General features: G+C 41.0%; 4 protein-coding genes, 1 long non-coding RNA gene and 4 other non-coding genes across 13 annotated transcripts in view; 2 read left to right on the forward strand and 7 right to left on the reverse strand.

Annotated features, from left to right (window-relative positions):
* Nucleotides 1–696: 696 nt before the first annotated feature.
* On the forward strand, nt 697–19436 carry LOC117510409. The gene is made up of 4 exons (XR_004560719.1): nt 697–709; nt 2908–2911; nt 11487–11491; nt 19290–19436. It is a non-coding gene; the product is annotated as an uncharacterized LOC117510409 (long non-coding RNA).
* Nucleotides 19437–19761: 325 nt separating this feature from the next.
* si:ch211-171b20.3 lies at nt 19762–31167 on the reverse strand. 4 transcript variants are annotated; one of them, XM_034170121.1, is made up of 6 exons: nt 30899–31167; nt 30791–30827; nt 22397–22532; nt 21992–22087; nt 21850–21905; nt 19762–20023 (listed from the first exon to the last, which is right to left on the reverse strand). In XM_034170121.1, the coding sequence occupies exons 1-6, from the start codon at nt 31001–31003 to the stop codon at nt 19884–19886; spliced, it is 570 nt and encodes a 189-aa protein (XP_034026012.1). In that variant the 5' UTR covers nt 31004–31167; the 3' UTR covers nt 19762–19883. The 4 variants fall into 4 exon arrangements, 3 of the variants coding, with proteins under 3 accessions (XP_034026012.1, XP_034026018.1, XP_034026005.1); XR_004560728.1 differs by lacking the exon at nt 30791–30827 and having other exon boundaries at nt 22334–22532; XM_034170127.1 differs by lacking the exon at nt 30791–30827 and having other exon boundaries at nt 19762–19971.
* Nucleotides 31168–32356: 1189 nt separating this feature from the next.
* Nucleotides 32357–47546, reverse strand: rpl7 (ribosomal protein L7). Its single transcript, XM_034170155.1, has 7 exons — nt 47455–47546; nt 46902–47001; nt 46612–46778; nt 45397–45534; nt 36868–36977; nt 36214–36429; nt 32357–32402 (listed from the first exon to the last, which is right to left on the reverse strand). Exons 1-6 carry the CDS (start codon nt 47466–47468, stop codon nt 36221–36223), a joined length of 738 nt encoding a protein of 245 aa, XP_034026046.1. The 5' UTR covers nt 47469–47546; the 3' UTR covers nt 32357–32402; nt 36214–36220.
* Nucleotides 35941–36033, reverse strand: LOC117521278. Its single transcript, XR_004563919.1, has one exon. It is a non-coding gene; the product is annotated as a small nucleolar SNORD12/SNORD106 (small nucleolar RNA).
* LOC117521284 lies at nt 36580–36668 on the reverse strand. The gene has a single exon (XR_004563920.1). It is a non-coding gene; the product is annotated as a small nucleolar SNORD12/SNORD106 (small nucleolar RNA).
* Nucleotides 45191–45282, reverse strand: LOC117521271. Its single transcript, XR_004563918.1, has one exon. It is a non-coding gene; the product is annotated as a small nucleolar SNORD12/SNORD106 (small nucleolar RNA).
* On the reverse strand, nt 45611–45702 carry LOC117521289. The gene has a single exon (XR_004563921.1). It is a non-coding gene; the product is annotated as a small nucleolar SNORD12/SNORD106 (small nucleolar RNA).
* Nucleotides 47547–51961: 4415 nt separating the features above from the next.
* Nucleotides 51962–72546, forward strand: rdh10a (retinol dehydrogenase 10a). Its single transcript, XM_034170141.1, has 6 exons — nt 51962–52559; nt 53476–53711; nt 64342–64440; nt 65526–65671; nt 71847–71978; nt 72083–72546. Exons 1-6 carry the CDS (start codon nt 52262–52264, stop codon nt 72204–72206), a joined length of 1035 nt encoding a protein of 344 aa, XP_034026032.1. The 5' UTR covers nt 51962–52261; the 3' UTR covers nt 72207–72546.
* Nucleotides 72547–99397: 26851 nt separating this feature from the next.
* The window catches only part of stau2 (staufen double-stranded RNA binding protein 2), a 316665-nt gene continuing 271883 nt past the window's right edge, over nt 99398–144179 (reverse strand). The window contains exons 13-15 of one of the 2 annotated variants that reach the window (XM_034170176.1): nt 103241–103311; nt 100933–100950; nt 99398–100803 (exon numbers count right to left, since the gene is read on the reverse strand). In XM_034170176.1, the coding sequence (XP_034026067.1) occupies nt 100713–100803; nt 100933–100950; nt 103241–103311 (180 nt within the window). In that variant the 3' untranslated portion in view covers nt 99398–100712. The remainder of the gene's footprint in view (nt 100804–100932; nt 100951–103240; nt 103312–144179) is intronic. The other variant, XM_034170168.1, reaches the window with a different exon arrangement.

Genomic DNA, 144179 nt, shown 5'->3' on the forward strand with positions numbered 1-144179 from the left:
CCAGCCCCCCGCGACCCTTGATTGGATAAAGCAGTTGAACACAGTAAAATCACCAGTGTAAAACTAACACTGATAGTGTTAAATTAACACTGCCAGTGTACATATGGTCCTACTCTGGTCAGAGTGGGACCATATGTTCACTGGCAGTGTTAACACTGCTGATTTTACTGTGAAGATGAGAGTGAGAGAGAGTGTAACGTGTAAATATTTCTGACTTGTGTCAATAGAGAGCTCGAAAAAATTATATAACGGAATACAAGCCTGAATATAAATAACATGGCTGACCACACCATTTCCAACTCCCTTCCTGATAAAAAAAAAAAAAAACACATTAAATCCCCCTACAGTGCAGGAAATAAAACATATTTTAGCATTTTCACATATAAAATTCATAATGTAGATAAATTGAAATAAATATAGCATCAGTCCAACAACGGCATTTAGATATATCTTAGTATACACTAGTAGAGTTCTACCTTAGAAATGGAATATATTCTAGAAGACATACCTTACTGAATTTTCATGACCTCAAGACAAACATAACTTTAAAGTATTTAATTTGTTACTGATTAGGCCACATTCCTGAGTTCCATGAATGGACGCCTTTGTGACCGTCGTATGAATTTACTGCTCAGCTGTCTCCACCTTCCTCCTTCCTCTGTGTACATCTGTCCATTTTGGGTGTGTCTGTCTGTGTGAAGACGGGAGTGTACATGTGCTGTGTGTGTGTAAAAGCCCACATGTGTGTTTTACTGCTTTGACATCAGTGTGTGTTTGTTCTTGGGAATGATCTGTGCGGTTGTGACACATCAGGCATCTGCTTACGAAATCAGTTTCCAGTCAGTCCAGGAATTTAATGCATTTTAAAAACCCATGTTTTAGAGTCGCAGGCACCTAAGATCTTTGAAGTCAGATTAACATGCTCATAAATTCTACACACTGCCTTACACCTTTTACATATTAATACTTCTGATGAGGAGGTTGTGTTTGTGTTGCCATTTCTCTGTTTGATTAATCATCATCACAATATCTCAAAGATATATGAGCTGAGTCAAAATTATATTTGTTAACGAGGTAGACCATGGGCAAAGGAAGCGCTGATAAATTTTCGATGCAGTCTGGGGCGTCATAGGAGGAGTCACACGACATGAGGCGAGGTACAACGCGGACAGGAGGCCAAGTATAACTGTGGCGTTTCCGTCCTTCGACACAGTGTACAATGGATCGAGCGAGGAAACAATATGCCTTCAAATCACAAGTTGTTGCCACTCTTAGTATGTAGGCACTCTAAATACATTGAAGTAAAGATAAAGCTCGAAAAACATAAAAAATTCCTGAATATAAAATTACCAGACTATAAAGCTAAATTTACTGTCAGTTATTCTCACTTGCTAAGTTACTCTTAAATACTTTGTTACTCAGTTATTGTAAATGGACGGCGTTTATATAGCACTTTTCCATCTGCATCAGATGCTCAAAGCACTTTATAATGATGCCTCACATTCACCCCAATGTCAGGGTGCTGCCATACAAGGTACTCACTACACACCAGGGGCAACTAGGGAATTAAGGACTTTGCCCAACGGCCCTTAGTGATTTTCCAGTAAGGCTGGGATTTGAACCGAGGATCCTCTGGTCTCAAGCCCAACGCTTAACTACTAGACCATCACCTCCCCTGTGTCTCCAACTTACTTTTAGTCATTATAGTACAAGCATGTTTGCTACATCACTAAGTCACAGTCACTCTGTTACTTCTTCAGTTATTCACTTCATCATCTTCGTGGCAATAATCCTCCTGGTCAAGAACGTGGTGCCACCATTCACTGACACTGTGTACGGAACGAATGGAAAGTTCTTCAACCTGGTCTGACTGAAAGCCAAGAAGAACATCACCATCACTTCGCTTCTGGTCTTCCAATAAGCCGACAACAGCAGTGTGTCATTCTTTAAGGAAGAAGGGGTTCAGAAAATACTTTCAAACCTTTGATGAAGCCTAAACCAAGCTTGGTCTTCACATCAACCTGAAGAAGACACAGATCCCGCATCAGCCTCCACCCAACATGGTCAATTCGAAGCTTCCTGCTATCAAACTGCATGGACAGGTCCTGGAGAACATGACCCACTTTCCATAACTGGGCAGCCATGTGTCATCAAATAGTGACATCAATGATGTGATCCAACACAGACTCAACTGCCTTCGGCCAGTTTTGCACCCATGTTTTCAGCAACAGAGACTTTCAACACGAAACAAAAATCCTTGTCTATAAAGTTGTTGTCACGCCAACCCTGCTGTTCGGATCCGAGACCTGGACCACCTACCGCCACCACCTGAAGACCCTTGAGCAATTCCACCAACGCTGCCTAAGGAGTATCCTCCACATCAGGTGGGAAGACTACCGTACCAACATCAGCATTCTGGCTGAAGCCAAACTCCAGAGCATCGAGTGGCATCATCAAGAACCAACCTCAGTGGGTGGGCCATGTTGTAAGAATGGATGACAGCTGACATTCCAAGCAGATCTTCTATGCACAGCTGAGCAAAGGAAAACAGTCCAGAGGAGGGCAGAAGAAATGCTACAAGAATCTCCTGAAGCACAGCCTCAAGAGCTGCTCCATCGACTGGAAGACTTGGGAAGAACAAGCAAGGGACCAAACCAAGTGGTAAGCAATGATCTACACAGGATGTGGATAAACAACACATAGGACAAAAAGGAAAGAGAGAGAGCAAGATCATGACCGCCAGAAGCTTCCCACAGCAACCATGTGCAGCACATCAGAAACAGTGTACATCAAGACCAGGCCTGTTCAGTCATCTCTACGCCCACCATTCTGTCTGGGAATTGATCAAATGATTATCTTCTTCACCACCGAGGGATTGCCATGACGACATTTACTGTCAAGTTAAAGTCAAGTCCATAAATACTTGGACAATGACAATCTTTGGTATCTTTGTGTTTGTACAACACCACAATGGAGATGACAAACATATTGAAGACAGTTTTATAATGGGTGGGGGTCTGATCTCACAATCTGAGACGTCTGATGACCCACATAGTACAGCCCACTAATGATGCTACTTTAATTACAGCTCATTACATCAGGGTAGTTTGTTAACACGCTTCTCCAGGTAGAAGATGACATGACATTCTGGAAACGTCTCTGTAAGCAGATTGGCAATGGGCCATCTGCGGTCAGATGACAGCACAAACAGCAATACTGATGGTTTCCCACAGAGCAAACCTGATGTCATCACTGATAAGTGGCCCCTCATCAGTCACCCGCTGTGGCACACGTACATAAATCAATGCGTAAATCAGAAATAATAGTGGCACACTTGTGGGCGGAGACAGCACCTGACCTTTGCCTGTCAGAGAGATGAAACTTCACACACACACAGGTGGTAACGGTGAACGTTTATCACCGTGGATTCCATCAATCACTTTGGGAAATGTGAAAGAAAGCAAAGGAAAGGTGAGTTTGCTGCTCTGCTCAAGCATAAAGATGACTTTTTATTGTTGGCAAACATGGCAAAGGTCACTCGTACATGGCAACAGCAAATACATTTGACATCCTAATTGCAAAACCAATGTGGCTGCACAGTCGTAATTCTGGAGTCAAAGTATTTGTAACATGGGTCATTCCACATGAAATCAACTCATGAAAAACTACAGCATGATGTTCGTGGAGCACAAACCTCCACCAACACTCGATTTCAATTCCACAAAATTTTACCTTGAAAAAAAAAGTCCTGTTAGAAGGGTCTTTTCTTCAGCTAAATTAGATGTGATCAAATGTCAGGAGCATACATTTAGTTCATGCACTTGAATCGAAGTTATTTGGTGGTGTTGTCAGGTTTGTTTTTTCCAAGTTTTTTTCAGTTTCTGAATTCTTTTTCAAATAACTTTCACAGAACATTAGTTATTTGTGCTATGCACAGTTTGTCATTGCTTTTTGGGACTTGGTTTCCGACTGATAACTGGAAGATAGACGAAACAGGTATAAAATTGGAACCTCCATCCAATTTTGGTGGTGTAGATGAATCCATAACAGAAAAATGAGAATGACTGAGGCACTTTTGATTGAGATATAATGCAAAATGTACTATATTAAATTCAAATGTCCACAAAATCCGCAATCCACATCAGATCCGGATCAAACTTTGCCGTGATAGTGAGTGCCAGTCTGCACCTCACTTTCAAATATGAGAGTGACTGGGGCATGTTTCATTAAGATATAATGTAAAATATACATTAAATGGGATTCACTTTTAAATGTAATTGGACACAAAATCTGTAAACTGAATCAGGTCCAGATCAACCATTGTCAGTCAATAAAGGATACCATCCCACATAACTCTCCCAAATATGAAAGAGGTTTGATGTTTTTTGACATTTATGAACTTTTGAATATTTGTTTAACGTTAAAAGATATGGATTTTTCCAATTTTCTGAGATTTTTCCTGACTTTGACTTATGACCTTGAAAACTGAATCAGTTCTTGCCGATCAGAATATGAATCTTCAGTAAAAATTTCATAACGATATATGAAGAATTGCTTCAGGCTGTTGATAAACAAACAAATGGGGTGAAAACATAACCTCCTCCAGTTTTGGTGGTGGAAGTAATAATCTCCCCAGTCCATGGTCTCAGAATAGCTTCATTTTTACATATATTGTAAATTGAGAGCCACTATGGAAAATCCTAAATCTTAGGTTCATTCTCCAAATAGTCTTCCTTCTAGAAGGGTCTGAAAACAGAAAAGTGGCAATTTTTTTTTTCTTTTTTTGTACAGATACCTATTTTCTTGCCATTATAAAAATCCTTTTCCTCCCTGCCCCTTATGGGCCACATAAATGGGCATTTCTGGGATTGGGGGGCAGACCCACTTACATTATGATGAAAATGGACAATAAGTACAGATAAAAAAAAAAAAAAATCAAGACATTATCTGTTATACTGTTATATTTGATCTGTTATATGGCCCTTCAAAGTTAGCAAGAAAATAGGCATCTGTGACAAAAAAGTGCCACGCCCCCTTTTTTCCGTTCCCTTCTGTAAGGAAATCGACTTGAAGTATGAAGCCTTGCGCCACTTGAAGTATGCCGCTTGAAGAATGAAGCTTCTTGCCGCTATGCGGGGCAAAACAGCGCAAGGCTTGCTCAAGGTACAGGGAGTCCCAAACAGGAAGTGCCAAATTTTGAGTCCACAGTGAAACAGGAAATGTCAAATGTCAAACACTTCCTGGATCGACAGATGAGATCTCATGGAATCTCGCGGGAACTCAGTGGTAAGTTCACACTGTAACAGGAAGTGCCAAATTTTGAGTCCACAATGAAACAGGAAATGCCAAATGTTGAACACTTCCTGACATGGGTGGAGCGAGAGCGGAGGCCAGGGTTATACTGGACTCCCCTGAAATCGGATTGGACAGATGATTGACATGTACATATGTCTGGTTAAAAGAGCTGCATTTTTAAATCAGTGACTCTGCTAGATTCCTCCTGTACAGTAGTTGATGCTGTGTACCACAAAAGGTTCTAATCCTGTTGTGTGGGCCGCTGAAGAGGAGGTACTGCTGGCCCACCACCACCAGATGGTGCCCTGCTTGAAGTGCGGGCTTCAAGCATGAGAGGGCGTCATAGCAACCGGGAGTGACAGCTGTCACTCGTCATCAGCACCAGCTGTCACTCATCCACATCACCACCACCATAAAGGCCGGACTGCAACTCCACCTCCCCACCGAGAAATCAGCCATCAGAAGAGGTCATTTTCTCTGCTGACTTAAAACATTGAGTAATAATCTGAACTTCTTTGCAGCCGTTTTCCTGTGGTGTTTTCCTTATCTGTGGAATTGGCGTTTGGTGTGATCAGCGACGGCTTCGCTTCACACTCCAACCAGATAAGTGGTTAGACAGGAGCTGCACGAGTGTGTGATTGGAGGTGGAGGTGCTCCCTCCCAAAAGAATACAGACTGTGGGATTACTGAGTATGCGAACTCACACTCATCAACACTGTTTCTGTTCTCTGCCAGCAGTACCAGGTCTGACAGCTGGAGACGGTGACCACCTGTGGACACAGGACTTGGCGGCTCCAGTGTTCTTCAGATCCGTTGGCGGTGAGGGCCGTGTGGGATCCGGCTCGGCTCAGGACGGGTGTCTCCTATCCTCAAGCCTGCCCACACATCACTCAAATCTGTAATTCGGTGGTACCTAAACTGTGATTGTCTGTATTTTGTTGTGCACTACAACATTAAATTGTTACTGTTTGGCTTATCCATTGCCCGTTCATTTAACACCCCCTGTTGTGGGTCCGTGTTCCTACACCTTCACAACAAATCCACCTTAGTAGAAGAAGAAAAATGTTTGCCTCAGATTTGAACTGAACACGTCCTTTGACCCACAGACTAATAATGACACCAAATTTATATTAGTGAGTAAACGACTGTAATTTATCCTAGAAATGAGGTCCAAGTTGTTAATAGCAGCATTTCTCCTTCATGTTCACGTTTCCATCCCCTGATTTGTCTGAAGAAAACTGGCAATAAAACTGATTATTATTTACAGGTATTAACAAGTTGTAGAGATTTGCTTTCAGTTTGAGTTTGAGGAAGATAATTTTTGAATTTTTTATTCTTTACATTTTTTTGTATTTCTTGTATTTAAAATGGCATAAACAAATTAAAATGTGTGAAATTCCAAGTGGTCCAATACTTTTGGAGGGAAATGTATCCTAACCTTATGATGAGTGCAAAATGAGTGTGGTATTATTACTGTTTTGTTTAATAATGTTTAATTTTCACTGTTGCTGCACTTTGTGTGAAATCATAGTCATATCGTATATCATATTGATATGACAATATTGAGGTACGATAATTTGACCATATTGTACAGCCCTACTGTCAACTAGCTGCAAACTTTGAATATTAATTTACATCTACATTAGAAAATACTTAAAGTGGGAGGGGGTTAAGAGGCTTGTAATTAGGAGGGTCTGTGGGGTGGAGCTCCCCCCACCCTAGAAGCTGAAAGGTTTTAGTCATGCTCATCAATCAACCAATCAATCAACTTTTTTCTTATATAGCACCAAATCACAACAAACAGTTGCCCCAAGGCGCTCCACATTGTAAGGCAAGGCCATACAATAATTATGAAAAACCCCAACGGTCAAAACGACCCCCTATGAGCAAGCACTTGGCCACAGTGGGAAGGAAAAACTCCCTTTTAACAGGAAGAAACCTCCAGCAGAACCAGGCTCAGGGAGGGGCAGTCTTCTGCTGAGACTGGTTGGGGCTGAGGGAAAGAACCAGGAAAAAGACATGCCGAGAAGGGGGGCAGAGATCGATCACTAATGATTAAATGCAGAGTGATGCATACGGAGCAAAAAGAGAAAGAAACAGTGCATCATGGGAACCCCCCCACAGTCTACGTCTAAAGCAACATAACCAAGGGATGGTCCAGGGTCACCCGATCCAGCCCTAACTATAAGCCTTAGCGAAAAGGAAAGTTTTAAGCCTCTTCTTAAAAGTAGAGAGGGTATCTGTCTCCCTGATCTGAATTGGGAGCTGGTTCCACAGGAGAGGAGCCTGAAAGCTGAAGGCTCTGCCTCCCATTCTACTCTTACAAACCCTAGGAACCACAAGTAAGCCCGCAGTCTGAGAGCGAAGCGCTCTAATGGGGTAATATGGTACTACGAGGTCCCTAAGATAAGATGGGACCTGATTATTCAAAACCTTATAAGTAAGAAGAAGAATTTTAAATTCTATTCTAGAATTAACAGGAAGCCAATGAAGAGAGGCCAACACGGGTGAGATATGCTCTCTCCTGCTAGTCCCCGTCAGTACTCTAGCTGCAGCATTCTGAACCAACTGAAGGCTTTTTAGGGAACTTTTAGGACAACCTGATAATAATGAATTACAATAGTCCAGCCTAGAGGAAATAAATGCATGAATTAGTTTTTCAGCATCACTCTGAGACAAGACCTTTCTGATTTTAGAGATATTGCGTAAATGCAAAAAGGCAGTCCTACATATTTGTTTAATATGCACTTTGAATGACATGTCCTGATCAAAAATGACTCCAAGATTTCTCACAGTATTACTAGAGATCAGGGAAATGCCATCCAGAGTAACGATCTGGTTAGACACCATGCTTCTAAGATTTGTGGGGCCAAGTACAATAACTTCAGTTTTATCTGAGTTTAAAAGCAGGAAATTAGAGGTCATCCATGTCTTTATGTCTGTAAGACAATCCTGCAGTTTAGCTAATTGGTGTGTATCCTCTGGCTTCATGGATAGATAAAGCTGGGTATCATCTGCGTAACAATGAAAATTTAAGCAATACCGTCTAATAATACTGCCCAAGGGAAGCATGTACAAAGTGAACAAAATTGGTCCTAGCACAGAACCTTGTGGAACTCCATAATTAACTTCAGTCTGTGAAGAAGATTCCCCATTTACATGAACAAACTGTAATCTATTAGACAAATATGATTCAAACCACCGCAGCGCAGTGCCCTTAATACCTATGACATGCTCTAATCTCTGTAATAAAATTTTATGGTCAACAGTATCAAAAGCAGCACTGAGGTCCAACAGAACAAGCACAGAGATAAGTCCACTGTCCGAAGCCATAAGAAGATCATTTGTAACCTTCACTAATGCTGTTTCTGTACTATGATGAATTCTAAAACCTGACTGAAACTCTTCAAATAGACCATTCCTCATACTCATGCTCCCCAGAACCATTTTACTAAAAAACAAAGTCTGAAGGACCTAAATGACATGCTTAGATGGTGAGGAGCTTCCAGGAATGTGAGAGGCAAATAAAGAAAAAACTTAAAAAGGCAGGGGGCTTAGGAGGGCAGAGCCCCCACCCCCCCGAACCTGAAAGCTTTTAGCCATGCTAATGCTCCCCTGAAGCATTTGCTCAAAAAACAGTCCGAATGACCTAAATGACATGGTGAGATGCTGAAGAGCTTCACTCATTCATGTCTGTGCCATATACATATTATTTTGTATTTTTCATATCTTGCAGTGCATGTGGCCTCTTAGGCCCACCGTACCATACTCTACTATAAAAGATGTGAAAATAAAGCAAATATCTAACTTTTCTCAGTATCAAAAATTTCTGCTTCACCTTCTTTTGATGACCGCAAAAAAAGATCACAGTTTATTGGCTGAAACTGGAATCTCCCACAGTTGAACAATGGACAGAAAAATTCAAACACATCTACATAATGGGGCGGCTGACAGCTCAACTTCACTGAAATGCTTCGGTCTTTGATAGAAGATGGGGAGCCAATCATTGACTTTCTTAAATAGAGCATAAACCTATGCCTGGATTTGTTTTTGATTTGTAATTGTATGTAATCTTTGTGCGATGCCCAGTCTCAGGACAATGTAAATGTTATTGTCTTTAAAGTTGGAAAAAAAAAGAAAATAAAGCAAATCTGAGACCATGATCTGGGAGCCACTTGTTATATTGGCTATAATGGAACACTTTATCAGGTGATGTGCTACCATGGTAACGGCATGTGATGAAGCACGTCTTGCATCATAGGAAAAATTGAGCAAATGGCAGTAAAATCAAACCAGCTGTAAAAATCTGTATGCAAACATTCTTTTATGATAAAAATGACCTCAGTGTTTTATTATCTTCAGACCTCTAGATAGGTAGTGCAAACAGAAAAGATATACAGTAAGCTCCGTTGCCATAGATCTGACATGGTTCAGGGCTCTGCTGTGTTTATATGATGGCAAAAAACAAAGATGTGACCCCTGGGTGTCCTTTTAGAATACACAGCTTACTGCTGGACTAAAAGTTCATTTCATTTGTTTTTTTGTTTGTTTGTTTGTTTTTTTAAAACCCACCCGTTAGGGTTGAGGTGTCTTCTTGTGTTTCCTCCTGTCCATCTGATGACATAAACATATTACTAATTTTGATGCCAGTGACGCATCTTGGGATGGACCACAGACTGACTGGAGACTTGTCACGTTGACCTATGTTTTCTGGGAAAATGGGTTCACTTGTTCAGTAACAACATTCTGCACATCTGCCAGCAAAAAACAAAAAAAAACAAAAAAAAAACAGCTGAATCAGGTGTTTCGCAGCTCAAGGACAGCAGGCATGTCGACTTAATGTTTCAAAACTATTGTGTCTTCATCAGTCAGCTGACATTGATAAAGACACAATGTCCTCTATAGTTTTCTCCATCATCTGAACAAACTATGGGATGTTGAGTGTAGCGATGTGTGTTGGGGTAGAAAAGGAGTCTAATATTGCTTTTCTAGGAAAATAGTTCACTATTCCATCACCAGTCATGTACTTCACAGCATGTTATGTTTTTTTAAAATTACTACACAACCATCTGCAAAGATCTATTAACAAGCTTGTTTAGAATTGCACCTGAAAAGTCAACAAGTCAGACAAGCAATTATGGCTCTTGTAAAGAATGTTGCTTTGTTTTGTGGGTTTTTTTTTTTGTTTGTTTTTGGTGGTCTACTTCAGATATTTTTTTTTCATAATGCAGAGCTGATCCTGTGGGTCTGTTTGGAATACACTCACTCACGTTTTACAGTTCAAGAAACACAGCCACCCTTCATGTCCTTGCAGCCCTTTCAATTTTAATCCTGTGCAAACATCAGAAATTAAGAAATAGCCTATCATTTCATATCTTGAGTTTAAAAAAAAATCCCTGATTGATGTATGTATTCCAAGCATGAAAGACTCTTACATTAGGGTACAGAGATTAATCAAAAACTACTTTGCTAATCGACTAATCACTCTGAGTCATTAAAAAACTGATTTCAGCTTTTTAAATGTGTGTATTTTCTGACTTGACTGTTTGTTTTTTAAAACTCACCTCTGGCAGTAAACTGAGCTGTGGAAAAAACAAGACATTTGAAGGCATCATCTTGGGCTCTGGAAAACACCGATCCAAATTCTTCACCATTTTATGGACCTAACAACTAACCGATTAATCAAGAAAATAATAAGTTTTGCAAATAATCACAAGATGCAGTCCTGCTTCTATATATTAAATGCCAAGTGGCCTCTGTGTGTACGTGTATGCGTGCATGTGTATGATTTCAATCATGGATGAACTGGAGAGAGCTGACATTTGTCATTTGGTATGCCTATGTATTTTGGTTCAATCTTGAGCCCGTGGATCCCCATGGGCAACACACTGGTTTCACATTATTTTTGCAGGACATTAATTTCAGCTGAGTCAGTGAGTGAACACAGAAAACACAAAGACTGAGCATGGAAGTCAGACATTGAGCCTTGAGTGTAGGTTCTTGGTATGTGGCCTGGTATTTCCTTAACCACCTGGCCTTTCCTGCTGTTTTCTTTGCTATTTATTAAGAGCTGTATGAAGCTGTAATTTTAAATCAATACGATGGAGCCATGTATCGTTCCATTTTTTTCCCTGTCTGGCAGCAAAACCCTGCATCTGTTTCCAGATAATGAGGGAATTTTCTTTTGGCAGGTCCCGTTTTTGTTTGGGGTCATCACAGCAGAGCCGGTATGGATTCACATGCTAAGTTGGCCAAACTTTTACCCCAGATCCACTTAATGATGCATCTCCAAATGTACATGGAGAATGGGGCAGCACTGAGCTCCAGCCAAACACGCTAACCACCATGCTAGTCAATGACTCAGCGATTATTCACAGTTTGGTGGACGACTACAACGGTATTTATACATGAGCTATTTTAACTCTAATCATAATAAATCAGTCTTCTTGATCCTCAAACTGTCTATCTTCTTTCAAACAGGTCCAAATGTATTTTGGGCATTTTTTTTACATTTAAGGCAGTGGACTGGCCAGAGTTATATTTGGCAGCCTACATACTCTGACTCCTGCTGGTACAGTCAACTGGCACCACATGAAGCCAGTGAAAGAGCCACACTGCCTGGCTATTTTTCACGACACGCTTCCCTCCCATGCTGCTCCGCACAGAGAAACCTGCACCACTAAAACATTAAAACTGCTGAAAGGTTTGGTAGCAAAACAGCAAGTCATCTTCTTGTTTTAAAGGTTGAGACTGAAAAGAAATGTCTCAACCTTTATGTATTTGCGACAGGCAGCACATGTATAAACAGTCACGCCTTCAGGAAAACAAGATGATTCAGAAAACTCTTTAAAAAAGTACTCTTCAGCATCATCACACGCTCTCAGATCGATCTTGACCTGATTTATTTTGTAACCCTTTTTCATTTGTAACCACTAAAAGGCATGAGATGTGACATGGGGAGGAGCTATTGCAGGAAATGATCCTCTATTTCCCAATACTCAGTGTTCGCAAACTTGTTAACCTGCACTAACCAGCAGACAGAGCACAGGAGAGCAACCGCTGATTGCTCTTCTTTTCGTCTTCAGCCTTCCGGTTGCACTACTGCCGCGCAATTCATCGTGCCAATGCGTTATTTAGATGGTACACTTGAAACCGTGAAGCCTGGATTGCGCACTATTCACGTCATGTTTGCGTGTAAGTTTTTTTACCCAATGCGTGACCGAAAATGGTGTGCATCGGCACACAATGGCACGCCGTCACACAACTGATTTACACCCTGTTCAACTATTGTTGGTGCATTGTTTCCGTACAGTGTATGACATGGTACTCACAACGCATATTGTTCCTGCAAAGGCATGTCATTGCCGCAACCACTTTGCGCATGCGTGAATCAGTTGTGGCATTATTTGGTCCTGCTTTGTCCCACTTGACACCACGCTATATAAAATAAAGCCTGTGCCATTTGCTGTCAGAACTTAGCTGATGAAATCACTCTCATCACTCCCAGAATCACAGAGAAATCATCTACATCTGCAGGTTGTCTTGTGCATATTGTGTGGTGGAATCTTTTGGAATCTTGTCTCAAAGGTAACTATTTATAATAGATATATTGTAATTGATTGGTATAACAGTTGCATTTTCATTCCTTCTTATGGCTTACATAACGTATCTGTAAAGTTATGTTTATTATAGATGAATCTCATCGTAATTGCTCAGATGCCCTGTGCGCGATGACACGCATTGACATGCAGTGTTTGAGAAAAGGTTGCGCAATGTTCAGAACTAGTTCACGCAAGTGGCACGAAATTTAGGCATACCAGAAATTTTGAACATTTCACGCAGCCTCACACAGTTTACAACCGTTTACGTCGAGTTTACCCATTGGCACACCAGGTTGTGGGCCAATGCGGGGATCAAATTCATGCAAGTGTCAAGGTGGATTAAGTATGTCCCTTTTGGGTTACTGTATCAACATGATGGCCTCCATGAATGCCATATTGCATTTCTGCAAATAAACATCTCTAAATTCTACAAATTGTAGCTTTTTTTTAAATAATATTGGGTCATAAGAGAAGGAATGTGAGGAGTGAATTTACACACTGTTTTCGGTAACTGTTTTAGCCTTTGTAGCAAAGAAAACAAAGTTTCACCTTTGGAATTCAGTGTGTACTGTACTCTCGGTGCAGTTTTAAAAGCGTTCATTGGATTGCAGTGAAACAATAAACCAGTGTGGGCAGGCCCAGCGCAGCTCTTATTAAAGACCTCATTGTCGTCTGTTTGTTCCAGGTCATTTTGTTTCATTACACTTGAAAGGGATGGTAAAAACACGGCATGAAGAGGGAGACTCAGCCTCCATTCGAGCATGAATAGTGTCCCTTCACTTAACATGAATAAGGGGATAGATCTGTGTTTCTAGGTCAGCATGTGTGAAATGTACACCTCACTGTGCAGAGGCAGGGGTGCACAAAACAACAAAAAAAAAACAGCTAGATTTTGACAGCACATCAGTTGGTCTATCTCTGCTTTGTGGCATCTAAAAGAAACATCAAAAATATTCAAGTCTTGAACCTTTCAACTCAGAATTCTTTTAGTGAATGAAGAAGCCGTGATCTGTCACTTCATCATTCATCCTGATTTATAGCCAGATCCATTGGTTGAACAGGAACACAATTTTTGCAGTTTTGCATCCGTGCAACACCACAATGAGGTTGAAATGAAACATGATGTGCTTCGTGTAGATGTTCAGCTTTAATTCAAGAGCTTGGAGAAAAATATTACATTAACCACTTAGAAATTAAAACCATTTTTTCCTCACAGTGCAGCCAGCAGGCTAGATGTCACTAAGAGCCAATCAATCAGTCAAGCAAATTTTCACTTGTGAGAAAGATTAATTCAGTTGTACTAGCTCAACTGGCACCAAACGTGGTATGGGTATTATGCATAATAACCCCAAAAACGTGGGGTTCCAAAGATCAAGGTCACTGTTGCATACATTGACCATGGTAACTTCTTTTATAATTGTCTGATTATCACTAAACTTGGTATGTATGTTAGGCACGGTAACCCCAAGAACTCCATTGAATTGGGTGTGAAAAGGCAAAGGGTCAAAATCAGTGAAATGTACATTGTAAACGCGTTCTCCAGAAAAGTCTCTTCTCAGTTGTAAGCTTATCAGTGTTTGCTTGGGTTTGTCCAAACTATGTTCTTGTTATACACAGTCCCTCCATTTTCAGAACCCATACGTAATTGAACAAATCAAATAAGGATTTTTTTTTTGAGAGAGAGAGAGAGAGAGAGAAATCCATTTTTACAGCCAGTTTCCTTCAGACAAGTCAGGGGATGGCTAATATAAACATTTCAAAGTCACTGAATACGGAACGCTGGGGCACAGTGGATCAGAAATGTTGTTTTGTGGCAGCATAAACACATGATTATAAAGATTTCTTCAAAATTCTTAAATATATGCCAATGTATATACAAACTATAATCCAACAAACCAGCTATGTAATGTGTGAGTGTCTTATATAGTGATATAAGTCCTTTAGAAATCATTATAAATACAGCTGTCATCATTTCTGTTCAAATGTGAAAACAGTTGTTTATATACACAAATTATAGAAATAATTCATGGAAAAATAAATGTATAAGCTTTTGTCATCCACTTGATAATGGGGCTTAGTAAATCACTTTCTAGACTGATTCACTGTGCCCCGGGTGCATGTGACACACGAGTCATGTTATCAAATAGCTGATAGTCTGGAGAAGACATAACACATGCTCATCAGTTGGACGGGGTAGTCTTCTAACTAATAATTTTTTGGGCTACTTTTTCTCTGTTGTGAGAAACAAAGACACTGACATCCACAAAATTTACTTTTGATAAAAAAAAATTGACTTCACTTGCCACTTAGTTTTACCCTTAATGTATCCAAAAACAAAACACTAATTTATAAGGGGGTCTTTATGCATAAAAATATGGCATAGCTGCCGAAAATATATATGTAGTTTTGCAGATGTAGCTACTGATTCACTGTGCCCCAATTTCCCCTATGTCTTGGACTTCATTTACATCAATCATTAAGAAATACAAACACTACGGTATAACAGTGTAACTGTGCAAAACGAAGATGAGTGAGGGAAGCCACCAAGACACCAATGACAACTTCAAAGGGGTTATAGGCCTCTGTGGTTATGACTGGAGAAGCTATGCACAGTACAACTTGTATCTGTTGTGCCAGAGGTCAGAGCTTCATTGTGGAGTGGAAAAGAGATGAATTTTAACTTGAGAAAACATCAAATCTATAAGGCTTCTGGTAACTGTAGCTGAAATTTCACATCTTCTTTAAAAGATTTCCTGTGCTTAAAAGGTAACTGTATAACTGCTGATGAAACAGACAAAATTTGTGCTATGGAAAGTCTCTGAACTCTCAGAAACCTATAGCTCCTCCACAGTTGTTATGGTTGTCTTGGTGTCTTCCCTCACTGGTTTCCTTCTTGCAAGATCACTACATTTTTGAGAATTGCCAACTCCAGACAGCTACAGTTCCACAGTGCTTGTATTTCTTAATGAATTACATATTCAGTGACAAGGAAATGTTTATGTATCCATATAAATGTTTATGTATCCATCCACTGACTTCTCCAAAGAAAACTGGCTGTAAAAGTGATGATTTGTATGAACAATAATTCTCATTTAGTTTGTCAAATTTATTATAAGCTTGGAAAATGGAGGTACTTTATAATTCATACCATCTCTGTAACAGGTGCCAGGATGCTATCACCCTTCAAATTGGAACGACACTCAGTCGAGCACTGACCACCACCTTTGAATAGACTCACTGATTCACTGGTCAGTTTAATATATACTTTTGTTGTTGTCGTTTTAAAGTTCAGTTGTTTCCAGTTGATTGTCTGTGGAGATAATCTGCCAATGTCTGAAGCCAAACAGAGGTCATACATTCAGGCGAGGTTCAGGTTCACCTCTGCTCTGGAGGCTGCTCTCCCAAAGCGGTTGTAAATACGCACAAATTCAAGCTGAAAGACTGCACTTTACACTCAAATTCATTATTCTCACATACAACAGCCTGTGGTAGCCAAAATAGCTACGTTTCCCCACAGACAGTGTATGAATTGAGCTGAGACATTTGATTAAAGGCGTTGAGACTGTCCTGTGGCTGTATTACCTGAATCCCAAGTAAACAGTTACATGTTAGAGTGAATTTAAGGAGGACATAAATGAGAAGGTCACTACGGATGAGATGATCAAACATTTACATTTGTAACAAGAGTACTAAAGACAATGCAGCTCCATCCTCATGTATCCTCAAACTGGCTGAGTACTTTCTTTGTCCAACACAATGGACATTGACATGAGCAACAATGTGCTACGTGGGAAAAGTAGCACATTCTGGGATCTGGGGGCACATTTTTCTATCTGTGCTGTAGATTATGGAATGCACATTGTTTCACTGTAATATTTTGCATTCCGATTGCAGCAGTAGTGGACATGTGCAGTGTGTGTGTGTGTGTGTGTGTGTGTGTGTGTCCCAGAGAATTTGGGCCTGCACGCTGCTGGAAACAAGAATAAATGTTTCACAGAAAAGTACTCAAGCCAAAAATCATTTATTTTCAGGATGATTCCATTTCACAAGGCACAGTGATGTTTCTTTTAGAGACGAGTTGAAACGAGAGACAAATTAAACAAACAAAAAAGTGAATTAGACGTTTCTGCATCACTGAACTGCAAGATATAATAAAGTAATAAATCTAGAATCCGTGTTGTAGTTTGGGCCCATATGGCTGTATTATATACAGTAACAGCCATTAGAAAAGTGCATCCGGACAACGATTACAGGATACAACAGACATTAGTACGCTCCAGTGTAACATCAATTTAAAGGTCAAATGATTCAGAAGTGAAGTCTTTTTCTTATGAGCAATCAAAAACAAATACTGAAAACACAGGCCCCAAAGTAGAAACTGAATGCGACAAAAGTTAGTGTAAATACGCACACCCTTTAAAGTAAACACAGCTAAATCTTCACTTTTACAGCCAGGTTCTTTTTTTAAGACAAACCACAGGATGGATAAAATAACATTTCAAACTGACTGCATATACTATCTTTGTGTTCATTTCAATCAGTAACATTATACTGATTTTGTTTAGAACAGGCTCAGTTCAAAAATATAGTGATAGCAAATGTCGCAGGACAGTGAGGGAAGCTTCTAAAATACCAGTTACAACTCTGAAGGAGATACAAGCTTCCATTGATGTGACTGGAGCAACTGGGAATTTTGTTTGTTGTTTCATGTTACAGCTTCACAACAGAGTGGCACAAAAAGAAGATGTGAAATTTCAGCTGCAGTATGCCAGAAGGCACATGGGAGACAAGAGTCTAGAGTTCACCTGTTTTTGTTTGAATAAAGAAAGTCCTTGATACCACTCTACTGCAGATCTGGTGAAGCAACAGACAAAAGTTGCCCAGTTTCTCCAGCCACACCCACAGAAGCTTTGTCTTTGGTGCCTTGAGAGCTTCCCTCACTCGTTCACTCTGTTGTTACATACACTAACAAACCCATTTTGTGTATTACAGACTGATTCACATGGACGCCAAGAAATGTTCACTGACTCAGTATCTGTCCCTCACTTTTTCTTTTTTTTACAACTGGCTGTAAAAGTGATTTAGATGTTTTATATTAAAGCTTATGCATACTTATACTCACTTTTGTTGCACTGAGTTTCCACTCTGGAGATTGTGCTTTCAATAGAGTCCTTTTATAGTATCGTTTGTTTGCACTGTTCAGAGGAAATCCCACTTGTCAGCTTTGATAAAATGCAATTACTGAGACACAGGGGCACCTAAAAGGGGAGAATAAGGAGAAGAATTCCAGGGGCCCTGATAGGACCTTAATACCATTATAATACTGACAAAATAATATGACACTCATTTACAAACTTACAATCACACATATATTGTATTTACAATGTATTCGTAACTATGTTTATTTGTTTTGGAAACATTTCTCAAAGCTCACCCCCCACCCCCTCTCTATTTACATAAAATGGTTCTGTCCACCTGCTGCTCAGTCAGACTGATGCAAAAACGTTTCACACAGCGAGTGCAAAACAGCTCAGAGACGAAAAAACAAAAAGCTTAGACTGGAGGTGAAAAAAGTAAAGGGTCGTCAGAATGCCAGTTCTTTCACAGGTGAGGTGGGTCTGTGACGGAAAGTTCTGAAGTGTTTGTTGTTTTCTGTTCCTAACTTTGTTCATAAACTAGCTCACTTTTCTCCCTATGTTTAGCGCATACTTCTGAAGAAAACTGGATTTATGCATTTCATTGTTGTAGTTAACTAATCAGTGCAGGCAATCGTTTAGCAAGCTTGCTCAAAAAATGGCTCATGTTCCGCACATTATTTCAAATAGTTCTGAAATAAAAAAGCCTATAGTCTGTATTTATTTCAGAACTATTTTAATGGTTTAAAACGATCATCTACCACTGAAATATAATGTTTGGTCAGTAGTGTGGGACTCTTATCCCCTTGCTTTACAGTAGGAACAGGAAACATTTGTTGTGCATGCAGACTGGGTGACTACTCTCAATCCAATCAGAGAAATTCAGTTTAATTTAAATTTATTTTCATTTATTTATTTATATTATTTTCATTATATAAATGAAAATAAATTGAAAATTAAATTGAAAAATTTATATAGCGCGAAAGCACAAGGCTGCCTCCCTCAAGGCGCTTCACACAAGTAAGGTCTAACCTTACCAACCCCCAGAGCAACAGTGGTAAGGAAAAACTCCCTCTGAGGAAGAAACCTCAAGCAGACCAGATTCAAAGGGTTGGCCCTCTGCTTGGGCCATGCTACACACACAAATTACAAAACAATTCACAAAATGAACATAGAGGAAAGAGAAATGGTTCATTTTCTGGAAATCATAAGTTTAAATAGCAACAACCAGCCTCACATACGTATGTATTTTTGTCAGTCTAGAGAATCAGTCTTGTATTTTCAGTGCTTTCCCTACCAAGTAACTGTCAAATCACAATTTTCTTTACACAAATATGGGAATGATAGCCAAAAATATTATTAAAATGAATAGTTTTATGTAAAACAGTATCAAAATTTTCCACCGGCCTAGTGGCAGGCTGTGGGGATGGCCCACTACAAATGCTCTTCATAGATCACAAAATCCATGGCGGCGCCCCTGCTGAGAGATGACATAATTTGGAATAATTTGCCATATACCGGGCTGTACACACTTCTGTTGTATACTGTAATTCATGCAAATGAACAACTATTGAGTAAATAAAATAAAAAAATACAATATTCATTAACAGAGCTTATTGTTGTAGCAAATTTTCTACTAATAATGTCAACAGAAGAGCACAGCTCAAGAATCCCATAATATGATGACCAGCCATGTTAAACAGCAAACTAATACTAGCGAGGACAAAAATGCAGTGATCACGAGCCACCGAAAGGACCAGGCTGACTGAAATGTTTTTGTTTGTTCAGACAAACTTGGCACAGTGTGCAAAGTGTTGACCCTCAGCCAGTGTGGTTTGGGGAAAGGTAACTGTCAGGATGGATGTTTTTTATGTTTCCGTGTTTTCTTGAGCTTCTCCTGTCTTACCGTGTCGCCCTCTAAAGACAACAGCTCAGATATCCTGTGAATGAAAGAGCGAGAGGCTCCAATAATCGGATCCGGATACGACTGGTCTGTTTGGCAACAAGAAAGAGACCATGAAGGAAAAAGAAAGAACATCAATAACATAGAGTGATGTATATGTTTAATATTTAAAAGTCTTCAGGTAATCTTCATGATGTTGGACTGCAGGTAGTGCTTATGATCCAACATCTACACTGCCAATTATTACCTTCACGGATAATATGCTTCACTCAATATAAAGTCTAATGTCTCATCTGTATTCCCATTAAAAAAGAAAAAAAAAAAAACAGTGTTGATATTTCAGCATATAACAGAGTTTGGCATTAAAATGTTATTCTTCATGGAAAAGTAACATCAGTAGAAAATTATTTCCAGAAACAAGTACTAGACAGAGTTTTAGCTGAGCCAAGCATTGGCAAATTTTAATCAGAATTTATTAATGAAAGCTGTCTAAATAAGAAAACTGAGGGTGCTCAGAGCACACACCTCTGCCAAGGACCAAAATATATTACTCGCTCTAAAACCTTACTGGCACCATCATTTTCAGATCTGACCCAAAAAAGCAAAATTAATCATTTCTATTTCTTACTAGACCCAGTATTTTGAACTGAGTTCATAAAACACCCTATCATGTCGTGTTAAAGAGCCCTTAAGATGTCTTAAGTAGCAGTTTCACACAATAGTATCTCTAATTTCAACAACTGTCCATGCAACATTTATTGTTGTTGGCGCAAAAAAGAAAAAAAAAAAAAGCCAGTACAACAAGCTAAATAACATACTGGCATGACTTGAATGCTAAATGGAAATTCTGATGTCCCCTGAAGGCATCACCAGTCAAATACCGCTGAACATTATTCTGTTTAAATAAATAAATATAACAGATCGATTCAATGTATTCTATGTTTTGCATGTTTTAGCTGCAACTGCTTAAAAAAAAAAAAATCTACCTTGGGTAAAAATGACATCTCCCACACAGAACAGAACAAGGGAAAGCATGACAGATTTTTATGATTTTTTTGTTGTTGTTGAAATATTAAGAAATTTTATATTATTCAGAAAATTTATTTTAAAAATGGTCAACCCCACTTTCCTGAAAAAGGTAGTGCACTGTTGCCCCCTTGTGGCATTCCCTAGTAATCAGGAAAACCCTCACTATATACTCAAGAATGTGTTTGTTAAAGAGACCTGCACTGAAATAAATGTGGTCAGACCTCAGAAAGAGATCAGAGCTCCGTGGCCACTGAAAGAGGTTTGTATCTTTTTAATTACTTGGATTCTTTGCGGGTCCCACATCCGTACCCCGCAACGGTAACACCGGAGGCTAAAGACAGTAGATTTTCAAAGCAACACCACTAAATCAAATGGCGCCAAGGAAAAAGTCCCCAAAAATAATTTTCAAGCAAAAATAAAAGAAACGTATACTACCAAACATATCGCAAGACAATATGAAGTTTTAAAAAAGTCGATCCTTCCGTATAAGACAATAAAAAGGTGCTTTTGTAAGAGATGCAAACTGACATAAATCCACAAATTAGTTGGCCCACGCAATGCATGCTGGGAAAGGGTCTTCTCTTTGACGTCTCGGCAACGTCCCGGGTGTGCTGACAGTTTTGCGGAGGGCTAAATTTTAGCTGTAAATTTGTCATTTTTAAACGAAGATTTCTCAGTTGAATGACAGATCTGGGCTTGCAGATTGACTACATTCAGAAGGATCTTATGTGTAAATATAAGTAATTTTTTGGTCCAAAGATCTGACTGCACTTATTTCAATGCAGGTCTACTTTAAATGACCATAGGGAGGGAGAAAGACATCTCAAATACATGATGAGAATGGTCAAAGCACACATCTGGAGAACAGTGTGTCAGAATGACTCACCTTTCATCTTGTCTCCAAAAGGCAGCAGGTTGAAGACTGGATAATCCACCTTCGGCCTGCAGAAAAGGTGGGTGTGAAAGTGGGAAGGGATGTTGTGGAATAACTGGGAAATAACTGCGAGACGTCGCATGACTAAAACTACCTGCTGAACTTGCAGCTCTGCATTGAGAAGGGGCTTCTGCCTTTGAGGACTAAAGTTGAAGGAAAGAGGATGGCTGGATTTTGCTTCAGTTCACACCTGTCAGTGTTAGAGAAATAAAAAAATTAAAACATCAGAAATGAGGTCAGACATGCTGAAACTTTGCCTTACAACTACACTTTTGAAACACAACTAGGGCTCCAAGGAAGAGTCTTATTTCTAGGGTCATTAAGTGCTGTAAAGAAGTTGAGGCAGTTTTCTGTCTAAGTGCCATAAAAGAGAACTAAAACAATTTTTATCTTTTCTGCACAAATTGTGTCAACCTCATTTCCCTGGATATTAGACATTAAAAGCACTAATTTTCACATCTTCTCTGGAACATCTATGAGGCGTGTCCACATTTGGCACCTCAGGGTGCAGAGCCGCGCTGCATGGCTGTGGAAAAGCTCCTTGGAGAGATTGTAGGGACGTAAGTTGCCAGGTCTGTGGAGATGGTCAGTATGCAGCGGAGGAATCACAGTTCTGGTCCCCTGCAAAGTCTCACCTAAAAATAAATAAGTTGAAGAAAGGTAATAATGTGAAAGATAATAATGTGAAACTGCTGGTTTGTCAAGGACAGCCATTCACAAACATAGTATGGACATCAGGCCACACTGTGAAATCTAAAAATCATCTGGGGCCCACCCAAAGTATAGATCACAATTTTGATCGAAATGAGACCAAGATGAAGTGTGTGTGTGTATATTATATATATATACACACACACGTGTGTGTGTGTGTGTGTGCAGTGGTGAGCACAGATAACCAAAAATTAACTTCAATAACATATAATCAGATAACTGAAAAGTTATCTTTGATAAAGATAAAACGATAAATCACCCAAAAATGTATCGGAAGTTACAGATAACCGACAAATTCCAATATTGTCTCTGGTACATTGGCAACTACTAATAAACTGAATTTGAGTTTTAACGCCACAACAGCTTCTAGTAATATTAAAAGTGACAACAAACCCAAACAATGAGGCCACACTTTTGTCTTTGAACATCCTGCCCCTGCTGGAAGCTCTTGTTCACTACACAGCTTCCAGCACAGAAACACCCTGAGAACAGCCATAAAGCCCAGCTCTCTATCAATCACAATGCTCCGGTCAGGCGGAGGTCTTGGAAAATAAAGTCATGCTGACTTATGGTTTTGATTTATAAATAACATTAATACCGATAGAATAACTCCATTAATGTCAATTCTGTCATTTGTACAAAGTTAAAATATAACATATCTTTTAATGTTGAATAATACTAATTCTGAGGTTTTGTAACAAACACAGACAGATTGCAAAGGATTCTGGGTAAAAGTGCCTCTGCTAAACACTGATTGGTTCAGTCATTCATTATGAAAACCAACACGTTAATGTGACATGTGTCGGTGTTTACAGATAAATGTGCTTTTGTAAAATATTTCATTTTTTATTTGTAAAAACAGGCATTTTTATGGAGCCCTGGAAGTGTCATCGCAAAATGTTTTGCATGTGGAGAGAATGTGCGCACGTTTTATTAGTGCCGTGCGCACGTTTGATGATGTTGTAAAACGTGCACGCGAGTTTTGGCCCTTTTTCAGATGATTTTTCATTCGTGTGAGAATTTTTTGTACCGAGTTTTGGGTTAATCGTGTGTCCTGCATTGTGTAGTGTACATGGAGTAACAAGCTGTGTTTAACATCTCACGACCACCTCCTGATCACATGGTCAAATGAAAATCAAACAAATTTGATTTTCATTTGATTCGTTTGATTTTCATTTTCACCTGTTTGAACCTGTTTACGAGGTCTGTTAGAAAAGTAACGGACCTTTTTATTTTTTGCAAAAACTATATGGATTTGAATCATGTGTGATTGCATCAGCCAAGCTTGAACCTTCGTGTGCATGCGTGAGTTTTTTCATGCCTGTAGGTTGCGTCATTCGCCTGTGAGCACGCCTTGTGGGAGGAGTGGTCCAGCCCCCTCGTCGGATTTTCATTGTCAGGAAATTGGCTGATCGACTGCCGCTTTGCTTCATCAAAATGTTTTCAGAAAGTGTGAGAGACAGCCAGGTGGAAACCATTTGGAAAATTCAGATGGCTTTTGGTGAAGATCTTATGGGGATCACACAGATTAAGGACAATTACAACTGGATTAAAGACGGCACACAGCGGCGGATGGCGCGCTGCGCACCGAGCGACGATCGACAGGCTCAAAAGACCAGATAGTTTCCAAAGTGAACGCTTTGTTGATCCGGGACGTCATCTGACTTACCGAGAAATGGCAAGACAGCTGGACATAGCACTTTTTCGGCACATTCCACTGTTACAGAAGTTTTTGTAATGGAAAGAGGAGCGGAGAAATTCGCCACGGAGCCGCTCATGGCGCGGGACGAAAGAACCTCCGTGTTGGTCTCACAGGACAAGCCCTAACATGCCCAGCTCTTGCACCATTCGGAAGATTCAGACGACTTTCGGTGGCTTTTCAGTCGTGTGACTATCCGAGAAATTGTGGATGACCTGGACATGCCACAACATGTCCTGTGAGGCTTCATCACAGCGTTGCTTTTTGTTGTGTGCCCTGCGCCTCCGTCCTCCGCACGTCTTTTCATACCGAAAAAGTGCTGATGTCAAACTCTTCTGCCATTTCTGTGGTAGTCAGACGATGTCCCGGATCAACAAAGCGTTTACTTTGGAAATGAATGGCACATTCCACTGTTACAGGAGTTTTTCGGTTTTGATGAAGCAAAGCGGCAGTCGATCAGCCAATTTCCTGACAATGAAAATCTGACGAGGGGGCTGGACCACTTCTCCCACAAGGCATGCTCACAAGCGAATGACGCAACCGACAGGTGTGAAAAAACTCACGCATGCGCACGAAGGTTCAAGCTTGGCTGATGCAATCACACGATTCAAATCCATATAGTTTTTGCAAAAAATAAAAAGGTCCGTTACTTTTCTAACAGACCTCGTAAGTCAAGACTCAAAACCTATTTTTATTCTCTTTCTTATGAATAGTTTTTAGTTTTGTTTTATTCTTTTACTTCTGTTTTTATTTATGCATTTGATTTTTTTTAAATTCATTTTTAATTATTTATTCAATTTTATGTTGACTTGTTTTATGTAAGGCGCGTTGAGACGGCTTTTGCTGTAATTTGGCGCATTATAAGCTAATTAAATTAATTAATTAAAATTGATATTATTCTGGTCGGCCATCGTGAGGTTATCCTGCTGCTGAGGGGCTACAAGCGTCCAACCGCTCGCACTGTGCATGTGCAAACACCGCAGAGCTATATTGTAATGTTATTTTTTTGTTGTTGTTGTTTGTTTTGTTTTTAAACTTAATTTGTAAAAAAAAAAAAAAAGAAGCCATTTGCAAAGCCAAAAAGTTGATTTGACAACCATCTGATATAACCGGGGTCAAAATAAATAGAACACTGCCATCTACTGGTGCCCAAACGCTTAGTACTTAGGGCGAATACTGCCATGAACACTACTGGCCAGTAGATGGCAGTAGAGGCCTGAAAAACTTGCCAAAACAAAATCCAAGATAATCCGTGCCAATACAATACAATAACGTCTATAAACCCAGAGAATATATTCATAAGAGTTTTAGGCACTAGAGTTTAATGCTGTTGTCCGTGGAGCCTGAACAGAGTGTCTGAAATGCATTTGTCCTGTCGTGAGGGTACTGAGATTACCCTATCATACCCATAATGCACTGCTGGGCACAGCATGTGCTCACTAAAACCTTAAAATTAGCACATTACTTTAAAACTAAAACATATATCTGATATTTCCACTTTATAAAACGTCAGACATGACAGTAATTTTAAATAACTTGTCCAAAATTAGTGTGGTTAAAATTTGAACCATAAGTAAGAAATGTATGCCGCTGGATGACTTGGGTGATATTGCCAGTGTATCAGTACGGTGTTAAAGGAAATTTTTTTTGAGACTAGTTCTCTTTTGCCTGCAGAGGGTAGAGTGGTTTCTTTTGGAAGCAGCTTTCTTCTGTTTGTAGAGGGTAGAACTACGCATCTGTTAGGAAACTTCTACAGATAGGTGCTCAACTGAGTTTAAATTTTAAAAATGTTTGTCACTGTTCATCTTTGTTTACTGTGTTATCGATCTAAACGTTATCGGACGAAAATGTATCGGAAAATAATTAGCCCGATAATGGTTTTTAAAGTTATCTAAAAAGATAATCTGAGAATGAAAACATTATCTTCGATAATTATCTGTTATCGGATTATCGGAACTGTGCCCACCACTGTGTGTGTGTGTGTGTGTTACATTAATGCCAGACATTACATCAAGATTACTCTAATATAAAATTGATTATCTTACATAGTTTTAATATGTTATGAATATTTCCTTGCTATTAGTACCAACAATATGCAAGGAATTTCATGTATTTTTGGGGGAAAGGCAAGCACAAGTTGATGTATTTCTGTCAATAAACATATTTAAGAAGAAATTTATTTCATTTTTTGTTAGTAATCATAACTGAATTGTAATCATTGAAATGTAATCATAATTCAATTGTAATCTAACTTTCCAACTGTAAGTGTAATCATAGAACTGCAACAAAAAAAATGTAATTGTAATCATTACAATTTTAATGTAATCACCCCATGTCATGCTTTCATTAATGCATTATGTTGGATAAATGAAGAATGACCATATATTAAATCCCATGGCTTTGCCTTATACCTGAAAATCAAATATTTCCTAAAATAGATTTTGAATTTAACCTCTCTTAGCCCACCTGTAGTACCAACCCACCCCGGGACCATGGCACACCTTCACTTTAGCAGCACATGAGGGATCCATGACCCACACTTTGGAATTCACTGGCTTATTTTAATGAACAATAGGCAGTACAACTCAAAACCTAAAGTGATTTTCATGAAAACTTGGCAAACCATTGGTTGTTGTAGGAACTGATTATACTTGTGTTACTTTTAACGGGTAAATACACACACACACAAACATATATGTGTGTATACTTAACCCGATCTGTCCATTCCAAGGTCTTTCTGTGTACTATAAAATAAAGACTAATATAAGAATATTTTTAAATATTTTTAAATTATTTATGGGTTACTGGCTTGGCAGAGGTACACACAATGAGTGCTGCTGTAATAAATACAGCTGATTCCACTGCAAAAATATATATGGTATGTACAACAGTCACTGAAATGGTACCTCTGGGTTCATTATATGGGACAACACCTCCACCTACAGGCTGTTACATCAAGCCTCTGCTGGAGTTTTTGTTTGGGCTCAAACACAGTGGATCCTGCATGTTGACACGCCACAAGCTTTATGCTGGAATAGACATCCTTCCAAAAGCAACTGCACAGGTACAAGGAGACTGGGATAAGTGGGGTATAAACCAGGGATCTTGCAGGGAAGCAGGAACACTACTACAAGTACTGTGGTACCATGGCCCCATGCACACAATAAAATATAATGAGCATCAGAGTGTTTAAAACCTACTATTTACAAGTAACAATATAAATAATAAATAAAACACTTTCACTACAGTGATAAAAAGGAGATGATGGAACATAATATGATTCTCACATTTGGTGTCAAACATAAAATGCTTCCCACAGAGGTCCATCTCTGGATCATTGTTCTCTCTGTCCATTCTGTTGTTTCTGCCAATATTAGGTGACCTATGAATATTGAGGGAAGAAAGGGGAAGTTTACCTTTAAACGTAAATAAGAATATCATTCAGAGTACTGTAACATATATAACATATAGACTAAATAAATAGACATGTGAATAAATTATTTAAAAAAAATATATATATAATTATTTTTTCACTCCTGCCACATTTGGCCATGTAATGTGGAGTTGCATCAGGAAGGGCATCCGGCATAAAATATGTGCCAATTCAGCAAGCAGATCCACCTTGGATCTACTGTGGCGACCCCGAGTGCAAACAAGGGAGCAGCTGATGGGACTTTTTTTTTTAAACAGATGCATTTTTACATTTAAGACTTTCATTCATACTTTTATACTTTAATTTAGTATTAATTCATGCTTATTCCTCCAAAATAAATTCATGGATAAATACATAAATATGAGGCCGGTGGTCCATATATATTTGTTTTTCCCCCTCTGAGTGAACACTGTGTATACCTTTTTGTTTGTCATGACTCGAATACGCTTCCCAGTGAGTATTTTTCTGTTAAAAAGATGTTTAACTAGCAAACCACATTCATATGTATAATTTAAAAGCATATAATGGAAATCCAGGTGAAAAAAACTATATTAAAACAATCTAAAAGTAAAGCTGAAATGTCACCCTGGTTATAAAACAACAGGATGCTGTACATGTAGAATTTTTTTTTTTTCGTGTCTGCTTGAGTAAGGTGATTTGATAGCTCAGTAATAAAGTGTTTGTTTCAGAATATGTGGATTTCTGGCTCGAGGTCCAGTCTGGACTCTTTTTGATTTTCCATATAGCATAATTTATGACTTATTTCTAAAACCAATTAAAAACACCTGAAATTTTCCATCAAAATGGGTTCACATTATTTTCTCTGCTCAAATTTTATTAAGAAATGATTTATCTTTATAAAGACACCAGTGTGGTGATGTCAAAGGTGTGCACAGGATTTTGGAAGAACTGCCATAATGAATAATTGTCGACTTGTTCTGTTAATTGGAATGCTTTATGAAAGTACGTTATGAAACCTTAAAATTATTCCTGTGACATAAATCTGGGGAAGGGTAGACTGGGACACATTTCGGCTACTCCTTAACCCTCTGGGGTCCGAGGGCATTTTTGGACAGTTCACTCGTCTCTTTTTTTCAGGACAACCTGTGCTTATAGAATATATATGTTTTTGTTGTGTTTTATAAGTGTAATAAAGGCTCGAATGTCAGCCGAGTTAACTTTTCAGCAAAAAAAAAAAATAGTAAGTTTCTATCTCATATCATTCAAAAGTTATTTATAATTTAGTAAAGCTTGGTCTTAGCCATCGTATATATGACGGCGTCGGCCCCAGAGGTTTAATAAATAACAGGCACATGGCAGCCCACCCAGAGTTTGTCAGAAGGCACATGAAGGACTCTCAGACCATGAGAAAAAAAAATTCTCTGATCTGATGAGACAGATTTAACTCTTTGGCGTGAATGCCAGGCATCATGTTTAGAGGAAACCAGGCGCCATCCCTACACTGAAGCATGGTGGTGGCAGCATCATGCTGTGGGGATGTTTTTCAGCAGAAGGAACTGGGACACTAGTCAGGATTGAGGGAAAGATGAATGCAGCAATGTACAGAGACATTGTGGATGAAAACCTGCTCCACAGCGCTCTTGACCTCAGACAAGGGTGGCGGTTCATCTTACAGCAGGACAATGACACTAAACACACAGCCAAGATATCAGAGGAGTGACTTCAGGACAACTCTGTGAATGTCCCCGAGTGGCCCAGCCAGAGGCCAGACCTGAATCCAAATGAACATCTTTGGAGAGAAAATGGCTGTGCACTGATGCTCTCCATCCAAACTGATAAGAGCTTGAGAGGTGCTGCAAAGCGGAATGGGCAAAACTGCCCAAAGATAGGCGCACCAAGCTTGTGGGATCATATTCTTGAGGCTTGAGGCTGTAATTGCTGACAAAGGTGCAGCAACAAAGTACTGAGCAAAGGGTGTGAATACTTATGTACATGTGACGTCCTTTTATTTAAATAAATTAGCAAAAATCCCCCCCCCCCCCCAAAAAAAAAAAACCTTTTTCACATTGTCATTATGGGGTATCGTGTGCAGAATTTTGAGGAACAAAAATGTCTGTCTAGGGACTGCCTCACGCCCAGTGACTGTTGAGGGTGGGCTCCAGCTCTCCCATGACTCTTGATTGGATTACGCAAGCACAGAAAATGGCTGAATGAACTACAGTTAAGTGAATATTTGTAACCAATGGTGGTGTTTAAAATGACTGGTGGACCGATCACTGAAATCTATAGATACATTTATGTGTAAATATCTATATGTCTCACTATTGTGCACTTAGAGATCCAGTTCTCTAAAGTTGGTTTTCTTGGCTCTCGACATCATTCCGGTGTCTCAGACCGAACGGTCCCCCCTATAAATGGGTCTGTCCTGCCTCCACTACGCGTGTCATTTCTGTTGCTCGGCAGCGGTTCACTGATTATCACTTCGTTTCTGCTTCAAACGGCCTTGTTTCTGCTCAACTGACTTTACAATGATTTAAGAGGTTTTACCTTGTCATCTGATGGTTAATAATCCCACTGATCGCTTTGGGTGAAGAGTTCCTCTCAGAGGAGCTGCTGTGGTCCCAAATGATGCATGCGGAGTGGACGCAGGGTGGGGTCGTTCGGTCTGCGACATCGGTGAGGAACACAGGCAACATACTATGTGGTTAATTAAGTGTTTCTAAATGTAAATGACCATGAACAAGCTTTTGAACATGTGGGTCTCTACACGGTTCTCAAGCACCACCACTGCTTCGAAATTTATCAACAGACCATACTTACTCATGCACATACTAACTTTTGATAGATTATTTTATACTTAAACATGTTTTTTCACAATATTATTTAGAATCTTATTCACATATTCTCTCACAGACACACTTTTCTAATTCGGGCTATGAGATGTACATCCTTTTCTACATTTGGAGCACAAACATGCAGCCTGACGAAACATGGCGTTTAGCACATGGGATGTTTTGTATCGAGAGGGTCCTAATAAATGACAGCAGTAAAGTACTTTATTGATTAAGCTTATTTATTTAATGTCTTACCCGGAGCAGCTCCGTAAGGACCTTCCATCTTTGGACTCTACAACAGAGGAAGCCTATTTTAAGCTAGCTGCATCTTAGTTAAAGTCGAATATTAAGCGGTGTACTCACTGCCGAGCGGTTTGATAAGTGGAAACTTGCTCCTCTGATCAACATTTTGTCTCCTGCCTGGAGAACGAAATCCATCAAGGCCGCTGTCATTTGAACTTCTCTCATACATTAAAAGCTTCGGCAGCGACGACCTGACCTGAAACGTCATATCGCCAAACCGCTATTTCACACATCTCCAGGGTAAAATATACCTCGGCCACTCGTTTAAAGGGTAAATTGGTGAGAACTCAATGACCAACGTTATGCTAGGCTGCCGTACGCGGCGGCGACCTAACACCTGTCACGGAGTCACCATGGAAACGGATGTAAAACAGCTTCCTTAAACTAATGGTGAATTTCAGCAGCACACCAAATGAAATTAAAAACATTTCGCCTTCTCTATCACTACAATATACGCAGTTTAAATCTTTATCCTTATGATTAAAAAAAAAAAATTCCCACTTCTATTCCATGTCAAAACTGGCATAGTTGTTTCTTCAGTTTTGTAAATGCCTATACTGTACAATATACAAAATGTATGTTAACAGTTGACTTTGTTTTTGATTCAACAATCAGATGGAAAACACTGGCTTCAGGGATGTAGTCCTTCCATGTACCAACAGGTCATTTCACTGATTAGCTCATCTACATGCCTTTACAGTTTAGTGGGTGGAAGATTTTTACTCAATTTTAATGACTTTCACAGCTTCTTCAGACAATTCACGAGATACATGAACATTCCCAACTCACTGGACGTCATGACATTACCATTCGGAAATATAAGCATTAATGATACTCCATGGTCTATAAAATTAGGAATTCTGAAAACAGGAGCATTATGTATACAAATGACTCATTTTTAAATCGTGCTTGCCCTATTTTTTGTTAAACCCCTTTGTCTTCAGCAGCCTGTGGTCCACAGACCACTTGATAGGCCGTGAGAGCCCCATTGTGATTAGTAAGTCAAACTATAAATTCAAATAGGTAAAAATATCATAATTCTTTATCAACCTCTTCTCAAACAGTTTCAGAAGTCTCATATATTACTTTGTTTAGACTTGGAGTTGTTTCTAAGTGGTAAGGAGGTAGATAAGCTTTTAGATGTTTTTTTTTTTCTTTTTTCAAGTGCTGAATGGTGTAGACCAGCATTTCTTGTAAGTTTTCAAACCAACACATCTTAAGTCTATTGTGGTGAGGAGGCAAAATTGCAATAAACTGCCACTATCAAATTGCTTATGGACCCAATTAGATTGGTTTTCCAGTTCTTCAATGAAATAACAGCTTTAATTAGCCGTGGGTCAAACAAGAAATAGTAAAGTTGCAGAGATGAGGGGCCCTTAGGTTTAGGAAACCCTACATTATGATGTAACTTCTGTTAATTCAAGCCTTCATGGGTAATGACAACTTCTACAGAACCATTTAAAAGACATCACAAATCCCAAAGATAACATTTTATCAATAAAACACAATAATGACAAGTTTCAGTTTTCCATATTTTATTGTACAATTTGAGCCCTGTGAAAACCTGAAAAAGAAAAAAGACATTGTTAGATAATATTAAGCACGTTTGGCTTTATTCGCCCAAAATTATTTACAGATCTTATAAAGGGCCCTAGGCAAAATGTGTACCAACTACAAAAGGTTTTCTAATGTTTTTCATGCACACAAAACTTCAGGCCCTCCAGAAAATTGTGATGCCAGAATTTCAACAAATAATTCAACCAATACAGCAGTGTTCAGAATAATAGTGCTATGTGACAAAAGATTAATCCAGGTTTTGAGTATATGTCTTATTGTTACATGGGAAACAAGGTACCAGTAGATTCAGTAGATTCTCACAAATCCAACAAGACCAAGCATTCATGATATGCACACTCTTAAGGCTATGAAACTGGGCTATTAGTAAAAAAAAAAAAGTAGAAAAGGGGGTGTTGAAAATAACACTATGTAACAAATTTTTGTTTTGTTCCTGGGTACACCGTGTGTTTGCCTAACCTGTTATGCCTTAAATAAATAGAAAATAGCTGTTATTCCACAGAAACTTTGCTTCTGTGTTCAGGACAATGATATTTTGAACTTTGTTTTCAAGAATATTCTCGATTCACCTTCACTACTACTGAGTAGTCTTCTAGAATATTCTTCAACTGCTAGAACTGTCCAGAATTTTCTAGAAGTTTCCACAATTATCTTGAAATTTCAAGAAACTTTTAAAACTTTCTACAACCCCTGGCAATAATTATGGAATCACCAGCTTCAGAAGATGTTCATTCAGTTGTTTAATTTTGTAGAAAAAAAGCAGATCAGACATGACACAAAACTAAAGTCATTTCAAATGGCAACTTTCTGGCTTTAAGAAACACTATAAGAAATCAGGGAAAAAAAAATTGTGGCAGTCAGTAACGGTTACTTTTTTCGACCAAGCAGAGGGAAAAAGGAGAGGATTATCAAACTCTTAAAAGAGGGTAAATCATCACGCAATGTTGCAAAAGATGTTGGTTGTTCACAGTCAGCTGTGTCTAAACTCTGGACCAAATACAAACAACATGGGAAGGTTGTTAAAGGCAAACATACTGGTAGACTAAGGAAGACATCAAAGCGTCAAGACAGAAAACTTAAAGCAATATGTCTCAAAAATCGAAAATGCACAACAAAACAAATGAGGAACGAATGGGAGGAAACAAGTGAACGTCTGTGACCGAACTGTAAGAAACCGCCTAAAGGAAATGGGATTTACATACAGAAAAGCTAAAGGAAAGCCATCATTAACACCTAAACAGAAAAAAACAAGGTTACAATGGGCTAAGGAAAAACAATCGTGGACTGTGTATGACTGGATGAAAGTCATATTCAGTGATGAATCTCGAATCTGCATTGGGCAAGGTGATGATGCTGGAACTTTTGTTTGGTGCCGTTCCAATGAGATAAAGATGACTGCCTGAAGAGAACATGTAAATTTCCACAGTCATTGATGATATGGTGCTGCATGTCAGGTAAAGGCACTGGGGAGATGGCTGTCATTACATCATCAATAAATGCACAAGTTTACGTTGATATTTTGGACACTTTTCTTATCCCATCAATTGAAAGGATGTTTGGGGATGATGAAATCATTTTTCAAGATGATAATGGCATCTTGCCATAGAGCAAAAACTGTGAAAACATTCCTTGCAAAAAGACACATAGGGTCAATGTCATGGCCTGCAAATAGTCCGGATCTTAATCCAATTGAAAATCTTTGGTGGAAGTTGAAGAAAATGGTCCATGACAAGGCTCCAACCTGCAAAGCTGATCTGGCAACAGCAATCAGAGAAAGTTGGAGCCAGATTGATAAAGAGTACTGTTTGCCACTCATTAAGTCCATGCCTCAGAGACTGCAAGCTGTTATAAAAGCCAGAGTGGTGCAACAAAATACTAGTGATGTGTTGGAGCATTCTTTTGTTTTTCATGGTTCCATTAATTTTTTCCTCAGAATTGAGTGAGTCCATATTTTTTTCCCCTCTGCTTGGTCTAAAAAAGTAACCATTACTGACTGCCACAATTTTTTTTCCTGATTTCTTAGTGTTTCTTAAAGCCAGAAAGTTGCCATTTGAAATGACTTTAGTTTTGTGTCATGTCTGTGATCTGCTTTTTTTCTACAAAATTAAACAACTGAATGAACATCCTCCGAGGCCAGTGATTCCATAATTTTTGCCAGGGGTTGTAGAACGTTAAAGAAACTAAAATCAAAGTTTGTGCTGAATGTAGTAATTTTTCCATAGACTTTAGACATAAGCAGTTGAAATGTAACACTTAGAAGCCAGGAACAAAAACTGTTACATAGTGTAATAGTAGCATCTGCTGTTTATGCTACAAACTCAAAACTATTATGTTCAAACTGCTTTTTTTTTTTTAGCAATCCTGTGAATCACTAAACTAGTATTTAGTTGCATAACCACAGTTTTTCATGATTTCTTCACATCTGCGAGGCATTAATTTTGTAGGTTTGGAACCAAGATTTTGCTCGTTTACTAGTCTTCTTGGGGTCAGTGGCTTGTTGAAACACCCATTTCAAGGGCATGTCCTCTTCAGCATAAGGCAACATGACCTCTTCAAATATTTTGACATATCCAAACTGATTCATGATACCTGGTATGTGATATATAGGCCCAACACCATAGTAGGAGAAACGTGCCCATATCATGATGCTTGCACCACCATGCTTCACTGTCTTCACTGTGAACTGTGGCTTGAATTCAGAGTTTGGGGGTCGTCTCACAAACTGTCTGCAGCCCTTGGACCCAAAATGAACAATTTTACTCTCACCAGTCCACAAAATATTCCTCCATTTCTCTTTAGGCCAGTTGATGTGTTCTTTGGTAAATTGTAACCCCATGGGACAATCCCAGTTCCTGCCTGCATTCATCTCTCTTTTCTTTGGCTTTTCTCCGTTTTTTTCCCCCCCTCGACTTAAAACTCTCATCTGCATGCTAATGGCGTTAGTCTTATTAGCAGCATTGGTAGCTTCACCCGTTAGCTCCTCTTAATGTATGATTACTGGAAAAATACGCAGCTCATAAATTTTAATGTCCACAACAAAGTAAATCGTTAGAACCACCGCACAGTCCCCCAAAATATTATTGAATAAACATTTGAAACCCCTCCCCCATTGGATTTTACTGGCGGCTTGCAAACCAACACGGAAGCACTAGCACCACCAACTGTTGATGTATTGTCGAAAAACCCGGAAACATTCACCACTCAAGTAAAAACCTGGACTTCTGTGAATTTCCGTGAAACTTTCATCACCAATACACAAACATTTTTTTAGTCTATGTATGCATTTTGGTTGAAGTCCTTGTTGAATTTGTTGCCGAAATTCTGGAATCGTAAATTAGAAAACAAGCAAGTAACCTAATACTCTATTTGACTTGCAAACTAATGTAATCTTTGTACAGGAGCCACATCTTCAAATTAAACTCAGCACACCATTTATAGTTTGTTCAGTCTGCATTTAAAAACTGTCATGGTGGCTTAAACGTGCCTCACATTTTAGCATTTCTGTAGGTACAGTGGACGTGCTAGCAGACATGGTTTCAGACATGTTTGGCTTATTTTCAGATCTGTTTCACCATAGTCGATAAGATGGGGAAAAAAGAATATGCATCATCAACCACGTCTGCAGAGCAATGCCTACTTTCTAGAAGTAAAAATGTTTTATTGTCACAATCAAACTGTTTACTCAAAATGCAAGTAATCTATGCCAGCAAATGAAAATGCCAAGGTCGTGGGACATCATGAAGCCTTTATGCTGTAAATTTACATTTTCAAAAGTCTGATGTGAAAACATGACAACTGACCATAACTTTAGTTCATCCTCCTGATCATTCTGTTGATCTGATCCTCCCTGTTGCCAGCGTCTCCTCCCTCCACAAAGTGTGTGGTTTTCTTGTTCATACCACCACGAGGTGACGACAGTTTGAAGGGCCACAAGAAGTTGTTGGCGAGTTTGAAGTTCTTTCCAACTGTATAGACTTCATGGATGAGGTCTTCAACACAGATGATGCCGTATTTGCCTGCAGACAGAAAGTTAACCTTTATGACATCATAAGGCTTACATGTGGAATGGCAACTTTTATAAATAGCAGCATTTATAAATCTCAGCAGGATACACATCTTCTACTGCTTTGAAGTACACAAAGTGTTTTAAATTAAGTGAAGCGAATGATGTGGTTTCAGACACAACTGGCTTAGTTAGTGTTTTCACCAAAAATCGATAAGACGGGGAAAAAAAGTGTGCATCATTAACCACATTTCAGTCACTCCAGCTAACATTTTTGAGTTTTAATTCTGCAGCAAAGATCTCTCCACACTGTCTTGAAGACCTTGTCTTCCTAAACAATAGAGGTTCAGAAGCTATAGCCTGAGTTACAGTACATTCATGGAGACATGTTAGACATCACATACACAAACTTGTTTTGAAGTTCACTCTCAAAAAGAAAATGGTTTCATACCAAGAGTTTTCTCCACCAGAGCGTTGTCTGTAAGGGGAATGCGTTGTTTCCTTATCTTGCCATAACCACGTTTGTAGATAAGCTCACGTACAGACTTCAAGTTGGGGTACCTAAAGGAAGAAAAAATACTTTTCACTGCAAGCATAAAGAATGTCTAACATCACAAAAATCAGTCGTCCTAAAGGACAATGAATTCCTATTTTCTTACTTTGTGACAATGGATTTACCCCAAGTTTAAAAATTAACATTTCTTTAGTAGTCATGTCACTTAATAATTTCACTATAATGCAAGCAAAAGCACCTTATAGTGCACTGCAGACCACAGCTGGCACATCAGGTCTCACATCAGTAACCAGAGGTGCAACACATTTGACCATTTGAAACACTAAGACCCATTTATAATCAATTTACATCTGTAAATTTATCCCTGCATTTCAACTGGTGTAAGTGCAGCCGATCTGCTCTGTGTAAAGCCCCTTTCACACCGGGGCTGCTCCCAGTTGCGTCATGACGACGCAGGAACTTCTGCATCAGGTAAGCGCAGCAGGGGGCAGACGGGAGGTGAGAATGCAGCCTGCAGGTTCTCTGCACAGAGAAGTCAGAGTGCACAGTTTGGCTGCAGACAGACTGCACTCTGACTTCTCTTCTGCTTGTTGTGCTGAGCTGCAGGGCTGCGCTCTGAGTTCTGTTATAGTTTATCTTTCCTCCCTTGACCACAAGAAGCACACGTGCGCGCGAACGGACCGCCCTTTAGCAAATGTGGAGATTGTTGGAGTTCTACTTGATGCTGACATGTCCTGGACTTATGTCCTTTTTTAACTGTGATGAGAGTGAGGAGAGAAAGGAACTAACTGCCTGCAGACAATTTTTTTTTTTCTTTTCTTTCCTCCTTTGACCGCGAGATGCGCGCGCGAACCATCAAGCAATGTGGAGATGTCTGGAGTTCTACTTGATGTTGACATGTCCTGTCTCAGGACTTATGTCCTTTTTGTCCTTTTTTTTTTTAAACTGTGATGTGAGAGTTTGAGCAGAGAACAAAGAAATAATGCCTGAAGCCAGACTCTTTTTTCTTTTAATTGTTCACATGTGCGCGTGTGAACGAACGTCCATGAGTGGACTCGAGATGTCCGGACTTTTTACCGGATATTTCTGGCAATCAGTCTGCATTTTTTTTTTTTAAGTGTAGTTTTTACTGCATTGAGTACACGGTATAAAAACAATCCTGTGTGATTTATACTGCGGGAACAACGGAACACAGCAGGAATCATAAATTGGCTCAGAGTCACGCCGGGTAATGCCTCTTTGCCCCGGCTTGCACCAGAACCACTTCCTTTCTGCATCGAGTACAGGACGCCAAAAAAATTAAATGGGTTTAATTTTTCAGCGCCCGACTTGCTTCCTCCTTTGCGCCCTTGCGCTGTTGTGGTGCCGAGCTGCATCGTCTGGGCACTGAGTTGCTTCCACGCGGCGTCGTCATAATGACCCACGGCGCAACCGGGAGCAGCCCCGGTGTGAAAGGGGCTTAAGCCTGATCCCGTCAGATCTCAGAAGCTAAGCAGTGCGGGACCTGGTTAGTACTTGGATGGGAGACCTCTTTGGAACACCAGCAGCTGTGTGTGTTTCTCCAGGTAACACGAGTTGCGTCAGGAAGGGCATCCGGTGTAAAAGTTGTGCCAAATATCAATGCGGATCTGGTTGTATCCACTCTGGCGACCCTGAACTCAAAGCGGGACCAGCCGAATACACACACATATATATATATATATATATATATATACATATATATACATATATATATATATACACACATATATATATATATATATATATATATATATATATATATATATATATATATAAATCTTTTACATGAGCATGGGCTGAAAATTTTGGATTTGGTCCGGCAGGGGTGGTGGTCAAGTGACTAGTGTGCTCGTTTTCCGGTGCCTAAGGTTCCAGACTTAAACACCACCTGCTCATTTTATTCTCCATGTAATGTGGAGTTTTATCAGGAAGGGGATCCAGCATTAAATTTGTGCCAAATCAACATGCAGATTCACTTTGGATCTGTTGTGGCGACGCAGAGAGAAAACAAGGGAAAAGCCGAAGGAACGAACTTAGATGCAGTTTTGGTCCAATTCGTAAGCTAAATGAGATATTTCTCAATACCAATGTATTGCTCATTTTAGTCATAAAAAGCAGATTTTCCCATACTGGCAAGATGATGAGCCTATAATACATAGTCTGTCACATGTATTAGAATGCATTATTGTTACTATTTCATAAAATGAAGAAAACTAAAACTGCACACAAGCTGTACCTACCACTCATTAATAGTAACCAAGATCACTTTCAGTTCTCAAAGATTTTGGTTTAAATTGTATTCTTGTTCACTTGTATACATGGGAATAACAAAATTATCTGCCTAGTGCTGACGCAAGTTTACATGTAGCACAAAATGACGTGAACGTTTTAAACATCAATATTTGACTTCTAAAAGGCTGCAGAATTTTTTTTTTTTACATGAGTATTTCATGCCCATGTTAGAGTGCATGTCGGGTTAAAACAAATAAGTCTGCATCTACCGTTCAAAGTAATTTTATCCTAAAGATAGATTTGTGTGAAATAATTTATGTCAATGAATTCATGGGGAATATTGCCGGTGCCACGAACAATACAATATAGATTTATCATCAGTGTTTTTCGTATATACAATTTATAAATAAATTCAATGTTTTGGTCATACTCCTCTCTCTAACCACACCCACTTGGTTTTATTCCTCATGGAACTGACAAAAGTTTAAATGGCACCTCCCCGTTACCACCCATGATTTTCTTTGTAGTTTCAACACAACGTGGTTGATTTCAGAACACCACGGACTGCGATAAAGCAGTGTCTCTCATTAGATGCTGCCTATATGATCAGCAGCTCTCTGGGATTGTAAATTATATTTATTTTTCACCCTTGGACATTTAAGATGAAAATGTAAAATTGCAAGACTGTATCCACTATAGCGTCTCATTGGAGATGCTTCCCATCTATTTGTTCTTCCAGCAAATAATTGACCTGGACTGCAGCAAGAACAACAGACAAAACCAGTAAGTCTTGCAAAAGAATTAAAGATTGGAAAGCTTATTGTACATACAATAGCCTTTCCTGTACACAAAGTTGTGGTTACCCACCACAATATATAGACACTACCTGACCCCGCATTGATTTTTTTTTTTTTTTTTATATAGGTACCTACCATCCAGGACTCAAGGTGGCTGCCCTAGTGTCTTGGGAGACAGGGAGGCACAGAACCAGTGCACGCTCCCAAACTTGGTGAATTTTTCCTGAAAATTCTACACACAACACATCATAATGAAAATGTGAAAGTAAGTTTTGAGAATTTTGCATATTCATTAATAATAAAATACTAAAAATCACATGTACATATAAGTATCCACGGCCTTTGTCATGAAGCTCAAAACTGAGGTCAGGTGCATCCTGTTTTACTGATCATCCTTGAGCTGTTTCTACAGCTTAACTGGAGTCCACCTGGGGTAAATTCAGTTGATTGGACATGATTTGCAAAGGCACACACCTGCCTGCATATTAAGTCCCACATATGACGGTGCATGCCAGAGCAAAACCAAGTATGAAGTGAAATTGTCTGTAGACCTCTGAGACAGAATCATCTCGAAGCATCTAGGGAAGGGTACAGAAACATTTCTGCTGCTTTGAAGGTCCCAATGAGCACAGTGGCTGCCATCATCCATAAATGGAAGAGGTTTAGAGCCACCATGACTCTTCCCAGAGCTAGCCGCCCATCTAAACTGAGGGATTGGGGGAGAGAAGCCTTAATCAGGGAGTAGTGCAGCGGATAACTGAGGAGAGAAAAAAAAAAAATGCTTCAAATGGTGATGCAAGCACCAAATTTGGCACACATACTCCTTAGACATTACTCTTTTAAAAATGCCGGGTACCCACGTGAACTTTCAATAGGCGGCCAAGAAGGGGTCAATTGAAGTATTACACAGGGGTCAAAATGTAAAAATGCTCCAATCATATTGAAAGGTATTCCATATTATTTGTCTGATCATAAAGATTCCAAAAAGGTATAGTTTGGACTATCTGTGAATGAATGGTTTGGAGTTATGGGGTAAAAACAGCAAGAACACTAAGAAAGGTCAAGTTCAGTTTGTACAGGGGTCAAAAGTTAAACTTGCTCCAATTTTGGTAAAAAGTGGTGCAAATTACTGGTTGAGCTAATAGGATTAATAAATGGAATAGTTTTGACTGTGTTGTGTGCTTGGTTTGCAAAGTAAAGGTTAAACAATATCAGCATCCATTGGATTCTATGACGTGACATATGCTACCCTGTAACATGATAACTAAGCATGATACATCATGCAAACTATTCCTTTTTAAAACCGTATTCACCAAACTAATAATTTGCATCACTTTTTACCAAAATTGGAGCAACTTTAACTTTTGACACCTGTACAAATCGAAATTGACCTTTGTCACTGTTCTTGCTGTTTTTACCCCATAACCCCAGAACATTCATTCACAGATAGTCCAAACTATACCTTTTTGGAATCTTTATGATCAGACAAATAATATGGAATACCTTTCAATATGATTGGAGCATTTTTAAATTTTGACCGCTGTGTAATACTTCAATTTACCCCTTCTTGGCCGCCTATTGAAAGTTCACGTGGGTACCTGGCATTTTTAAAAGAGTAACATCTAAGGAGTATGTGTGCCAAATTTGGTGCTTGCATCACCATTTGAAGGATCCCTCAGTAAATATTCACTTATCTGCTGCATTAGAGTGACCAAGAACCCAACTGTGACTCTGTCAGAGCTCCAGCATTCCCCTGTGGAAAGAGGAGAATCTTCCAGAAGGACAACCATCTCTGCAGCAATCCACTAATCAGGCCTGTATGACAGGGTGGTCAGACGGAAGCCACTCCTTAGTAAAAGGCACATGGCAGCCTGCCTGAAGTTTGTCAAAAGGCACCTGAAGGACTCTCAGACCATGAGAAACAAAATTCTGTGGTCTTATGAGACAAAGATGGAACTCTGAAGTGAAGGCCAGGCATCATGTTTGGAGAAAACCAGGCACCATCCCTACAATGAAGCATGGTGGCGGCAGGATAATGCTGTGAAGTTGTTTTTCAGCAGCAGAACTAGAGACTAGTCAGGATTGAGGGAAAGATGAAAACAGGAATGTACAAAGACATCCTGGATGAAAACCTGCTCCAGAGCACTCCTGACCTCAGAGTGGGGTGACTCTTCCATCTTTCAGCAGGACAACGAGCCTAAGCACACAGCCAAGATAACAAAGGAGTGGCTTCAGGACAACTCTGTAAATGTCCTTGAGTGGCCCAGCCAGAGCCCAGACCTGAATCCAATTGAACATCTCTGGAGAGAAAATGGCTGTGCACCGACGCTCCCCATCCAAACTGATGGAGCTTGAGAGGTGCTGCAAAAAGGAATGAGCAAAACTGCCCAAGGATAGGTGTGCCAAGCCTGTGGCATCATATTCAAGAAGACTTGCAGCTGTAATTGCTGCCAAACATGCACCAAAGCATTGATAAAAGAGTGTGAATCTTATGTACATGTGATTTCTTAGTTATTTTATTTTGAATAAATTTGCATAAATTAAAAAAATGTCATTATGGGGTGTTGTGAACAGAATTAAGGGAAAACATAAATTTACTCCATTTTGGAATAAAGCTGCAACCGAAGTGATGTGAACACTGTGACTTTCTGAATGCACTGTATGTGATTTGGGATGGGTATTGATGAGATTTTATTAATATTATGATCCAATTAATTATAGATGCCCTTATCAATACCCCCTGTAAATTTTCTGTGTACTAAAAACAGGCTTTACAGGTTTTCTATGTCAACATGTTATTGAGTCTTAAATAAATATGAAATTGGTCACTGGATCCTTGATCTGTGGACATAAAATCTGTGCATGCTGGATCCTAAATCTCTAGACATAAATACGAGGTCTATTAGAAAAGCATCCGACCTTATTATTTTTTCAAAAACCATATGGATTTGAATCACGTGTGATTACATCAGACATGCTTGAACCCTCGTGGGCATGCGAGAGTTTTTTCACGCCTGTCGGTTACGTCATTTGCCTGTGGGCAGGCTTTGAGTGAGGAGTCGTCCACCCGCTCGTCGATTTTTTTCATTGTTTAGGAATGGCTCAGAGACTGTTGCTTTGTTTGATAAAAAAATTTTCAAAACTGTAAGGCACAACTGAGTGGACACCATTCAATAAATTCAGCTGGTTTTCGGTAAAAATTTTAACGGCTGATGAGAGATTTTGGTCTGGTAGTGTCGCTTTAAGGACGGTCCACGGCGCCTGACGGCAATCTGCGCTTCGAGGCGGCAGCGTCTCGCCATTTCAAGTTGAAAACTTCCACATTTCAGGCTCTGTTGACGCAGTAAGTCGTCAGAGAACAGAGAACTTTCAGAAGTCGGCATGAGGAGTTTATTCGGACATTCCATTGTTAACGGTCATTTTGTAATGAAAGAACGTGCGGGCAGAGTCGCATGTCGGGCTGGACCCGACCGCGGGGGGTCGTGACAGGAAAAACACCTCCGTTGGAAATCTTAACGGGCAAGTTGGAACATGCCCAAGCTGTTAAACAATTTCTCCGTTACTCACTTGTTGAAAGCCATTAAAAGCCGCCTGAATTCTACAAATGGTTTTCAACACGGAGGTGTTTTTCCTGTCGCGGCGCACACAGATTTGCCGAGTCGTCACGGAAATGACTCGGCGAATTTGCGCGTACGTCTTTCATAAAAAAAATGTCCTTAAACAGTGGAATGTCCGCATAAATTCCTCATGCCGGCCTCTTCTGAATCTTCTCTGTTCTCTCACGACGTCCTGGGTGAATTAAGCCTTAAATTAGGATGTTTTAAGCTCGAAACAGGCCGACGACAGCGCCTGGAAGCGCTGCAGGACGTCCCGGTCCATGGAAAGTCCTTACACCGACAGAAACACCCCATAATCTCTCATCAGCCGTTAAACTTTTCACAGAAAACCATCTTAATTTCTCGAATAGTGTCCACTCGGATATTCCTCACAGGTCCAGAAAAAATTTTGATAAAGCAACGCGCGCCGTCTCGAGCAGCGTGCGAAACAAAGGAATTCAGCCGAGAGGGCGGGACCACATCTCACTCAAGGCCTGCCCACAGGGAAATGACGTCACCGACACGCGTGAAAAAACTCACGCATGCGCACGAGGGTTCAAGCATGATTGGTGTAATCGCATGTCATTCAAATCCATATAGTTAAAAAAAATAAATAAAAGGGTCGGTTTATTATCTAAGAGACCTCGTATAAGTAAACAAAATCTGTAGGTTTTCTCAAAGGTGTCTCCTTTCAGATATTAATGGCATATAACTCCACAGCCTTTGAGCTGAGCTTAGCCAGCTGCGCTGCACGTCACGATGTATTTCATGAAACACAGATGATGATGTCTCATTTTGGGAGAATAAAAAAAGGTTTTGGTTTGTTGTCTGTATTACAACATTTGGAAAGAGGTGTCATTTGATTTAAAATGGCGATTCACTTTGAAGTTATTAATTCTGATCGGACTATCTTTCTAACTTGACTCGGCAGAAAACGGTGCAGCGTTTGGAGCGGTACAAACGGAACGGAGGACGATTCTCATTTCTTGCCCACAGCAAGATAAGTCCCAGTGACTGACTTTTGTGACTAACAAGTGGCTCACAACTGACATTTTAATGGCTTCGAGAGAGGTTAAGAAGCAGACTTGCCACATCTAAAAAGCAGCTAAGTAGAGAACCAATGAAACAGCAGGTCTGAGCACTACTTCGCTGCTTCAAACACAGCCGCTGCAGAAATGGTTGATTACAGACCCACTGCAGGGTCTGCAATCAACGTAGAGAAGTGAGTTTTTCCGATAAACACCCTCAAAACAATGGCTACTATGAAGGACAGATAAAGGAATCGTTAAGCAAAAGACTATCTGTTGGTAGATCTTATGATTTCTTAACGATTCTCGAAAAGAACCGGTTCTCGATACCAAACCCTATATACAATCATGCATTGGAGAGAGGATTGTTACTGGCATTGGAGCCTCAATACTATTTTCTATTAATTTAACTAACAACTTTTTATTAATCATGTAATCATTTGGTTAACTTACCAATAAATGATGGCCACAGGTTCTAGCAATAACTTTCAGCCTTATATTACCCCAAATGATAAATGTATACATATTACATGTTTATATATGCTGGGGGTTTTTGTTTTGTTTTTTTAACCCACTGCAGTCATGGAATGTGATTTCAGACAAAACTGGCTTTATATCAGACAGTATTCACCACGGTCGATAAGATGGGGAAAAAAGTTCAGCATCATTAATCACATTCCACTGTTACAACATGAGAGTCATGTTCCTGTACGACAACATTTTCCAACATTATCCATATTTGTGGAATTCAAGAAATCAACTACAGTTCCAATGAAAAACCAACAGCCTTACCCCCAAGCAATGTATGGCTCAGCAATCCTGAGCATGTTCATTGAAGCCTTGTTCAGCTTGACAAATGTGCCGTTGAAGATCTGGCGTAGGCGGAGCAGTTGCAGAACTTTGCGGACCTTAGGGCTTACACCATTGATACTAAGAGACAGACAAAAAATAAATAAATGTATCAACACAGTTTTAGCATTAGGACACAACTTTGAGTCAAATGATGATTGTGGTTTCAGACAAGATTTGGCTTATTTTAAAAAACTGTTTCACCATAGTCGATCAGCCGGGGAAAGATAATGCATCATCAACCACAACCAACAATTAGACAAAAACTACACAATCAACATAAAATCAAACATGTTCAGAGATCAGAAGAATCTGGCACTTCATTTTAATGACAAATACAGGAAGACAACCAATACAAGATAACCCTGCAGGTTGCCCGCATGGGTGACTAAAAAAAAGTGACTTTCCTAAAAAGTCATGATTTTTATTTGAATACTTTTACTGATTTAAATCTTTTTTTCTTCTTCTGATACTATACAAATAATATATTCTTTACTGACATGTTAAAACATAAAGGTGCACATACAACATGTACACTAATCAATGGCACCGATTTCATATTTCAGTGGTGTTTTAAAATACTGATTTCTTACATAAAAAATGCATGTTTTTTAACAGCGATATAAACTGCTAATTTAAAAGTCATACCAGCCCCAACTGTCTGGAATATTACTTTAATTTGAAATGACATTCATGTCCTTTTCTATCAAAGTGACAATGGATGCATAATAACTAACAAAACTGTAGTTTCTTCACTTTAACACCAGAACATTTTACATGTACATCATTCAAAAATGATACCATTTTCAGCAGTAGGTGGTGCCTTTATAGTAAGCCATATTAATGTGGATATGAACAAAGTCTCTCTTTTTTGTTTTTCAGAATTAATTAGCCAAACATTCATACACCTCAGTGAGGCATCACTCAGCAATGATTGTTTCTGTGTAGCTCCTACTTTTAAAAAAATATGCTGTTTTTGACTTAGGAAAAGTTTGAGTAGTTGCCAATAACTAACTTTACTACGAGAAACTTAGCATTCATATGCAACACTGCAGCAGGTAAAAATAAAAATTAACAAGCCGTATAACCTTTATAAATCTCATTATAAAGGTTATATCCAGAACAAAAGATGAGCACAAAACACTGTCCAATGCTCACCCTCTGATCCTGATAACAAAAGCCAGTTTTGGTTCTGCTGGCACGTAGTAGTTTCCTACTTTGCGAGCCATACGGGACATTCGGATCTCACTCCGGTACATCTGCTTGTACTCCTTGTGGTACTGCTCGGCCCTCTTGAAGATAAGCTTCCTCTTCACTTTGCGAGCCTGAAACAAGAAGTCAGGACAAGAGCAGAGAATGAGATGGTATTATAAACAGGCAAACACATGCAGACGTCAACAACGGGCCAGCATTTATTATTTTTACACAAAGTGTGTGCTTAAACTGACCTTTTTCTCAGCCAGCATCTTCTTGATGCGTTTGGCCTTCATGGCAGCGAAGGCCTTTCGTCTTTTTAAAAGGCTCTCAGGGACCGCTGGAACCTTTTTTCTGAGACACACATTTTAGGTTAAATCACACTGTTGGTTTACACCCGACCCTTTTTAATGAACTCCCATTCACAAGGACACGTTTACACTGCCGCTGATACCAACTCCAAATATTAGCCGGAGCCCAAACAGATTTATAGTGAAAGTAACATGAAGGCTAGCTTCTGTGTCCACAAGGCAGAACAGCACAAAACGCCCTATTTTATACTACCCCGTGTTTGTGTTCAAGTTAAGCTACTGTGCATGACGCGCACATTAACAGCCATGTTGTAGTCAACTGATCCGTCTCTTACAAAGTGCTCAAAGCCTCAATTAAGACGCATAACGCTGTCGAAAATACAAACACACACTGAGCGTGTGGAAACTAAAGAAACTATCCCTCACGACAAATTTCAGCGATAGCCCCATAAACATCGGATGCAGTTGGATTTTCGGCTAAATAATTGTCACTCACTGTGCATCCGCCATGGCGTCCACCGAGAAAGAGAAAAATCATTTCTGCGCATGTGCGGCATCAAACATTTAGGACCCCTGCGGGCGGGCTGCCCTTCCACATGCCTGACCGGCCAGGAGTCGCTCGAGCAAGCAAGCAAGCAAAAAAAAAAGTGTAAAAAAAAAAAAAGTCTTTGAAAGTTTAATTTTTTTTTTTTAATAATTTTGGCAACTGGGTAGTAACAGCGCAGCTATCTGAATTTCCAAACTTCTCGGTGTTTTGAGACTTGAATCCAAATCACTACTGTCCAGGCACCCTAGCATTTTGATTTGCTTTTTGCATTTGCTTGTTTAGCAAGGTACATTAACGAAACGAAAACATATTCTAATAATAACATTAATAATAATAATAATATTAATTACTGTCCACGCTGTTTTTGTCAAAACCAGATGTTATACTCCCACTATTCCAGTAGAATGCGCTCTCGCTCCATCTGTGTGAGCAGTATCAAAGGTCAAGTTGTTAAATAAATAAATGAATAAACGGACAGCCATCAAAACTATAAAGCAACGCAACACACATTTTAGATAGGCGAAATAAATACATTCCAATAAAATAAATAGTAGGAAGCCGTTTTGAGGACACTGTGCGTCTCAAAAGTGTTTTCACAATTCACTTTTTTGTCACTGTGGTGTCAAAAAGTTTGTGACTCCTTGTGTTTCAGCCCATTTTGTTAATGACAATTAAAAAACAACCAGGCTTCATTTCATGAAAATATCTCAAATTATTCCCTTGAAACTCACAGTGAAAGCAAATCTCTGCTACATGTCATAAACAATATCAAAACCTAAATGAAAGAATGCATAATTATGTGCCCCCCACGAATAACAACTAAAATAAACACTTTTAAATCTAGTTTTCTTTAGATGAGTCAAGAGCTAGATATCTTAAAATTTCCGAGTCTTACAGTTACATCCTATGTAAACTCTGGAGCCTGCACTTCTCTCCAGATTCCACATTGTAATGCGGTTGAGAGTCTACGACTCCCCTTCGACAGTCCAAAGCAGGTTACTTCCCCAGCCAAGGCCAGTATCCATTTACAGCTGGGTGGACAGACAATGCAGATTAAGTATCTTGTCAATGCACACAGACAGGTACAATGTGTGGGATTCGAATCCAGGTCTACATATTAACAAACCAGCTCCTTATGGTGCTATATGTTAAAGTAGGCAGTTCTCAAACAGTGACAGTCCAATGAGACTAATGAGGGAAGCCACTAAGACACCCATGACAACTCTGAAGTAGCTATCAGCTTCTGTGGCTATGACTGGACAAACAAGCATCATGTAAACTTTTTTTGCTGCATCACTAGTTTGTTGCATCCAGTTTTATGTACAACCCCTGGCAAAAATTATGGAATCAGCTGCCTCAGAGGATGTTCATTCAGTTGTTTAATTTTGTGGAAAAAAAGCAGATCACAGACATGACACAAAACTAAAGTCATTTCAAATGGCAACTTTCTGGCTTTAAGAAACACTATAAGAAATCAAGAAAAAAAGATTGTGGCAGTCAGTAACGGTTACTTTTTTAGACCAAGCAGAGGGAAAAAAATATGGAATCACTCAATTCTGAGGAAAAAATTATGGAATCACCCTGTAAATTTTCATCCCCCAAATTAACACCTGCATCAAATCAAATCTGCTCGTTGACATTGACCCTATGCCATGACATTGACCCTATGTGTCTTTTTGCAAGGAATGTTTTTGCAGTTTTTGCTCTATGGCAAGATGCATTATCATCTTGAAAAATGATTTCATCATCCCCAAACATCCTTTCAATTGTCCAAAATATCAACATAAACTTGTGCATTTATTGATGATGTAATGACAGCCATCTCCCCAGTGCCTTTACCTGACATGCAGCCCCATATCATCAGTGACTGTGGAAATTTACATGTTCTCTTCAGGCAGTCATCTTTATAAATCTCATTGGAAAGGCACCAAACAAAAGTTCCAGCATCATCACCTTGCTCAATGCAGATTTGAGATTCATCACTGAATATGACTTTCATCCAGTCATCCACAGTCCACAATTGCTTTTCCTTAGCCCATTGTAACCTTGTTTTTTTTCTGTTTAGGTGTTAATGATGCCTTTCGTTTAGCTTTTCTGTATGTAAATCCCATTTCCTTTAGGCGGTTTCTTACATTTCGGTCACAGACGTTGACTCCAGTTTCCTCCCATTCGTTCCTCATTTGTTTTGTTGTACATTTTTCGATTTTTGAGACATATTGCTTTAAGTTTTCTGTCTTGACGCTTTGATGTCTTCCTTGGTCTACCAGTATGTTTGCCTTTAACAACCTTCCCATGTTGTTTGTATTTGGTCCAGAGTTTAGACACAGCTGACTGTGAACAACCAACATCTTTTGCAACATTGCGTGATGATTTACTCTCTTTTAAGAGTTTGATAATCCTCTCCTTTGTTTCAATTGACATCTCTCGTGTTGGAGCCATGATTCATGTCAGTCCACTTGGTGCAACAGCTCTCCAAGGTGTGTTCACTCCTTTTTAGATGCAGACTAACGAGCAGATCTGATATGATGCAGGTGTTAGTTTTGGGGATGAAAATTTACAGGGTGATTCCATAATTTTTTCCTCAGAATTGAGTGATTCCATATTTTTTTCCTCTGCTTGGTCTAAAAAAGTAACCATTACTGACTGCCACAATCTTTTTTTCTTGATTTCTTATAGTGTTTCTTAAAGCCAGAAAGTTGCCATTTGAAATGACTTTAGTTTTGTGTCATGTCTGTGATCTGCTTTTTTTCTACAAAATTAAACAACTGAATGAACATCCTCCGAGGCCGGTGATTCCATAATTTTTGCCAGGGGTTGTATAATTCCATCAGAGTTGAAAAGGGTGGCTTGGTGGCTTCCTTCACTCATCTACTTCTTGCACAGTTTTTCAGACCGGTCCACTCCAGACAGATAAAGTGTGATACGGTTTGTATTTCATAATGATAGATGCTAATGAAGCCCAAGAAATATTCAATGACTTTGCCATTCCATTGTTTTGGCTTTGATAGTTAAGCTCTATTTAATTTATACCAAGTTGTAAAGATGTGTTTTCACTGAGTTTAAGGTTTTTGAAATTCTAACATAATAAAGGATGAGTTATTTAAAAAAAAATTATTTAATAAACACTTTTTTGCCAAATTGTAAACACACTTTCGTTACCTTTGTTCTTTAAGAGAAATATATGTTATGATTATGTTGCTTTTTAGTTATACAATTATAGATCATATGTAGATGAAGAAAATCTTTGTATTTAGACATAATAATAGCAATGCTACTTCCACTATCTACATAATTTAAATGTAATAAAATTATAGGACCACCAGAATAAGGAAACTTTTCCATTGGATTTAAAATTCAATTACATTTTAACAGGATTCAAAGTTTATTTATTTATTTGTTTATTTTTTTGTGGCACAGATTTTTGTTTCGCATCTTTTATTCATTCTTCTTATTATTATTATTTAGGCCATAAATGCATAACATCAGTATTACTTCCAAAAGAAATGAATGGATCACAGTGGTACCCATGCTATCTAAAAAGGTAGTGTAAAAAAAAACAAAACAAAACAAAACAACAAAAAAAAAACAGCAAAACGCAACAGAATTCCCTGAAGACCACTGCCTTTGTTGTCTCCTCCCAGGTAGACCACTTGTAGGGAAAACTGCAGAATATTGGGTGTTCTGGAGATTGTCCAAAGAATCTGGAATCGTCCAGGCATTTTATAACAGATGTCTGATCCATAAATGTTGATATATTTTTTTACACTGAAATGTGAACCTTGATATAGGAAACAAGTTTGAAAACTGTAATACATGTAATTTTTATCTTGTATAGTACAGTCAACTGTCAGGCATGTTTAAATAGCTGTACTGTCATTAGATTGGCTGCTTTTTTTGTGTGTGTATTTTATTTTGTTGTTGTTTTTTTTTTTTTGCGTTACTTTGGATGACTGTGGAACAAAAAATAATGTTTATTTTCTCCCCCAAAATATATATCACAATTCAGCCCATCAAGGAAAAGCCTAAGGTAAGCATAAATACACACCTTATGCAGCCCATGGGCCACTAGTTTAAGGCAACTCTTTTAGACCATATTTAATTTCAGTGTTGTCAAGTTAAAACAGTTAAAAGTGAACTCCGACATTCTTTAACAATTATGGCATGACCAGTGTGGCCATTGAATCGAAATTATTCCTGAAATATTAATTCAAAATACATGATGAAGACAAACTAATTACAAGGGACATTATTATTATTATTGTTGTTGTTGTTGTTGTTGAATACACCTTTAATAGAAAGCCTCATTAAAAAAAAGCGTTTGCTGAGAGGTTTTGGTTTTGGGGCTCCTCGTCACTGCGCTCTCATTGCGACATTCTGAGAATGAGTAAGTGTTAAATCTTTGGGGTTACATCAGCTGCGCTGACAGGCGCTCTCCTCTCGGTCTTATTGGGTCCAGCAGTGACGGGTGGACTGAATAAATAGCGCTGAGGAGGATGAGCTGAGCGGAGGAGCAGCAGGAGGAGAAGGAGGAGCAGCAGCAGTCTGTAGGAGCGGCTCCAACTCATGCGTGCGCGCTAACACTGGCTGCTGGATCCAGAAAGGAGCAGCATCCCCAACTTTTACAAACATTTCACCCACAATCTCGGTTCCATCTCGCGCCTTTTGCGCATTGCCGCCTGTGCTGCGATTGAAGTTTGCTGCAAACAGGTTGCAAGAGAGACCGCTCGCTTTTTGTCCGTTTCAGTTGGGCCAGATCATGATGGTGATGATGATGATGATCATAGCGGAGTTGTTCGTGGTTCTTCTGAAGGTGCTGTGGGCTTTTGTGGCTGCCGGGGCTAAGTGGGTGGTCCGGCCCAAGGAGAAGAGCGTGGCGGGACAGGTGTGTCTGATCACCGGCGCAGGAAGCGGCCTCGGCCGCCTCTTCGCCAAAGAGTTCGCCCGGAGACGAGCTACGATGGTCCTGTGGGACATAAACAGTCAAAGCAACGAGGAGACCGCAGAGATGGTGCGTCAGATTTACCATGAAGTGGACACTCCCGCGTCCAAAGACGGTAAGTTTGTCTCCGGGTTTTTACGCACGGCGCGGGTCGTGTTCAAAACTGCTTCCTGTGGTGGCGCAGACTTGGTACAGCAGCTTCGTAAACTCTCACCTGGTGCATATAAGCGTTGCGTCACTTCTTGCTTAGGTTTATGCCAGTAACTGGCTCAAATGTTCACTCAAAGTTGGGCACCGGGAAAGCGCATATCTCCACCAAGCTGCAACGGTCCCTTTTTATCCTTTTGCTCTTGTTTTATTCATTGTCATTCCTTTGACGCTTTCGCTGAGCTTCTTAGATCTATATCCCTGAACCTTTGCTGGTTTTTAATCCTGATTACTCATCTTTGATACTGGAATTTGATCCACATTGATCATTTTTTATCTAGGACTTTGATCCTGATTACTGGCCTTAGATTCTGATCTTTAACATTGATCACTCATCTTTGATCCTGATCAGCGGTCATCTAAACCTCCAAGGAGGTTATGTTTTCTTTGCTGCCTGGCTGGTTGACTGTTTGCCTGCCCACCTGCTTCTTCGCTCTTACAATTGGGATCAAGGGGCAAGGCAAATCCTAATATTTGATCCTGAACTGATCAGCAATTCTGATATCAGGATCAAATGAATTGGGAGCAGGTATCAAAGGTCAAAGGAATCAAGCTCAAAACCAAGATCCACCTTTTAATCCAGATTTGCACCAACACTTCATTAATGTTTCTTTGATCCAAAGTTTACCCCTCCATGAAATTTTATTTAAATCTGCTCAAACCTTTTTAAAATACCCCGCTGAGTAACAGAAAAACAGCAACACAAACAAGTAGCAAAAATAAATAAATAAAATAAATTACTTTATAATGTCAGCCTGTTTTAATTCAAAAGTATAAGTTTGTGGGATGCAAACAAGTTCATCCATCCTACCCATCATCTCTAGGGCCTGTTGGAGGAGTCAAGGAGGTCCCACCTCTCCAGCCGCAGGTCTACACCTACGTGTGTGATGTAGGAAAGCGTGAGAGCGTTTACTCCACAGCCGAGAAGGTGCGCCGCGAGGTGGGAGAGGTTGACATATTGATCAATAATGCAGGCGTCGTTTCCGGTCATCACCTCCTGGAGTGTCCCGACGAGCTGATCGAGCGCACCATGGTGGTCAACTGCCATGCACACTTCTGGGTGAGTTTCAGTGCCAGCGTGCTGATATTTTAATTCAACAAATGCCTTAAATAGGTGAGAAATGTGTAGGTGGTCTGAGTTGTATAGGTGGTATTATTGGGACTGACATAAAGATGGGATCATTCCTGTTTGACATTTGCCTCAATTTCCATGAGTGTAACATTATCAGACGTGTTTACTGTGATGCCAGGCTCACAGGAATGTTTCCACTCTGACTTGGATTCCTGTTCATAATCTTCATCCACCAGCCAAATGTATGACTGTGTGTGTGGTTGCCTCCGTGTATGTCAGGAGAAAGTACAACCATATACAGTATATATACTGTACAAGGCTGTGATCTGTATGGGTACAATGTGCTTATATTTTCTGTATAACCTGGTACACTTAATGGTTAACAATAATGTAAAAAAAAAAATGTTCCCCCCTCCAAAAGCAGATTTTGGGAGAAGTTGTATACTGGTTTTGCACAGCATGGTGGTGCAAGTGGTTTGCATGCTTACTTTCAAAACAAAAGGTTCCTCGTTCAGGACAACCTGTGTCCCCTTGCTCAGGATCAGGAAGGGCTTTTGGTGTTAAAAAAAAACAAAACTTGTGCCAAATCAACATGCTAATCTATATATCTGATCAGCTGTCATAACCCCGAGTGAAAGGGGAGAAGCCAAAAGTAACAACTGTATAGTTCTGATTTTAGTGTTACATTATTCCCAAAATATAAAACATTTCCCTGTTGCTCCATCATAAATTTTATATATTTAACTGTGATTCTTTAAATTATCTTCTGGTCAATGACTGAAATGCAGTGAGAAGCCATTTTGTCTGAGTCAAAGGTCAAAACAGGTGGTTCCAGTAATGTTTAGGGAAAAATATTAAAGGGGAACTATGTAAAATTTTGGCCTTAATTTTGCAGTTTGGGAGTAATTATAATCGTTAAATGACTTGTTTTGGAGGAAAATGGGCTCCCCTTCAGGCATCGTGTTGCAGAAAACCAGCCTTGCCACTTTTGGGACACCGACCCAGTGTCCTTTGAATGAGAGTCTCAGGTCTCGCAAGACTGTTGTTGTTGTGTTCTATTTGGCTGCTCCCGTTTTGTTCGGGGTTGCTACAGTGGATACAGCCAGATCCACATTGGTATTTGGCACAAGTTTTATGATGCCCTTCCTGACGCAACTCCAGTGTAACATGGAGAAACACACACAGCCGCTGGTTTTCCAAAGAGGTCTCCCATCCTATCCCATCCAACTACTAACCAGGCCCTGCACTGCTTAGCTTCTGAGATCTGACGGGATCAGGCTTATACAGAGCAGATCGGCTGTGCTCAGGTCTCGCGACACTCTTGTTCACAAAATAAAGAAGCATGTAAAACGGATGCAGACCTGGCATTCATGCTGTTGCACTTGTAAGTATACTGGGATAAACTCTCTGATCTCTGTGTATTTTCAGTTTCTTGACATGTATCCGTGGATTGCATTTGTCAGCTCCATTGAAAATAAATGCACATGGACAGCAGGGGGATGGGGGAGGGACAGCAGTGAATTTTTATAACAGTTTTATGTATGTACTCCAGAGCTGTAGACAGAGCTCCGTAGAAAACAATGCGACCAAGAAAATGAGAAAACACTGAAAAAAAAAACTGAGCAGAGCTGCATAGTTCCTCTTTAGTCGGATCAAGAAAAAGTTTGGGTCATTGAGTAATTCAAGTCACTATTACTAATATATAAGGAATGCAAATGTATCCCATAGAAAAGTAAAATATTTTTAAAAGACTAATTAAACAGCATTTATAATATTAATGTCTCAGCAGTCATGATGGAGGATCTCATGATTGTGGTTGTCATGACGTCACATCAGATAAATTGGAGCATTAAATTTCTGATGGCATTTCTTGGTGAAAAATCCAATCCGACCATCCATTCTAATCATTTTGTTAGCTTTGGAGCTTGTAATTTCCAACTTTATAACATTTCATGAATGCAACACTAGTCTTGTGTAGGCCCCGAGGCCCATCCAGTATACAGCGTCCCTGGGATGGGACACAAGTCCATTGCAGGTTATTTCACCCAGCCAAGACCGGTACACATTTATATCTGGGGGATCTGGGATGATGCAGATGTCGTGTTTTGTCCAAGGACATAGACAGGTAGCCTAAAGCACACAGCTGGAATCAAACCCTGACCTATATATCAGTAATACAATGGTGATAGTAACTATTTTATTCATTAGGTTGGTGAATTAGTCTAGTTGGTACACAGACAGTGTAACTTCACGCATCGCAAAATCTACTCGAACATTGCTTTGGCACAAAAAGAAAAGCTCTTAAAAGTTCTCAATACATATTAACTTTCCAAATCTTCTGTTTTCTCTTTGATTGGGTGCGTTGGGAGTTTTTGCACAGCAGTTGTATATTAAGTCTGTGTGGCTTTACCACCCTGTCCACTGCACCTCGAGGAGAGCAGCAGACCCTTCGTTCTGTCCTTGTGGGTACTGTGTCCATATGGAGGAGGGACCATGTTGCTACTTTAGGCTGAGCCCGACTTAGCCCCACGGCTATAGGCCCGGCCACCAGAAGCTCAAGAGCTTACGACTCCCACTAGATGAGGCGCCAGTCCAATGCAGGTTACATCCCCAGCCAAGGCAGGTAGGCATTTACAGCTGGGTGGACTGAGACAAAGCAGATAAAGTATCTTGTCTGAGGACACATACAGGTAACAGGAGCAGGACTCACACCCTGGTCTACAGATTTGTAGGACAGTTCCCTATCTGGAAAGCTACCTGCTCTACAGTCCGTCTCTTCACCTGGGACAAATTTGTCAAGGGAGGCCCTAATAGGAGCTGATGCTTCAGACAACACAGCTCCCAAACAACTCCACCACGTCAATGTGTTGATTCAGTGAAGGCCCCAGGGGAGACCCAGGACACACTGGAGGGATTGGGAATGCCTAGGGTTCCCCCAGAAGGAGTTAGACAACTTGGCCAAGGATAGGGACGTCTAGGATGAGCTGCTTTGTCTGCTGCCACCACGACAGCCTGGATTAGCTGCAGAAAATGAATGAATGAGTTGTGTTCAGATAAGCCACTTGCTTCTGTTGCTTCTGCCTTGTCCCAGGAAAGTCCTGCTTTCAAGTCAGTGATGATCTCTATCAGACCATCTCTTGTCATCTGCAATCTGGATCTATACTAAGCAGCGGATCTGGACTCCGCCACAGATCCGCTCACCACATTACTTTAGTAGATTGATTTCTCTGAGGACCTGGTGCAGTAATTATGATGCGCTCTAGATGAGTCCAAGCTGCAGTGTTAAACATGCAGGATGCTGCCAAAGTTTGGTGAGTGGATAGATGACATCATGAAAAGTAAATTAATCTATGGCTTGTGAAACCGTCACGAAAATGCGGCGCTTTTCATGATGAGGGCACGAAATGCAGGGTGGTGCGGGGGGTCTGTGGGGGTTATGGTTAGGGTCAGGAATAGTAAAATTTAAAAAAATTGTCACGAAAATAAATGTAACTCATTTCGTGAGCATGGGAAAAAAAAAGTGTGAGGCTGGGCTGTCCAACAAGGGCAATTAGGCGTCCTTTGAGAAGGACAGTCTCACTAATAATGGCAGCTTTTGCATTTTAAGCACCTGTTCCTCTTTCCTGTCCAGCGACAACAAAGCGGTAACAAGAACTGATGGCGCTGCTCGGCTGCAGCCGTTTTCGGATAGACAAGTGACTGCACAAATTGGTTTGTAGACCTGCTGTGGAGAAGATTTGCCAGCACTGCGCTCAGCAATATGTCCAGCGAAGCGCATGATGCTCACTTTGCGGCTACAACAGTGTTGTCTTTTTTTATTTTTCCTGAGAAAAGCATCCTCAGTGATACCATGAACCCACAGTGATTTGAGGCCCATTAATTAAGCATGAAAAACTGTTGTGCCGTCAGTCAGACAGGTTGTGTGTTTCCTCCTTATTCAAACCATTCATGCGCCTCTCTGCTGGCTACCCGTGCATTCTTTTAGATCCAGGATTTGGAGTCAGGATGGAGTGGTTGGGTGGTAGATTTGGGATCCTTAATAGGGGCCTGTGTTTGTGTTCTCACATCTTCTGTGGAGAGTGTGCTTTCTTTACGGGTGGGCAGATGAAAGACGCACTTAATGAATGGCGACAAGCAGAATGGAGGATGTGGTTCATTAAAGACACAAGCTGGATGAATAGAGCTTAGAGCAACAGGGATCTGTCCACTTTTTTCACTTACGCAAACACACGCAGAACGCTTCAGGTACACACAGCTCAGACTCTTCTGGGTTTTTCTACCAGCTCATGATTCAGTGAACGCCCTCAGATTAAGACCCAGTCATACACAGTTTGAAATGGATTTTAACATTCATGAACTATTCTATATACTATATTTATATATATCTTGTTCCATATATGACCTATTGCATTGATGTTTGGAGAAACACATACAAAACTAATACAAAACCAGTATTTTTACTACAAAAGAAAGCCATAAGAATTATCAGTGACAAACCCTACCATGAACCAACAAAGCCATTATTTATCTGTTTGCATATTTTAAAATTCTGGGACTTGTTGAGTACGCCACAATTCACATCATGTATGATATGAAGTCAAAAACAAACTTCTTCCTCAACAGGTCCAGGATCTGTTTAAAATGAGGGAGTCCAGTTACAATTTGAGAGGAATGTTAGCATTTGAGAAGACAAAGATTCAAACTACTGTAAAAAGTCATTGCATTTCTATTAAAGGTGTTAACATTTGGAATAATTGTCCTGATAACATCAAATATTTGGTACATTAGTCGGCTTTTAAAGGCTCCGTAAGAACAAAATAATTACTTCTTATAATTTGATGAACCAGGTTTATAGATTTTTGTTACTGTTTTTGGGGATTGTGCACTGTTTGGCTGCGTTTTCTTTTTATTGATTATTTTATACTGTTTGTGCTGGCATTTGCTGTTGTAAGAATGCATATATATATATATATATATATATATATACACACACACACACTATGGTCAGTGAGAATTCCATGTCTAACTGGCGTGCATTATTTTCGTGTATACGCACACGTAGTTCGGCGAGTTAAGTCACTTGTTATAATCCGCTCTGGTCGTCACCATAGCAACGCGCAAATCAGTTGGTGCAGATCAACTGTGTTTTGACAGGTGAATGACAGAAACGCAATAAAACATGGATTTCCAAGTGAATTTTAATATTTTGACCAAAATAAAATGTTTGAGGAATGGAAAGAGGAGGAGAGCAGATGAGAAGAACAGCAAAAGCAACGGCGCAAAGATTTAACATCGGATGAACTGGACAAGATTGAAGACGGGAAAGAAGAAGAGAACAGTTCTATCCTTGCGGGCTGCCGGAGCGCTCCGTATCAAAACAGCGAGCGTAGTTTCTGGACCTGTTGCCAGAGTTTGCCACAGCTCCACAAAGCAGAGAGGGGGGCGGTGTGAGTGGCCCGCTGCGGCGCTTCCCGAGCCAGCAGACACGGTAAGCGCATCGGAGGCAAAATGTCTTGAGACTGGCATAAAACAGTCCCAAATACTTACCCATTTTTATCAAGTTCTGTTAACTTAAATATTTATGTGTTAGCTCACTGTGTGGGACCATGGTATAAGCAGATTAAACAATGAGAAGCCGTGCATTATACAGTTTGAATGCACTTCACGGAGTAACACCACTCCACTTCGTGTCGTGGTGTGTGTGTGTGTGTGTGTATACATTTTACTTTTGTGGTAAAAGGGGTGGGCGTTTATAAGCTTTTACTTCTGCCCACACCGAGTTTATAATTCTGTGCTTTTTTTTTTTTTTTTTAAATCATGTGCTTTCTGCCAAAATTAGACAATAAATCGAAGAGCAATTCGGCTGTTATCTGAATTTGCAGACACAGGGGAGTTTCCGCTTCTCGCCCTGTTTTTCTTAATGTGCAAATAGCTTGGGGTGCATTCTTTTTAAGGGACATGCAGCTTTGTGTCATTATGACACAAAATATCTTGCAGCCCTGCAATGACTAGTCACTCAGGAAACATCAGATAAGCAACACTTATTTATTTTTTTTTTAAGTCTCCTGACTCTTGATTTGGAGGCGGTGGGTGCAGCTGCATGGGAGTCGCGGAGGCCAGATGTGTTCATTCGGCTCTGCCACACACAGACACAAATATGGACGTGGTTATGATTCAGCCCGTTGCTCCCTCTGGGTTTTTACGAGGCAGGGCTCATCACATTTAATTTGTCTTGATGATGCTTTGATTAGCCCAGCTGACAATTTGTGCTCGAGCCTCCTCCGGTTTTTGTCAAGCTGCGAATGTGCAATTGTGTCGTTGCTGCTTTAAGATCACGATCCATCTTTGATGTCTTTATTCGACGTGTGTTTTTTGAATGATAAGCAGTTCAGTTCCTCTTACTTTGGAAGTCTTTTCTCTGCTGTGTGCAGACATGAAAAGGCTAGGCACTTAGAGTCACGGCGGGAAAAGAGCAGAGGAAAGAAGGCAGTGCCGTCTCGTCCACAGGCAAGACGAGAGGGTAATGGTAAGCTGCCGCTGACCCACTTTATCTGACAATTGGTTTCTTGTCTGTGGATCCATTTGACAAAATGCCAGGCGACAGAAGCCAAGTTCTGCAGGCTACATTCCTGCTGCAGCCGCAGAAAGGAGGCAACCAGGCAGAAGAGTCTTACTTGACTAGTTTTATAAGGGCCCCTCATCTGGCCGGGCGCACCTGTAACCCTCACTGGAGCGAGCCAGGACTGCTTCCATGTTGGTGCACTTCTACCTGCTCAAACCTTTAGGAACTGGACTAAGTTAAAGGAATGACGAGCTAAAATTAAGTAATTTCCTGCAAGTCCATTTGGATTTTCACTGGTAACAAATAGACAAATGACAACCTCCTTGGTGGAAGTTCAAGTAATCATATATAATTAAATAAAGTTATGTAAAACATGGCACCAAAGTCTTATGATGGATGCCTGGGAACATTTTTTTTTTTTTTTTTAGAAATATTTGGATCAACCCAAGGACCATTAAGCCAAGTCAGGATTGGGAGTATATGCCAGCCCGGTACTATACGTTACCACATCAGCCAACTTACAAAGCTGCTTTGGGTTTACTTTATTCTTATATGCCAAAAAATAATCATCTATTTGCCACAGCCAAGTGTTAGTTAAGTGGGAGTCCTTTTGACCTGGTCCATGTTCTGGGAAAAATGAACCACTTGTCATCACTGACACTCCTACACAATGCAGGCAGTACACCTCAGCCTGGTCTCCTCAGGTAATTCCTCAGTTGAGACAGTCATTCCAGCCATACCAAGGATTCTCCTGGGGGGACCTCACATCAGTTACATCAGTTGTCATTGGTTAGCATCCAGTTTTCACAACAGTACAGTAAGAGCTGTTTTGCCACAAACCATAATAACAAATCATATTTATAGTGTCCTCAAATAAATAGGGACAACCACACTACCTCAGCCTTCCTCTGCTGGTTAGCACAGAAAAAAAAAGAGAGGTCAGGTGCTGGAGTTTGTGCCGATGCTGCATGTTGCCTCCTCCACCACACCATGAAACCACCAGTGGTCCTAGATAGCAGGCACTCAGGCAGACAACTGGTCCATTCCCACCTTTGGAAAATAGCCATCTATCTTACACAGTCAGGTGAAATGTGGGCGTCTCCTTGGCCTTTTCCAGTTGCTGGGATCCTCAATACAGAGGCACCTGTGTGCTAGGTTGTACCCTGAGAAATCCACCACATGGACAGATGTTACAGCTGTCATTTCCTCAGAATGCAAACAGTACACCTTATCTGAGTCTCCCTGTGTAACTGTTGGTTTGATACAAAGTAATTCCAGCAGTACGCAAGGATCCTCCAAAGAGTTCTAGTACCAAAGACATCCAGTTTTCATCTTACATCAGTGGTTAGCATCCAAGTCTCACAAGACTTGGACCTTTGTTCTCTTGTAAATGTACTGGCATCGCCAAACACTTCAGTTCAGGGACATCATGACTCCATAAGCTCTTCCCAGGTGTCTTTTGATTCCTAAGGCTGAGGACCCAGAGATATGAACATTGCTACCAAGACATGTGTGATGCTTTCATCACATACAGATATACTTCTGTTTGCCAAATCTAGCAAGTCACTGAAAGCCTGGCTCGCAGTCTTGATCTTGGACAATCACATTTCATTGAAATACTTGGTTTTGATAGTTACTGTGTTGGATGCTGAATGCTCTTCAGCAGCAGGTGGATAGTGTAGTCAGCCATAGTAGAGGCAGAATGATGAGCACGGCTACCACTGTGGACAATCCGCTAAACTGCATCCATCGACCCCAGTGACCACTAAACCCAACCCACTGAAATACCATGATCCACAGTGGGATCATACATTTTCTTCATGATGACTTGAACATCGGCATTCTTCTTTCTCACCCCTTCATTCTCTCATCCAGGGAGAAGTCAGTCCAATTAAATGACCATCTGGTGTGATGCAAAGGCCAATATTTTGTTCATATTCCTGTTGGTCAGGCACTAGCACTAATGCGATCTGACACCCCAGCTGCGAAAATCTTTGTTTGGCTTAAATGCTCACGGGGCACACACCAATTAGAGGGTACACTGGGCCGGGCACCCCCACATAGACGAAGTAGGCCTCGGCTGTGTCAGCGGGTAATTTAGCGGAACAAGGGAGCGTTGAGACCCAATTACGGCAGCTCTGATATTAGACACGAGCCCCTGGTTGCTTTCACACATTTTGTGTCTTGGAGGTCAGCGAGGGTCATACCCACATGCCTGAGCTGCCATGAGAAGCAGGACATCAAGGGAGGGTGAAAAAAGGACGAGGCAGTCTGCCGCATTTAGTCCTGTCATACAGATGGCGGAGTCAAACCTCAACCCCCCCCAATCAGTTACAGTTATTAAACATTAAAATTGATCACTTGTGTCTCAGTGCTGGCCTTAGTCATGACATATTCTGCCAGATGAAGTCATTTCTTAGTGTCTGAAAGTTGCTATGGGAGTGGGAAGCTTCTGGCTCAGGAGCAGATATGGGCATATTTTTAGGTAATACTTGATTTGCACGCAATACCGTCCTTCGTCCGTTGCCATCCTGGCTCACTAAGGTTTTTCTCAGTTTGCCCAGGCATTCTCTTCTCTCTCCCTCTCTTTCTCTCTGTTGGCCTCAGTCAATTCACTCAAAATATTGCAGCACTTTGTGATTTTAATGTCCTGGAAAAGCACAGATGTTTGGCTCTGAATCAGATCAGTTATACCTGGCGCCAAACAATGAAGTCGTCATAATGTGGCGGTTTCTTAAATCAGTTTTCCTCTGCTCGAGATTTGACTTGCTGTTTCCAGTTTTGTCTGGCATACCATAATATAGACATAAAGCCTAAGAGAGATTACACTAGAAGTCAGTAGGTGCAATTTTAACGAGGCTTTTCCTCCCCTGCCAGTGGTTTGATGGCTGTACTACCCGGTATCAGGCTCTCTCTGGGTCTGTGCTCCTTCCAGCAAAAGTTTATGAAGGAGGTTGAACCATTTTCCCTGGCCAGGCTTACATACTGTAACAACCAACAGAACCAGTTAGCAACATGATCACAGAATTATTGGAAACACAAACGGGTGGAAAAACACCAGGATGAGAACCGGACCCTAGACCAGTGTCTTGAAGTTGCTTCTTTTGTCTAAACAAGCAAACACTCAAATGATTCAGTTTCAATGCATGTGAAATGGAGAAATCCACACAATCTTCACAGTGGAGAAAGTCTAACCATCAAATATTTGGTGCTAATTGGGCCACACTCTTATGTGGTAAAGGTGCCCTCTGTATTTTCCTTTGGAGCACCAGTGACATTTAAACAGAAGGCATTGTCAGTGCACGTTGGCCCTGAATAGATGGAGTGCTGCTATCAACAAAAGGCCCTCTGGTTGTTTTGTAGGCCTCCTACTGAGAGAGTGATTGGTCAGTTCCTGTCATTGCTGTCACATGTCACACCTGCTGATTGGCCCATGCTGTGTCCAGGGCACAGCCAAAGTCAGCAGACTGGCACAGGGAGAAATAGATCCATCGGCTATAACCATTCACTCGTGTTACGCTTCTCACAGCCTCGCTTACTCTGATTGGATCATTCAGTGGAACCACTCGGGGTCTCACGTGGCACTCTATGGAACAGTTTCATCTTTCAGCTCACCTCACCACCCGTTGTTCTGCTGACTGCTGCTCGGGCAGGGCACAAGGCTCTGCCGATAGACCGGGAGCTGAATTGCATTGTTGGAAGTGCTGAGTGAACGGAGGCCTGTGATTGGTGCCGTCAGCAGCCCTTTAGAGCCAGGCCCAACGCCGGCCACCAGATCTGTGTGGGAAAAAAGAACAGAACCCTACAGTATACACCCCTCAGCATCCAGTTCACACCTGCCACAAAGACGCATTTAACATTTATGATTTCCATTCAAAAATACTGGCTCTTTTTCCATCTGTGGCTGTTCTCATTCAGACGCTTCCCTCTGCGTCACCATGGAGAAGAGGGAGAAACAGATAGAGAGAGAGGAAGGCGAAGGATCACAGGGCTTTGGCACAGTCGAACTGCACAAGTGAACTAACTTTATTCTGTTTTTATACTCTCTGTGTCCAGACCACCAAGGCGTTTCTCCCTAAGATGCTGGAGCTGAACCACGGTCACATTGTGACGGTTGCCAGTTCTCTGGGTTTGTTCAGCACAGCTGGAGTGGAGGTTGGTATCATACAAAACAGCACACACACATCCATCGTTCCCACCATCCCAAACCAAGCGCTTTTTTTGGTGTGCCAGCTAGCACACTGTGCCGGAGGAGGTTAGGGCCCCAGTTCTCAAGTCAACCCTCCACCCATTAAATTAAGGGACACAGATGGGCATTAGGGAGCCTCTTATGGATTCTTCTATCTGCAGCAGTGGGGGTGTGGGGCCGCTCTCAGGCTCTTGCCCTGGGGCCAAAATGAGCTGACAGCTCCTGCGAGGGACAGAGACATCTTCATCACTGCTTTGTGAACAGTGTGGTGCTCACCGGGTATTCGGGTCACGGCAGCTTTTGTTGGGCAATGTTTTGGTTTCTCTTCCTATAGTTTTTAAAGTTGTCCTCCAGCCCACATCCTTTTTGTGTTATTTTAATGCATATTAAAATATTTAGTGGGGTTCTTTCTCTCTATAGAGAGTATGAATGAGTAGCCCTCCAATTTATTTATTTTTTAAGAACAGAGTTCTCATTTTTCCCGTTGGCTAAGAGCGGTGTTGTTTTCGGATGGTCTGTCTGGACTATGTACTCGTCCACTCGCCTTTGTTTTTATAGCTGCACATTTGCTTTTGTTTTGCAAGCATTCGTCTATAATAAGTCCCCTTTTTAAAGTTTTTCTTACACTACTACTCTTTCTGCAACTGCCTAGAATGTGATTTTAGACATGCACATTAATGTCAAGGGGCTAAAGCTGGCAATGGGGCCTTGCCTGTCATGTGGGTGCAGTCAAAATCTCTTGATCCTCCCCGTGTTTATCGACACGCATCTGTGTTTGCCCAAGCCTCTTTTTTAAAAAAAGATTATTTCCACAGTGAACCACATCAAAACCTTCCCGCCAAGCTGAGCCATCTCCTGATGCACAGGAGAAGAATGCTAATGAAACCGTAGAACAGCGAACAGGCTCGCTTTGGTTTTGTGGCCGTATCATTAACAGCAAGGAGAAACCTCTGTGCCTGTGGGACATGTTTGATAATGCTCGCTCTGGTGCCTGGGTGTGGGCCGGGACAGAGCCTTACAGGGCTAACCTGTTCTCTTCTTATTCCTGCAGGATTACTGCGCCAGTAAATTCGGTGCCATTGGGTTCCATGAGTCATTGAGCCATGAGCTGAAGGCCTCTGAGAAGGATGGCATCAACATGACTCTGGTGTGTCCTTACCTGGTCGACACAGGAATGTTCAAAGGCTGCAGGATAAGGTCGGGTGCAATACACGCTAACGTCAAGTTGTGTGTGTGTGTGGGTATGTGGTTAGGGTTTTTTTTTTAACACTTTGTTGCACCTGGTGGAGTTTGTCATCTCCAATTATCACCGCATAAAATTGCTACTCAAACGCCACTAAACTTCAAAGGGACAGCTGACTGTTTTATGTTGCATAGATATTTTTAAAAGTAAGTTGTTTGCCATTGTTCAGTGCTTTACTGATACAAAGAAGCTGACTTTCCCAGAGGAAACCTCACCAAACAGGTGCACCTGGACTACCCTTCCCATCCCCACCCCGCGCTGCAGAAATAGTCATCACTTTGTTCAGTGCTGACGCTCAGCAGGTGGCATGTCCTTTCTTTTTCACAGAGACCACAGCATTTAAAACTTTTTTTTACCTCCTAAAATGTTAGTGTTAGATTTTGAATTTGATTGCAAGAAGAAGAAGTCACAACTTACAGAAGAAGAAAATAAAGCACTAATCTCGCACATAACTAAAGAAGAAATTCATTCGGCTATTGCCAGATTGAAAGCTAATAAATCCCCAGGAGCAAGCGGATTCAGTTCAGAGTGTTACAAAAGTCGTAAGGACGTTTAATTGGGTTCTGACCAACAGGGAAACCCTCATTGAAAGAAGCAATTATATTAGTTACCCTTAAAGGAAGTAAAGATAAATCAGACTGCAAATTACAGACCAGTTAGTGTGCTTAATGTGGACTGTTATACAAATGAATGTTTATGAGTTCAATGGTACGAATATTTCATGAGTTGAATGGTACTTTCCAGCAGTCACCAAATTAAATATTTGTTCCATTGAAAGAATGAAAAAACGTTCATTATTTGTTTTATATAACAGCTAAAATAGATCCTTGTCATTTGATATTTTATTCATTTATAGACAACAGAAAAGGGACTTACATTTTGGTGTTCGTCACTGGTGCTTTAACATCAACAGTCCAACACAAACTTTAAATAGGAGTCTAAAATTGTTCTCAGTCAACTTGGAAAAACAGTTCAAAAATAATTCTGACAAGTCCGTAATGCTGTGCAGTGACTTTGTATACTTCCTCAGTCCAGTGAAAAATTGTGCCAGAAATTTGTCCAGGATTACATCCTAACAGCTCTTCAACCTAGTCTCATGGCATGTCGTGATTCAGCAGCACGAAATATACATTAATCTATTGGTTCGTCATATTGTCACGAAAAGTGCAAAATTTAATTCCGTGATGGCTGCACATAACTAAAAGTGCAGCGGGGCATCGGGCATGGTTATGGTTAGGGGAAGGAGTAGCGTTAGGTTACGGTTAAGGTTAGGGTTGAGGGTAGGAGTAGGGTTTAGTAATAGTGAGTTTAAAAAAAACCCATCATGAAAATTGGAATCATTTCGTGACGGGAGGATGAAAAAAAAAACATGAGCCTGGGCTGTCCAGACAGCTTATGGCGTAGTGGATTTGTTTTTTTTTTTTTTTTTTGTGTTAGAAGAATTACCACTGTCAATTATCTCATTCAAATCGTCGTCCATCAGCAAAACAAACTCCGCCATGTTTAGCTAAACGCCACCCCCATTAGTGTGTGCGCGGGTGGGATTTGCAGTGTGCAATGGTACAAAACCCATGGAACCAAATTTGCATGGTAAATGGAACCACATTTTCACACTGAATGCAACACAACACAAATGGGACGAATAATCAATGTCAGGTGACATACAAAGCACCAATCAAATGTCAAGGATCCACTCAGCCATTATATACATTTTTTTTACATCAATTATTGTGGAAAGATGAGAAAATGTTGCCCAAAATAATTAATATTGATCAAACAGGTTTGTGTCACGTGATAAACACATGATAATTTTCAAAGATCTTTACAATTGACAAGATATATAAATCTAAATAAAAGCTGGAATAGGCTCCAGTCCCCGTGACCCTTAATTGGAATAAGCGAGTATAGAAAATGGATGGATGGATAAATCTAAATAAAATACAGGCCATGCTGGTTAGCTCAATAGAGAAAAAGCATTCTACTCTGTTAGATGGAAGTTTCTATTCAGCGCTATGGAGAAATTTGGTTTGAATAGGGTAATCATTAAGACCCAAGAAGCCTTATTGATTGAAAGACTGGAGAGGGGAAAACATACACAGGTGCAAAAATTATAGGCTGTTTATCTACAATGATCTCCAATGCTTTAAAATGGACAAAAAAAAAAAAAACAGACGCGTGGAAGAAAACGGAAAACAACCATCAAAATGGATAGAAGAATAACCAGAATGGCAAAGGCTCACCCATTGATCAGCTCCAGGATTATCAAAGACAGTCTGGAGTTACCTGTAAGTGCTGTGACAGTTAGAAGATGCCTATGTGAAGCTCATTTATTTGCAAGAATCCCCCACAAAGTCCCTCTGTTAAATAAAAGACATGTGCAGAAGAGGTTACAATTTACCAAAGAACACATCAACTGGCCTAAAGAGAAATGGAGGAATATTTTGTGGACTGATGAGAGTAAAATTGTTATTTTTGGGTCCATGGGCCGCATACAGTTTGTGAGACGACCCCCAAACTCTGAATTCAAGCCACAGTTCACAGTGAAGACAGTGAAGCATGGTGGTGCCCGCATCATAAGGGCATGTTTCTCCTACTATGGTGTTGGGCCTATATATCGCATACCAGATATCATGGATCAGTTTGGATATGTCAAAATACTTGAAGAGGTCATGTTGCCTTATGCTGAAGAGGACATGCCCTTGAAATGGGTGTTTCAACAAGACAATGACCCCAAGCACACTAGTAAATGGGCAAAATCCTGGTTCCAGACCAACAAAATGAATGCCTTGCAGATGTGAAGATATCTGTTATGTGTCGGACGCAGGACGGAGAACTGACCAGCGTTTGAAGGACCCAGTATGAAATAAGCAGAGCACGGTACAAAGGATAACTGAATTTAATAACATAACAGTGATGTGCAAATTACAAACAAATGAGTGCGCCATCTGTGAGGTGGAGATACGGTGTGCTCCTAGCAGCACAAACGGTCCGGAGCCAGAAACAGTTCTGACCCAAGGACCCCGCCGACACCCCCCAGGTGGCCGCGACAAACCGAGTCTGTGAAAGAAGAAACCATCATGTGAGTCCACACTCCACACACAGAGAGACCACTCAAAGGTGTGCATAAACAGCAAACACTTCCTGGCTTAATCACTAATCAGCTTCCCACCCTGCAGGCATGGAACACCCAGTTCACATTCTCAACTGCAGTGGAAGCTGATTAAACGACTAACATAACAGCTCAATATAATAAGGTGTGAGGGACACCACATTTACTGACTGTACTAATGTTAGTCACAAAACCTACTGTACCTCAGGAAGTGTGCTGACGACCGTGAGACCTCACCCCCTCCTCTTTCACAGACCATGGCATCAAAACCTGGTACGGTCTCTGCATCCATGATGATGAGATGGCTCTCGAGACGACGATCTCACCCGTCTGGTCACAAGGTCGAGTCTGTGGCAAATACACACTGTGTACTCCAGACTTAAATGCCACCATGCCCCAATCCATGTAGATGCACCACAGCTGTGAGTCCTGACGAGCTGCACATGACCAGCCTCAGGTAATCAGGGTGAGGTCCTGATAGCTCAGCCACACAGCCACTCAGTCCTGAACGCAAGCCACCTGGAAGGAAAAACAAGAGACAGAACAGAACACAGAAACAAAAGGCAGCCAGGCACCCCCAGCCATACAACAATATCATGAAAAACTGCGGTTATACAACTAAATACTAGTTTAGTGATTCACAGGATTGCTAAAAAAGCAGTTTGAACATAACAGTTTTAAGTTTGTAGCGTCAACAGCAGATGCTACTATTATTGTCAAAACCCCCTTTTCTACTGTTTTACTAATAGCCCAATTTCATAGCCTTAAGAGTGTGCATATCATGAATGCTTGGTCTTGTTGGATTTGTGAGAAGCTACTGAATCTACTGGTACCTTGTTTCTCATGTAACAATAAGAAATATACTCAAAACCTGGATTAATCTTTTTAGTCACATAGCACTATTATTCTGAACACTACTGTAGTCTGCAATATATAGTGTGTGTGTGTGTGTGTATATATATATATATATATATATATATATATATATATATATATGAGGATCACAATCAAATTGAGGAATCAAGCTGATATTTTTAAAGAAAACTGGTAGAAACGGCTTATCCATCTGTCAATTTTAAGACCAGACTTTGACTGGATAAAAAAGTAAGTTACCCATAAAAAAAAGTCATATTACTCAGATGCCAGCAAACATATTAATACATATTAAAGTTTGTAGCCCAAAACACTACATCAAATAAATATTCCATTGCCACGCTGATGAAGAGGGGAGGTGGTTAAAGCGTTGGGCTTGAGACCAGAAGATCCTCGGTTCAAATCTCAACCTGACTGGAAAATCACTAAGGGCCCTTGGGCAAGGTATTTAATCCACTATTGCTTCCGGTGTGTAGCGAGCGCCTTGTATGGCAGCAGCCTCACATCGGAGTGAATGTGAGGCATTATTTGTAAAGCGCTTTGAGCGTCTGATGCAGATGGAAGAGCGCTATATAAATGCAGTCCATTTACCATTTTTACCATTTTTTTTGTTTTACTTCTGTGCTGCTGCATGTCTCTATCATTTCTGGCCCACACAGTAATAAAATAACAGAGGCTTTTGAATCCATTGATTTGCAGACTTGGGAATCCTGAATGTCAAAATCATCAAAGTGGTTTAATTTACTGCTGCAACCAGGTGACAAGTGTGTAACCACAATAATGTCAGTGCAGATGGCAGAGCTCAATTTTTACATCAGATGTCAAGAATTATTAGCATTTACTAGAGCGTTCGCTGGAGGTTACCATTACTTTACGTGGACACTGATACCATACCAGTTTATGACAGGTGGGCTGATAATATCGTTATCTGTCTACTAACAGACTAAAGATACTGCAGTATCTACACAATGTACACTATTCAGCAGCAGCGTCTGCCAACCCTCCCAACCGTCCTCCTGCTCCAGGATTTTTCTTCTTTTCTTAATTCAGATTTTATTTAAAAATTCTTTTAAATTGAAGCAGTGAAACCATAAAAATACAAAGTATTAGATGAAATAGTAATCACAAATATAATATTTGGCCCCAGGATCTCTGAAGGCAGCGTTATGTATGTTGGTTGAACAAAATAAACCAAGATGGTGGAATACAGCTGTTTTGCTTTCTTTTGTAAAAGTTAGCACAAAATAAATATGTAAATGTAAAAACCTTGTTTTTGGAACACAATAATGATTTATAAGACGTCTTACGGAGGAGTTAGCAAGCTAAGTACCGATACAAGAATGCCGTCATGAAACACACTGTCCTGAAACAAACTGGTCAAACAGTTCTGTCAAGCACAGAGGAAAAATTCATAGTGACAGATGTTCTTTGTCTGATGCTTTTGTAGTGTAAGTGATAATAATGATAACAAGAGCTCACGGAGAATTCTGATGTCCGCCAATCCGGATCCAGTTCACCTCCAGAATTCAGAGGAGTCTTCAATGACCTAATATCTATCCACGGTGCAAATTTGGTGAGAATCCGTGAAGTAGTTCTGACGTAACCCTTCAAAGCCTATATAAAGTGAAATCTTGATCCAGAATCCAGATCCAGATTATCTCCAAAATTTGATGGAGTCTTCCATGGCCAAATATCTATCTGCAGCGAAAATTTCATCAAAAATCTGTGTAGTGGTTTTGACATAATCCTGCAAACAGACAGACAAATAAATACATTAATTAATGCCGATGATTTTATTACATCCTTGGTGGACGTAATAACATGATTTTATCCTAAGTCCTATGGTTTACCATGGGGCTGCTAAGCACAAATGGAGGACCCATGATAAACCATAGGGAGATAGCAGGAGGATTTCTGCATGAAGACATGAATTATTGGAGTTTTTGGCCATTTAACATTCAAAGCGGGTTACAGTAATACTGTAAAAGGCAGGATTTTTATTTATTTTATTGGCCAACATGACACCTTTGAAGTGCAGTATAATATTAAGAGCACAAGATCGGTTGCCACAATAAATTATAATTTCTTCCCAGTTATAGTAAATTTGGCTCTAAACAGCTTGTGTGTGGTTTCTACACTAAATCCAGGAAAGAGATTGAGGCGTTTCTGCCCCCCCTGAAGCCAGAGTTCTGTGTGAAACAGGCCATGAGGGCCATCCTCACTGACCAGGCCATGGTCTGTACGCCTCGCATCGTCTATGTGGTCAACTTCATGAAAAGGTGAGCCGTCTCCTCCTCTCCCCAGAAGTATGTTAAGATTTGTCTCATTCTGTGAAGCTGAACTGACTTGTGAGTCTGTGTCTGTGTGTGTTCGATTTCTCCAGCATCCTGCCCTTCGAGGCCATTGTGTACATGTACCGGTTTCTTGGCGCCGACAAGTGCATGTATCCCTTCCTCGCTCAGCGAAAGGAGGCTATGAACAACAATGAGGCTAAGAATGGGATCTAGGGGGCGCTGTTTGCAAAAAACGGGGCATACAAACCCGTAACCATGAGGAAACGACCACTGAACGTGAGGAGGAGAGGACGGAAGACAGAACAGACTGAAACTAGACTAGTGCACTTGCATTGAGCAAATGCAAAGGTTTACCCTATTGTTCCTCTGGAACAAAGAAAGCTGTGTACTACACAAAGGATTTATTTGACTTTGTTTGGTCTGTATACTCTGTCACAAGTTTTGAAATCATTCAGATAATTATTTACATAATGTAGTCACCAGCCTTATGTAGTGCCATTGTGGAAATATACAGTATGTTACTGTACAAACAGTAAAAATCTTTTTCACTTTTTTGTAGACATGCACTGTAATTTTTTTTCTACACTGCCAGCCACTTCTCTTGTATAAGAATGGTTCAACACAGCATTTCAAATGACCCGCCTTCCATGCTTTTCAGTCAGGACATCCATGTGCAAGTTACACAACTATGATTGTCCCTTTTACCATATAAAGACTTCTCAATTTTAAAGGGGTCATATTCTGCAAAAGCAATTTTGTTGAACTTTTACAGATTAATTGAGGATTCATGCTTACTGATGAAAATTTTCCAAGAATTACTGCAATTCTAAGCCTGAGCATGTACAAATCGCAGTACTCTGGGCTATATTTAAGAAAAACAACTCGTTTTAGAGATAGCTCAGGCCCTATTTGCTTTATGAGACACTGTGTGTAGAAGAAAGATGGGCTGCTTGGCTATAGGGCACCGTAGTCTTGTTTGAGGGCGGGCGCAAAAAGGGGTAAAATATGACATATGAGGTCATTTCTCTACTTCCGGAGAAAAAAACCCACGTCATTTTCTCTGTTTTTTTGGGCAAATTACATGGAAAGTGAAAATGCAAAGAAAAAGTGACGATGTGGTGGGAAAGTGGACATGTGTTGCGGTTTGTTTATGACCCGGAGCTCAAACATATCAAGGCGGTTTTGCAGGCAAGAGAACGTAGCTACTCTGGTTAGCTATGTAGGCTAACACTTACCGACACAATGTCTCCCTCTCATCTGCCTCGTATTCCCTTCTCCACTGGGAACCGAAAAAAAAAGAAAAAACTTTTTGCGATTTATCCGTGTGAAGTTATGCTGTGTATATATTGCACAACGGCAGCGGAGGTCCCCATAAGTGGTCAAATCCCACGATATCACGCACGGTTCAAACAAGACTTTGGTGCTCTATTACATCACTACTGGTCCCTCTACCTGCAGATAGGGGGCGTGACAAGCAGCAGTTTATTTCTATTTAAAATAACAGGCACAATAACAGGTCTTTTCTTTGTGAAATAAAAATGTCTTTAAAACACATCACCTTGGTTTTGAAGCAGTATTTTTTGACTGCAAACTTTAACATTAATTTTTAAGACGCCAGGGGCCACGTTTATAAAATTCTGTGTAGTCACAACTCGAATTAAAAAGCAGAAATGTTCATGCTTTCTTTTCACTACAGTTATAAAGCTGTGTTTACACATCTTGTTAGTGTGCATATGTGCACATCTGCTTTCAACACACATATTGTTACATTAATGGATGTAGAGTTGGCCTTATTTGCATAGAAACCCTCTCATTCTGTCAAAAATGATCCATTCTGTCACCCAGTGAAGAAGACAGAAATGAAGAAGAAAACACGTGTAAATAGTGAAGATACATCCCATGTGAAATTGAGATGTACACAGAGAGGAGGACTAAAGGAAAACTGTTTCACTTGGTGGTCTTGGTTCTGGAATCATGAACCAATGGGGATAAAAGAAAAAGAAAAAACAATAAATGGGGAAAATAACCAAGGCGATCAACTCGTGTAGTGCACAACTGCGACTATAGCACCTAGGGCTGATTAAAATTTAGGTGTCACTAAGTTACTTACGATGCAGGTTATGACTGGAAAATTGTACATATTAATGTAGGTCTGTGTGTGTGAATAGAAATATTGCTTGTGGCTGGTCTGAAGAATGTGAAATTCTCACTTACGTATTCTTCTGTTACAAATTGCAATTCATGTGTGGGAAAAGATGTACACATTTTTTTGTGTTTACATTTATAAATGAGGCCCCTGACGACTTAAATTTTCCTGTTGCAAGGGTGTACAATATGACCCCTTTAATTTTACCATATTCCATGACCAGTGTACAACATTTAGGTTAATACAACTGAGTCCATGTGTAACATCAGGTTACTCACAGTAGTTTCCGTTCTTAATGGATTGCTAATCTGTCTTATTTCATGTCTAATTTGACTTTGAATGAACGAGTCAATGCCCTCGGTTGAACTAGCGTGTGACACATTCAGAATGTATTACTTCTTAGGAGAAACTGAAAGGAACCAATTATTTTCTGTCAATTGTCATTCTTTTCAAGATATGTTGTATTTATATTGTAAAAGTAGCCAATATTATGTTAAACGCAACATGGCCAACTGGCTGTACCGACACTGACGAGTGTGTGTGGTTCAGTAAAGTGTATTAAGACACTAGTGTTCCATGACCCACCCCCCATCCACACCCCTTAAGTAACTCATTAACTTTCCTGCCCAACTTGTCCAGTTAGTGAAATGTAAACGTATATTGTGAACACTCTGCTATCCCAACATGACCATCACCACCGTATTTGATGTATGACTATTTTATTAAGTTGTGAGAAGACAAGCATTTTTGAATTTCAGCTACATTCCAATAGGCGTCGTGCCGTCAGTCACAGTGATGAGCCTAAATTCTCTACCTCTTAATTTTGCCTTTTTTTTTTTTTTACATTATAACATAAGCAACTTTTTGTAATTTTTCTTGACTGCAGAGCAAATGTGGTTACAATGTTTAGTGTCTTTATCTAACTTAAATTAATAAAATGATCTATTAATTTGTGCATCATTATTGCTTGTCAAATTTAGATGATTATTTGGCATTCTGTTATCAGATTTTGACTGTTACAATGATCTGTCAGATTTAGATAATTATTGTTGTTATTGCCTTTCATATTTACATAAGTAATTAGTGTTATTGTTTCCTGTCAAATGTTATGATTGCCTATCAGACAGATTATTAATTAGTGCATTAATATTGATAATCAGATTTAGATTGTTGTTAAGTGTATTATTATTACTGCTTGTTATATTAGCATTATTCATTTGCAAATTGTATTGCCCTTAAATTATAATTTGGTGTAATTATTACTTATCAAATTGAGGTCATTAATTAATTTGGGCTCTCATTAATTGGTTTTGTTATTGCCTATAAAATTGAGATTATGAACTGTTCTTATCTTATTGTTCCCTGTCAGATTTTGACTATTCACAAATTAGGATTATTATTACATTTTTATTATTACCACTCAAATTTAGATTATACATTGATACCGTTATTGCCTGCTGAATTTAGGCCATTAATCATTGTGTTATTGCTTCTAATTAGTGTGTTGTTATCCCCTCTCAGATTTATATTATTAATTATATCATTACCTATTAAATTTAGATTATTAATTGGTGTGTCATTATTGAATATCAGATTGAGATTATTAATTGGCATTAGTATTGACTGTCAGATTATGTGGCCTATCAGATTAAGTTTATAAATTGGTGCGTCATTATTGACTATAAGATTTAGATTAGTAACGGATCTCTTTATTGCCTGTCAGATTTATATCATTAAGTGGTGTATTTAGTGACTGTTGGATTTAGATTATTCATCTGTGTGTTTGTATTGAACATCAGATTAAGATTTTTAATTAGAGTATTTTTGTCTATCAAGTGTAGATTATTAATTATGTGCCTATCTATTGCTTATAAATTTAAGATTATTAAATGGTGTATTTTTGCCTATCAGATGTAGAATATAAATCGGTGCCTCATTATTGCCTACGGTGCATCTGTAAAGTATTCACAGCACATCACTTTTTCCACATTTTGTTATGTTACAGCCTTATTCCAAAATGGAGTAAATTCATTTTTTCCCTCAAAATTCTACTCACAACACCCCATAATGACAACATGAAAAAGTTTTTTTTTTTTTTTTTTGCAAATTTACTAAAAATCTCAAACTAAGAAATCACATGTACATACGAAAGTATTAAGCAGAGGTAGGACGAAGTAACCATCAAGTCACTCTCAAGTCATGAATCAGAAAGTCCCAAGTCAAGTCTCAAGTCATAATGACCACCAATGGTTTGCAAGCTGACTTGAGACTTGATTTGGGACTTGCAGATTGATGACTTGAGAATGACTTGACAGTGACTTCGTCCCACCTGATTCACACCCTTTGCTCAATACTTTGTTGACGGACCTTTGTCAGCAATTACAGCCTCAAGTCTTTTTTTCTACACTACACCATTCTCCATGTAATGTGGAGTTGCGTCAGGAAGGGCATCCGGCATAAAACCTGTGCCAATTCAACATGCAGATCCACCTTGGATTTGCTGTGGTGACAAGGGAGTAGCCGAAGGGACTTACTTACTTTTACCATCAGCTGTTCAGGTGGAACAGCTGACAGGAACACCACACAGTTGGTAAAGAAGGCACAGCAAAGTCTCCACTTTTTGAGAATCATTAGGAAAAATAACATATACCAGAGATTGTTCATGTCGTTTTACCGCTTATGGAGAGCATCCTCACATACTGTCTCTGTACGTGGTTTACCAGCTGCACAGGGGCAAACAGGAAAGAGCTCCAGAGGGTTACCAAAATAGCAGAGATCATTGGGTGCCCTCTACCCCCACTGGGGGACCTTCATGGCTCCTACTGTCTCAGGAGAGCCAACACCATCCTAAAGGACTCATCCCACCCTGACCACTCTCTGTTCGAGCTACTGCCATCAGGCAGATGGTACAGGGCCATTAATACAAGAACAAATAGACTGAAAAACAGCTTCAAAGCAAGAACAAATAGACTGAAAAACAGCTTCTACCCAACTGCTGCTAGAGCTATGAATGCTACTGGAACCAGCCATATCACATGCCACACATGAAGTGAGTGCAATAATATACACTGCCACTGAAATATCCACAGTTTTGTACATACACTCAACAAAAATATAAACGCAACACTTTTGGTTTTGCTCCCATTTTGTATGAGATGAACTCAAAGATCTAAAACTTTTTCCACATACACAATATCACCATTTCCCTCAAATATTGTTCACAAACCAGTCTAAATCTGTGATAGTGAGCACTTCTCCTTTGCTGAGATAATCCATCCCACCTCACAGGTGTGCCATACCAAGATGCTGATTAGACACCATGATTAGTGCACAGGTGTGCCTTAGACTGCCCACAATAAAAGGCCACTCTGAAAGGTGCAGTTTTATCACACAGCACAATGCCACAGATGTCGCAAGATTTGAGGGAGCGTGCAATTGGCCTGCTGACAGCAGGAATGTCAACCAGAGCTGTTGCTCGTGTATTGAATGTTCATTTCTCTACCATAAGCCGTCTCCAAAGGCGTTTCAGAGAATTTGGCAGTACATCCAACCAGCCTCACAACCGCAGACCACGTGTAACCACACCAGCCCAGGACCTCCACATCCAGCATTTTCACCTCCAAGATCGTCTGAGACCAGCCACTCGGACAGCTGCTGAAACAATCGGTTTGCATAACCAAAGAATTTCTGCACAAACTGTCAGAAACCGTCTCAGGGAAGCTCATCTGCATGCTCGTCGTCCTCATCGGGGTCTCGACCTGACTCCAGTTCGTCGTCATAACCGACTTGAGTGGGCAAATGCTCACATTCGCTGGCGTTTGGCACGTTGGAGAGGTGTTCTCTTCACGGATGATGCGAAGGAGATGTGTTGCACTGCATGAGGCAAATGGTGGTCACACCAGATACTGACTGGTTTCCCCCCCAATAAAACAAAACTGCACCTTTCAGTGGCCTCTCTCTCTCTCTCTATATATATAAAATCTCTTTTTTGCTACGACGTTCTTATAATTTTTTTCTATTTTTAATTTGTGCTCTGGACATACCTTTTTCATACTGTTAAATTTTAGGTTTATTTCCTTTTCTTCTTCCAGACTTGAAAGTCCTGGGCCTTTCAAGCCTGCGTGTGGTTTACTCAGGTTTACATTTGCACTGAAAGGTTTGCGCCTTACCTTTCGTTGGACTTGTTACAATGACAATAAAGAATCTGTATCTGTACATCTTCTTGAATATGATGCCACAAGCTTGTTGCACCTATTTTTGGCCGTTTTACACTGGTGCACAGCCATTTTCAGATCTCTCCAGAGATGTTCAGTTGGATTCAGGTTTTGGCTGGACCACTCAAGGACATTCACAGAGTTGTCCTGAAGCCACTCCTTTGATAACTTGGCTGTGTGCTTAGGGTCATTGTCCTGTTGAAAGATGGACTGTCGCCCCAATCTGAGGTCATGAGTGCTCTGGAGCAGATTTTCATCCAGGATGTCTCTGTACATTGCTGCATTCATTTTTCCCTCAATCCTGACTAGTCTCCCAGTTCCTTCCGCTGAAAAACATCCCTACAGTGAAGCGTGGTGGTGGCAGTATTATGGTGCAGGGATGTATTGGTTTGGTGATGAGCAGTGCCTATTTTCCTCCAAACATGAGGCCTGGTGTTCATGCCAAAGAGTTCAATTTTTGTCTCATCAAATCAGAGAATTTTGTTTCTCATGGTCTGAGGGTCTCTCAGGTGCCTTTTGACAAACTCCAGGTGGGCTGGCATGTGCATTTTACTAAGGAGTGGCTTTCGTCTGGCCACTCTACCAGGCAGGCCTGATTGGTGGATTGCTGCAGAGATGGTTATCCTTCTGAAAGTCTCTCCTCTCTCCACACAGGAATGCTGTAGCTCTGACAGTGTTACCATCGAGTTCTTGGTCACCTCCTGAACTAAGCCTGTTTCCCTCCGAATGCTCAGTTTAGACGTGACCAGCTCTAGGAAGAGTCCTGGTGGTTACAAACCTCTTCCATTTACAGATGATGGAGGCCACTGTGCTCATTGGGACCTTCAAAGCAGCAGACATGTTTCTGTACCCTTCCCCAGATTTATGCCACGAGACAATCCTGTCTTGGAGGTCTACAGATAATAACTTTGACTTCATGTTTGGTTTGTGCTGTGACATGCACTGTCAACTGTGGGACCTTATATGTAGACAGGTGTGTGCCTTTCCAAATCATGTCCAATCAACTGAATTTACCCCAGGTGGACTCCAATTAGGCTGCAGAAACATCTCCAGGATGATCAGTGGAAACAGGATGCACCTTAGCTCAGTTTTGAGCTTCTTGGCAAAGGCTGTGAATACCTATGTACATGTGATTACTTAGTTTTATTTTATTTGTAATAAATTTGCATATATATATATATATATATATATATATATATATATATATATAAAACTTTTTCACATCGTCATTATGAGGTATTGTGTATAGAATGTTGAGGAAAAAAATGAATTTCATCCATTTTGGAATAAGGCTGTAACATAATAACAAACAAAACATAAAAACAAAATGTGGATGTAGATTTTAATCGGCGCCTCAATAATGTTTATCAGTTTTAGATTCAAACAATCAAAACTATTTGGACTGTTCTGAGTCAAAGCATCAACATCAGGACAAATCCTGACATTTTTGTTGGCTTAAAGGTTAATATGTATATTTCTGAAGTTGAAATGTGAAAACTAATATTACTATCATGCCAATATACAAGAACTATTTTCTAATTTCACTTGCAGAAATTGGAAAACTATCATGCCAGCTGTATTCAAAGACACATGATGTGTGCTGTGGGCCTCATCCAGCACTCAGGGCTCCTGGCACAAGTATTATTTAATGCTGACACTCTTACTGTGCAGAAGGCTCCTCTTTGTCTTGGACATTTCTCTATTTATTATTCTGAATTCTGTGAATCACCACAGTAAGTGACAGGAAAGAGGATCTTCACTGACGCTGATGAGTTTTTTTTGGACTCATTCTTCCATTGTGGCGATGACACCCATCCTGCCCTTTCTCCAGGATGACTCTTCTGACTCGTATCAGTATCACTCCCATCCCACATTGTGATTCAGGCAGCCGTTGGACATGGGTGTTGGCTAAAGCAGAGAGCTGCTTGCCTTTTTGCAGTCAGCATTATATTATAGGTACAGTAGAAGCAGACACGTAACTTTAAAAAAGGCAAAAGCCAGTGTCGCACTGAACATGAAACATAATCTTTTGAATTAGACAAACGCTTGCTGCGGGTCACTATAAATCACAGCATTTCTTTCATCTAGTTGGAAAACTTTAAGTGGAGCACTGGTTAGTGAAACCGCTTGTGAATTATAATGTCCAGTAGGGTTGGATGATATCACCTAAAATTATCATGGCATTTTTCAGTTTTTGGACAATGTCCGTATTATATCATGCTATTAATTTTGGCCAAGTGTTGAGAGCAGTGTCATGTCCTGTGCCTTTAGTCATTGGGGAAGAGGTGGGGAACATCCTGGAGAGGCTGCTAGTCTATCGCAGAGCATTAAACCTTATATTGATGAAAACACAAAAGTATATAAAAACTGGTTTTGCACAATATGACCCCTTTAATAATTATCTTCAACTCAGCAGCAGTTGAATCTTGACGATGTTCACTTTCAAATCTGCTCCTTCGAAGTTAAAATTTATTTTAAAAACTTCATGAATCAATCATTTTTTATTTTATTTATTTATTTATTTTTTACAATTTTGTATGTTTAAAAGGTCTGTTTCTGTGCTTAACTATAGTCATTAAGGCTTAAACAAACCTGAAGCTTACAAGTCTGCTGGTTCACACAACAGAATCACTATTTGCCAATTTGACTTAAATTATGTCATGTGAAAATTACTTTATAGGTGTTTGAATCACATGTGGAGTACAACAGAAACAAACAAACAAAACGATTGTAATTATTTATTTAAATTTTATGTCGTATTGTTTTGTGTAAGGTGCCTTGAGACAGCTTTTGCTGTGATTTGGTGCATTATAAGCTAATTACATTAAACAAAAGAGGGTGCTGTGCTGATCAGTGCGATGCGGATGCGCCGAAATGACAGATTTACACATTTAAAAATATTGTTTATTTTTCCCTTTTTTGTTGGTATTATTTTTTTCATTGACATAATTGGCAGAGGCTTCTGCTGTGCTATTATAGGTGAAAAAACTGATTTGTCAAGTTGTTGATGGTATTACACAATCCTTATTGTGGCGCACTATCACACTGGTAATGACAAAGACACCAGTGTACCACCAACCCGTACTGTACGGTTTCACTTCCAGGTTTCTGATTTTACTGAAAACAGTTCTGCTCAATCCTGATCGTTTGTCCCCACAAAGGACAGCAAGAGTTAAAAGAAAATCCTAATTGGACTCAGCAAAGACTCATATTAGCATGTCATGAGGTGGAATCGGGCTCACATGGTCAAACTGCTCAGGGCCGTTTCTGAATCACATCCTCAGAAGTGGCTCTGTGGTGGAGCTGTAAATGGTAAGTATTTAGTGCTTCATAATGCTGCCATGCCAGGACCTGTTTTAGTGATTTTCTAGATGGAGAATCGAACCAGCGAACCAGTGTTCTGCCTGTACCTTTTCCATGTGTTCTGTATGTGACTTGACAACGTGTATGTAATAAATACGCCCCCCTCCCCCAAAAATGCATATTTGTGCATTTATTTTGGACAAATCCTTTCGCTCCATCAACCTAAAGGTCAACTTCATTTTTTTCATCTCTGCTTGGTTTCAGCGGTACATCACACATTTCTCAGCAGCTATACTGATCTGATTGAATATTTATCTCTGACACACGGCGCAGCATGTTGTCCTTTGATACTGATCTTGAAAGTTGTGCCACTGTCACTGAAACAGCAGACGGAAAAGCTGACAGTATTTTTAGTGGAAGACAATTAGGATGGCACTCAAGAGTGCACACCTCCAGCAAGGCCCAAAATGCTTCATTTTCTTACATTTTTTCATACATTCTGAAGTTCCCAGGCTCCACCCCTTTATCTAAATAAACCCACTGACGAGGCTATTTGGATTTGCTCCACAATCAAACCAGTAACACTGACGCCTTTAACAACACACAGCTCACAGAAGGTTCAAAACGGGAATGTTCACAATTCTGGAGTTCTGTTAAACTCCTTCTGTCCCTCATCAGTGCCTTTTCTACACAGTACACAGTAACCAGTACACCAAATCTGACTGAGTCACCAAAAACAGCCCCAAGCTGGAATGCTGATAGTTCTGAAAACAGCACATTGTAGCTTCTTTTCATGAGTGGTCACCTTGTGCACAATAAACTGAAGACTTCTAGGAGAGGCAGATTGTTAGCAATTTAGATTTCTGAGCTTTGGGGGCTCTGTGTTTTTGGGGAGAATCTATCCACATAATCTCACTTTTTTTTCCGACAGGGTGGACCAGTTGTCTGTCTGAGTAGTTGGCGTTCAGGACCCAAGGCGGTTTCGTAGTGTCGAGGATGTGGTGATGCCTGACACCAGAGCATGTTCCCAGTCTGGATTCCACCCCCACACCTTGTTGTGGTCTTTTCTATGGTCATATGTTCACCTTGCCGCCTGTTTTTTATTTTTATGTGGGCCACTGGGACACTGCACCAAAATAAATAAAAATCTCAGTTGGTCATGATAGATCGAAACACACACAGTATCAATAATGCACCTGGCCAATATCAGAATCCCAAAACTCAAACTGCATTTTTTTTACAGACATTAAAATTATAAAAACAGTGTATTATAAGTAAAAATACATGAAAACAAAATGAATTAATTCAGTAAAATTACTAAAATCAAAAACATCCTTTTCGTAGCAAGGATGACTATTTTTCACTACCAATATGACTTTATTTGCTAAAAAAAAAAAAAAAAAAAACTTTTTTATATACAGTAGTGTTCAGAATAATAGTAGTGCTATGTGACTAAAAAGATTAATCCAGGTTTTGAGTATATTTCTTATTGTTACATGGGAAACAAGGTACCAGTAGATTCAGTAGATTCTCACAAATCCAACAAGACCAAGCATTCATGATATGTACACTCTTAAGGCTATGAAATTGGGCTATTAGTAAAGAAAAAGTATAAAAGGGGTGTTCACAATAGTAATGTGGCATTCAGTCGGTGAGTTCGTCAATTTTGTGGAACAAACAGGTGTGAATCAGGTGTCCCCTATGTAAAGATGAAGCCAGCACCTGTTGAACATGCTTTTCTCTTTGAAAGCCTGAGGAAAATGGGACGATCAAGACATTGTTCAGAAGAACAGCGTAGTTTGATTAAAAAGTTGATGGAGAGGAGAAAAGTTATACGCAGGTGCAAAAAATTATAGGCTGTTCATCTACAATGATCGCCAATGCTTTAAAATGGACAAAAAAACCAGAGACGCGTGGAAGAAAACGGAAAACAACCATCAAAATATATAGAAGAATAACCAGAATGGCAAAGGCTCACTCACTGATCAGCTCCAGGATGATCAAAGGCAGTCTGGAGTTACCTGTAAGTGCTGTGACAGTTAGAAGATGCCTGTGTGAAGGTAATTTATTTGCAAGAATCCCCCGCAAAGTCCCTCTGTTAAATAAAAGACGTGCAGAAGAGGTTACTCTGAATTCAACCACAGTTCACAGTGAAGACAGTGAAGCGTGGTGGTGCAAGCATCATGATATGGGCATGTTTCTCCTACTATGGTGTTGGGCCTATATATCGCATACCAGGTATCATGGATCAGTTTGGATATGTCAAAATACTTGAAGACGTCATGTTGCCTCATGCTGAAGAGGACATGCCCTTGAAATGGGTGTTTCAACAAAACAATGACCCCAAGCACACTAGTAAATGAGTAAAATCTTGGTTCCAAACCAACAAAATTAATGCCTCGCAGATGTGAAGATATCATGAAAAACTGTGGTTATACAACTAAATACTAGTTTAGTGATTCACAGGATTGCCAAAAAAGCATTCAAAGACATTCAAGTATACTTAACTTAAACAGATAGGTTCATCAGGTAGGGGTGGATCTAGAAATTTTTGGTGGTGTTTGTGGTGGAGAGGTCTGATTCACTGGAACTGCACAATTCACTCATTCATGGAATGACAGCATAATATGGTCACTGACATCTACACATATATATAATACATATATATATATATATATATATATATATATATATATATATGTATATGAGGTCTGTTAGAAAACTATCCGACCTTTTTATTTTTTTAAAAAACTATATGGATTTAAATCATGTGCGCTTGCATCAGCCAAGCTTGAACCTTCGTGCGCATGCGTGAGTTTTTTCTCGCCTGTCGGTTGCGTCATTTGCCTGTGGGCAGGCTTTGAGTGAGCACTGGTCCACCCCCCGCGTCAGATTTTCATTGTCACGGAAATGGCTGAGCGATTGGAGCAGCGCTGAATCAAATTTTTCCAGAAACTGTGAGAGACAGCCAGGTGGAAACCATTCGGAAGATTCAGACGGCTTTCGGTGAAAATACTCTGGGTGTCACACAGATTAAGGATCATTACAACCGGATTAAAGATGGCCCACAGCGGCGCAGGGCGCGCCGCGCTCCGAGCGGCCATCGACAGGCTGAAATAACCAGATCATTTCCAAAGTGAAGGCTGTGTTGATCCGGGACATTGTCTGACTACCAGAGAAATTGTGGAAGAGTTGGACATCAGCACCTTTGCGGCACATTCCACTGTTACAGGAGATTTTGTAATGAAAGACGTGCGGAGGAATTTGCGCGTCGGGACGGAGCCGCTCAAGGCGCACAACAAAAAACACCTCTGTGTTGGAAGTCTCACAGGACAAGTTGTGACATGCCCAGCTATTACACAATTTCTTGGATACTCACTTGACTGAAAAGCCACCGAAATGGTTTCCAACACGGACGTGCTTTTTGTTAGCTAGCAAGCTAGCAATGGCATAATCACCATTGAAATTATGACAGATTGCCCTGGAATCTCCAAATACACTTAAATCTATAACAGTATCATGCAGACCAAATAAATTTATAATAGGTCTATGGACAGACACAGTGTAAAAATGATTTCATATTGTTCAACAGTGAGATATGTTGAGCTTTTTTTCAGTGGAAGATAAGGACAAACTCGTAAACAGGCTCTGAAACTTTAAAACTTTGTTTTATTTTCTTTTTCATGTCTTTTCTTTCTTCATATTTTTTTTTCTTTGCATTTTTTTTTTTTTTTTTTTGGCTGGTGGGGGTGATGCATCCCCTCCTTTATCCATCCCTGGCCATTTTTCCCCCCTTACAGTTCACAAAATGTTACACCTGAAGCCACCCCGGGAAGATTTTGGGACTTTTATTCAAGTCTTATTATTTTGTGTCTAATTATGATTTTTTTTTTTTTTTTTACATCTTGCTATGTTTATCTCATATGTGAACTTAAAGTGAAATGTTGAGATGTTACTGAAATACAGTTAGGGCTCACTCCATCAGGGTCAAAGTTCAAATCAGGTGTTTCCACTAATTTTTTAGGGGGATAAATAAACTTAGGCGGCTTAAACAGAATGGTGGGGTCACTGAGTCATTTCAGACTCTAATCTCACTGGTGACTAATGTGCCAAACAGCCGGTGACTTTTGCTGTTTTTGGCCATTACTATGGTAATGCTTCAGTTTCTGATAATTAGAGCTCATAGAAAGAATTTGATATGACTGTATGACTTGTGGTTCCTGAGATGGAACATTTACTGGAGCGTGCAGGCAGACAGGTGATCTGCTGTGCACAATGCATTTTTTTTTTGGGGGGGGGGGGGGGGGGGGTATTATGCAAGTTGTGACATACAAAGTTTACTATGTGGGGGAGGGGATTGATTATGTAACACTTTCTGATAAGGATGCATTAATTAATGCAGTAATAAGAGTTAAATAAATAAATGGACTGCATTTATATACCGCTTTTCCATCTGCATCAGATGCTCAAAGCGCTTTACAATAATGCCTCACATTCACCCCAATGTGAGGGTGCTGCCATACAAGGCGCTCACTACACACCGGGAGCAACTAAGGAATTAAGGACCTTGCCCAAGGGTCATGCTGGGATTTGAACCAGGGATCCTCTGGTCTGAAGCCCAACACTTAAACCACTAGACCATCACCTTCCCCAAAGCATTAACACTGAATTAAGACTTAACTGTTTAGTAACCATTTATTAATAGTGTTCATATTAACTGGTGTATTAATTTATACATTATTTAAGCATTTATCAATCTACTGAATACCATGAATACATTTTTTCTAAAAACATTAGTTAATTTAGACTTAACTATGCTTAGTAATCATTTATAAGAAGTGCTCCTGTTGACTACACTATTCATGGATAATTTAAATTTTTTTTTAAATGATTCAAATACATTGGATCATTTTTTAACAAAACACAGTTAACACCTTATTACTGCATTAACTAATTTCACTTTTTGTGAAGTGCTACAAAAATGGAATTGTTAAATTTTGAATGACTCAACAATGATCTTGTTTCGATGCCGTCTGGGACTTCATTTTCCCTCGCATGCATTCATCCATTTAATGGCAGACAGAGTTACCACCTGCTCAGTGACACAGAATATGCATCTTGTGGAGAACAGCGGCCTCCTGTCCTGCTGCCGGTGAGCACCTGCCCTGGATATTTCCCGCCAGCTCTCCCCGCCGGGATCACTCGGGTCTTTTGGAGCTGTCTTGGTGAATTACAGCGAAGCGTTGAGATACTGGTGCTGCAGCCTGCAAGCGCTCCTTCGCTGAGAGTAATCAGGCTTTGATAAAGTTGCTCTGCAGCAGATTAGGTTTAATATGATGCAGCGTTTTGCCGACAGGTTTGATCCCTTGGAGCACAGAAGCACGGTGCTCTGCCGCAACCACAGCCAGCTACTGTTAGAGATCACTGTAGCTCAAAGTAAAGACTACAGAATTACAGAAACACATTCAACATAAGAAACTGCACGTATTTTGGCTCCTATATTCATGAACGTGTCAGATTTTTCTCACTCTGAAATCCTGTTAACACGGCTCTAATTTAGAGGGTTTTAACAGGGCTGATGGCACATCAGACAAAAAAATCAATGACTCCGGCAGTTGCTCTTGCGTGGCACGGACAAACTCCACAACCACATTGATTCTGTTCTATTTTGGGCAGGAGGGTTCACTTCCCATATTGGCTGGCCAGAGGAAGACTATTCATCTTGGGTCTAACGTGGTCTCGAGCTTGTGCGCAGCTAACTGATCTTGCCTGTGGAACTGAGATCTGCTGCTAATTTGTGTGAACAGTCTTGGCACTTCTCAGGGCGAGCACATGCAGCTGCCAGCTGAGTCGATTAGTCAGTGAAGTCAAATGAATCCGCCGCTTTCCGCGGCCCTCGTTAATATCACTAATGGCAGAGAGAACAGCGGCTTTGGTGGTGCAGAGGCTGAGAGCCTCACAGGTGGACAAAGGTTCGAACAGATGATACATCACAAGTATTTGACCAAGTGCAGTAAGAGTAATTAGCACAAACGGAAACCAATCACTTCAGCAGTTGATGCTTCAGTTCCAGTATACGGTGCACTTGTAAAGTATTCACTACGCTACACTGTTTTCCACATTTTGTTATGTTACAGCCTTTTCCCAAAATGGAATAAATTAATTACTCACAATACCCCATAATGACGACATGGAAAAAGTGTTTTTTTTTTTTTTAAATCACATGAGTATTCACACCCTTTGCTAAATACTTTGTTGATGCACCTTTGGCAGCAATTACAGCCTCAAGTCTTCTTCAATATGATGCCACAAGCTTGGTGCACCTATCTTTGGCCAGTTTTGCCCATTCCTCTTTACAACACATCTCAAGCTACATCAGGTAAGATGAGGAGTGTCGGTGCACAGCCATTTTCAGATCTCTCCAGAGATGTTCAATTGAATTCAGGTCTGGGCTCTGGCTGGGCAACACAAGGACATTCAGAGTTGTCCTGAAGCCACTTTGGCTGTGTGCCTAGGGGCATTGTCCTACTGAAAGATGAGCTATCATCTCAGTCTGAGTTCAAGAGCGCTCTGGAGCAGGTTTTCATCAAGGTTGTCTCTGTACATTGCTGCATTCATCTTTCCCTCGATCCTGACTTGTCTCCCAGTTCCTGCTGCTGTAAAATATCCCCACAGCATGATGCTGCCACCATCATGCTTCACTGTAGGGAAGGTGCCTGGCTTCCTTCAAACATGACGCCTGGCATTCACGCCAAAGAGATCGATCTTTGTCTCATCAGACCAGAGAATTTTGTTTCTCATGGTCTGAGAGTCCTTCAAGTGCCTTCTGGCAAACTCCAGGTGGGCTGCCGTGTGCCTTTTACTAAGGAGTGGCTTCCGTTTGGCTACTCCATACATACCATACAGGCCTGATTGGTGGATTGCTGTAGAAATGGTTGCGCTTTTGGATGATTCTCCCCTCTCCACAGAAGAATGCTGGAGCTCTGACAGAGTGATCATCGGGTTCTTGGTCACATCCCTGACTAAGGCCCTTCTTCCCTGAATGCTCAGTTTAGACAGGTGGCCAGTCTAGGAAGAGTACTGGTGGATCTGAACTTCTTCCATTTATGGATTTTGAAGGCCACCTGGCACTGGGACCTTCAAAGCAGTAGAGATGTTTCTGTACCTTGAGACAATCTTGTCTCGGAGGTCTACATGCATGATTTCATGCTTGGTTTGTGCTCTGACATGAACTGTCAACTGTGGGACCTTATATGTAGACAGGTGTGTGCCTTTCCAAATCATGTCCAATCAATTTAATTTACCCCAGATAGCTCCAGTTAAGCTGCAGAAACATCTCAAGGATGATCACTGGAAACAGGATGCAGGAGCTTCATGGCAAAGGATGTGAATACTTATTTACATATGATTTCTTTGTTTTTTATTTTTAATACATTTGCAAAAATAAAAAAAGTTTTGTTTCATATTATTATGGGGAATTGTGTGTAGAATTTTGAGGGGAAAAAAGAATTTCATCCATTTTGGAATCAGGCTGTAGCATAAAATGTGGAAAAAGTGAAGTGCTGCGAATATTTTCTGGATGCACTGTAAATGTTACACCAAACTCTAATAGAAAGCATTGATCATTATCATAGAACATGATAAGTTTTATCAGTTGACCTGGTCAGAGAACTGGACCCACAACCCATGACCCTCTGGTTATGAAACAATTTCTTTAATTTTAACAATACTTTCTGGATCCACCACTGGATTTGAAAAGATTTAATGCTTTTCTTGCCCCATGTCCCAAGTCATGTTTCATGAAAATTGGTTAACATGTTTGAGTAATTCTGTCAACAAACCAACTGCCATGGCTTGTAAAAACAGTAATGTCCTTAATGGAGGTAATTTATTTAAGTATTATTAGATTGGCTGCTGACAAATTTTCTGCTAAATTTTCTGGTCTGTTTTTATTTATTTGTGTTTGTTTTGGTACAGTACTACTCATTTTCATCTCCATCTTCACAACCTACAGTTTATGGTATAGTGCATATGCATTTGGGTGTGTCTGACCCCCCACACTGTATTGAGTTTGACATAAAATGAACCAATCAGCCTGTCATCCCCTTAAAAGGGAATTTAGTAATGTTGAAGGTGGTTTTAATGATGTCTAGTGTAGGCTATGGAATGAGGTGGATGCACTTTTATTTGACAACTCACGTGAATAATTTCTGAAGATCACATATACTGTAGTATTAAAACATTTTTCTGGAAAAATAAGTTGCACATTTTTTATGACAATACCATAATACATATAAACTCACTCACTCTCACTCTTCCTCACCCGCTTACTCCAATTATCCTTGGGGGGTGCTGGAGGCAACTGTGCTAACCACTAATCCAGCGTGCCGCCTACATATAAACTATATAATGTATATAAAATGCTATACATTACCACTGAAAGGGGCAGCATGGTGGCTTAGTGTTTAGCACTAAACATTGCGGGGTTGCTACTCACTTGGGGGCTTTCTGTGTGCAGTTTGCGTGTTCTCCCTGTGCTCACGTGGGTTCCCTCCGAGTGCTCGGACTTCCTCCAACAACCAAAGACATGCAGGTTAGGAATGTGTTTGTTTGTCTATATGTGGCTGTGCGATAGACTGGTGACCTGTCCAGGGTGTACCCTGCCTCATGTCCTATAGTAGGCTGGTACAGAAAATGGATGGATGGATTACCACTGAAAGCCACTGCAAATGTAGCAATTGCCATTGGACTTGAATTAAAACTTCCTGAATGAGTGAAAGAATAATGGCCTCAGGACATTCCACATCGAAACACATCACCTGCAGCACTTTCAAAGGTATGATTAAAAACTGTTAACTATTAAATGTTAAATTATGTCTGCTCTGTGCTCTGATGCAATGAGTTTTTTGTTTTTTTTTTGCTGGTGAGCATAAAGATAGTGTTTGGCATGTGATTTTGTATCAAAGCAACGGTTGTTACATAGCACAATGTGTATTATTCACGATTACCTTTTTATTTCAAACATGTACAGTAGTCTTCAGAATATTAGTAGTGCTATGTGACTAAAAAGATTAATCCAGGTTTTGAGTATATTTCTTATTGTTACATGGGAAACAAGGTACCAGTAGATTCTGACAAATCCAACAAGACCAAGCATTCATGATATGCACACTCTTAAGGCTATGAAATTGGGCTATTAGTAAAAAAAGTAGAAAAGGGGGTGTTCACAATAATAGTAGTGTGGCATTCAGTCATTGAGTTAGTCAATTTTGTGTAACAAACAGGTGTGAATCAGGTGTCCCCTATTTAAGGATGAAGCCAGCACCTGTTGCACATGCTTTTTTCTTTGAAAGCCTGAGGAAAATGGGACGTTCAAGACATTGTTCAGTGTAGTTTGATTAAAAAGTTGATTGGAGAGGGGAAAACTTATATGCAAGTGCAAAAAATTATAGGCTGTTCATCTACAATGATCTCCAATGCTTTAAAATGGAGGAAAAAAAACAACAAAAAAAAAAAACAAAAAAAAACAGAGACAGAGACACATGGAAGAAAATGGAAAACAACCATCAAAATGGATAGAAGAATAACCAGAATGGCAAAGGCTCACCCACTGATCAGCTCCAGGATGATCAAAGACAGTCTGGAGTTACCTGTAAGTGCTGTGACAGTTAGAAGACGCCTGTGTGAAGCTAATTTATTTGCAAGAATCCCCCGCAAAGTCCCTCTGTTAAATAAAAGAGATGTGCAGAAGAGGTTACAATTTGCCAAAGAACACATCAACTGGCCTAAAGAGAAATGGAGGAATATTTTGTGGACTGATGAGAGTAAAATTGTTCTTTCTGGGGCCAAGGGCCGCAGACAGTTTGTGAGACGACCCCCAAACTCTGAATTCAAGCCACAGTTCACAGTGAAGATAGTGAAGCATGGTGGTGCAAGCATCATGATATGGGCATGTTTCTCCTACTATGGTGTTGGGCCTATATATCGCATACCAGGTATCATGGATCAGTTTGGATATGTCAGAATACTTGAAGAGGTCATGTTGCCTTATGCTGAAGAGGACATGCCCTTGAAATGGGTGTTTCAACAAGATAATGACCCCAAGCACACTAGTAAATGAGCAAAATCTTGGTTCCAAACCAACAAAATGAATGCCTCGCAGATGTGAAGAAATCATGAAAAACTGTGGTTATACAAGTAAATACTAGTTTAGTGATTCACAGGATTGCTAAAAAAGCAGTTTGAACATAATAGTTTTGAGTTTGTAGCATCAACAGCAGATGCTACTATTATTGTGAACACCCCCTTTTCTACTTTTTTTTTTACTAATAGCCCAATTTCATAGCCTTAAGAGTGTGCATATCATGAATGCTTGGTCTTGTTGGATTTGTGAGAATCCACTGGTACCTTGTTTCCCATGTAACAATAAGAAATATACTCAAAACCTGGATTAATCTTTTTAGTCACATAGCACTACTATTATTCTGAACACTACTGTATAAGTTGTGAACCTGTATTGTTGAGGGAAGAAAACAGTAAAATATTATGGTACAAAACAGAGTTATTAACATTATTTTTGTAAAGGTTTTACTTTTAGTTTATTATTCATTTTTGTTTTCAGCTCAGTTTTATGGTAGTGCAGTGTGCAAATGCACATCGTTGTATATTATTCTATGCACAGCGCACCTGGACATTAGATCAGGTTATGCTGGTCTACAGTGCAATCGCTTTCTGCTTTCACGTGATATCAGTGCAGGGGAACTGTGCCTGACAACACCTCAGTTTAAGCCCAAAACACTCACTATACACTCTGGACTTCTCCTGAGTGAGTTATACCCCCCCAAAGTCTAGTATTGGTGTGAGTGTTTTGGATAGTGACTGGTGTACTCAAGTGGGCTTGCTGAAGTGGTCTGGGGTATGAGTCCAATTCAGCAAGGGTCCAGCTGGGCTTCACCACAGCTGCATGTAGTGTGAGCACAATGCCAGTGCACCAACGTCATGTCACTGACAGGACTGTTCAATTTGACATTGACAATATTATTATTACTACTTCGATAATACAGTGTTCAATTTATATAACAACATTTGGGTTAAAAACGGGTCTGGTTTCTTACCTTATTGATGAATGTGAATAATAGTCAGCAAGCAGATCTGTAAAATCCTTCATCATCTCCTACTTCCACAAAAAAACTTATGTGACTGACTGATAAATCCCTTATAACAGAATTTCTTCAGATGAAACAGGATATCCATGGGGAGGGTGGGGTGAGGTAATTATTACATTAATGCTGTGTAAAAGAAGTTTTCCGCCATTCATCTCAAGAATGGAGGCATGCACACTTTTGTAAAACACACCGCAGATCTTTGGATCAGCTTCATTATTACGCACATAACATGCAGTGTGAGGATCACAGCTCTGCATGCAGATAAGAAAATAAATCCATCAGTCAGACGGAACATGTCTGTGTTTGTATGGGAAGTGGTCAGACCACCTGGTCCCCACAAGGAGCAGAGGGTTGCCACAGCAAATCCAAGGTGGATCTGCATGTTGATTTGGCACAAGTTTTAGGCTGGGTGCCCCTCCTGACGCAACTCCACATTACCTGGAGAAATGTGGCAGGGGTGTGGTTTGAACTGGGAACCTTCTGTACTGAAAGCTGTCACTCATCATCTCTTGACAGCTGTCACCCATCTCCACCTCATCAATCACTCCATAAAGCCGGACGACATCTCCACCTCGCTGCCGAGATATCGTCTATCTACGAGGTAATCTCTCAGCCGTATTCTGTACCTTCCGCACCAATTCTGTATTGTTTGCAGGCGTACCTGTTTCTCCACTTACAGCTGAAGGCTGGGTTCGAAGCTGGTGACAGAGTGACGATCTTCACTCCTCACGCTGAACTGTGATAAGTAGTGATTCAGGTGCTGCTGTTTTTCTGTGTTCCTCTTTCGGAGGTGGAGGTGTTTTGCCCACCATAAAGGAACTGTTGCTGACTGTGTTACTGGGTGTGCACACACCCACACCTAACTGTTACTGCTTCCTGCCAGCAGTACCAGATCCGACAGCCAGAGACGGTGGCCACCTGGGGTCTCAGGACTTGGCGGCTCCAGTATCCTCCGGATTCGGTGGCAGTGGAAATCGTGTGGGATCCGGTTCTTCTCTGGACAGACGTCTTCTATCCTCGAGCCTGCCCACACGTCACCTTTGTACATTTGACTCTATCCAAATTCTGTATTTGTCTATATTTCGTTGTGCACATTTCACAGCAGTAAAGTGTTGTATTTTGGCTCATCTACTGTCCGTTCATTTAGGCCCCCTGTTGTGGGTCCGTGTCACTACACTTTCCCAACAGGATATCTCGGCCAACGTCATGGATTCTGAGGGGCGTCAACCATCTGTTGAACAATCAATGGAAGAGCAGGATGCACAGGCACCAGCAGGAGGTGTGTTAGGTGAGTTGCAGCACATCTTGACCGCCTTCACTGCTCGGATGGACTTAGTGACGGAGCAGAGCGAAATACTCAGTCGCAGGATGGAGGCTCTCACCGCAGAGGTGGAAGCGCGCACAGGGCGTGGCTGCAGCTCCTCCTCCTGCTGTCCTGGTGCCAAATATAGACATTCCACTGGTCGTCCATGAACCCCCCCACCATCCCCTGAAGCATACATAAGTCCCCCGGAACCGTACGGAGATTGTGTAGAGACGTGCGCAGACTTCTTAATGCAGTGTTCGCTCGTCTTTGCACAGAGTCCCGTCATGTACGCATCAGACTCAAGCCGGGTGGCTTATGTGATTAATTTGCTTCGAGGTGAGGCACGTGCCTGGGCTACGGCGCTTTGGGAGCAGAATTCACGGCTCCTAACTGCATATACTGAGTTTGTGAGGGAATTCAGACTGGTGTTCGATCACCCACATAGAGGCGAGACCGCTTCAACGGTGCTGCTGTCTATGAGACAGGGGCGTCGGAATGCAGCCGAGTATGCAGTCGACTTCCGCATCGCGGCTGCGAGAGCCGGCAAGAATGCTACTGCACTCCGCGCCGCCTTTGTAAACGGACTGTCTCTGGTCCTAAAGGAGCATCTGGTGGCTAAGGACGAGCCGCGGGATTTAGACGGGCTTATCGACCTGGTTATACGATTAGACAACCGGTTAGAAGAACGCCGTCGGGAGCGAGACGAAGGACGTGGCCGGGCATGCGCCGCCCTCCCCACGCTCCACAGCCTCAGCACTCCATGTGGCAACAGCTCCCCCTGCTGATGTTGCTAGGGAAATGAGCAGGGCCAATATGAGATCAGATGACAGAATGAGGAGGCTGGCACGCGGGGAGTGTTTTCTCTGCAGCTCAAAAGAGCACATACAGAAAAACTGCCCCAAACGGCCAAAACGACAGCACTCGCCTTTAGAGACTGGGCTAAGGGTGGGTCATAACATTCATATGGGACACACACGCATATCTGCACGTCTCCCAGTTACGATCCTGAGTGGGGATCTAACCCTTCAAGCCCCAGCACTGGTGGACACGGGGTCAGAAGGGAATCTGCTGGACAGCAGATGGGCAAGGGAAGTAGGGCTCCCTCTAGTGGCGCTCCCTTCACCATTGAAGGTGAGGGCACTAGATGGCACCCTTCTTCCCTTAATTACACACAAGACACAACCAGTAACTCTGGTAGTGTCTGGGAATCATCGGGAGGAGATAGAGTTTTATGTAACTCCTTCTACCTCCCGCGTAATTTTGGGCTTCCCATGGATGATTAAACACAATCCCTGGATTGATTGGCCGTCTGGGGTTGTGGCTCAGTGGAGCGAAACCTGCCACTGGGAGTGTTTAGGATCCTCGGTTCCCCCCGGTTTGACTGCTAACGAGGTGGTCAAAGTCCCCCCCAATCTGACGGCGGTGCCTGAGGAGTACCACGATCTTGCTGACGTCTTCAGCAAAGATCTGGCACTCTCTCTCCCCCCGCACCGGCCGTACGATTGCGCCATTGATTTGATCCCGGGCGTTGAGTATCCGTCCAGCAGGCTGTACAACCTCTCACGTCCAGAGCGCGAATCAATGGAGACCTACATCCGGGACTCGTTAGCTGCCGGGCTGATCTGGAACTCCACCTCCCCGATGGGTGCAGGTTTCTTTTTTGTGGGCAAGAAAGACGGCGGACTCCGTCCATGCATTGATTACAGGGGTCTGAACGAGATTACGGTTCGCAACCGATACCCTTTGCCCCTGTTGGATTCAGTGTTCACGCCCCTGCATGGAGCCCAAATTTTCACCAAACTTGATCTTAGGAATGCGTATCACCTGGTTCGGATCCGGAAGGGAGACGAGTGGAAGACGGCATTTAACACCCCGTTAGGTCACTCTGAGTACCTGGTCATGCCGTTCGGCCTCACTAATGCCCCTGCGACGTTCCAAGCTTTGGTTAATGACGTCTTGCGGGACTTCCTGCACCGATTCGTCTTCGTATATCTAGATGATATACTCATCTTTTCCCCGGATCCTGAGACTCATGTCCAGCATGTACGTCAGGTCCTGCAGCGGTTGTTGGAGAACCGACTGTTTGTGAAGGGCGAGAAGTGCGAGTTCCACCGCACTTCTTTGTCCTTCCTGGGGTTTATCATCTCCTCCAACTCCGTCGCCCCAGATCCGGCCAAGGTTGCGGAGGTGAGAGATTGGCCCCAACCCACAAGCCGTAGGAAACTGCAACAGTTCCTCGGCTTTGCAAATTTCTATAGGAGGTTCATTAAGGGCTACAGTCAGGTAGTTAGTCCCCTGACAGCCTTGACCTCCTCTAAAGTCCCCTTCACCTGGTGAAGCCGCGTTTAGGGAGTTGAAACATCGGTTTTCGACTGCACCAGTTCTGGTGCAGCCCGATCCTAGCCGCCAGTTTGTGGTTGAAGTGGATGCCTCTGACTCAGGGATAGGAGCCATGCTGTCCCAGAGCGGGGAGTCCGACAAGGTTCTCCACCCATGTGCCTATTTTTCACGCAGGTTGACCCCGGCTGAATGGAACTATGATGTGGGCAATCGGGAACTCCTCGCGGTGAAAGAGGCTCTTGAGGAGTGGAGACATCTGTTGGAGGGAGCTGTGGTACCATTCACGGTTTTCACGGACCATCGGAACCTGGAGTATATCAGGACCGCAAAGCGGCTGAACCCCAGGCAAGCCCACTGGTCACTGTTCTTCGGGCGTTTTGACTTCCGGATCACCTACCGCCCTGGGACCAAAAATCAAAGATCGGACGCCTTGTCCCGGGTTCACGAAGATGAAGTCAAAACAGAGCTGTCGGATCCGCCAGAGTCCATCATTCCTGAGTCCACTATCATGGCCACCCTCACCTGGAACGTGGAGAAGACCATCCGGGAGGCCCTGGCACGGAGCCCGGACCCAGGAATGGGCCCGAAGAACCGCCTCTACGTCCCACCAGAAGCCAGAGCTGCAGTCCTGGACTTCTGTCACGGTTCCAAGCTCTCCTGTCACCCAGGGGTGCGAAGGACCATGGCAGTGGTCCGGCAGCACTTCTGGTGGGCGTCCATGGAAGCCAACATCCGGGAATATGTCCAGGCCTGTACCACCTGCACCAGGGGCAAGGCAGACCATTCAAAAACTCAAGGACTTCTGCAACCGCTCCCAGTGCCTCATCGCCCCTGGTCCCACATCAGCCTGGACTTTGTCACGGGCCTCCCGCCGTCCCAGGGAATGATGACCATCCTCACGGTAGTGGACCAATTCTCCAAGGCGGCCCGCTTCGTGGCCCTCCCGACGCTCCCAACGGCCCAGGAGACAGCAGACCTCCTGGTCCACCACGTCGTGCGTCTGCATGGGATACCAACTGACATTGTCTCCGATCGTGGTCCTCAGTTCTCCTCACAGGTCTGGAGGAGTTTCTGCAGAGAACTGGGGGTCACCGTGAGCCTCTCGTCCGGGTATCACCCACAGACGAATGGACAGGCAGAGCGGGCCAACCAGGAACTTGAACAGGCCCTCCGCTGTGTGACATCCGCACACCCAATGGCCTGGAGTGACCATCTGGCCTGGATCAAGTACCCACATAACAGCCAGGTGTCCTCTGCCACCGGCCTGTCCCCGTTTGAGGTGTGTCTGGGGTACCAGCCCCCATTGTTTCCCATGGTGGAGGGAGAGGTTGGTGTACCCTCGGTCCAGGCCCACCTACGAAGATGCCGTCGGGTGTGGCGCACCGCCCGTTCTGCCTTGTTGAAGGCCCGGACGAGGGCTAAGGCCCATGCAGACCGCCGGCGTTCCTCAGCCCCTGCATACCAGCCCGGGCAGGAGGTGTGGCTGTCAACGAAGGACATCCCCCTACAGGTGGACTCCCCCAAATTGAAGAACGGATACATCGGTCCGTTCAAGATCCTCAAGGTCCTCAGTCTGGCCGCAGTGAAGCTCCAGCTCCCAGCTTCACTGCGGATCCACCCAGTTTTTCACGTCTCCAGGATCAAACCACACCACACCTCACCCCTCTGTGCTCCCGGACCGGCGCCGCCTCCTGCCCGGATCATCGACGGGGAGCCGGCTTGGACGGTGTGCCGGCTCCTGGACGTCCGTCGAAAGGGCCGGGGGTTCCAGTACTTGGTGGACTGGGAGGGGTATGGACCTGAGGAACGCTCCTGGGTGAAGAGGAGCTTCATCCTGGACCCGGCCCTCCTGGCCGACTTCTACACCCGACACCCAGACAAGCCTGGTTGGGCACCAGGAGGCGCCCGTTGAGGGGGAGTCCTGTTGTGTGGGCTGCTGAAGAGGAGGTACTGCTGGCCCACCACCAGAGGGCGCCCTGCCTGAAGTGCGGGCTTCAGGCACAAGAGGGCGCTGCCGCCTCTCGGGAACAGCCAGGAGTGACAGCTGTCACCCATCTCCACCTCATCAATCACTCCATAAAGCCGGACGACATCTCCACCTCGCTGCCGAGATATTGTCTATCTACGAGGTAATCTCTCAGCCGTATTCTGTGCCTTCCGCACTAATTCTGTATTGTTCGCAGGCATACCTGTTTCTCCACTTACAGCTGAAGGCTGGGTTCGAAGCTGGTGACAGAGTGACGATCTTCACTCCTCACGCTGAACTGTTATAAGTAGTGATTCAGGCGCTGCTGTTTTTCTGTGTTCCTCTTTTGGAGGTGGAGGTGTTTTGCCCACCATAAAGGAACTGTTGCTGACTGTGTTACTGGGTGTGCACACACCCACACCTAACTGTTTCTGCTTCCTGCCAGCAGTACCAGATCCGACAGCCGGAGACGGTGGCCACCTGGGGACTCGGGACTTGGCGGCTCCAGTATCCTCCGGGTTCGGTGGAAGTGGAAATCGTGTGGGATCCAGTTCTTCTCTGGACAGACGTCTTCTATCCTCGAGCCTGCCCATACGTCACCTTTGTACATTTGACTCTATCCAAATTCTGTATTTGTCTATATTTCGTTGTGCACATTTCACAGCAGTAAAGTGTTGTATTTTGGCTCATCTATTGTCCGTTCATTTACGCCCCGTTGTGGGTCCGTGTCACTACACTTTCCCAACACTTTCTTATCCTATTTAGCCATAATACATTGCTTCACCTCCTTATACAAAACTCAGCTTGGTCGAACATGGATTGCAGTGTGAGTGCAGGCCAGCGGAGGACGCAAAGACATGCTCTGGTATGGGCCAAGGCATCTGGGCCTAGTGAGAGTATGCCACCGGAAAGTGAGGTGTGAGCTGCTAAGAGGAGTAAAGAAGAGACACAGAAACAAGTTTTTTTTCCACATGAACTGAGGTGTTTTTACTGCATTTCAGTAAGACAAACTGCTTTATTACACATTACACTCACAGCGAAGAAGACATCCTCAGTGTCAGTGAACACGTTATTCAGCACAGCTTTTGGGGGAGGGAGCCTGAGAATCAAACGCAGGCTCTCTGCACACAAAAGAAGCCAGTCCTGAATGCAGGCTTTAAAAGCACCCAGTTGATGCCTTGGTGGGTCAATACAACACAATGGGTGTAGATGTGATCGACAAAACTGTGGGGTGAAAGAGAGAGAGTGATCCACTGACACAAAATCACTGGAATGGAGACTTCCCAAGGAGCTGGCATTAATGCCCATACTAAATCTTTTGGAGGGTTCGCCAGACTTTACTGGCATGTGTGTGCAAAAACTAACCACTGTCAAATGTAATTGGCTTACTGTCTATCCTCTGATAAAGAGTACAACGTTGCCTCTTCTCAGGTGATGCTCCAGTGATACTATGCCAGTGTGGGTGAGGGTCAATTTAAAAATGGGACAGGTGGACCTGTGAAGAAGGTTGGTCTAACCTTCACTCGTACAACGATTACTGCTAACACCAATGTTGTCCGTTCTGTCCACATGGGGGGGGGGGAGAACAAACATTTGTGTTATTATTCAAAATATGATCTTGCAAGTCATACACATCCATATAGATAGATGAACTCTTTTTATGTCAGCATACAAGGTAAGCTGGGTGACTATATATGAAGACAACAACTACAACTTTCACAGCACTGGCATTGGTTAATTTTAAATACAGTACTCAAGCATTGTTAATTGATTAATAAAACGACAAAAGAAAAAAATAAAACGGAAACATAATACCCCCGAAATATAAGCTACTGTACGCAAGTTGGTTTGTCCCCTAAAATGCTTATTTTGTGTTTCAATGGCATGACGTACATATTTATTTTTAACCATACCAACAGATATTTATCCAAAGGGAAAATTGTCAAAGTGGTGTATCACTTTGGACTCCCTGTGATTTCATACAGTACCATGCAGTTATGTCTTTTTTTGTAATCCTCTGATTTTTTTTTTGTTTTGTTTTGTTTTTTTACTGAACTCATCAATAAATGCGTTAACATAGCGTTGTCTTCACATAGACTTGTGTAATGGCGTTTTAGTCGGTCATTTCTCGGTGCACATCCACCCTATTGCATGTTGACAGGTTTTGCAGGATACAGTGGCAATCGTGGCATGGGTTTTTTTTGGGGGGGGGCACTGTGGGTTGTAGATCATGGAAGATTTCTATTTTTTCCTTAAAGTGGGTTTGGGGTGGTCAGCTCCTAGACGACAGCCTTTGAATCCTGGCAGACCTGAGTGGTGGTGCCTGAGTTAGTCTGTTTAATGTCCGTCCTCTCTCCCACATGCTTCGCTCTGTGAAGACAAATGCAACAGTGTGAGGGAAGACAGTGATTCGCTCCACTTCCAGTGAAACTAAAAGTGCCGCTACTGTGCATGCAGACACTTATCAAGTGCTCTGACCTCAGTCTGTTTCACACTAACTGATCAGCTGCTCCTCTTCTATAGTTTTTATCAGAAAAGACTGTAAAGATATGTCTGAGGGACAGTGAACAGTGGATGGCATGTTTATACACAACTCCAGCTGTAGGTCGTAGGCTAAGAGAAGAGTGGTTGATTTGAGGGGAAAAAAGGGGGATTAGTGCAATAATCTGACCCTCAAAGGTTTGAAACCTGATAACTGAGATAGCACTGACAGTTGCCAGCAATTAACTGCTCAGAAAAAAGTTAAAAATCTAGTTTAAGGTGTCTTAACTCATTCAGACTGCCAAAATGACACTGGGTGCACCAGACTAATCATACATTTTCAAGCCTTATCTTCTGCATCAACTGGTCAGTAGGTGTCTGGAGGCAAAACGCTTATTTCCTCCTCCGGGTCGCTGGTCAACATTACTCCTTCCTAATTCTTGTAAGATTTGAACTCTTCCATGTTTTACTTTGAATGTAAGATTAACAAAGACATCCTATGGTACTACATCATCTTATTTTTCTTGGAAAATATCATTCATAAGGTGAAATGGGTCAAAGCCAAATATGTACAGTCAGTTCCATAAGTAGATGGACTGTGACAATTTTTGTACTTTTGCCTCTGTACACCACCAATGGAGCTGTAATGAATCAATCAAGATGTGCTTAAGGTTTAGATGTTCCGATTTAATTTGAGAGGAAAAACAAAACTATCACATTTGGAATTAGAGCGCTTTAAACATGGTCCCTTAATTTTCCAAGCCCATAAGTAACTGGATGTACTAAATAAAATGATTATTTCTAATACAAATCATCAGTTATTTTTTTAAAGATGGGAATGATGGATAATGTATGTCACCAAGTTCTCACACAAGTAAAAGTTGGTTTTATTTGTGTGAAGCGCCTTGAGGCAGCTTTGTTGTGATTTGGCGCTATATAAAAAGTAATAAATTGAAATTGTCACACCAGTACGACCATCATTCATCTGAAGTGGATTTTTGTGTCCCTTTTGGTTTCTTATACATCCCCTTTTAAAAGGGATTTATGTCTCTGAGGTTTACCCCAGCAATTATTATTAACTATTTTTTTGTTACGTTTATTACTATTATCATTTTATAATGTTACCTGGTGTTGGTCCTTATTTAATCTTACCTTAAAATACGGTTAGATTTACATAAATGGACTGCATTTATATAGCGCTTTTCCATCTGCATCAGATGCTCAAAGCGCTTTACAATTATGCCTCACATTCACCCCGATGTCAGGGTGCTGCCATACAAGGCGCTCACTACACACCGGGAGCAATAGGGGATTAAAGGCCTTGCCCAAGGGCCCTTAGTGATTTTCCAGTGAGGCGCAGATTTGAACCCATGATCTTCTGGACTCAAGCCCAACACCTTAACCACTAGACCATCACCTCCCCTGATTTACATGACAGTATACTTGTATTAATGTCCAGTGAGTCCTTGCTTGCTTCTGTGTTATTTATTGATTTACAGATGGCTAAATGAGCAGAATAATAAGTATTATAAATGATTGTATGGACCTGGAATTTGTAATAAAAGAGAATTTCAATAAATAAATAAAGTTCACAGGCCCCAGCAATTCTGACCAGGACTGTATGATTCATCACATCAGTTCAACAATGATGCATCCACAACCAAATATGGGCCGCAGGAAGTCAAACAGGTGATTCTCTAACTTGTTCGGATGTTTGTGCGACATCGCTTGGATAAAGTATGTAGCTAATGTAAGTGACGGCACTTTTGCTCCTCACCTCTGATGGTGATACAAACAATAATGGTTAAAAAAACCTACTGCGGACATCTTTCCTCTCTATGTTTCCTCTTTCACTCTGAAGGAGTCAAGAGGCTATAAGAAAACAGCACGGCTCAAAGTTTTTCCCAGGGCACACCTACTATGAAAATACGTTAGACAGTGATTTCCAAAAATCACTCTGATGGAGTTGTTAGTTTCCTATTTAATTCTTCACACTCGCCCCTCCCCCATCCTTCCTTCCTCATCAAGGAGGAGATGGGGAATGAAGGGAAAGAAAGGTCCAGCGGGTGACGTGGGAATTGTGGAGAAATCCTGCTTCTCTCCAACACTGAGTGATGGTGCCGACGTTCACCGCTCAAAACATGGCGCACTAACAGAACAGAGTGCTGTGCTGGACGTAAAACTACACTCAGACAGCAAAATGGAAGAAAATCAGCAAGTAGGAATGTGTGCATGGGTGAGGAGGAAGCTGATGGCGGTCTGGGACACACGCTCTGATAGGCCGACTGATAAAACAGGTACAAAGAGTGAACGCCGAGCGTCCTACTGTACCTTGACGGGGCCATCCACTGGGTCCAATCCCTGTTCCGACAGCTGTTTCAAGGCACTTAGAGCAGCCTGCGAGGAGAGAGAACAACAGATGGTCGAGTGAGTGAGTGAGGGAGGAGAGTGAGTGTCACCCTTCAGCTGCTTTTCAAATAACAGTCTGGGAAACCCGATGCCAGCAGGACACTTTCCCTTCTCTCCCTGTTGTTTTTGGCTGCTCTCCTCTGAATGTTTATCTGGCATTACTGAGTTAACATTTCCACTTCATGTTTCAGCTCCATTGCTTTTTACCAAGACAACCAGAGTGACATCTGTGTTCTCCGTGAGCGAATCTAATATCAGCGCGTCTGAAATAACTATTAATCAGAAAGGTGTAGAAACTCGACACGCGTAATAAAATCTTTTTTGAACCCTAAAGACACATTTAAAACACATATTATATTGCAACACAAGGACTTAAGGAAACGCTGGTGCATTTTACACGTGCAAAAACAGGGTGTAAGTAACAAATTTATTGCCTACTGGGTAATGACTTAACGACGTGGCTGAGCAGCTTTCTAAAAACACAGTTATCAGGGGAACAATAAGCTTTGAATTGACTTTCTCTGCTGCCTGTAGTTCACAATCACATTCAGTCAAGCAAAATAATGACGCATCTTTAAAAACAAATATCTTCCTGCAATCTCCAGGAAGCGATGCAGCTGGGGGTTTGGGCCAAACTTTAATCAAAAACGACATCATGCAAATTCCTTCCTGCTCATCCCCCTGCCTGTCTGTGCCAACTGCACAGACCGCTGGGGGTGTGAGGAGGGTCCCAACTGCAAAAAGACTGCTGAGAAACTGACAGAATATTTCATTTCACCACTGACAAGCTGCTGTAATACATGCAACATGTGTGGAAGGCATGACTTGAATTATGGGTACTCCAAGAGGGGGGCCAGTTCATGAAGAACTCAAAATTAATGAACCAGGATTTTCATGACATAAATTTCACTCCCACACCGATAATTATTAAATTGTCACCTGGCTGTTGTTTTTTTTCTGAGCATGATTCAGTGGCATCTCATCCACACAGAGCTGACCAAACAGACCACGACGGTCGATTTTATCTGCTTAAAAGTATCATATTACAAACGTTTTTAACAGCCAATGTATTTCCACAGACACGTGTGTCTCAAAAAAAAAAAAAAAAAAAGAATATTGTGAAAAAGTTCAATATTTCTTGCCAGTTATTTCAGAAAGTGAAAATTTTATATAATTTGGAGTAATTACATGTACACCAAGTAGCTGAGTGGATAAGGGAGTTGGCATGCCAGTATGTAGACCTTGGTTCGTTACCTGTCTGTATCCTTGGACAATATAAAAAAAGATTTATAACACAGAAATGTTGAACTTGTTAAAATTAAGTTAATTTATGCACTTGATACATGGTTGGGGCTCCTTTAGGACAAATCTCTGTATTGATGCAGCATGTTGTGGAAGTAAACAGTGTGCGGAACTGCTGAGGTGTTGTGGAAACCCAGATTCTTTTGATAGTGGCCTTCAGCTTATCTGTATTGTTGGGTCTGGAGCCTCTCATCCTCCTTTTGACAGTGTACCCTATAGATTCTCAATGGGGTTCAGGTCAGGTGAGTTGGCCGGCCAATTAAGTACAGTAATACCATGGGCAGCAAATATATTAGTAGTAGTTTTTAGACACATGTCAAATCGTACTTATAAAGGAAATCATCATCTCCATAAAGCTGTGAAGTGCTCTCTCCTGGTAGAGAGCTATGCTGACTTTGAACTTGATAAAAGGCAGTGAACCAACACAAGCGGGTGACATGGCACCCCATATCATCACTGAGTGTGGAAACTTCAAACTGGGCTTCAAGCAACTTAGACTCTGTGCCTCTCCACTCTTCCTCCAGACTCTGGGACCTTGATTTCCAAATGAAGTGCAAAATTTACTTTCATCTGAAAAGAGGACTTTGGACCACTGAGTAATGGTCCAGTTCTTTCTCTCCTTAGCCCATTTAAGATCCTTCTCACAGTGGTTCTGGTTTAGGAATAGCTTGACAACAGAAATAAGACAACTGTCACCCATATTCTGGACACGTCTGTGTTTGGTGGCTGTTGATGCACTAACTCCAGCCTCAGTCCACGCCTTGTGAAGCTCCCCCATGTTCTTGAATTGGCTTTGTTTGACAATCTTGTCTAGTCTGTGGTCATCCGTGTTATTTGTTCATCTTTTCCTACCACACCTTTCCTTTCCAGTCAACTGTGCCTGAATATGCTTTGATACAGCACTCTGAAAACAGCCAGACATTTTAGCAATGACCTTCTGTGGCTTACCCTCCTTCTGGAGGGTGTTACTGTCTTTTGTCAATACGAGGGTAGGTTGAAAAGTTCTAAGACTGACTATGATGCAGTTGTCGAACAAATTCAGGGTTATTTTTCTACATAGTCTCACTGTAACTCCACACACTTCTTCCAGCGGTTTGATTCCCTTGGCATAGAAGCGTTCATCTTGAGAGTCAAAATAGTCCTCAACTGCAGCCATCACCTCATCATTGCTCCAGTAGTGCTTCCCAGCTAAGTTTTTTTTCAGGTCTGGGAACAGATGAAAGTCCGAGGGTGCCAAGTCAGGGGAGTATGGTGGGTGATCTACCAGTTCAAATCCACACTCGTGGATAGTGGCCATGGCCACTGTTGACTTGTGAGCTGGGGCATTGTCTTGATGGAACAGCACCCCTTTCGTCAGCTTTCGTGGTTGCTTCTTTTTGATAGCCTCGCGTAACTGTCTAAGTAGGTTAGAATACAACCCCTGGCAAAAATTATGGAATCACCGGCCTCGGAAGATGTTCATTCAGTTGTTTAATTTTGTAGAAAAAAAGCAGATCACAGACATGACACAAAACTAAAGTCATTTCAAATGGCAACTATGTGGCTTTAAGAAACACTATAAGAAATCAGGAAAAAAAATTGTGGCAGTCAGTAACGGTTACTTTTTTAGACCAAGTAGAGGGGAAAAAATATGGACTCACTCAATTCTGAGGAATAAATTATGGAATCACCCTGTAAATTTTCACCTGCATCAAATCAGATCTGCCCGTTAGTCTGCATCTAAAAAGGAGTGATCACACCTTGGAGAGCTGTTGCACCAAGTGGACTGACATGAATCATGGCTCCAACACGAGAGATGTCAATTGAAACAAAGGAAAGGATTATCAAACTCTTAAAAGAGGGTAAATCATCACGCAATGTTGCAAAAGATGTTGGTTGTTCACAGTCAGTTGTGTCTAAACTCTGGACCAAATACAAACAACATGGGAAGGTTGTTAAAGGCAAACATACTGGTAGACCAAGGAAGACATCAAAGCATCAAGACAGAAAACTTAAAGCAATATGTCTCAAAAATCGAAAATGCACAACAAAACAAATGAGGAACGAATGGGAGGAAACTGGAGTCAACGTCTGTGACCGAACTGTAAGAAACCGCCTAAAGGAAATGGGATTTACATACAGAAAAGCTAAATGAAAGCCATCATTAACAACTAAACAGAAAGGAAAAGCAATCGTGGACTGTGGATGACTGGATGAAAGTCATATTCAGTGATGAATCTCGAATCTGCATTGGGCAAGGTGATGATGCTGGAACTTTAGTTTGGTGCCGTTCCAATGAGACTTACTGTATAAAGATGACTGCCTGAAGAGAACATGTAAATTTCCACAGTCATTGATGATATCGGGCTGCATGTCAGGTAAAGGCACTGCGGAGATGGCTGTCATTACCTCATCAATAAATGCACAAGTTTATGTTGATATTTTGGACACTTTTCTTATCCCATCAATTGGAAGGATGTTTGGGGATGATGAAATCATTTCTCAAGATGATAATGCATCTTGCCATAGAGCAAAAACTGTGAAAACATTCCTTGCAAAAAGACACATATTGTCAATGTCATGGCCTGCAAATAGTCCGGATCTTAATCCAATTGAAAATCTTTGGTGGAAGTTGAAGAAAATGGTCCATGACAAAGCTCCAAACTGCAAAGCTGATCTGGCAACAGCAATCAGAGAAAGTTGGAGCCAGATTGATAAAGAGTACTGTTTGCCACTCATTAAGTCCATGCCTCAGAGACTGCAAGCTGTTATAAAAGCCAGAGGTGGTGCAACAAAATACTAGTGATGTGTTGGAGCATTCTTTTGTTTTTCATGATTCCATAATTTTTTCCTCAGAATTGAGTGATTCCATATTTTTTCCCTCTGCTTGGTCTAAAAAAGTAACCGTTACTGACTGCCACAATTTTTTTTTCCTGATTTCTTATAGTGTTTCTTAAAGCCAGAAAGTTACCATTTGAAATGACTTTAGTTTTGTGTCATGGCTATGATCTGCTTTTTTTCTACAAAATTAAACAACTGAATGAACATCCTCCGAGGCCGGTGATTCCATAATTTTTGCCAGGGGTTGTCGTACTGTCCATTTATGGTTTGTCCCTTTTCAAGATAGTCCACGAACACAATGCCCTTAGCATCCCAGAAAACTGAAACCATGACCTTCCCCGCAGACGAAACAACCTTAGCCTTCTTTGGAGGTGGTGACCTTGGGTGTTTCCACTGCATTGATTGTTTTTTTGTCTCTGGTTCAAAGTAGTGAACCAACACTCATCCTGGGTAAGAAAACGTTCCATGTAATTGGCTGGATCCTCTTCAAATTGCGCCAAGTTTGCCTTCGACATGACTAGCCTGGTGCGTTTCTGATCAGGCGTCAGAAGATGTGGCACCCACCGAGCTGACACCTTTGATATTCCAAGTTCTTCATGCAGAATGTGTTCAATTCTCTCACGGGATACTGCCACAGCATCTGCTAGCTGATTAATCGTCGATCGTCTGTCGTCCATCACCATTTCATGAACAAGGTCAATGTTTTTCTGGGTTGTGGCTGTTGCAGGCTGCCCAGACATTGGGTCATCTTCAAGGCTCTCTCTGCCCCTCTTAAATTCAGCTGCCCACTTCTGCACTTTAGATATGGAGGGAGCTTCATCCCCTAATGTAGCAACCATATCCGCATGAATGTCCTTGGGCTTTAACCCCTTCTTATGCAGGTACTTAATCACACCGCGATGCCAGATTTTGTCCATTTTTGCTGTTTCCCTCTACCACGAACTTTCAAACTTGGCTATGAACCACAAACTACCTCACAACCTGGAAGAAAATAACAGTTAGTCATCAGAAGAGTTGAAGTTAATTTTTAATAATAATAATAAAAAACGTTTTATTGAAATGGCATTTCTCCTTCTTGGTGAGCCTTAGAACTTTTCAGCCTACCCTCGTACAGCAGTCTTCTCCATGATTGTGCTTGTGTGTACTGAACCAGCCTGAAAAAGTCATAGTATTTATACTGCATAAATATTAAGATACTCAAACTTGAAAATGAAATGTTCTAATATTTTGAGATATGCTGTGTTTTTTTAAAACTGTATACCATAATGATCAAAATTAGAATAAAAATCCTTGAAACATTTTAGTTCATTTGGAATTAATCTAGACTAGTTAACATGTTAAATTGGAGAGGATGAACGCATCCATCCATCCATTTATTTATCCATCTGTCTGTCTCTGTGATCACTAACTGTATTTTATAGGGTACATTCCTATGCATTTGTAAAGCATAGGCATTATTTAAAAGTTAGCTTCTTATTCTATTTCCAAAATAACTACATGACAATGACCAGATGTATCTACAAATACTGAAGAGCAACACAGCAATTAAAAGCAATTAAGATAAGGCAAAAACATGAAGTAGTCAGATTAATTTAAGACACTTGATCAGTGTGACACCCGATAAACAACAGAGATATGTCACTCTCCCATTTTCTCTAGTGACCAATAAATTGCAATCACAACCAACTATCCCAAGATTACAGCTTGGTTGTTGTATTTATTTGGTGTGGGACCTTTCTCTCCCTAAGTAAATAGTCCGAGTCCATCTGTTGGCAGGTGGGGGAAGACTGGAGATAAACAGCCATAAATCAGGGGTTTGACGGTGGCAGTGCTGCTGATATACGACAGGCAGGCATAAAAGCTCAGACAGCTAATCCCTGGACCCTGCAGCTCCGTGAAGGACTCAGGACTTAAGACAAATACTGCGCCTATCTGTGGGAATGGCAGCCAGTGAAATCATTATTTTTCTAATGAGATAAGTTGGGCATCACTTGAGGCAACCACTGCACTCATGCATCAACACCAGTGGAGTGTGTTTAGTCTAAGTCCTTGACATGCAAGGTGAACAGGCTCCATCTTTGTCACAGAAAAAAAAAAAGAAAAAGAGAAAACTGCAATAGACCAGTCAGAGCAAAGGGATGTCTTTACCTCATTAAGTCATAAAATCAAGATAGACAGATAATAAAAGTGTCTGTTATGCACTAATCTGAAAGGAGGGGACAGTCATGGCAAGTGAGAGTGGAGCAGAATAGATGTTTTCACGGGTCTCAGTTGGTCAATAATACCTGAGACCTCAGCTGATATCTGAAATCTTGGTGTTCAGCACTGCCATCTTTAGTGTTCCATGTTGTTATTGACCATTATGACCATTTTGAAGTGGGTGCAGTTATTCTTTTTACATCTCATCACTTTTATGACAACAAGAAAACCTTCATAAAGGAAATGGAAGCGGAAGCATTTCAACAGATTACGACTAAAACTACAAGAGGAATTGGGCTAATGCTCATTGCACCCATGACCATCTCTGAAGGCATTCTCAATGATTCCCATTCAACCAGCCTCTTTCTTCACCTGCACTTCAGATAACAAATCACCACTCACCATCAGTCCAGATCTGGAAGCAATCCTGAAGTGCCTCATGATCACACATCAGGCAAAGCTGCTACTTCACACATCGGCTCATTTATCTATCTATCCAGCTGTTCTTAGTTCAAAGACTTGGACAAACAGTGGTTGAATGTGATGGGGTCTGAGGAGGATCTGTGGATATCTATGACCGCGCCAAGGTCCTGATGTGGAGTGACAAGGGCGGCTCATTTTTCTGGGCCTGCTGTGCACTTAATGGTTTCCCCAACAGAGGTTTCACTTCCATCAGCAGCTTAGTCAAACAAAGGATCAGTCCCACAGGACTCCAAGACAGCAACCCGATGGTTCTGATGACCGCTGAATCATGCTGACCCTGACAAATCGGACCCCTGTGTCAAAGCTGACTGCTGAAGAAACAATAATGAACAATAAAGACATCTTGGGAAATGGGAAGCCAGTTGAGTTAAAGTGTAAAAATGGACAAGGATAACAGACAAGACAAAGTACCTGAAAACTGAGCAGAAAAGAAAAAAGAAGAAGAAATTTTTAGGAGGAAAGGAAACACACAGCACAACTGGGGCCTTCAAACCTCCCATCTCCATCACTTAGCCCTCTGACTCAAAGCAACCATCAAAGACACCAGGGAGGTCCTAATGAGGTGAAGACCACCAGCATATCATTCAGGCTCACATATGTCCATTACACCATTCCGCACATACGTGTACATGTGTATCAACTGTTACTCTTTGCATATTTTGAATTAAAAAATACATTATTGCCTAGTTCACCTATTCTTGCCTTTATTGGATTTTCGACCCAGCATTTACTGATGGAGTTAAGATGAAAGCACAGTCACACGTTTAGGGCCCCTTCACACACGATTAACACGACTGAAGCCGACTAGCGCATGAAGGAGGATTTGCATGCCTTTCGTGAAAAATCGGAGACGCCTCAAACGCCTCGTACACCTGTCGCCACAACCATTTGCGTACACAAGCGGCCGAAAGACAGCGAATGCCCTGCATGTGCTCATTTGATCCCTCTCTTGACAGGTGTCGGCCAAATTCCAGTTGTCACACACGAACATCTAACGCCGCTCGCTGGACACTTAGAAAAGACAGCAGGCGACCACATTTGACCTGTCTGTGAAAAGTGTCTAAGTGCAACACGAGTGTGGTGTCACCAAGCAACACACGAGTGTAACTGTGCCGACCCCGACCCCCCCCCCCCACATATACACAAACGGCATGTGGATTGCGCCGTCATTACCCACTCCCCAATATAAATGGCTTGTGGGGTTGCCGCCCCCCCCCCCCCCCCCCCCCACACCCCATGTATCCAACATTGTCACCTGTGGCTGGGGGTCCCGGAGTCCGGTCGCTGTCCAGTGCAGTGCGTTGCTGAATTGCAGTCCACAGCTGAACGCTGTGGACTGCAATTCAGCTGGAGAACATGCAATGCACATGTATGTGCGTGTGCTCATGCCCTCATCAGGACCGGCTACCGTCTGAGTGTGTGACACCGTGTGAAGACGGCCCGGCCAGCTGATGTAATTTCTACCACATAAATTGCCGTTTAAATGACAGACGGAAAGAGCGGAAATTAAATAAAACACATAAGGGTGAAGGCGTGAACTCTTTCTTGTATGATCGCTTTGCAAAAAATGCTTTGCTCTAGACATACAGCAACTGTCAACTGACCGCTGACTGACAGCTGGACGTGACTGTGCATGCAAGGTGTTACATTACAACACAGACATCAGACAGATGCAGGACAAACACATAATAATACATATGTAAAATTAAAATCACAGAACAATGCAACAGAGAGTGAGCCTTTTTTTCTGTGAGCTGCCGAGGAATTGTGGTGGTTTATTAATTTTTTTGCTCCACTGCTGTATGTGCAACTTTTGATGTGCTTGCACTGTGTTCGAGCATGCACGATACCGTCGCCATGGTATCATGCACGCCTGTCCAACCATGCACCCCTCCCGACAGCAGGTGGAATGTTTCGCAGTTCCCCTTTTCCTTTTTGGTTCACAGATTTTCTTCCAGTTTCTGCGTCTTTCGTTTTATGTGTGAAGGGGCCCTTAAGATTTAACATGATGACCTGGTTTCAGAGCACACTGTGGCTTTTATCAAGCAGATCAAAATTCTCAATAATTTCTTTGTGCCTAATGGAACCTTATCCAATGTACTGTGCATCAGAAGTTACCCCACCCATCCCATCTCTACATTGAACAAGCATCACCGTGTAGGTGATGTGCTTGTACAGAAATACCATGTTAAAGGCTTAACAACAGACAAAATGCTTGGTTTCACGTTCAAATACATCTACAGCACAGAATGTCTTTATGAAGTTTTGCTGGCAGGAATAGAAACCATACCTGAACAGAACTGCAGGTGCTTGCAAATGGATTCAAATGTAAATTACAGAGGTTAATTGATATTTTTATTATTAATGATGGTCACTGACGGCTGCACGGTGGCTTAAGTGGTTAGCACTGCTGATTCACAGTGAGAAGGTCCTGAGATTGCTTCCTGCTTGGTCTCTTTTGTGTGGAGTTTGCATCTTCTCCCCATGTTTGTGTGGGTTCTGTCCAGGTGCTCCAGTTTTGTCACACTTCCAAAGACATACAGGTTAGATATTAATAATAATAATAATAATAATAATAGTATAGGCTTCATTGTCACTGTACATATAAATACATATAGTATGAAATTTGTCCACAGCATTTAACCCATCCTAATTACAGTTAGACACAATCCAGGTACTAAGAGCAGTGGGCAGCCACAGTCAGGCGACTGGGGACCAACTCCAGATGTAGAGATGCTGCCTTGGACAGGGGCAGTGAAAGGAGCAGATACCAAATGAGCATGTTTTTGATTATGGGAGGAAACCAGAGTGCCCAGAGGAAACCCATGCAGACACAACGAGAACATGCAAACTCCGCGATCCCACAACCTACTTGCTGTGAGGCATTCGTGCTAACCACTAAGTCACCGTGCCACCAGATGAACTGAAAACTTTAATATGATCGTAGGTGTGAATGTGTTGGTCTGTCTATGTGTGTCGGGTCTGCGATGGACTGGTGGCCTGTTCAGGGTGTACTTTGCCACTCGCCCTATGACCGCTGCAATAGGCTTCAGCTGCTCTGTGATCCTTAATTGGACTAAGGGGATGTAGGAAATGAAGGAGATTTTTATTGTCTAAAAGAGCAGACGGGGTGAGAACAAATAATGATTATGAGTCCAGTCGAAGAGCCTCCTTGTGTCCCCACTGTGGAAGACTGGACTATAGCTGGGAAGACAGTTAAAGAAAATAGAGTGGAATGTGCAATAAATTTGTTTGATCCATACAAAATTAGTGGCATTGATAGGATTTTCCCTGCTCTTCTACAGAAAGACTTCACTCTGCTAATCAATACTATAACTACGATGTATTAGACATGTCTGGCTAATGGCTATGTTTCCAAATTGTGGAGACTAGCCAAGGCTAGGAAATTGGGTAGGGTAGGAAAAAGATATTCTTTTGTGAATAATTTATTTTGTCACATCACGACAAAACACTCAGCCAGTCACCAAGTGTAAGGACATTTTAAACAATGCACAACACAGACAAGCTAGGTCACTCTGTGTTTAATACATCCGACTCACCTTGACACTTGGACAAATTTGATCTCATAGCTCCCGGAATCACAGAGAAATTATCTACAGCTGCAGGTTGTCTTGTGCACATCGTATGTTGAGTGCATTTGGAATCTTGTCTCAAAGGTAATTTTATATATATATATATATATATATATATATATATATATATATATATATATATATATATATATATATACACACACACACAGTAGTGTTCAGAATAATAGTAGTGCTATGTGGCTAAAAACATTAATCCAGGTTTTGAGTATATTTCTTATTGTTACATGGGAAACAAGGTACCAGTAGATTCAGTAAATTCTCACAAATCTAACAAGACCAAGCATTCATGATATGCACACTCTTTAAGGCTATGAAATTGGGCTATTAGTAAAAAAAAAGTAGAAAAGGGGGTGTTCATAATAATAGTAGCATCTGCTGTTGACGCCACAAACTCAAAACTATTATGTTCAAACTGCTTTTTTTTTAGCAATCCTGTGAATCACTAAACTAGTATTTAGTTGTATAACCACAGTTTTTCATGATTTCTTCACATCTGCGAGGCATTAATTTTGTTGGTTTGGAACCAACACTTTGCTTGTTTACTAGTGTGCTTGGGGTCATTGTCTTGTTAAAACACCCATTTCAAGGGCATGTCCTCTTCAGCATAAGGCAACATGACCTCTTCAAGTATTCTGACATATCCAAACTGATCCATGATACCTGGTATGCGATATATAGGCCCAACACCATAGTAGGAGAAACATGCCAATATCATGATGCTTGCACCACCATGCTTCACTGTCTTCACTGTGAACTGTGGCTTGAATTCAGAGTTTGGGGGTCATCTCACAAACTGTCTGCAGCCCTTGGACCCAAAAAAGAACAATTTTACTCTCATCAGACCACAAAATATTGCTCCATTTCTCTTTAGGCCAGCTGATGTATTCTTTGGCAAATTGTAACCTCTTCTGCTCATGTCTTTCATCTAACAGAGGGACTTTGCGGGGGATTCTTGCAAATAAATTAGCTTCACACAGGCATCTTCTAACTGTCACAGCACTTACGGGTAACTCCAGACTGTCTTTGATAATCCTGGAGCTGATCAATGGGTGAGCCTTTGCCATTCTGGTTATTCTTCTATACATTTTGATGGTTGTTTTCCGTTTTCTTCCACGCGTCTGGTTTTTTGTCCATTTTAAAGCATTGGAGATCATTGTAGATGAACAGCCTATAATTTTTTGCACCTGCGTATAAGTTTTCCCCTCTCCAATCAACTTTTTAATCAAACTACGCTGTTCTTCTGAACAATATCTTGAACGTCCCATTTTCCTCAGGCTTTCAAAGAGAAACGCATGTTCAACAGGTGCTGGCTTCATCCTTACATAGATGACACCTGATTCATACCTGTTTGTTCCACAAAACTGACGAACTCACTGACTGAATGCCACACTACTATTATTGTGAACACCCCCTTTTATACTTTTTTTTACTAACAGCCCAATTTCATAGCCTTAAGAGTGTCCATATCATGAATGCTTGGTCTTGTTGGATTTGTGAGAATCTACTGAATCTACTGGTACCTTGTTTCCCATGTAACAATAAGAAATATACTCAAAACCTGGATTAATCTTTTTAGTCACATAGCACTACTATTATTCTGAACACTACTGTATATATATATATATATATATATATATATATATATATATATATATATGTAGTAATGGATTGGTAAAACAGTTGCATTTTCATTCCTTCTCATGAGTTAGATCATGTATCTGTAAAATTATGTTTATTACAGATGTAACATCTCATCATGCCTGCACGCAATGACGCAGTGTTTTCGAATAGGCTGCGCAATGTTCATGACCAGTTCATGAAATTAATGCATGCCAGAAATTTTGAACATTTCAAGATTTTCTTTGTGCACTGGCACACAGCCACGCACAGTTCATGCAAAATTTACAACAGTCTATGGTGCGTTTACTCACTGGCATGCCAGATTGCATGCCAGTACAGGGACCAAATTTGGGCAAGTGTCAAGGTGCCTTAAGGTTGCACTGTCTGTAGACGACAAAACCTTCTGAGCTCTTATGGACAATGCAGTTAGCCAGAACAAAGAGAACAGTTGGGTTACTCCTCTGTCCTTCCGCTCCACAATAAGGAGGCCCCCAAGAAATAGAGAGAAAGGCCTAACGCGTCCGTACACACTCTAAAAGACTTTAGAAAAGAAACCAAAAATGAAAGATCACTACATCCAGTTCATGCAGAAAATGCTGGATAATGATTAAGCTGAACTTGCACCACCTCTGTCAAAAGGTAAATGGTACCTGCCTACATTTGGTGTACACCACCTGCAAAAATGAGATCAAATACAGGTCATTTTTGATTCTAGTGCAGAGTGTGACAGCGTATCTCTAAACCAAGTTCTCCTTTGTGGACCCGATCTCAGCAACTATAAGACATGGGTGCTACTGAGATTTAGAAAAAAGCCATAGCCCCGACAGCAGACATACAGCAAATGTTTTATTGCTTTGAGGTGTGCGAAGATCATAGAGACCATCTTAGCTATCTCTGGACTGAGGACAAAGAAATACATCCAGAAATCAAAAGACTGTTAACCGCAGTATCAGAGCCACAGCTAAGCTCAGAACACTTCAAAAGTTTCTCAAACTGGACAATACTATGCAGAGCAGTAGCCAAACCTATTCACGTTGCTGCGCTTTTCAAACAAAAGCCAAATGGACAAAGGAGATGGAAAAGTTTCAAGGAATGTACAAATTTGAAAGAGCTCACTCGACCTGAAAACTTTATCATTTATTCAGTTCGGCAGAAAGCATACAAAGAAACATTCAAGAAGATAAAGGAAGGAAAACAGACAAACTCCAAAGATGATACACTCAAAAAGCTCAATACAGTTGTGGACAAAGATGGACTACTACGAGTCGGTGGATGTCTCTCCTCTGCCAACCTCACAGACAATGAAAAGCACCCTTTGATTAGCCCTTCTGACAGCCACGTTGCCACTCTTCTTAGACACTTCCAGGAATGCTCAGCTCATCAGGGATGACACATTACGGAAGGAGCTGTCCGTGGTGCTGGTTTCTGCGAAGTTGGAGGCAAACAGTGTCTTCTATCATACATAACTGTGTCACCTGCTGCAAACTACGAGTTAAAATACAAACCCAGAAAACCCAGATTTATTGGTGGTGAACTCATACCTTAAGTGCAATTTTTCTGGCCGACAGATTCTGCTCTTTTTCTCTCTGTCTGAGGCACTGATAACATCTCACAAGGTTGACAGCTGCACACCAAAGGGCACTAGACAGACTACGAGATGTCATGGCTGAAGCTGACGCAGCACACTGCAGTCTGCTTTTGATATATACTCTACCAGGAGGATGGGCCCACTGATGGCGTGAGGGATGGAGGCTGGCCCTGCATCCCAGGATTCTGGATGACACCCTGCCTGCAGCACAATTGCTTGTGTGGTCTTCTCAATAATGGGCTGTATTTTTGATGTTATTCTGGTTTTCTGTTTCCTGTTTATTTTTCAGCTTTGTAAAAACCTTGCAACTATTAGAATGGCCTAAGCAGTGGGTCAATTATGTTTCACCTCGGCAATGGGGCAACACAATTAAGTTCAGTAATCTCCACAGCACTTGCCCAATTTGAATGTAAATAAAATTTAATTTAACTTAAATTTAATTTAATTAACTGAAATCTGCACTTTGAACAAATGTCTGTGATTCACCTACAACTCCAAAGTACGCTATCACATCGCATGACCAAGTCTATGTCCAAAATATAATATATATGGGTCTGACTGCATATGGTGCATGTAGGCCTTGTCATGATCTGGCCCTTTAGGCCCTGCTGGTATTGTTCTTGACCCTGTTCATCTTCTATGCTCTGAGCCTTCTGTGTTTAGTCACGTCCAGTTTTCATGGTCATGCTTCGGTTGTAATTGGTTTTGTTTGATTTACTCTCTGTGTATCATTTGCTTACCACATTTATAGTTTTACTTTGCTGATTATTATTTTGCTTTCACTCTTGGTCCCTTTAGTTGTTTTAGTCTTAGTTTTGTTCTGTTTATCACATTTATTGTTTTATGCTTTAGTCTCAGGTTTTGGTTATTTATCTTGTAGTGTTTCTTATCAGGTTAAGTTCTGTTTGTTATTTATTGTGCTTTTCTATAACCTCTGGTTTTGTTTGCTTATCATTTATTTTCTAGTTAGTCATTTGTCTCTTTGCCCTCTTTAGACTAGTCACAGTATTTCTTAGTTCTGCCCCTTTTTGTTTTGCTCACGCATTATTGTTTGTCTAGAACACATCACGTTATTCTGTTAATTCTTCTGTCACCTACTTATCTTGCTTTGCACCACTTTTGTTTTGCCCTCCTGCACGCTCTTGCCTTTTTTCTCTCTTCTTTGTTCACTTAACCACACCTCTTTCCAGAACCTTCCACACACCTGCTTCACATCAACCTGATTAGTTTGCTCCTCTTTAAAACCCTCACAGTTCCACCGCTCTCGGCCCGATTGTTGACTTTGTTCACTTTCTAGCCTCTCGTTCTTGTCCAGTTTGTTCGTGTGTTTTTTGACCTTGCTTTGTTGCTCCGACCTCCGCCTTGCCGTATCCTGAACTCTGCCTGTATTTTGACTCTGCCTTTGTTTTGCCTACTACATACCTCGACACTGTGTGAACGAACCCTGCCTGGTTTATGGACCACGTCCCAGCCTGTACCATGTCTGATACATCTGCTTCCATGTCTGACAACCTGTGTACCGAACCCAATGCCTGGTTTCAAGATAAAGCCTATTATTCAACTAAACCAACCATGCCTGTGAGTCAGCATTGGTCTCCCACTGCTTCCGGTTTCAGCCCACCACCAGCCCTGACAGGCCTACATTACCTGCAGACTTAGGATACAGTCTCACTGGCCACGTCTTGGACAAGAGTGGATTGCAGTAATATTTGTGTTGCAGTAGTACTGACATTTATTTGTTGCTCGACAGTTTAGCCATGCATCATTTGGAAAAATGTTACACATAAGTGCTACTAAACCACTAATATACAGAAGTTAAAGTCTGGTTTTGAAAGCACTCACTGAACTGTTTTTTTCTTAGAACCCGAGACAATGCCGGGGCAGATGGTCTGTAACCTAAACTGCTCGCTTTTGTTTGCTCAAACGTCCAATCATCCAATTCATGCTCTTATTCTGCAATAACGCCATCATAACAACACTACAAAGGGTCCAATTATTGTCTGGTGGGTGGCACTCATGACAAAACACTGCTGTGGTGCAGGAGGACTCAGGACATGAAGGGGCTGCAGGATGGCTGCTGATGAAGATGATCTGAGACACGTCTGCTAGACTAAACAATGAACAGAGTGGAGTTGACACAGTGTGTTTTACGGGAAGCAGGCTGGAGCTGGGAAGCAGGAAAAATGAGCGGCCTGTTGTCAGAAGTTTTGAAGCTGGATATATTGTTTAGCAGAGGACTTGTTCTACCTTCAAAAGGCCACATAAAACCGTGACAGTGCTCCTCTTTCTGTCCTCACTCTCAAAGCAGAAAGAAACGTGAGATAGCAGAGAAAATATCAGTGACTGCTCAGCCTTCGTTTGGCTGCTACCTGTATTAATCCTGTTGTTCTTTCCACACAAAGGTATTTTCTATGCAATTTTGTGCTGATTTTAAGCCTTTTTAAAAATAAATAAATAAATAAATAAATTCCATCATCTACACTCAAGCTTCTTTTCACCCACTGGTTTCCGTTTCCTCTAAATTCTTTTCTTTTCCTTCTACCCACATCAAAACCCTGGACGGGGATCACTGGCACATTCCCGGAGAGCTCGTGGAGAACACCTGTGTGTACATGAGTGCTGGAAGTGTAATGCCTCCATTTGTTAATGCGATGTGAAATGTACATGGATTCTTGAGTAACTACATAGAAAATGTATTCAGATCCCCTCACTAAATCTCTTCCTCACTCTCGCTCCAGATTTCACATCCTCTTCCACATCAGAGCTTTTGATAAAGAGGGCAGTGTCTGCCGGCAGCCTGACATGACATTAATTCCTCTGAAGTAGAACTTCATATGTGCCGCTTCACGTCTTGTGCAACACAGCAGTAACAGTGATCGCCGCACAGCTGAACAAACTTCGCCATCAGAAATTCTTAATTTCTACCTACATCTCAGTCACGTGCACACATACTCAGTATAGAGGTTAAGATTCAAACACTTGGTGGTGCATGTGTGCATTGTCGCTCAGATTTGAGATGAACGAACCTAGTGGGTAATAGCTGAGGGGCTCCACAGGGGAGCAAACCTTCGCTGACATGGGAAGCCATAAATAAGGACCAGGGGGGCAGCACCATGTCATGTGTCATTTGGGCCAGAGAGGCCTGCTTTATCCTGAGCCATCAACGAGCTGCTGAGCATGGCACCTCCTAAGGCGTAATACAAAACATATGGAAAGAGGGTGAGGGCCAGAACCACTTCGGCATACCAAACTCCTGCCTTGTCAGCAAAGCATCTCGGAGGAAAAGCAGATACAGCCAAAGATGGCCTCGACGATAACCGTGTACTACAGCGATGGTGAGCTACTATCAAACACTGTCAAAGGCTGTAAGACAATCATGGAGCTTAGTGATTTCTGGTGTGATGTGCAACAACTCAACCCAGCAGTGATTAAGTTGAACAATAATTGATTCATTAACTGTTTGATGAATCATAAAATTTCACTGTGCTTAGAACAATTACATGCAATAAAAATTCAAAGTACAACGCAGAGCTATGTGATTTCAAAACACGATGGAATTAGCACCAGCAATGCCAGCCTGCACCAGCTGACACAAGAGGGTGACAGTTATGCAACTGCTCCGGTCTGCTAGTTTGTTTGGACATTTTGGGTGTATGTTTTATCCACATACATGATAAATAATATTGGACAGATTTTGGGCCCTTTCTTGAAGGATGCAGAAATAACCTGTGTAGTGGTTGTGAAGCTATTTGTGGTGCGTCCAAGTGCACATTGCCATGTCAGTGGAGGGAAATACTTTTGCAAAGCCAGGAGCTGGGTGCAAAGGGTTTGGATTTCTCATGTTTACTAGGCATGGGTACAAGGCACTTTGGTGGCTGACTAACAGTATCAATGCACCAGGTCTGCACCCAAACACACCTCATTTTTAGACTAACACACTCATATGAACACAAGCGGTATTGTGATTTGGGCACAAAAATGATATCTGCCTCACGTGGATACACACAATGACAGTGGTGTCACACTGTGCACCATTTTGTGCTGGGGGAAAATTTGGGCCACTGAAATTTGGGCCTTTGATGTCAAGGTCAGAAAAAAAAACTTAAACTCTGAAGTAGATCCTGTTCTGGTTCACAATCTGATACCATTTCAACATTGTGAGACCGGTTTTCCCTATTCCATTCCTCATATTTCAAGCAGAGTAGAGCAGGTGGCTCTGTGGTACAGGAGTTGGACTACAAATACATAGACCATCCCGTGGTCTCTGCGGGGTGCTGCCCCTCCCCGCTCGGGCGGTCTTCTGATCTTGGGCTTTGGTGTCTGGGGTCGGAGGTGGATTGGGGGCTGGGGGAGGGAGGTTTGGAGGGGTCCCTACTGGCTACGCGGGGGGGGGGGGACTTGGGTGTTGGGGGGGCCTCGTGTGCTTCCTGGCCCCGAGGGTTGGGCCTCGCTTCATGTTTGGGGTCCGGACCCCGCCCTTGTATGGCTCGGTGGTCCCTAACCATGCTTTGGATTCGGTTGCGGTGGCTCCTTTGCCCCCCGTCTTTGCTGCTGCATGCTCCCACCTTCAGGGGCCGGGGCCCTTGTGGTGTGGTTCTGGGGCCCCCCTCATTGGTGGGCTTATGCCGGCACCCTGCGTGCTTCCCTTGGGTATGGGGCTGCTCCCTGTGCCTCTGTGGGGGGTGCATTCCGGTGCTGCCGGGTCGCTCCCCTATTGGTTCGCTGTGCTGCCCCGGTGGCTCTGGGGGCTGCCCTTCCTGGCCCCTGTGCCCTTTCGCTGCCCCTTTTCTCCTGGTTTCTCCTGGGGCCCTGCGTCCTGGACCCATTTCCGTCATTGCTCACTGGCCGTATGGCTTCCGATGTGCCAGAGTGGTCCATGTCATATGGGAAGGTTTGGTACGTTTGTCTTGGCCCAACACACCAGCCACAGTAGTGATTGCATGTTTAGTTGTGATCTGGGTCTCTGTGTGTGGATGGTTGTGTGTTTGTGGCCGTCACCACAATTAGGTTTTGGGTGCTCTCAAGGGGATCAAGACTCTGGGTGTCCTAGATTAGGGTATGGATGCTCACTAATTTGACAACAGACTGTTGCTGTCACTGTTTGTTCATGTGTGGTTGTTTGTCCTGGTATATTGTATGGTTGGGGCCCCGTCTCCTCGGTGTCTGACTTCAGTTATTGCCTTCACCACTTGTCTTTTGTTCTTGTCTGGCTTTGTGTTGTTTTGGTGGTTGGCCCTTCCTGACAGAAGTTGTTGGTTGGTTTTGAGTAGGAGGTTGTAGGCTGATCGGGAACGGCGGACGGGGTTCACACATGCACACCACGTTCACTCACGCACTATATATCTTCTGTCTTGCAAGAATAAATTGCATATATGTGTATTAATGTTCATAAATGGTTCTGCCAATGTGGCATTTACCATTAATATATATGCAGACAGGGAAAAAAAAATTATTCTATAGTTGTTTTTTGTATTTGTTCAGTTTAGTTCTGTTTATCACATTTATTGTATATGCTTAGTCACAGGTTTTTGTTATTATTTATCTTTGATGTTGCTTATCAGTTTACGTTCCATTTGTCATTTATTATATTATTCAGTTGTCACCGGTTGTGTTTTCTGTTCAATCAATAGTTTGTTTTGCCATTTTTATTGTACCAGTTCCATTCTAGTTTTAGTTTTAATCATTAGTTTTCTTGTTTTCCCCTTTTTGATTTGTCACGTTAGCTCTTAGGTTTGCCCCTTTTGTGTATTACTCATCGGCCAAACACTTTGAAAACTGAGGAATAAATTACCCTGAAACAGCCTACACCCAAAATCTTGAAACAAATTCTAGTGATGGTAGCATTAAGGTTGTACGGCCTCTGGGTTTTTAAGATTTAAGTCAAAAATAATTTTCTTTGGCACCACTATAATTATATTCCTTAGCATTTACAGTAAACAAGGGATTCATAATATGATACTGCAAATATGATCAAAATTCGCACCGTCTGGAAATGGTTTACAATTTCTCCTTCTGAAGGACCTTTTTTGTCTTTATCTTTAGATGTTTGTATTCTTCCAGTGTCTTATTAGTTAAATGATACAAATGTAATCAACTGAGTAACTTGCTTTCCATGAATACTTTGGATAATGACCCACTGTCTTCACACATGGGTTCAATCATATATTACTCAGACGTATTCAAGAACCAGCAGGTTAATGTTCAGGTAAAAAAAAAAAGACATTCCTTACATACAACTTGCCCAGGTAATGTCAAAATAAATCCAGAGTTGCAGTGTATGTGTGAAAGAGGCTTCAGTGCGTGGGAAGCTGGTTTAAGAAACTAACTTGTGGGTCAGGACACTTTAAAAATTGCGCATAAAAAATGCAAAATGTTTGGTTTTATTATTAGTTATGCAAATTTACTCTCCCAAAATGTACTAAATTCATAAGAGGATATATCCATAAAGATCACATCAGAGTGTTGTGTTCTACATTTTGGTCAGCATATATTGTAGTTTTTCTTTCACTCAGATCTAGGTCACTAGTGACTGAGCACTGTGTTGACAACATTCTTTTGCCAAGAATAGAAAGTGTGATACTTTTGCTCTCACGGAAAACAGACACTATGACACATATTCACAGAAAAAGAATGCTATCACCCAGAGCAAACAATGCCGGGCAACCTATGCTGGTGCTTTCATAATATTGCAAAATTAATCCATGACAAATCAGTAGTAGAAAAAAAAAAAACAACAACCCATGGCCAGTGACTCATCAAACTGATCACTCGCTCTTCCAGTCAGATGCATCTTGCAAAAGCATTTCCCTAGTATTTTTATGAGGAAATATACTCCCATGACATAACGATGACTTAACCAATAAAACATGATGTGTAGTAACCCATTTCTTGACCTATTCTTAACCAATGACTCCTCCAAAAATATTTAATTTAAAATGAGTGGATTGCTGGTCTGGATGACAAAAACTGGAAAACCTGTCCTTCATCCATCATTATACCATGCAAATTACTGTCTTGAAATTTGGTAAAAACCCACTTGAATCAAATTTGGGTATAATCAAGAGCTAAACAAAGATTTGACATAGACATTAAAGATTCATTACATCATCTGTCTATGACTGAAGGTGAATCTGCTTCTATCAAGTTTACCCATTAGTCTCTTTAGACTCGTACGACGAGGAGGTATATGTAAGAACACAAATTTCTGAATCAGAGGGATCACGACATCAAATGGACTTTAACCTACCAACTACACAGTATAAGGTCCATGTAATATCCAAATGTGAAGAAGGAAGTCTATTTACGCATAGACACCACAAAAAATGTTTAACTGGAAAGATGCTGCGATGATTGATATATATATATATATATATATATATATATATATATATATATATATATATATATATGCTCCTATTTTTCATGAGCTGAACTCAAAGATCTAGAGCATTTTCTATACACACAAAAGACCTATTTCTCTCAAATATTGCTCACAAATCTGTATAAATTTATATTTATATCTGTATAAATTTGTGTTAATGAGCACTTCTCCTTTGCTGAGATAATCCATCCCACCTCACAGGTGTGGCATATCAAGATGCTGATTTGACAGCATGATTATTGCACAGGTGTGCCTTAGGCTGGCCATCATGCTGTGGGGATGTTTTTCAGTGGCAGGAGCTGGGAGACTAGTCAGAATTGAGGGAAAGATGAATGCAGCAATGTACAGAGACATCCTGGATGAAAACCTGCTTCAGAGCACTCTTGACTTCAGACTGGGGCGACGGTTCATCTTTCAGCTGTACAACAACCCTAAACACACAACGAAGATATCAAAGGAGTGGCTTCAGGACAACTCTGTGAATGTCCTTGAGTGGTCCAGACCTGAATCTGATTTAAATCTCTGGAGCGATCTGAAAAAGGCAGTGCACCGACACTCCCCATCCAATCCGATGTACCTTGAGAGGTGCTGCAAAGAGGAATGGGCAGAACTGCCCAAAGATAGGTGCATCAACAAAGTATTGAGCAAAGGGTGTGAATACTTGTGATTTCTTCATTTTTTATTTTTAATAAATTTGCATTAAAAAACAAAACAAAACAATAGCAACAAAAAAGCAGCCTTTTATCATATTGTCATTATGGGATGATGTGAGAAGTTAGAGAAAAAATGAATTCACTACATTTTGGAATAAGGCTGTAACATAAAAGAACTGCTGTGAATACTTTCCAGATACAATGTATAAAGCCTGCTCACTTAGGGATACAAGATTCTTTTTGACAGATAAAACAAAGATTAACTTGTACTGGAGTAACTGAAAGAGAAGAATATGGAAAAGGAAATTTCATGATCTGAAGTTTTGCACATCATCTTATATCCATTACATCATCATCATGATGGAGGCAATACTGCGGCAGGGGTGTGTAAGTCTGCCAGTGGAAGTCAGTCATTGGTGTTTCTTGATGATGTGACGGCTGATGCAGAATCAATGCAAAGACTGCAACACTTGAGAAGCTGTGTGAGAAGCCAATTTGCAATTGTCCTAGATTAAGTCTTAAAATCCAGGCTGTCAATGGCTTTCTGGACTCTGCCATCAGAGGTGTATTTGTAAGCGGTGAAGGGTCAAACCTGGTGACAGATTCATCTCAATGGTGATATTCATGTGTCAGCCTTTGAGACTGTAAGATGACTGGGAAAAGCTTATGGAGTCATGAGGTCACTGGACAGAGGTGTTTGATGATACCAATACCTTTGGAAGAGAATAAATGTCCAATCAAGATCACAGCATCATCCGCAAAGTCAGAGTCAGTAAACCTTTCCTCACCAACAAGGGCACCTAACCCGCTGGTTGCCACAACACTAATCTAACACACAGTCCAACACTACTATGATGCTCAAACAAAATATCATGCAGCCTGATGGATAAAAATATATACTACCAAAGAAACACAAGCGCTACCAAAGGCAAAGTAAAGCAATATTCTTCAATGGCCAAGTCAGTCATCTGACCTCAACCAATAGAGCATGCTTTCACTTACTGAGAGTGAACACCAGCTGAAGGAGGCTGCAGTAGAGGTCTGTCAAATGGGAATCAGACTTCAGGCAGTGACTGACTACAGAGGACCTTCATCCAAGTATTAACAGTAATCCTTATAGTATTTAAGTTAATTTGTCTCACTACTTACGGTCTCTGAAAAAGAGGGAATGCATATGAAAATACCTGGAATTCTTTAAGTATTAATGGAATATTTTGTTAAACCCCCATTAAATTCTAACTCATACACTAAACTCCAAAGTCTCCACCATTCTGGTGGTATACAGAAGCAAAATTACAAAACTTTGTGTCACTGTCCAAACACTTGTGTACCTGAATGCATCTCCACCTGCATGGACCCACCTTTCCATACCAGAGGGATAACACTGGGTAATTCCCAACAACGAGTCAAATTACCCCAGGGGAGGCATGGAAAACAGTAGGAAGAAAAGCCAGCCACTTGCTGTTTTATCAGCATAGAGATAGCGATCATTCCCAGCGGCTTTGTACTCCTCCCTTTTCTGTGGCTCTTTTCTCTGTATAAATTCTTTCATTTCTCCTTTCCTGTTGGATTTAACAACTTAAAATGATTTTCTGAATGGTTTTGTCAAGCGTCTTCTCATTCCATTTCCTGTTCTATTGCATGGCTGTTTTCACACGACCACACAATCGAAGTCAAACCTGCTGTATTTACAGCATAGTCATATGAGCAAGCCACACCAGAGGCTGGATCTCAGGATGAGTCTTGCACTTTCATAGACAATAAAATTAATTAAGTGGGCTGCATCAATGTGAAGGTAATAGGCAGGATGTTTGTTAGTACTGTTTGTCATATGGTCAATGTTGAGATTATTATTACTTTTAAATTCAAAGCTTGAAATAAATGCTCAAAAACAAAGCAATCATCAAAGGTGAGTAAAGCAATGAAGACCGTGGATTGATAAGAAAGAAGTTTTAATATGATCATGGTTATAAAAGAGTGAAAGTATCATTTAAAGTCAAATTGTTTCAATTGTTGGGGAGAATGGGCTAAGTGTCTTAAGGCACTTTGACACAAATGTGATCCACGCACTGGCAAGCAATCTGGCGTGCCAATGTGTAAACGCATTGTAAACTGTGCTTGAACTGTGCTCAGATGTGTGCCAGTGCGCAAAGAAAATTTTGAAATGTTCAAAATGTCTGGCACACATTAATTTTGTGCCACCTGCGTGAACACTGCACAACCTATTCAAAAACACTGCATGTCACTGCATGCAGGGCATCTGAACAAGTATGATGAGATGTTATATCAACAATAAACATAACTTTACAGATACATTATCTAACTCATGAGAAGGAATGAAAATGCAACAGTTTTACCAATCCATTACAATATATATAATTATATTTGAGAGAAGATTCCAAATGTGTTCTCCACAGCACGATGCGCACGAGACAACCTGCAGCTGTAGATAATTTCTCTGTGATTCTGCGAGTGATGAGAGAATGGTTTCATCAGCCAAGTTCTGAGAGCAAATGTGTCATCAGCTATGAAATGATTATTTTATATATCGTGGGATCTGGAGGGACAAAGCGGGATGCATTGGCACGCCAAACTGCGCAGCAAATTTGCGCAAATGTCAAGGTGCCTTTACTGTGACAGTCGCCAGGTGTATTTAATAACACAAGGCCCTCAATCACAGGACCTTTATATTCTCTTGTCAGACACAGCAATGTGTATGAGCACGTGGATGTCTGGTGAACAAGGACATCCGGTAATAAGAGAAGATGCACAGTCAGACAGCGTTTTACATCTTCTTCCTCTCATCCTTTCCTCTGTAGCTCCCTCAACTCCTTCCTGTGTTTCCTTTAATCACCTCATACACACAAGGGACACGCCTGTAAAACCTGTTGTGGTGTTTTGTAATTTGCTATGGATCCCCACAAGGCTTGTGACTGGTTCTCATTACCCAGCATGCTCACTGGGCCTATAAGACGTGGATGGAAGTCTCATCTCATACTTAAATCTCAAGGAAAACCGAGTGAGCCTGAAACTCACTGAGGTGGTCGCTTCAGACCATTATGCCCCAAAGTATTGCCTGAAGTGTTATGAAAACAAGACTTATGTTCCTATGGTTACTGGCAGTGTGTACCGCACAGTCAGATTATGGTATAAGACATGTTTACTAAAAACAATAAATTACAGAAAGCTTATATCAAGAGAATAGTTTCATTATGAATAGGTCAAGGGGCCGCAGTCATGAGGTAAAGGTGGAAAGCAATGAGGAAAGATAGAGTGTACACTCAAAACATGACTTTATGTACTCGTAATGTTGGGTAAAGCCATTACGGTGTGAGTAAAGCAGACAAGCCTGTCACAAAGTGTTTCATAAACAAAAGGAACAACCCTGAAGCAGGAACAAAACTATGTTATGGATTTAGTCTGCAAACACTGACGTGAGGAAAAGCCAAGCACATAGTGTCTGACATGATGAGCAAACAGAGTGACGTATGGTCGGTCTCACATGCACTGTATCAAACAAATGTGAGGGTAGGAACGGGGGGTGTGTTCCACGACTTCCACATAACTCAATGAAGAAAAACCGCACTTATCAGTTACATTCCACTCCGCTCACATTTTCATTGTCAAACATCCATCTTAGCTACAAATTCACCCAGAACTTCCTAAGTCACAAAGATCTCAATGCTGTGCACAAATTGTGCTTTTATTCTGAAATGGAACTGAAACTCACTTCAGTTTGCAAATCAGGCAACATGTAAGTATGCTCACTGCGGTTTTCGTGGAATTACACTTATGCTCAGTGACAATCTGGATGAACTATACTTCACACTTAAAAAAGCAATAAAAGTGAAAGGAAAGAATTAAAACTCCAATGTTTAGTTTTTCATATAATGACAACAGCAATAATAAACAAGAGTCATCAGGAGATAACACATCCCCTTGGTCCCCAGACATCAGGAATACAAAGTATTAGGGGATCACCAAAGTACACCCTTATGCTAAATATGAATGAAATTGATCAAGTGGCTCTTGAGATATTGCACTAACAAGGGTGGCAATAACAATATCTTTAATATCTCCCTGTGACCATGAAACTAACCCCAAGGTCACTGTAATCGACCGATGTTGGGGGATCATCCAAGTACATACACACTGGTTCATGAGACATCACGCTACCAGGCAAAAACGCATGTCGGTTCCTCTGGACTGACATGCTGATCGCTGTATCTTATTTCATACCAGGGGGATAAAAATGAATGAGGTCTAAGCTATTATTATTTATTTATTTTTAATAGACCAGGCCAAAGTAAGGCTACTTTCACACCTGACCAGGTTTGGTGCCAATTTATGATTTATATAATGGCTGAGTGGATCCTTGACTGCTGCTTTGCATGTTACGTGACAAGTATTATTCATCCCATTTGTGTTGCGTGGCATTTACCGTGCAAATTTTGTTCCATACATTTTGTACCATTGCACGCTGTGACCAGCGCTCTCTCACACACACACACACACACACACACACACACACACACACACACACACACACACACACACACACACACACACACACACACACACACACACACACACACTAGTGGGGGTGGCATTTAGCTAAACATGGCAGAGCTTGTTTTGCTGACAGACGATGATTTGAAGGCGCTAATTGACAATGCTAATTCTTCTAACACAAAAAATAAACAAGTCCACTACGCTGTAAGCCATCTGCAGGTATGAAGAGCTGTTAGGATGAAGAGGATGAAGTTCAGATGAAGAGCTGGACAAATTCCTGACACGATTTTCCCGCTGGAGGGAGGAAAGCAGACAGGAGTCTCTATACAAATTCAGTTCACGGCATCACAGACTACATCATTAGAATTGTTTTTTGCAAGTTGACTGAGAGCAACTTTGGACTTATACAACCCCTGGCAATAATTATGGAATCACCGGCCTCGGAGGATGTTCATTCAGTTGTTTAATTTTGTAGAAAAAAGCAGATCACAGACATGACACAAAACTAAAGTCATTTCAAATGGCAACTTTCTGGCTTTAAGAAACACTATAAGAAATCAGGAAAAAAAAAAAATTGTGGCAGTCAGTAACGGTTACTTTTTTAGACCAAGCAGAGAGAAAAAAATATGGACTCACTCAATTCTGAGGAATAAATTATGGAATCACTCTGTAAATTTTCATCCCCAAAACTAACACCTGCATCAAATCAGATCTGCTCATTAGTCTGCATCTAAAAACGAGTGATCACACCTTGGAGAACTGTTGCACCAAGTGGACTGACATGAATCATGGCTCCAACATGAGAGATGTCAATTGAAACAAAGGAGAAGATTATCAAACTCTTAAAAGAGGGTAAATCATCACGCAATGTTGCAAAAGATGTTGGTTGTTCACAGTCAGCTGTGTCTAAACTCTGGACCAAATACAAACAACATGGGAAGGTTGTTAAAGGCAAACATACTGGTAGACCAAGGAAGACATCAATGCGTCAAGACAGAAAACTTAAAGCAATATGTCTCAAAAATTGAAAATGCACAACAAAACAAATGAGGTATGAATGGGAGGAAACTGGAGTCAACGCCTGTGACCGAACTGTAAGAAACCGCCTAAAGGAAATGGGATTTACATACAGAAAAGCTAAATGAAAGCCATCATTAACACCTAAACAGAAAAAACAAGGTTACAATGGGCTAAGGAAAAGCAATTGTGGACTGTGGATGACTGGATGAAAGTCATATTCAGTGATGAATCTCAAATCTGCATTGGGCAAGGTGATGATGCTGGAACTTTTGTTTGGTGCCGTTCCAATGAGATTTATAAAGATGAATGCCTGAAGAGAACATGTAAATTTCCACAGTCATTGATGATATGGGGCTGCATGTCAGGTAAAGGCACTGGGGAGATGTCATTACCTCATCAATAAATGCACAAGTTTAGGTTGATATTTTGGACACTTTTCTTATCCCATCAATTGAAAGGATGTCTGGGGATGATGAAATCATTTTTCAAGATGATAATGCATCTTGCCACAGAGCAAAAACTGTGAAAACATTCCTTGCAAAAAGACACATAGGGTCAATGTCATGGCCTGCAAATAGTCTGGATCTTAATCCAATTGAAAATCTTTGGTGGAAGTTGAAGAAAATGGTCCATGACAAGGCTCCAACCTGCAAAGCTGATCTGGCAACAGCAATCAGAGAAAATTGGAGCCAGATTGATGAAGAGTACAGTTTGTCACTCATTAAGTCCATGCCACAGAGACTGCAAGCTGTTATAAAAGCCAGAGGTGGTGCAACAAAATACTAGTGATGTGTTGGAGCGTTCTTTTGTTTTTCATGATTCCATAATTTTTTTCCTCAGAATTGAGTGATTCCATATTTTTTTCCCTCTGCTTAGTCTAAAAACGTAACCGTTACTGACTGCCACAATTTTTTTTCCTGATTTCTTATAGTGTTTCTTAAAGCCAGAAAGTTGCCATTTGAAATGACTTTAGTTTTGTGTCATGTCTGTGATCTGCTTTTTTTTCTACAAAATTAAACAACTGAATGAACAGCCTCCGAGGCCAGTGATTCCGTAATTTTTGCCAGGGGTTGTATTTAAAGTTGGACTGTTGATGTCAAAGCACCAGTGATAAGCACCAAAATGTAATTCCATTTTCTGTTGTTTATAAATTCATAAAACATCAAATGACAAGGATCTATTTTCACAGTTATATAAAACAAATAATGAATCTTTTTTCATTCTTTCAATGAAACAAATATTTCACCCCATGAAATATTCATACCATTGAACTCAAAACATTCATTATTTGTATAATGATGAACTGAGCTGGCCTACATCTCAGCACACCATGGCTGATTTCCCCAAGCAGGTCTCGCCTTGCAAGGTTTCATGGTGCCAAGTCCTGCCTTGGTTACCTCACACCCAGTTCTGAATGGCTCAGAGTAACTCAGCCAAACTGCAGATAAACTTGGTGTACACACCGTGCAAACTCATACTCAACTTTTGATATGTCTGAGTAACAACTTCTCTGCTCAGAGTGAAAATTACACGCTGAATTGAGAAGAGCGTGCAGCAGGCCTTTCTGAGGGAGCACAAGTCAAGCTGAGCTCTAAAATATTTTGAACATGTTGAAAACTGGCACAAGTTTAATCAACTTCTTCTCACTTGTGCCAAGCTACGCCAAACAGCACACTGTTACACTGTTACCCCCCCCACCCCACAACCAGTCAATCACAATCCATGCAGAGTAACAATTCAGAAGAACAAGGTGGCAAGCTAGACCAGGTGTGTAAGCCATTTAACGCCACATCGACACCTATACAAGTTTTTATTTTTAATCAAATTTCTGTCTTCAACTTTGGGCAAAATAACCTATAATAGAAACTGGTCCAGTTTTCACAGAATGAACCAACTGTAAACTGTCCCTCATGTTTGTACATCAATTAAAAATCACAGTAATATCACGTCATTTCGCACCAAAAAAGAGAATAAACGCTCCAGCATTTCTGCAGTAGCACAGTACAGAAGCTGTAATTCATTCTCTGATTTCATTCACAAAAGGGGAGTAAGTACTTAATCCTATGCGGTCAGGTTTTACGAGCAACCTCACACATTTTTACAGCAACACAAACAGACAGTAAACACCAGGAAGGTGCTGTGTTTTAACACGATTAAGATGCAGCTAATTAGACTGTGGACAGTAAAACTGTGAGGAGAATCGTAAAAAGGGAGCATGGGGAAGTCCTGCGTGAGGAATCAGGTACAGCAAGTAGATATGCAAGTCAGCACACCACAGGCCACTGACAAATGACTTAGCTGCAGCCTTCTCCTTGGTGAAAATGTAAATAGCAGACTTTCTATGGTTAAAAGAGAAAGACTGCTTCAGCCACATTGGCCCCCCATGTCTACAATCCATCCATCCATCCTTCTATTCTTCGTCTCCTTCTCTTATGCAGTGGTTAGTCCCATGAAACAGGGGTCGGGTCAGGGTACTAATGGAGGACCTCATGGCCTTGTGTGCCTATGGAAACAACACCCCCTAACTCCCTGTTCTCTTATAAATCAAGCAGGCTTCATTGCGAGTGGCAGAGTCCTCTGATGTCCCAGCCATGTCTCATTTCAAAGTCCTCCTGAGGGCTCACACGGTTCCACGTTTACTTACTGGGAACAAGTGATGTGTGTGTGTGTGTGTGTGAGAGAGAGGGCAGAGTGAAACCGTGTGAGAGTAAGCAAAAGGGTCCTGTGCTAAAGAACAGAGAAATGAGCTCAGAATGCTTTTGCTTTCTTTAATTTATTAACTACGGCATACTTTGAATGACATAAGAGCAGGCTGCTGAACACAAGTGCACATAGTCGAGAGGAACAGAGTTTATTTCATAGAACTCCATGGCAGTTGAAGATTTAGAAGGATTGTAATTCAAATCATCTTTGCAACTTGTTTGTCCAAGAAACATCACTACAACCCAGAGCCCAGTAAATGGACTGCATTTATATAGCACTTTTCCATCTGCATCAGACGCTCAAAACGCTTTACAATAATGCCTCACATTCACTTCGATGTCAGGGTGCTGCCATACAAGGCGTTCACTACACACCGGGAGCAACTAGGGGATTAAGGACCTTGCCCAAGGGCCCTTAGTGATTTTCCGGTCAGGCTGGAATTTGAACCAAGAATGCTCTGGTCTCAAGCCCAATGCTTAACCACTAGACCATTACCTCCCCCCAGTGGTGGTGGTAGAGCTGAAACAAGCTTGAGAAAATAGAGGGAGGTGCTAGTGTTGGTTAGATTGCATTTAGGGGATACGCTTCAGAATACTCAGGACTTATTTACCACACTGGACTAATTATAAGTTGTTGTCTTTTACGCCCGCCAAGGACGTAACAAAATCACCTGCGTTTATTTGTCTGTCTGTCTGTCTGTTAGCAGGATTACATCAAAACTACTGCACAGATTTTGACGAAATTTTCAACACAAATACATATTAGGCCATGGAAGACTCCATTAACTTTTGGCGGTGATCCGGATCTGACTCCGGATTCTGGTTCAAGATTTCACTTTATATACGCTTTGAAGGAATACGTCAAAACTACTTCACGGATTCTCACCAAATTTGCACCACAGATAGATATTAGGGCATGGAAGTGATCCGGATCCATTTTTCTGACATTCCGGAACCCTCTAGCTGCTTCTAGCTAGCTTACAGCTACATAAGAAGTGTCTGAGGGTCCGAGAGCCCTTTTTGTTGAATACAGTTAATTTAAAAAACATTACCTAATGCCACGTATGTAGCCTTTAAGTTCATGTTCTAATTCATTTAAACTCTTTCTTGTTCTTTAGATTTTAGGTGTAGTGTTTTTTGTTTCTTTTTGACAAGTATTTACTTGGATCGGTTTGTTTTTTAATGGACAATGGGTGAAGGAGAAGAAACAGATTTTGTTGGTGGATTTATTGGACAGCTGTGGACTGAATGATGATGATAATGAACTCTTTATTAAAAAACAAAACAAAAACAATGAAAGTTCGACTGACTTCACCCTCAAGCGATGAGTTTCTGTGAAGGCTCTCAGTTGTCCAGGTGGTTTCCATAGTAGAGAAGCTTGAATCTTCGACTGGACTGCATTGCTTGATGCGAGGACATTTCGCTTCAAATGGCAGAAGCTTTCTCAGATAAAATTTTTGCTCTGGTAGTCTGACTAGTGATGCTGCTCAAGTGATGAGCAGCTTTGGTAAGTTTAATGCACTCGGCATACGCTGGCTAAATCATCAAGATGTGACAGGGGTTTTATGTATTTTTATTTGCTCTGGATTATTGCTAATGACGTGGTGTGAATGACATCTGTGATCTGGCTCTGTCATGGTTTGTGTGGTAGGTGCACACAATATGGTGTCCAGCAGCTCTGCTTGGAATCTGTATAATTCTGTGTTATTTGTGTTTATGACAGTTTCTGCTTGTCTGGTGGTCATATTATAAATGACGCTCACTGTGGAAAAGAAAAATTAACAGGTCTGTGTGAGCCAGAATTCTTGCTGGTTGGTAGGTGTTCAAATACTTATTTGCAGCAGTAACATACAAATAAATTATTAAAAAAAATCATACATTGTGATTTCTGGATTTTTTTTTTTAGATTATGTCTCTCACAGTGGACATGCACCTAAGATGAAAATTTCAGACCCCCCACCATGATTTCTAAGTGGGAGAACTTGCAAAATTGCAGGGTGTTCAAATACTTATTTTCCTCACTGTAACTGTCTCAGATACACTTTACACTCTTGGTGCAGAATGGTACTTGTCTGCATTTTAACACCACAATTATTTATCTAAGCAAATCTAACACAATCATCATAAGAACCAGCAAGTAACATTTACAATAATGCAATAAAACAGATTTACAATTACTTATGGCTCTCCCAGAAGTCCTTGTGTCTCCTGTGTCAGAGCTAGATTATTCCTGAACACTCCATTGGCAAGTCTAATAAACATACAACACCTCTCCTGTTCTCCCTCACAATTTTATTGCAACAATGAAACCACATTATTTTCGGTGCTCAAACTGCATCCAGAGATATATAAGAGCAGCAACACCAATCAGACTGTGCCACGTTTTACTTATGCTTTTCAGATGCATCAGACCAGGAAAAACTACAGGGGTATAGTCTCCAAATTCTGCCCCAAGAGAGTTTTTCCACTAGACTGAGTGAACAGGAACTGTTTTGTTATTTGTTTCTGATCATCAAAGTATTTTAAAATCTCCATAGCCACTTTCATCATCCCTTCACATGACTCTCTGAGGACCTGTTAGGCATTTACCCAAATGAAAAGACCTCAGAGTACATTGCTGATCTTGCATCATTATGCAACTGGTGAGCATGTGCAGACAGATCCATCTGTGGAGAACTGACTGATGACATGAGGAAACAATGTGACTATCTGAAGAGCTAAAGCATGCCAGTTTTCAGTTTACTGCAGCACTGCTTTATGCAATCTTGCCTGTTTTTCCCCTCTCCCAATCTATATATTAATAGTGTGGTGGCATCTGTGTACGTGTGTGTGTGTGTACATATACCTTCAATCATGGAGAAACTGGCTAGAGCTGACATTTGCCGTTTGGTATGCTTATGTATTTTGGGTCAAGGATGAACCCCAAGAAAACAGAAAGTTGATAGGACTAATATTTTTGGGGAAGAAGTTGGGGATATTATGTAACAACAGCGAATAATGAACACTGATAATTAAATTCTGGACTCACATGCCATTTCAGGCCAATACGGTAATTAGATGCAACCAGGAGTGACATCATGAGAAGGTGCTGTTATGGTAAATGAGATTTTGTAAAATTTACAATTCACCTGAATGTTCAGAGAGAAACCGTACCCTTAGGAGAACACTGTAGAGTAGTTTTCCACATTGATCACTCACCTTCAAAGTTAACTACTGCTAAATCATCTAAGCTTATGAAAGCTGTTATATGCTACAGGACTACTTGCTGCTTATTCGGACAAAACATAAAAAGAACTACATTTCTCCATGTAATGTGGAGCTGCGTCAATAAGGGCAACCGGCATAAAACTTGCGACAGTTCAACATGCAGGTCCACCTCGGATTTGCTGTAGTGAGCAGCCGAAGGGACTTACTTTTAGCTAATCCCTCATTGAAACAATGCTATGCATCTTGTGTTTCACTCCTCGCTGTGAATTCTTCCTCTCACATTTAGGTAATGATATTGTGGTTTGCTTATTAGTCTTTCCTTATCTTCTTTAAATGCAAATGGTTGGGCTGAATTTGCATGTAAAACAGAAAACTTGGTGTCACTTGTGTTTATTTTTGAAGACGTGGAAGCTCATGAAGGCAAACACACAATGTTTATTCAAACCGCAGGAGTTTGTGACACCTTGGTTGTAGCGGGTGTTGTTTTGAGCGTTTCAAAATGTCTGCTGTTTGAGGCCTGTGAATGTGTTAACATCAAGATGAGAGGAAGATAGTTGGAGGGGGAAGGAGGGGGCTCAGACAGACAGAAAAACATTCCCCAGTCACTACGCTCATCTCCATAACTTACCCCCTCCCCCCCCCAAAAAAAACCCCCACTGATCTTAACACAGGATGCTACCAATCCCCATTCCTCAAAACATCTTTATTTGCTATGTAACAGAGAAACCAGTTCAGAATAAACAGCTTATATTTTTACATTAACAAAGGCAGACGCACACTCTCACGCAGAAACTCTTCACACTTCAGGCAGATTGAGTTTCTTCTCTTATGGCGTTGGAGCTGTCAGAGGTTTGAGTGATAGCATGCAAGTTCATGCAATATAATTAATAACTTAATTATACTTTGTAGGAGAAAACTCTAAATCAACTGTTTAAAACAAATCTATCCCAGCATTTGGTATATCAGATTTCTTTAACTCAGTAAAGTATGTAACAAAAGAGGATAATTACAAGCAACAATGACATTCACTGTGAAGTGTGTGCATCTACAGATATTTGTGCATGTCTACAGTTACTGTCAGTGTGTGATTTGCTGTTGTGGAGCACTCTGTGATGATTAATAATTAGATGCTCATAACCACATGGCGTGTTGCATATCAAGCTGAAGAACATTTTAAAATCCCATCAAGCTCTTGGCAAGTTGGAGTGCGATGTTTTCACAACAATGCACTGTGCAATAATTGGACTAGCTCTACTGTTTACAATAAAAAATTGTAGGGTACAAACTGATTTCTGCCCCTTTGGCAAATCCTGTGCCAGTTCAGTTTTTGTCATTTTTACACCAGCATTCTTGAAGATGTATTATTATTATTATTATTATTATTATTATTATTATTATTATTACCTCCACCAATGAAGATGGAGAAGATAATGTTTTTGCCCCTGTTTGTTTGTGAACAGCCTGGAGCCCCCAATTTTTCATATATTTTTATGAACTTTTTACTGAAGATTCATATCCTGATAGGGAAGAACTGATTAAATTTTCAAGGTCATAGGTCAAAGGTCAAAGTCAGGAAAAATCTTAGAAAATTTGAAAAATAACTATCTTTAACATGGAATGAATTTTCAAAAATTCGTAACTAAAAATTATAAAATTTCTTTCATATTTGACAGCCTAGTGTAGGATGTATCCATTATCGACTGACAAAGTTTGATCTGGATCTGATCCAGAACACAGGGTTTGTGGCCATTTAAATTTAACATTGAAAACCCCATCTATAGTATAATCCAAGTGGCGTCTGTGTGTGTGTGTGTGTGTGTGTGTGTATATATATGCTTCGATCATAGAAAACTGGGGAGAGCTGACATTTGCTGTTTGGCATGCTTATGTAGTGTGGGTCAAGATAAGATAAGATAAGACTTTATTGATCTCACAGTGGAGAAATTCACGTTACGTCAGCTCTTGGTAAACACACAAGATGAGTGCGAGTAGAAGAAAATGTACATCAAACAGCGTGTGCAAAGATAAGGACGGATGCTGAGAAAACAGAAAGTTGATAGGACAAATACTTTTGGAGAAATGAGCAATTTTAGGTAACCAATAAACAATGGATGCTGTGCTGCAATGCACCATGCGAGTTTGGGGTTTTGAGGTTTTAAATGTTGTTATTGTGGTTTATGTTTGTTTAACAGTGTTGTTACTGTTAATGATTTATTGTGTTTTTGTAGCTCAATTGCTTTTGTCAGTTTAGATAAGTCTCATGTTGCTATTACCATGAGTGATTTAAGTTTCTTGTTGGTACCATGAGTGAAAAGTTTAGTGGTTTTAATGTCTCCAGCCACTGTCTTTGTTTGCCAAATTAAAACCACCTGCTTACAGCAGCTATGCATGTGTGCGTGCATGCAACTTTGATCAGGGACAAACAGAACACATTTGTTGTTTGGCATGTTAATGTATTTGGGTCAAGGATGAATGGTGCCAAAACGAAACACCGATAGGACAAATGGTTTTGGAGAAGCTACGAATATTAGCTAACATTGCTAATTACATTTTGGACATTTTGGCAGTAAATCATCTTTATATTAAAAGCGTGAGTATAAGTGCATATAATTGTAAATACGTTAAAAATACATGGATGACAAGAAAGTGAAAACATATATTTCCATTGTGGTCCATTTAAAAATCAATGACAAAATAGATGTAGTAATAAAATAAAAATAATAATAATGGTAATAATAACAGTGTGTATATGATAACAACCTAGACAATTTATAAATACATTAAGACAGTAAATGTACATTAAAAATTACATTATTAAGAGGAAAAAAAGAGTTGCGTTGTTGAGGTCTAAGGTTCTAAAAACATTCTGGACTCACATTCCAACTCATTGCTTAATTTATTACCACCCTTGAAAAATGTCAGATACCTATTTAATAAACACTATCCAGTCTAGAGCCTGTGGATCCCCACAGGTAAAACGCTAGTTTAATGTATATTTTACATTATATCTTAATCAAACATGCCCCAATCACTCGCATATTTGAAAGTGAGGTGCAAACTGGTACTCACTATCACCTGACAAAGTTTGATCCTGATCTGATCCGGACTGTGGATTTTGTAGATATTTGAATTTAACATTGAAAAGCCAATTTGCTGTACATTTTGCATTATAGCTCAATCAAAAGTGCCTCAATCACTCTCATTTTTCTGGATTTATGGATTTACCTGCACCAGCAAAATGGAGGATCCAATTTTATACCAGTTTGTCTATCTTCCAGTTAACAGTCAGAAAGCAAGTGCCAAAAAGCAATGACAAATTGTGCATAGCAGGGATAATCAATTCCATGTGAAAATTATCTGAAAAAGAATTTCAGAAATCAAAAACTTTGATTCAAGTGGATGAACTAAATACATACTCCTGACATTTGATCACAATTTAGCTGATGAAAAGCCACTTCAAACAGGACTTTGACCTTAAATTTTTTCCAAAGCAAAATTTTGTGGAATTGGAAACTAGTGATGGAGATTTGTGCTCTATAAGTGTCATGCTCTAGTTATTATTCTTTTTGGTAACTTTTCTAAGGATACGGCTGTGCTTTTTTCTGGTAATGGGATGAGACACCAACTGCAGTCAAGATGACTCAGGGAAATTTTGCTGCTTGAAATTGTTGCTGGAAATGTTTTTCTATCAAATCAGCTTTAGTTTGAAGCATAAAACATCATAAACATCAATACCTTATTTCTTTTAGCTTTTGTCAGATCTTTATGCCTATATTACACTTACATGTAGTGTTCAAAACAGTGGTTTAAGACTAGGAACAGGGGACTTGAGAGTGCAAAACAATTTAAAATATAGCACAATGTTAAAATACCCTCAGCTGAATGAGCATAAAAATAGGAAACAGAATGCGACCTTTTGACCTCTTAAAATAGGTCAAAGTTACCCATCTTTGAACTTATCCATGGTCTGTGTTCCAAGAATGTTCCCTGTGAATTTTAAGACACTGGCAGTAATAGGACTGGACTTTAAGTTGAGCACAGACAGACGGACAGACAGATGAACGTAATGCCGCATTCACACCGGACGCTACGCGAGCGACGGCGGCGAAAGATTGCCATGTAATCCCTATGGAAGGACGCGTTGTGGCGCCACAAAAGTCCAAGCCACACAATGCGACGTGATGGACGCGAATAAAGTGACACGAGTAAATCGACTGGCACGTCTGTGGCGCGATATCGTGTTGCATCACGTAGCTGTGTTACCCAAGTTGAAAAATCTGAACTTTTTTGTCTTGTCGCGCCGCGATGACCAATCAGGGACTGGATATGTAGTGACGTGGAGATGTCTGGAGTTTATACATGATGTGGACATGTCCTGTCTCTGGCAGCCAGCCTGTGAGTAGGACTTATGTCACAAAAATTAATCAGAAGATAATTGGTCCGATAATGGTTTTTAAAGTTATCTAAAAAGATAATCCGATACTGAAAACATTATCTTCGATAATTATCTGTTATCGGATTATCGGAAGTGTGCCCACCACTGGTCCTGGAGAGGCGGAAGTACAGCTGAAAGCGGCCGTCATCCAGACGCAGCTCAGCACAGCAACTTGCTCGTGTGATCAAGATCCGTCATGCTGACTTGACGACGAGCGGAATGGAAGCTCCTTGGGTAAAAATCGAACTGTGCAAAATTTAGTGTTCTTCAAAGTGGAACAAGCTACGTACCGTAATTTCTGGACTATTAACTAACTTTTCATTAAATACGTACCGGTAACATAAAACAAATATGTACCGTAAATGCTTTTATCCGAACCTATAACAGGGTTGGTCAAAAAATTTAAAAAACACAGCACAAAGATGCTTTTTTCCAAACAGGGCTGGTTAAAAAAATAAACAACACAAACCGTAAATACTTTTTTCCAAAGAGGGCTGGTTAAAAAAATAAAAAACCCAAACCATAAATGATTTTGTCTGAAGAGGGCTGGTTAAAAACAAATAAAAAACACAATCATTGTTTAAGCTTCAGTGTTCAAAGCGGCTTTTTTGTAACAAGTCAGGAACAATGTTACAAAGGTTTCAAAACTTTCTGGATGTGTTTTGCGTTTGCATCACTAGTTTGCCTGACCAAGAAAATGTTTTTGTGTCATCCCCAGCCACATGATCTAGCCATTCTTTAATTATGGTTTTACTGTCCTGTTTTGTGTTGTATTTCGTACCATATTTGCCAATGTAGTGGGCCTCATGCTTCTCCCAGCCACTCCCATCTTACATTGTCAGCTGCTGCTCACATGAAGGCAGGCACCTCCATCAATCATCCAGCAGGTGGCAGACACATCAATATATTACATACGCAAAACTAATCTGCCATAGATTGATGTGGTGCATCAAAGTTAACCACTGTGTCATCATTTCATCTTTATTATGTGTCATTTTAATTTGGTGGGTTACGAGATCACACAAGCTGTGAAGTAAAGGTACCTTGACACTTGCACACATTTAACACCCCGCATTGCTGTGCAATTCATCGTGCCAATGCAACCCGCTGTGTCCCACTGGATGCTGCGCTGTGTGCCGCTGGATGCTGTGCTATATGAAATAATTATTTCGTAGCGGATTCATCATTTGCTCTCAGAATTTGGTTGATGAAACCATCTCTAATTGTTCCAGAATCACACAGGAATTTTCTGCAGCTGCAGCTGTTCTCGTGCATTTCATGACGTGGAGAACGCATCTGGAATCATCTCAAAGGGAATTATTTTGTAATATTTATATTGTAACAGCTTTGTAAAACAGTTGCATTTTAATTCCTTCTCATGAGTATCTGTAATATTATGTTTTTTATAGATTTAACATCTCATCATAATCGCTCAGATGAGCTGCGCTGTGATGCAGTGCACTGATGCAATGACTCGCAGTGACACTCAGTGTTTTGAATTGTTAGTGCAATGTTCCCATGTAGTTAACAAAATTAATGCACGCCAGAGATTTTGAACATTTCAAAATTTTCTTCACACACTTGCACACAGCTGCAGACAGTGTACAATGGCTTACAACGAGTTTACGCTCTGGCACAGCAGACTGTGTGCCAGTGTGCGGATCAAATTCATACAAGTGTCAAGGTACTACCATAACTCACTCACCCACCCATCTATATTTTTTGCTGTATGAGTGCTACACTGTTGCCAGTGCAGGGAATATTGATAACTACTTTTGCACATTTGAAGTACAGGGAGGTTGTGTCACAATTTTCTCCCATGAAATTCATCTTCAGTGGTGTAGTTTTTGATTTTAGGACACAATACTGAAAATGAAACATAAAAGAACAAATATCCTTTGACAAGTAAATACAATGATGGTGCTACAAAAGATATTTTCTCCAAAGGTGACATATTTCACACGTCGCAGAATGATGGCAAAGGAGAAAAAAAGATTAAATTCCTCTCCCAAGCTTTGGGACCTTTTCAGCAACGCAACCTGTCACTCAGTTTCAAATGGAAATGAACCAAAGATGTTAGATAGAACAATACATAGTGAATTAGCTGTCTATCTGTCATATGCACACGTGAGTAAGGAGTGACAGTGTCAGAGGCCTTTAACTATGCAAATTTCCATGAAACCATGACATAGCCGCCGACTGCAAAGCCACTGCCAAAACATCAAAATGTTTTGCTCCTCTTAGCATGACCGTGATAATGAAGCTGACACTTTCGATTGCTGAAAGCGGTCATTGGTCTGACAGATATGAGAACAATGGGGAAGATGTTAAGGTATTGCAATTTGTATATAAAAAGCCACATTCACACATGGGTACGTGAACAAATCAGGACTGTCTGCTGAGGGAATGTTCTCAGGAGTTCTCAGGGAATGTCCCCGTTCATACATACACTCAAATACAGAACAATGTGACAGTGATCTTTTGGCCACAGAGTTGACACAGGCATTTTCTGTAATGCCCCACAGTAAAGTCGGATAGGCTGGGAATCGTAGCTTGAATCTTATCGCTTATTAACTCCTCCATCTGTAAAATCTTTCCATACAGTACTGCACACAAGCAATGAGAATGTTATTCGTTAACACAGCTGTTAACAGTGTGGTGCACTTCTTATCACTTTCTTTTGTTGTTTACGTTTTACAACAGGGGCGCCCCCTGTTGTCCACCAAACCAGCAATTTTAGTACAGGTCTGTTGAAGACTGTAAATAACTCAGCTTTTGCTTAATTTCATTGCATGTGTGTGATCACTGTGGAGGAAGATTTAGTGCATGCATGAAAGAGAGCAGAGATATGAATAAGAGTGATTACTGGAAGAAGCAAGCATACCTGATTAAAACAAACAAACAAAAACTAACAAAAATGGCAATGTGACCATGTAGGTGACATCATCAGACCAAATTGGTTTCTTGGATGGCAAGAAATGCCTGTTATGGTGTTTTTCCAGCAGAAGGTAACAGCTAAAGCTGACTCAACTATACTTGCTTTTGGTACAAGGTGCTTTGTTTTCTACTACCGACTGCAGCACCTCTAACTCACAGCAGGTGGTGCTGTGTGACACTGCTCTGACATCATCTTCAATACAACACAAATAAACTGGTCAGGAGGGCTAGCTTTGCTGCTCTCTGAACTCCACTGAGGAGGGTGAGAAGAAGATGTTAGACAAACTGATATCCATTACGGACAATCACTCTCACCCCCTGCATGAGACTGTGTGTGCTTATCACAGCTCCTTCAGTAACAGACGAATGCACCCACAACGTAA

This window comes from Thalassophryne amazonica, chromosome 1, assembly GCF_902500255.1.
Source record: "Thalassophryne amazonica chromosome 1, fThaAma1.1, whole genome shotgun sequence".
Taxonomy (NCBI): Eukaryota; Metazoa; Chordata; class Actinopteri; order Batrachoidiformes; family Batrachoididae; genus Thalassophryne; species Thalassophryne amazonica.

Excerpts from the sequence above, each read along its gene's own strand:
- si:ch211-171b20.3 (XM_034170114.1), bottom strand. The coding sequence starts at position 31,046 with ATGACGTTTCAGGTCAGGTCGTCGCTGCCGAAGCTTTTAATGTATGAG. Across the intron at positions 22,533-30,898 it reads ACTTATCAAACCGCTCGGCA|GTGAGACTTTGCAGGGGACC; the intron begins GTGAGTACACCG and ends ATTTATTTTTAG. Across the intron at positions 22,088-22,396 it reads GCGCGGCTCTGCACCCTGAG|GTGTGAACTGAAGCAAAATC; the intron begins GTGCCAAATGTG and ends TAACACTGACAG.
- rpl7 (XM_034170155.1), bottom strand. Across the intron at positions 46,779-46,901 it reads AGATGCTGGCTGAGAAAAAG|GCTCGCAAAGTGAAGAGGAA; the intron begins GTCAGTTTAAGC and ends TTCTTGTTTCAG. Across the intron at positions 36,430-36,867 it reads TCTGGTGGAGAAAACTCTTG|GCAAATACGGCATCATCTGT; the intron begins GTATGAAACCAT and ends TTCTGTCTGCAG.
- rdh10a (XM_034170141.1), top strand. The coding sequence starts at position 52,262 with ATGATGGTGATGATGATGATGATCATAGCGGAGTTGTTCGTGGTTCTT. Across the intron at positions 52,560-53,475 it reads CACTCCCGCGTCCAAAGACG|GGCCTGTTGGAGGAGTCAAG; the intron begins GTAAGTTTGTCT and ends CATCATCTCTAG. Across the intron at positions 71,979-72,082 it reads GTGGTCAACTTCATGAAAAG|CATCCTGCCCTTCGAGGCCA; the intron begins GTGAGCCGTCTC and ends CGATTTCTCCAG.